The following is a 144179-nucleotide window of genomic DNA, read 5'->3' on the forward strand; positions in this document are numbered from 1 at the left end:
TGAAGCATCTCACAACGAAACACCCATCTACAAAGCTAGTGGCCAAAAACACCAATACCTCCACCACAGATGATAGCTCGCCATCCACTAGCAAAGGACTCGGAGAAAAGTTGACTTTTGTTGTGAACAAAACACTTGGAAGTACAGGTTGTTTACTTGACCAGTTGTCTCAGGTTGAGAGAGTTTGATTTAATTTGCTAGAGTTAAATGCACTTTATATGGTGTAACTGTTTACTTTTCTTACAAAGATAATACTTGAAGTGCAGGATAAACCTCTTGCTGTCTGTCGACGTGCAATAAATATCGAAAGTTATGTACAAACACCTGTCTGTTCTACTCATTTCAACTGACTTGTGAAAACTGCTAAAAAAAATCCCAATTCTTTGATATATAGCAACTTTTTTTTTAACAGTAATGCAAATAGTTACTTTCCCTGGTAACGAGTTACTTTTATTATAGAGTAATTCAGTTACTAACTCAGTTACTTTTTGGAACAAGTAGTGAGTAACTATAACTAATTACTTTTTTAAAGTAACGTTCCCAACACTGATTTTAATATACTACATTTATACACCAAAACCTACAGTAGGCCTAGCTAGGCTACGTGCAGAATGTTGTATGTTATTTCAGAAGTGAAAGAATGGCTTTTGTTGTGGATTTGCTTTACTCTGAGCTTGAGGAGAGACTTCACTCGCTCGTCTGCTACAGATCCACTCATAGCCAGCTGATTTGAGCAATTGACTGACTTCGCGAGAACTCATGAGTCATTGACAACACGTGGGGTTCTCGACAGCTCATGAGTCATGGAGGACTCCCGCGCGTGCCGCCGCGGAGTTAGTCCCATGGTCTGTGAGCTTGCAATGTTTCCGGCTCTGAGTCTGCGGGTCGGGAAGTTCCTATAACCTGTCTCGGACTGTCTTTCCGCTTACTCAGTCGCTTGAGTTGACTTGTGGAGTTGACGTTGCCTACGAAATTGTAAGTTACAAAGCTTTTGGCAGCTAAGATGGCTAGGACTAGTAGTAGCTAATGTTGCAAGAGGTTTGTGTGTGGCGCTGTTATCATTTTAGATTGAATTGTAGTAGGACTCAACTGATCCGAGTTAATGATACTAGAGACTCGCGATTCATGAGTCAATTTAAAGACTCGGGTGAAAGATCCGAGGGAATCACGACTCAAACAGGTTTAGAAACTAGCATTACAGCTTCCTGAGTGAAACTTTCCATGCATAACAGTACATCGGAAAATGATAATGTTAAGTGTGTTTTGACTGCTTTTCTATTTTCATTGGAACAAATATATTGAATACATTGTTCTCAAACTCATACTGTCATAAAGGAAAATAAACTATATTTATATGAACACATTATTCTCTAGTAGTTATAAGTAGCCTAATGTTTTATATTTGTTACGCTTCGTTGCATGTTTAAAGCTACAGTGCATAGTTTCTGTCTCCCCAATGAGGAATTCTAAGTTTGATAACAAAACTGTCGGTGCATCCACATGATACAAGCCTTCCGTGATCTCGCACCACCCCTCCTCCTAGCAGGCCATTCCATCCTCTCCACTCCCACATTCTGGAGGTAGTCTCTGATAAACCCTGCCCTGTGGGGGCGAGCGTTATCATCTTGGAGGATAGAGTTCGGTCCCAGACTGTGGAGATATGAGATTGCCACTGGTTGCAGAATTTCATCTCGATAAACCAATATGTCCTTTTACTTCAGACTTAAATCACCGAATCCACCAAACAACAACAAACAAGAGTCAACAAAGAAAAGCTGTTTGGCATTACAGAGAAGATTTGGCAAATTTTTCATGGGTGCAACCCACATACTCAGCTCTGCTGCTCATCCCACAAATGCATGTTCCTTACAAATGGGGCACCATTTAAAAGGGAAATAATCAGGTTTTCCAATGGTATAAGATTTGCTGGCAAGAAGCATTGTTACAACAAAGAAATAATCTACCAAACACAAATTTCCTTACTTTTTGTGCATAGTTTACATTTATTGTTGCACCATGGCTGAGACACGGGTGGGGACTGATGGCGTCTGGGAAGTGACAACGTGACTAGTGACATCAACACACATTCGGAATCTAGTAGGCCTGGCAAACTGGATTTCTTTTAAGGATTCAGATTATTCTGAATCACTCATTAAACTGATCTGGGTTGTGCGAATCACTTGAGTCAGTATTACTAGCTTGCAATGTTTCGGACTGTCTGCTCGACCTAATTGCATTTTAATATACTACATTTATACACCAAAACCTACAGTAGGCCTAGCTAGGCTACGTGCAGAATGTTGTATGCTATTTCAGAAGTGAAAGAATGGCTTTTGTTGTGGATTTGCTTTACCCTGAGCTCGAGGAGAGACTTCACTCGCTCGTCTGCTACAGATCCACTCATAGCCAGCTGATTTGCGCAATTGACTGACTCACGTGAGAACTCATGAGTCATTGACAACTCGTGAGTTCTCGACAGCTCATGAGTCATGGAGGATTCGTGAGTTCTCGAGTTAGTCCCATGGTCTGCGAGCTTGCAATGTTTCCGGCTCTGAGTCTGCGGGTCGGGAAGTTCCTATAACCTGTCTCGGACTGTCTCTCCGCTCACTCAGTCGCTTGAGTTGACTTGTGAAGTTGACGTTGCCTACGAAATTGTAAGTTACAAAGCTTTTGGCAGCTAAGATGGCTAGGACTAGTAGTAGCTAATGTTGCAAGAGGTTTGTGTGTGGCGCTGTTATCATTTTAGATTGAATTGTAGTAGGACTCAACTGATCCGAGTTAATGATACTGAGACTTGCTATTCATGAGTCAATTTAAAGACTCAGGTGAAAGATCCGAGGGAATCACGACTCAAACAGGTTTAGAAACTAGCATTACAGCTTCCTGAGTGAAACTTTCCATGCATAACGGTACATTGGAAAATGATAATGTTATGTGTTTTGACTGCTTTTCTATTTTCATTGGAACAAATGTATTGAATACATTGTTCTCAAACTCATACTGTCATAAAGGAAAATAAACTATATTTATATGAACACATTATTCTCTAGTAGTTATAAGTAGCCTAATGTTTTATATTTGTTACGTTTTGTTGCATGTTTAAAGCTACAGTGCATAGTTTCTGTCTCCCCAATGAGGAATTCTAAGTTTGATAACAAAACTGTCGGTGCATACACATGATACAAGTCTTCCGTGATCTCGCACCACCCCTCCTCCACGCAGTTGCTAGTAGCCAAGGAAGAAACGGAGGATTAAAAAAACATGATGGACTCTTCAGAAGAAGTCATTATCTTCACTCGATTTCACTCACCGGACAACATCAGTTTCTGAACAAAGCCATACTGAGAAATACAGAGAGAGTTGTGTGGAGCTGATAGTCTTAAGTAGCTGTGTATCAACTCATTTGGCAATGGCTTGAATGTAACAGATGTTCATTAACAGGGGCGTCGGACTGGGGGTAAAACCAACTGATTACCAGGGCCCAAGGGGAGAGAGGGCCCTTGAAAAGTCTGGAATATATTTTATTTTACCTGGATATTTTCATTTCCTATTTCAATTTAAAATTTAAATAAAAGTTAGTGTATTGGCTGAATAACTTACTTGACTGACTGACTAAATTTTGTATACAAAAAAGACTATCTAAGGTCTCACCCACCCCTTGCTAATGCGCCAAATGGTTTAGTCCATCTGCACGCATTTTGTTTATGTTAGCTAGCTAGTTCAGTTGAGCGTCTGGTGGAGCGCAAACTTCTGCTGTAGAAATGTCTTTCTCAAAGAAAGCCAAATCAGGCTACCAAAAAAAGAAAGGAAAGACAGGAGGAGAGAAAACAAAATGAGGGGAAACAATTGGTAACTGACTTCTTTTTAAAGAGAGGTGAGCACAAACTAAAAAACGAAATCCATGATGCTAAACTGGTTGAATATCTCCGCGACCGTTAGTGCTAAAAACGGACTGAGACAATCCATTGAAAGAGCAGAACATACACTTTCAAATGATAATTTGGTTATTATTTATTAATTGTATTAACCTTTATTTAACCAGGAAGAAACTCGTTGAGATTAAAAATCTCTTTTTCAAGAGTGTCCTGGCCAAGGTTATACATGTAATCTGAGCTAAAGGCTAAATAAATAAACTAAAATAAGAATACTGTTTGCATACAACACACCATTGTAATAGCCTAATTTAAAACATCTTTAATTTTAAATTAATATGCTGTAATGTCTACAATTAGCAATAATAGGCTAATCAGTGTCAGGCTTGGTAGCTCATCGGTAGATACATATAATGTCAACATTATAGTTATGTCAGATTTAGTAGAAACATTGAGAAACACGTGGCCCTCAATTTCAGAAAGTGTCACACCAGGGAGTGGAGTAGCAACAGACCCCTCAGCCTCCTCTTTGGATTTGAGACAAGGTGAGCAAATATCAAAATTAAAGCAAACCATGTTTAGCCATTTTGACTGAAAGGTGTTAAGTAACACTAACATCTTAGTGTGTTTTATTATATTAGGTTACAATTATGATAAGAGGTTAATATCAAATGTATCCTTCATAGAGAAAGAAGATAGAGAACATCTGATTGAGGATGATGGGAGTGAAGACAGCAGGGAGCATGAGTGTTGCTCTGAGCACAGTGTGGAAATGAGAGATGAGGAACTGGAAAGTAGGCAAAGCAGTGTAGACCAGTTTTTGCCAGAGGATCCAGGACTATGGCCAGATAAATTTACAGATGATCAGAGAGACACCATAGTATGCAGGTTGGCAAGTAAAAGTACAGAGAAAACAAACAAAATGTAGGAGTAACCACAGTAAAGTAGGCTAGAGAATGTTGAGAAAGGAGGTTTGAAATGTTATCAGGCTACTCTAAGCATTACAGTTAATAGTTATTACCCTATAAACATCTAGGCCTTTTTTATGGGAGGGGGATCAGGACCATCAAGACTGCCCAGGGTCTTGTGCTACACCCCTGTTCATTAATATAAATAAGTTATGCACTAAAGCTTTAACTTAATATGCTTATTTTAGAAAACAATTAAAAAAATATTTGTGTTTACTGTTTACTTTACATTTTTTAGTAATGACTGCTAATGTAAATTTAATTGTTGTGTAAAAATTTAACTGCATCAACTTCACCTTGTGTAAAAACTTAAACGGTTTAAGGCAACGGGTTTCTATGAAAAGTTCTAGTAAAGTCAACTAATTTGGGATAACAGTGTAGCTGACCAAACAATAAACTATGAATGTCCCCTTTCCTATTATACAGTATGTGGTCATTTGATACATTTGTTGATATGAAAAGATTGATAAGTACAGCTTTAAAGTAATAATCCCGAAGATTTTATTTAAATAAACATCTGTTAAGTCACTATTGTGGGATGAGGTGACGCAATGGTGATTGAGCATATGGCCCACTGATGAATGCCCTTGTATTTGCAGTACGCACTGGTAGATTCACTCTTCAGCTCACTTGTGTGTGAAACTGGCCTACTGTTTATTACGTTCTTTGCAGGTGTCGCAAGTAAACGGTTACTATGGCCAAACAAACAAGGAAAACAGCAGTGAGATGATGAAACTTAAAAAACAAGTGAGAGTGAGATCCAAAAGCACACCAGCAATTACTGCTTACAGCCGAGGGTGCTGCTAAATAGAACGAAATGATGATCTTCAGGATCGTAACTTTAATAAGAGGACAATCATTAACTAACCTAACCCAAAAACTTTCTATAGTTGCCACAAGTGGATGTCTAAAGAAAAACAAATACAGTATGTTGACAGTTGAATGTTTTGCAGAAACTATAATTAAAAAGGTTTCCTCATTATGTTCCAAAAACCGTAATCCAGGCAGCATCATGTTTCTTGTAAAATTACAAGAAACTAAAAGTATTTGATGTTGCAATTTATTAGTATGTACCTATATTTTTCAGGAGACGGGGTTGTTGCTGGGAGTGATTTGTCTACTTTAGGTCTGTTGACTCTTTTACTGAACACACAGTCCTAAAAATGTGTCATCTTCAAAAAAAATTCTTCCGTTTGCTGTGTTGCATACCTCAGGAATCCTATTGAGAAAGAATAAAGGCACATTACTCAAAGAGCATGCCTTTGTGCCAAAACAAAATATCAATCATTAATTACTGTCTGTCCTGGGGCATAGTTAGAAATGGCTCTGACTGTGAATTCTTCAATGCAAAAACATCACTTTGTTCTTGATGTATTAAGTCTGGGTGCCAAAAAAGATTTGGACCATGAGGGAAGAAACAGTTCAAGGCTGACAGAGGTTACAAAATAAGACAGTTTGGCATACACTAAATAGAATACACTTAACAGTTCAGCGCTATCTGTCTACGTTAAACATTTCCCACACATGCATGCCTGGACACATTCTCAGACTCACACACAAGCACTTAATTTCCTCCTTCCTCTTCATATTTGTCCACTTAAGTGGCTCAGTGTTTGCAACATCTCAACAAATTCTTATACACTACCTTTAGTGCTTTTAACGGCTTAAATGGAGCCCTGTGGTGAAAGGAAGGAATTGGCTTCTTCAGCGCTCAGTTAGTCTATATCCATGACATTCCACTTCTATCTGTCCAATCTGAGTTTTCTTTTGCACGACTAAAACAACTTTTGAACATACATGTTCCACCGAAACAAGTTCCTTCCCGAGGCTATTTTGCAGCGGCACCGTTGCTCCGTGCGCCGCCCAAGACAATTGTGATTGGTTAAAAGAAATGCCAATAAACCAGAGCACTTTTTCTCCCATCCCGGAATGCTGAGTGGACTAGCAGACCCACCTCCGCAGCACTGTGGAGGAGGGTCTGGCAATGCGAGAGCGAGACCACTTGCTGACTGATTTTCAGCCAGGTGTCAGTGAGGAGCTGGTGACCAGAGAAGCAGTTCAATCAGGAGAGACAAGTAAATGAAAATGAATGTTTATTCAGCCAGGAAAACTCTCGTAATAGATTTAACCATTTATTGCAACAAATGGAAATACAGTTGTGCTTGGCACTGATGGCTCCACTCTTAATAATGTTCCCTGGACCAGCCAAGCAGCATGCTAAGCTAAAACAGGGAGCGCTATGTAGAAACCCAAATCGGTATAATAGGGTGAGCCCAAAGAAAGACATTGGAAACCATTTTAAATTTTGAGTCATGTTAGGATTCTGAACTAGGAAGGTGGAGGCTGGGGTCTAGTCTAGCTAGCTGTCTGGATTTACCCTGCAGAGATCTGAGGAGCAGTTCACCATGATAGTCCACATAAATCCACCGGAGTTTAAAATGCCAACACAAAGAAATCGGAAGGTAACAAACCACATGACTCCAGAAAATGAAAGACATCCAGTGGAATTTCAGGTGGCACCTAAACAATCCCGGAAGTGAAACTTCGTGGATATAGACTAGTCAGCAAGAAACCTCAGTCCGTTTGTTGACCAAAACTACTTTTTTTTCTTTTCTCCCACAATCTGGACTGACAGATTTCGAGAACATAAGCACACTGACGGCCATTAGTCTTTATTCTGTCTTTGTTGCCTCAAAGCTATTTGTTTTGACTTTGCTCACCACCAAATGCACATCATATTGCTCTACATCAAAAGAGAACGACAGACAGAGAGAACTGTGTTACATTTGCCTGACAAGGTAGTGATTAGTAATGGATAAAACAAAGAAGAGCTCGTCAAAATTCCCCATAATTTAGCTCTTTACTGTATAGTGCGAACATTGTGATCGTGCCTGTAAATAATTCTGTCCTCATTTCTGACTGTTAGAACTGTCATTTTCAGCTGGGAAACAACTCTGAGCAGTGTTCATCTGGCCAGTTTTGAGAAAAGGCAAATATGAGCTTGATATTGACTAAAAGGTAAAACATTTGGTTTAGTATACTGAGATGCAGTAGTATCATGTGCCGGTTGGTTGCCCGCTAGCAATTCTAAGCATGGAATTATTAAGAGATAGTATTCCGAGATGGTGGCCCAGTACAGCTTCCCAGAACAGCTAGCATGGCTTCAGAGTCTGTAGATTTATTTTCTATTATGACAAGTAATATAGCCTAGTGATTGTGGCTGAACCCTGACAACCATTACGTAATGTTTTGTCTGCAATTGCTGTAGACTGTCTGAAAAATGCTAAGCCACATAAACAATGTTATATAAAAAATGAAAAATCCAACCTTCTGAATCAAAGCTTCCAAATAAGGAAAAGCTCACCAGTCTGTAAAAATGGAGGAGGGGAGGAGGAGGAGGAGGAGGAGGAGGAGGAGGAGGAGGAGGAGGAGGGTGACAAGATGGCGGCAGGTAGAGCAGGGAGATCTGCCCAGGGACTGCAGATGAAAAATAGCCTCTAACTCTGGCGCATACAGCAATGTTTAATAATGCACACTGTGCCTGTTAAATAAACCAATAAATACAGAAATAAAATAATCAGCACATATCTGATTTAATTGGGTATTTTGGTCTGTATGTGTGCTGGTTGAGAAACACACAAAACATACACTTACTACATTTACTCTTACACTTTTATAAAAACGGACATGCTCCTGGATTTGACTGATCATGGTTGTTGATCTTAGTAATAGTGATCTGATATGTCTAATGTAATAACAGAGATTTATGGTATTAGTTACAAATAAGAGAATTTTAGAGACCCAATGTTTTCCAGCACAGGCATGATTTCAATTAACAGAAAATTCTTCTGACTTCCAGTCACACATTATTTAGTGTGTCAATAACCTCTCCAACTTTGGGCCACATGCCATTGTATACCAGAAAAAAAACAACTTTCAAAGATCTACTTGGTGGATATGAAATCATAATCTGATTTACACATGCCACATCATACTGTATGTGGTTGCCTTTCAAAGCCTCAGTTATGCAATTGCTGTTCCACTTACTCATTTTTCTGGCAGGAGATTATATTAGGGACTTTTTGGAATGGTAATCATCCCACTAGCTCGTAGAAAAGGTGAATAAATACCCCAGTTTCCTCAAAGGCATATATTTACTCTGTAATATATGTTTATGGGTTGTTTAATCCTTTTGGATACATCCATAAACCTGAATTGAGGATTTGCCAAATCGAAATAAGCAACAGACATGTTATTTCCAGTAATCTGATATCGCATATACGTAAACCTGTGGGTACTTTGTGGAGGTATAGGGTTATATGCATGGTGGTTTTGATTTTTTATGCTTACATGTGTGAATATGTAGAAACATGTATCGAAATGTGTGTACTGTATGTATTATACTGTGTGGTGTTGCGTGCCACCATACAAGCATACTACCTCATTTTTTTCTCCTGCTTATGGAGAAATGTTGAGTGCCTTGGCAGCATTGCGGCATCATTTACTGCAGCTGTGGAAGTCTGTGCCAATGGCTCTGCTACCCATCAGTCATGGAGTCCTAGCAGACCAACAGCTGACCGTGCACCACACAGCACCATGGAGTCCATTCTCAACACACACACACACAAAAACTGACAAAACAGTGATGTCATTGTCTTTGACGGGACATAACAGCAACAGCCATTGGCCTGGCTGTCCTCTGTGGATTGTGGGAAATAATCCCAGCTATATAGAAGCAGCCCACAACTCTCCGATATGTTCTTTTGTTGGAACAAAACTATGTGTGTAGAAGAAAAAAGACAGAGAGAGAGAGAGAGAGAGAGAGAGAGAGAGAGAGAGAGAGAGAGAGAGAGAGAGATATGCAATTCAGTAACACATGCACTAAGAAAGTGAACAAAACAGCAGATAAACTGTCTATGTCTAAAGACAATCTGCTTCTGAAACACTTCTAGTGCACAGTGGAACCAAAATATATAATCCTCTAAACCTTGTATCTCCATATTTTTTTTTTTTTTTTTTTTTTTATAAATCAATGCTGTGGGTTTTACAAATATTTGACCAATGAAATGTATTAAAAAGAGCTAGTGACTAAATGTCGTAACTCCGTCATCAAACTGTCTGCAAAACATCATAACTGCAAACCCCCCTCCATCTTGAATGAAGTACCTCAAACAGCAGCGTTGAAGGTGATTTTGTATAAGGTAAATAGCTTCATAAAATGTTTTCGAAATCACCTCTTTTCATCTCCTGAAAAGTAGCAGTTCTGGACTGAAACTGCACAACATATTTTATGGAACTTTTTCCATTATTTGAGATTAACGGTTCTTTTTTTCTTACCTTTAAAACGGCGGAAACCATCTCACCACAAAGTCCACTAACTGTTCTTGATTTTTCAATTGCATCATACAGTACAATCTTCCCCAGCAGAGAGAATTAGCCCATTTGTCATGTCTTGTATGTTCCAATTTCCATAATCCCATGTTTTCCATGACTGTCATTTTATTACCCCTAAAACGGGGCTAGAAAAAGCAATTTTCACTTTCCATGACTTTGTTGGTGATGTTAACAGCTAACATCTTAGTCATTGGGTACTATGACAGTTTGTAGTCGCAGAACTGCCATGCAAGGCACTGGCATAGCACAAGCAAATGTGGTTCAGTGTCTGGCTCAATGCCACTTTGACACGTGGACAGGAGACAGGGGTTGAACCCCAATCCTGCCAATAAGCCACTGAGCCACAGCTGCCCCATTTAGTGCAATTAATTTAGTTGGCCATGTTAAATAGATCTATTCTCTGCAGTGTATCACAGTAACTGCAACAGACATTTTAATAGCATGTAAGCTATGAAGAAAATCAACAATAAAACCCCTGCAAGAACATGAAATGGTAAGAGGGTCACATTTGTAAGCACTTCTGCAATGACACAGCAAATCTGAACTTTATTGACTTGCAAAAGCTTAAGGGTAGGATCTACACTCTTTACTCCGTAATTTCTTCCACATGACACAACACGTTTGCTACATTGAAATAATTAAGTCCAAATCACATAAAACACATAACTCTAAAAGACGCTGTGTATTCAAAATGAGAACTGTACTTCGAACATTGTGTACAGAACATGATGTGATGTAAACTAATATACTTTTAGGCATATGTTTTGTGTAGATGTAAATCCAATGCATTTAGGCCAATTTAGGCCAATGTGTTATTTTTATTACTTTATTATTTCGTAAGCAAAGTCTTTGGCTTGGAAGTGCATGAAGAGCCGGTGGGAAATGTAAAAGAATAGATGTGCACACTGGCAACATGCACGCTGTGTGAACTCCAAATAAACAAAGTCTGTCCCTCCCCCACACACACACACACACACACACACACACACACACACACACACACACACACACACACACACACACACACACACACACACACACACACACACACACACACACACACACACACACACACACACACACACAGGAATACAGTTGTCAGTATAGTTGGTAGTGCTGTTTTACAGATGACATCTTGATAGAAGCTCACAGCACTTTTGCGACACTCAAGGGGAAAGGGCAATGAGACATAACTCGGAATTTGCTAAATGATTTTTTCAGATGCAGGACAGTGAAGATTCGTGGTGACCAGCTCATCTTTTGGCTCTGCAGATGGTGTCAACGTGCCCTGCTAGCAAGCTTCACTGACGTCAGTGTTTTCCACAGTTTTGCTCTTCAGTGCACTGACCTCAAATCAATTTCACCACCACAACGTACTCAAAGGTGCAGACAGATTATACCTGCCTAACCCACAGTGCAGCTCCCCCATGTCCCTCCAGGACATCATTCCTCACCCTCACCTATCATTTCGGGAAAGGATAGTTGCAGGTTTTCAAAGTGACAAAGTGAAGTATTGTGCTGTTGTTTTGACGGTACCCTCCTACACGCATAATAAATAGACTTGCTTTTGCCAAAGCCCTCACGTACAGGGTGTTTGTTGCTGCCAAATACCTCCAATTCATCTTTTCCTGTTTGACAAAGAATCCTGTGTCCTCTGCATGTGTGCGTAACTGATTGTCACTTCCCCCATTCTCACTTACAATTTGGAATAGCATTACTTTTTACGTAATTTTATAAGCATGCGGTGTAAACAGATAGACGTGTCCACACAATTTTCACACTTTGTCTTTGTATTTTATTGTCCTTTAAGGGTTACCAGATGCTACCTGCTTTTTGCCTACGTTACCTTTACTTTGTTCTTCAAACAGCTGTAATGTCATGTTATCAACTTATTCTAATAAAATAAATTAGTAAATAATAATATCACCTGTTTGCTGTTATCTAGATGCAGGTATTATGTCATTGGGACATCTCTCCATGCTGAAATGTGCAAAGCTAAATACTTCAGAAACATGAATGTGCAAACATAATTTAGTTTGGTAATATGTGTAACTTAGTTGATAACAATAACTTTATTATACAACATCATAATGCTGTTTTTTAAACAAGCGGTATGGCATTAATGCCAGCTCGGCAGAATAAAGCTCTGTCTGTAATGACATTTAGTAGTAATCTGACTCTGATCAATCTTGACTGGTTCTCACGAGAACAATTGCATATTTTAAGCAACCTGCCTACATAATAATGGCCTCATTCTTTGAAAGTATGTTCTTTTAAGATTTGTTTTTTTTTTAAAGACAGAAGTGTAACACAAAACGCTTGTGTTGTGAAGATTATCCTGGGGCTGTTTGATTGACATACTGGGGCTCTATATGTCTGAGTGGCTTTAGATACGGCTTTTACCAGTTTGCAACCATTATGAGTGGTCGGTCAATCAGTCAGCCAGTTCACAGCTGTCTTATCTTTGATGGGCAGCTAGAAACCGAAGCCTTACAGTATTTTGGCTTCTTCTCAAAGCTATTTTGTCCTTTGGCTCATTGAGATGAAGTCCTGGCTGTTGACTAAAAGAGGAATGTTTAGGCCTGTCCTGTCAGTGGGATCAAACCCCCCCTCCCCCCCCTGTCTAATTGTCAGTTATGTGAAGTTTAATAATTGCGTTGCCGTAAGCTATGCTTTTTTCACTGCTTTCTTCCCACCCAATCAGGACAGTGGAGCTACTGTAGCATTTATCTACAAACACAAAGAACCTTTATTCACACTGGCTTCTTGGACCTCCCTTCAATTGTACTGTTATTGTTGCCGCAGTAAAAGGACAAAATAGATTTCCGGTCAAATATTTCTTTGCATGATAATAATTTTGCTACAAAATATAATTCATGTTCTTTCAAAGAAATGATTAGAAATTAGGTAAACACACAAGAACAACTTAAGTCAACTCATGACCCTAAATGGACAAAAGTTTATGATACATTTAAACACACTTTACCCCAACACATAAAAGCACATGCAACGGCTGACTTTTTTATTTCATCATCTCCCAAGGTACAAATGATCGTCATCAAGACCATGAACCGCTCTGACAAGATGTATAAAGAATGCAGGACTCGGTCATAGCAGCGTGAGCGCTCATTCTTTAGGTTAATAGTGTGGTTGTAGAGCAGCCTACCTCTTGCCCATAAGGGGCAGGTGTTAGTTGTAAAATCCAACCGCTAAGCTACCCCCTGCTGTTTACTAGCACAGCAGGCCAGGCCAGGCGTGAGCCCTGCGCTAATTGTACATCAATGCTCAGCTCTACAACAGGTAATCTCTACCAGGTGCTGTCATTCATGCGAACATGAGCATGTGATCACATAGAACTACCATGAACAACATGAACATAGCATGTTGAGGCATTACTTACACACACACACACACACACACACACACACACACACACACACACACACACACACACACACACACACACACACACACACACACACACACACACACACACACACACACACACACTGCGTGCTTGGATAAAGTCCAGGCACAAAGAGCTCGTTCTAGTCTGGGCTCTCTTTCGAGGAAGTTACACTCAGACACTAATTGTTAAAGATTTACAAGGAGCAGTATAATTGATTGACTTAATTTAACACAGTGGGAATGGTCATTTCTCACTCACTCTGTTAAAGGGAGCTCTGGGTGGATCAGGTGGCCCCTTTGTCCCTGGAGTCAGAGTCTAGTTACAGTAGAGCAGGTCTGCGCAGGCTAACACAGGTATGGTACCTTATTTCTCCATGACTAAAAGAGATCTCTAATTCACATTGAATATATTGTACAACTTAAAAGCCCTTTTGTGGATCTAATAGACTTTTTGTAAGGTAAAAGCTATTATCTACTAGAAAATGTACTACAGCACCAACTCCTAGAGGACTCACTGTAATAACAGTCTTTTCTTTTAACTTTCAGTCTGGGTTTCGTAAATGAAATAGCACAGAAACTGCTCTTCTAAGTTAATATATATATAAAAATTCAGCCGCAAAAAATGTGGGTGTTATTTTTGACTGTGGCTTGAGCCTGGTGCAACATGTAAAGAAATTAGTCATGTTTTTATCAACTGAGAAATATCGCTAAAATGTGATCAATTCTGTAATGTAAATGGACTGTATTTATATAGCGCTTTTCTAGTCTTAACGACTACTCAAAGCGCTTTAACATAGTACAGGAACCATTCACCATTCACGCACAATCATACACTGTGGCCAAGACTGCCGTACAATCAGAACAATCAACTAAAGCAGGGTTTGAACTTGAACTCTCTCAGCCTCTTTTATCCCCATAACAACTCCTGTACGTCTGTCACTTTCCCTGTGTCAATTTCAATCATAATTAGAGAAAAGGAGGGGCTGATTCATTGGAATAAACTCTAACCAAACCTTTCCTTTAAGGGAAATCACCCAAATGGTACAACATGTAGATTCAATTATCACAACCAGCCTAAAACTATTTTCTGACGTTTGTGATCCTTAATTTTTTCCTTTACCTCATTCATCCTCTCTTCTATCTCTTTCTTAATGCCATCATGCCCATACCATTCTGATAGTGTTGTGCCAAAGAAAACAAAGCAAATAATGTTGTATCATGGCACTATCTTGTCCAGGCAATCAGCAGCACTTAACTTTTTAAGGATCCTGAGAGAAAACCAACATGTATGTGAGTGCAGTCAGAGAGTAAAATCTGGGAAAAGACTGAAGAATTGGGTGGTCACCCAAAATGTTGGTAGAAGAAAAACCTTCACTCCGGAAATAATTTTAGTGATGAAATCTGTTTACAACAATCTTGTCTTGTATTTTGTTCCTGACAACCAGAAGACCAGTACTAGCTAGACTTTTTACTACTCACAGCTAAATTGCCTCATGTCTTATGGTGTGACTCACCCACTATAAACCAGAAATTAGCAGAGGGAAATTGGGGTTGAGGGTGGAGAGGGATGATGAAAAGAGTGTGGATGGAGAAAGAGAAAGAATTGGCTGGGAAAAAGAGGAACAGAGGTGGATGACGATACAGCAATTAAATAAGAAAAGAGGAAAAGCCATAATAACATACAGTATGCAACAGTATATGCTTTTCTTTCCAGAAAAGGGTAAGGAGCAGATGGAGAACAGACAGACAGCCACACGTTATTACTTACATGCCTATTACGCTGTACGACAGTGGCGCATATTTCAGTCAAAGTCATTCCTCAACCATCCTCAAACAAATCTTTAATCTTTAAATCAATCACAATCGTCTTGGGTGGCGTTTAGCCCCAGTTGCAGCAGCGGTGCCCTTGCAAAATAGATAGCGGAAGAGGAGGTGAATGCAGCATGAAATACATGGACAATGGCAGACTAATACCCACAGTCTTCATCCCACGAGTCAGATATTATACTAATATTATACTAATATTTTGTTAAAGTTATAGTGCATAGTTTCTGTCGCCCCCATGAGAAATTCTAAGTAATGAAAACACTGTCGGCGCATCCACATGATACAAGCCTTCCGTGATCGCGCCCCCACCCCTCCTCCACGCAGTTGCTAGTAGCCAAGGAGGACACGGGAGGATTGAAAAAACATGATGGACTCTTCAGAAGAGGTAATTATCTTCACTCGAGTTTCTGCACGGAAAAGTCACCGGACGACACAATCTTCTGAACATAGTCATGCTGAGAAATACAGAGAGAGTTGTGTGGAGCTGAAAGTCTTGATTAGCTTTGTAGCAACTCATTTGGCAATGGCTTGTTCATTAATTATAAGTATTATATTAGAAGTTACGCACTAAAGCTTTAACCAATTAAAGACTTTAAGGATCAGATTATTAAACACCTGGGAAACAATATAAGAAGAGATATGATTTTTATCATGTTACAGTATATAACTATAACTGTAATTAATGGCACATACTGATGTTAAATTGAAGATGGTTTAAGGATTAAAGTAAGGATAGTAAGGAAATCTCATCAATTACACAATATGCAATCAATAACCTGCCTTATATCTATAACGTCAGAGGTGGACAGTGCCAAAGAGACAAACATCCAATCCAGTTCTTATCGATATTTTCATGATCACACCAGTTAATAAATAGGTGTATCAATTCCATAGTTATGTATGATATCAACACAACACATCACGCATACCAGAGGATTGCAGTGATGTTTAATTAAAACATGCAGTTGAGTTTCCCCTGCCACATGTAATTTAATGTTTGTGACTCAGAAATCTTATCAACAGTAACAGCACCTCTGTGTCGTTATTACAGAGAAGAGAGGCTCTGCTACCGGCAATCAGGCTTATTTGAAGTCACTTCACTGGTATGTTTATCAAAGTTCTTCATAAACTTAGTTTGTTTGGATGGGATTACCTATTCAAAGGATAACAAGGTTTAATGTTTGACTTTTCAACTGGCATGGTTGGACAGTAGGTCAGAGTTCTTTGGTACTATAGGGGGAAAATAATCACTTATAATTTTAAGTCTTAGAACAACAGAATGTATTTTGGGCAGTTTATGAGCTTTTACACAGTATCTAATTGATAAAGATGTTTCCAGTATATTGTCTGGAGTTGATAAATCTATCTACTGTCAAATTCAAGCTTAAGCTTATTTGTCATTGAAACTGTAAAAGTTAAGATGTACATGTACATGGAGATGTACAGTTAAGATGAAATAACATTTCTTCAGGCCAAAGTATAAAACATAAAACCATCAAGACAAAAATATAAAACATATAACGGCAGTGAATCTGAGTGCAATTAAAGATCTGAGTATGTTCAAATATTGTGCATACAGCTGTCTAAAAAGATAAAACTAGATATATTTATACATACGCATACATGAACATATACACACATGTACAAAGTAGCAATACAAAAAATGGTGTACTGTAAGGTGACTTGGCTTTTATACAGTATGTTTGTGTGTCTATGCTAACTGAAGTGTGTCTGAGTACAGGGTAGTGTTACAGTTTGGTGAAAGAAGCTTGACCGGGTGAAGCTGAAGGCCTTTCCTACATCATACTTGTTAGATGTTCCTGGATGGGGGCGTCAGAGACCCAGTGATCCTCTCAGCTGTCCCCACTATTCACTGCAGGGTCAGGGTCTTGTTTAAAGGTCTTGAAACAAGGTTCTAAGGACAGAGGGTGTTTTATGCTGTACAGATTGTTAAGAACTTTGGGCAAAATTTGTGATATTGGTTTGTATAAATAAAATTGACTTGACTATTGAGAACACGTCACTCAAGGTCTCATTGTGCTTAAAATTATGTTTGTCAGATCATCCACCACCAACCATTTGTACAACCTAGTTCCTTTCAGGAATACTAAATCCTTCAGTCTTCTCGCATCCACTGATGAGCCCTTTTGTCCAGGTGGTGTTCAGGGACATGCACCTCAGCAAAGTGCACTCAAAGACATTTGGTGGAACCGCTGTGGTGGGGGATGGTCAGGACACGTCCTCCTCAAGTCTGCAACGTGCTGAACACATAGCCCTCGGAGGAAAGATGTTGCTGTTAACCTGTGATCTATCTCGCACGAAATCCAGAATCCAGATGCAGAGAGAGGTGTTGAAATACAGCAAGGAGATGTTATCTATCATTTCCTATGTGATGATTGCAATGAAAAACTGAACTGAAGTCTACAAACAGTATTCTGGCATATATTATCCAGGTGGTATTGCAACGTATGAAGGTTCCGGTTCACGTTCGACCGAACCATATGGCATCATCTGTGGAGTAGTTTGAGCAATATGCAAACTGGAAGACGTCCATCAAGATGGAGTGGCCGTCTTTTATATGTCTCTTGATTAGCCCTTAGAAGCAACAGGGTTTATTGCAACAGGAAATTTCTTGTTGAAGCAAGGCCCAGTTGACTCCTTAAGGTGTCAATATGCTTTAAATAAAGTCAAATTGTCCAATAGTGTCTTAAAACCCATTCCCCCAAACCTTTCCGGTGCGTCCAACAAGTGTTATAACTTCAGGAAATTCAACAGGAACACACACTTTAGCAGTGATTCAACAGGTGTGTCAAGGTGAGAAAGTATGCAGGTGTTTGTACTTCTCTCTCAAACTATTTTTTCTTCACATAGCAACTTCTGTCATTGCAAAACTATGAATGTGTTTGAGGTGAGATTGTCTAAAAATGAACCACATATCCCCATTTGTACAGTTTTGCCCCGATCTTCTGGCAGGCTCTCCATGCCTTCTTGTGGGGCCATTTGAAACAGATACACTTTTTGCCTTCAATCCTTACTGTAATCCTTGTTGAAGCTGATACATGCTCTTCTTCCTTTCATTGCTTATACGATGAAAAAGATTAAATGACCACATGCACACATATAGTTTGGCTGCCAAACATTCCTGCATGCAAAAGTCTCTACTAGGCATTCTGGCTGAATGCTGTCTCTGATACAGTCAGTGTTAAAAAGGAGCAAGAAAATAAGCAATTGGACCCTGTGTGTGGCCATACTGTTTCCGACACTGTTCAATACAAAAAACATTCATGGATCAGTCAGTGGGTGTGCATCAACTAATCTGAACAAAGGTCAATATAAAATACAGGAAAATTGGGGAAAGAGGGGAAAGCTTCAAACAGGCTTTCAAATAATGAATAGTTCAAGCAATGCTCACAATTACCCTAAAATACCTGCTATTTAAGAGTAAAATTATGCTGTCAATTCAAGTACTTGTGTTCATAGGTGAGGGATAGCAGGTTTTTTCAGAGGCTGAAGTTTGCCATAAGATAGTTTCATAATTGCAGCATATTTCTCCATCTGGTCTCACAATCCGATGCAAAAGTTGTCAGAACAGTCTCTAGACGTTTATGTTTTCCAGACCTGTAACTGATCTAGACTAAAACGTGTAAGGTAAGAAAAGTTAGAAGAGAGCGAGACACCTGTACTTTTTCTGTTGGGGTGGATTTAATTAGAAATCTTGTGAAGTATGCAGGTGATCCATCAGAGGCTGTCGGGGCCGGTCCTCCTCTGCTCTCCTCCCCGCAGCTAACACATTCTACATGGAATCTGAGAATGATAAATGGAGCTGGAAACTGTGAGGCAGTCAAACACCCCTGTCACACCCACGCTTCTTAATCTCAGCTCCTCATAGCATCCTCACACCCCTGGTTTCTATCTTTCAACTGCTACATGGTAAATGTTGATTAAATTGGCTTTTTCTTTGTCTTATATAAACTTTGGCTTTTGTGTTTGCCTAATATTTGGATGTACATGGCAACAAATCGCCAACGGCCAAACTTCTGCATTGTACAACCCATAACTTTCAACAGGACAGTGGGAGTATGCATTACTCACATATATTATGAAGAGACTGTTCTGCTTTCCTTAAAAACCTTTAAAGGAATATTTTAGTATGTTTTAACCTGACATATTTAAATGCTAACTTTGCACTCACCACCTGAACAAGTTGTTGTTTGGTTGAATCTGTACAATGAAATGGCGGGTGCAAAGTTAACATGACCACCAGAGTCACAATGGCCACATTTATAGGAAACACAACAGGTTAAAATATACCAAGATTTTGCTTTAAGGAGCCACAGCAGATCCTTTTTCCACTCCAAATCCATTTTCCATCCATTAAAGCAGAAGAGTTATTTCACATTCAACATTAAAAGCATTTATGTAATCACATGCTGCTTTTAGTCAGTATGGTATTTTAGTGGCTGGACTTGAATCACTGGTCATGTCCCGACAGAGACAAGATAAGTCTGATAAACTACTCCCAAGTGGCCTTCGTGGAGGTATTTCCACATTACAGTCAATTAAACTGAGGGATTAGAGGCTTGAAGCTGTCAATGAAGGCTGTCTGATGGATGTCCAGCTCAGCCACTACTGTTGTTAAAGTGGGATTCCAGTCTGGAAATGCAAATAGTTTGGCCAGCCTAATACTTGAATGATCAAGGTTCAATAATGATTGGTGATGAGTTTCTGTTTGTGTTTCTTAAGTAGGCCCGCTGGTCTATAAAATGTAACGGATTGCCACTAACCAGTTAAAGATTAACCATTACAGTATTGATTGTTAAAAAATAAATAGGTGCTCTTAACACAGCTGATCTGAGTAAACAAGTCAGCGTAAGGTTTGTACCCATTTCCCTGTATGATCATAATGTTACTGCCGAGTCCCGGTGGTTTGTACCACCATGCATTATGGCAAGGCACATATGGACAAGTCTCAATGTATGACGATGGTGTTATTGTGTTCTAAAGTATGTTCCACAATGTTTTCACTGTTACTACTAGCGAATGGTTAAATGGTGTTATGCTGTAGAGTTGATAACTCTCCCCCTGAGGTAAATGCAAAGATTGGTCTGTGGTTGAATGCATAGTACATTTGTTGAAACGAATATAGCTGCTATTGTAAAATGCACCCCACTGAGTTCTCACCTCCTACAAACCTAAGCTCGCCACAATGCTTTGGAGGAACCCATTGAAATCAGTGGCTATATCTCAATTCCTGACTTCATACTACTTGTAGATAGTATGTAGTTCTTACCTCTCAGTAAATTTGACCCACTAAGCAATATTAACGTTATTTCAATCTCAACTTGCAAAAAGAACTACCCGTAACACAATAGATTTAATCCTCTTCCATTAGAACGCACCATTATGAGAAGTAGGAGCCACTGTAAACCAATTGAAAGCTGAGAATTTCTAGAAACAACATATCCGAAAAGAGTTTTAGGTGGATGATGATGTACTGTATGTCAAACTGAATAGTGATCCCAACTAATGATAATTCAAAGGACTCAACCTATTCCTGATGAGCAAAGGTACAGCAAGGGTTCCCTACATTGTCTTGAAGGAGCTGTGTTCTTTTTATTGAGTTACACATATATGAATGACTGTTGGGTGATATCATAAAAGCAGGCTGCACCAGATGTTTAGCATGGCATGTGCACAGGCATTTCTGTGGATTTACTTCACACAGAACAAATAATGGGTCAGGTCTGGCTTTTGTCCTGGGTGGTGAAGTGTGTGAGCGGTGGGTTATTTTAATCCTCCATCTCGTCTCAATCTTTTCACAGACATCAAACCTGCGTCAGCTCAACCGTTCACCTGGTATGAATGTGTAACTGAACACCAAATGCTTGTTCCTAGCTCCTCTACTCTTCTTTTTTTAAGATTTTCTTTTGGGCATTTTTAGGCCTTTATTCAACAGGACAGCTGAAGACATGAAAGGGAAGAGAGAGGGGGAATGACATGCAGAAAAGGGCCACAGGTCGGAGTTGAACCCCAGGCCCACTGGGTCGAGGAGTAAACCTCTATATATGGTCGCCCGCTCTACCAACTGAGGAAACCGGGCGTCCACCTCCTCTGCTCTTCTAATATTCCCTCTATTGCTGATTCTCAGATAGTTCAAGGGCTAGATCACCTATTTTCACATGACAAAGGGTGTTTCATTTGCAGGCAGCACCTATTTTGAGAGAAATGCACTCATAGGTCTGTGAGGTACTTTGGATGAAACACTTCATGCTATTCTCATTTTGAGTTTTTTGTTTTGTAACTTTGGCAAAAGGAGCACAATTTCAGACATTTTTATATAATGCTTTTTATCACTCTATTTTCTAAAACTGACATTCATGGCAGTTATTTCCCCTTGTGACAGAATGACAAACAATGGACGATGATGGAAAAAGACTAACTGACTGTATATTGGGGGTGAAAGTTGTTTCCAGACATCCTTTCCCTTTTCTGCAGAAAGACCAGAGGAAGTGTGATTCTCACGGTTTGTTCAAGATGAGAAAAGTCTTCGAAACCAAATCCGACTGTTCATATTTTTTCACTGTGGACTGAGCCAAGCAAAGGTGTTTCTGCATTTTCAGTCTTTATGCTAAGCTAGGCTAACCACCCACCTCTGTATGTACAACAGAGTGGTATCGATCTTTTCACCCCCCTCCCGGGAAGAAACTGAATAAGCCTATTTCTCATATAAATGAACTATTGCTTGAATTATTCCTATATTGATCTATACCATAACAATAAAAGGTGAACATAATTTATTAGTATAGGTTCAGGGGAGAGTTGTAGAGTACCATCATTTGGAATCAGCTGTATTTAAAATCAGTCAGCTGTGGATGACTTTCCATATTCAAGGTTGTGTCTTTTGGCATTGCTCCATCATGGAAAACATCCTTCAAAAGTTACATCTTCGCATTGATGTCCACACACAAATGAAGTTAATGAATTAACTTAAGTTCTGGAGCAGGGCCACGCCTCAACCACACCTCTAATCATCTGACAAACCTTTATATTCCTCGCCAACCCACTCCGTGCTGTTTGTCTTCGACTTCTCGACTCACTCCACCCTGTCTCCAGTACATCCTCCTGGACCGACCAAGCAGACGACACCCCCTTTTCAATCTCACCCTCATCTATTCCTATGTTCACATTCAACATAATCAAGAATTAATTAAATCTTTAAACAACATATTGGTTGTGGCGTGGTCTTTGCTAGTGAATATGTAGTCTGTTTCCCAGAAATATTTGGCAGGACAGGAGGTTGGATGTGAATTTGAAAGCCAAACATCACCTGTAACTTATCAACTTCATTGGAGAAGGTATCTATGCATTCCCTTTACCAAAGAAATGCACTGAATTTGTATTAGAGGGCCCTTCCCAAAATGTAGCGTGGATCAGAGTTTTCAACAATCTGGTCAGAGCTAGGAAATCACTGCCAAGCTTCAATTTCTTCCTCAGTTAATGGAAATAAATGCCCACATGTTAACATTTATTATCAATCCTTTTTGAATGTTAAGTGAATGTGTCCCACATATGGATCGACTGTTACAGACATTCAGACGTTAGTTGTGCCTGTGGACGCACCAACCATGAGTGTGGATGTGGCTGTATAGGTGACAAATCAGCCTCTGACTGACCTGGACATGAACCAGAAACAGTTATTTCGCATTTTTTACACCAGACCCCCCTCTTTTTTTGTCCCTTTGTGTTCATGATTTGGAGTCATGAAGCCTGTATGAATTAGCATGAAACCAAGTTAAAAAATGTAATTGGGGGGGGAAAGTAATTACTACCAGATTATGTTCACTGGCAGAAGAAACTTTATTGTGCTGCACGTAATTCATAGGGAGGTGGCCGCTGTGGATAGTGTTTATGTATGCACAGGGCTGCCAAACTTTCAATTTAGTTTAGAGTGAGGTTCTGTATAGGTGAAGTTGGTTTACGACATTACCCACCGGTCATGGTCATCACTCCTGGGGAATTTGAAAAGAAAAAGCTGAAAAGATCAGCAGTCAAATTCACAATTTTAAGACATTTATAGATGAAATGAACCCCTTAATACCCTTAATGAAGCTGATTAATCACCCTGAATCTCAAAAAGCTGAAACCTTGAGACCTGAGATGGCACATATTGTTGTAGCTGCATGAACAGAAACATGACACGCTTTTCTTGTAACGTGTTACCAGTAGGGCTGCACCGAATCCAGATTCGGATTAGGCTGAATATTCGGCTTTTTGACGGGGTTCAGTTTCTGCCGAATTTTTTTCCACCGAACCGAATCCTACATAATGATGCCGCCGTTGATTATGGGAAGGTGTTTACATAGGTGGACCGTTCAATGCAGTAGGCTGTGAGAAAGTGAAAATGCAACTCTCGAGCAGAAAAAGCAAGGCCCGGCAGCACCCACAGTCAAAAGAAGGTGATCCAAACCGAGCCACACACCCAACCCGCAATGCCGACCTGTCCCGCGGCGGCAAGGACCCCAAACAACACACAACATCGCCACTGCGCATGAAACATCCGAAAGAATACGAGCCGCGCATGAAGGAATCCACAGACAGCAGCCGAAACGCAGCAACCTCAGGTACGGCAAAGGAAGGACAGTCACAGCTAAAAACTTGTGTTAACCAGACAGTGCTTCTCCTGAGCTCTCAGCTGTTCTCCCTACAGTGGGAGCTGAACGACCGAACGGCTGGATGCTGCTAGTTAGCTAATGTTAGCTTTCTAATTTGGTGGAAAGTGGGGTCGATTCAGCAGGTACTCCGAGGGCGGGAAGGTCACCAAGCTGGAGGTGGTTCTATGGCCCACAAAACCAGATAGGACGTCATATCAAGCAGCAAATCGGACTCGCTCGTTGTTACACGTTTTCTGATAGATGGAGCAGGAGAAAAGGAAGGAGGATGGTCTTTTCTCAAACTTTAGGGGTCTCTTTAGACACCCCTGGGACACATATTTATCAAAAAGCAATGACAAAGTGCATTTTGCTTAATGTCATCTTCAAGGGTCAGGGATGATTGTTGGCTTCCATAACCCAATGATGAGGCCCCCCAGAGAAGTTATGAAATCACTGCCAGGCTTCAATTACATCTTCATTAGTGAAGAATGTTCTTGGACTGCACATCCATTACAAAGGAGAAATGTTTTTCAATAAAACATTAATGACTTTGGCTGTCAGATGTAATGTTAACTTGAGACATGGATTATTTTGTATCCTAAATGACCTCTTTTGATTTTTAAGTTCATGATTGTACAGGAAATCTTAAGGGTCACGCTGTGTGTTGATGAGGCCTCCAGAGCTGGACTGCAACAGGGATTGCTGTTAGTAAAATAACAAAGACAAAGATCTGTTGTCAGGACAACAATTCCTGAGTTGGATCCTTGGAGAAAATCAGGTTCACTGTGAAAGTGATGACAGCCAACTGAAAAAGCCTCATGTAATACAAAATGTCTGGATTCAAGTTTTTGTTTAAGTTATGACAATGTGCAGCAGCTGCTCATCTAAAGCATATTAGTCAAACTTGGCTAAAGTTGTACACTGTATTAGTCTAAGTTTGTTTATATGGATAATGTTATCTATATATAACTACATGACTCATGTCCATATATTTCAACAAGGCAGCTTTTAGCATGAATATCTGTGAGGTGCTGTACACAGGACCATGCTATCATGTTCAAGTGGGTCCTGTCAGTCTAAACTATTTGGAACAAGGCTACATTTGCTGTGACAGTGATGTATTGCAGAATGTGGTGGAGTGATGAGGGGGTAACCTGAGATTTCCCACACGCATGAAGACAGACATGCATTCACGTGCAACTTTCTTGCACACACACACACACACACACACACACACACACACACACACACACACACACACACACACACAACACACACACACACACACACACACACACACACACACACACACACACACACACACACACACACACACACACACACAGATTTGTGGCACTATCTTTGTGGGGACCCGTCATTGATACATAATGCATTCCCTAGCCCCTTACCCTAACCTTAACCATCACAACTAAATGCCTAACCTTAACCGTTACCCTCACCCTAACCATAACCTAATCTATCCCTAACCCTAAAACCAAGTCTTAACCCTCAAACAGCCCTTTAAACGTGTGGGGTCCAGCATTTTGGCCCCACAAAGCTGTTGGGACCCCACAAGTATACTGGACTCCCAGTTTTTGGACCCCACGAATATAGTTAAACAAGCCCACACACACACACACACACACACACACACACACACACACACACACACACACACACACACACACACACACACACACACACACACACACACAGATCCCTATTCAATTTGGTGTTTGTTGACATTGTTGACAGGATATGATGTCCCATTCCCATTCATCCTTTTAGAAGGCTGTTTTCTATATGCAAAAACATAGTTAAGTCTGTTCAAAGAAAAGGGTGGTTACCAGCTTCAGAAGGCACAATAGTACATTCTGGCCTCGCATCACATAGACTATGGAGAAAAAAAGAGATCTATACTGTAACCTTCCCATCATATGTCTAATATCACAGCATTAGAACTAATAAACAATGTCTGACTCTTCTTTCAAACTGGTCAGAAACTGAATTGTACCAACTTCCATAGGTTGGAAGCAGCCCAATCTGCAGTTTGTTAACTGAATCATTCAAGAATAATTCCAAGTGCTACTGCTGCTGCTGCTGCTATACCATCCTATGACATGAGTCCTGTTGTGGTCACAGGATTGGTCTCCATGATTTGGACCCCCAACTGTTCCCTCTTTCTTTAGAGCCTGAACCATTTCTTCACTAGGTTCACTGATGCTTCAGAGGTTGTCTTTGTGGCTTGTCATAATCCCTTACCACAAATCCCTGACTCCTTGAGTAAATTAGTGCTGAATGTAGGATGCAATATGTCACATCTCCATAAGACATATTTGGTGTTGAGCTTTGCCTCCGTGTGCCTAAGCTTTTCTCTAAAATGCTTCATCTACCGTGTCTGCATAGAGAATCCAACCAATTAACATGTTCGTATATAACATAAGAGTCACTGTTGGATCGTTTAGCTTTGATCAGCAATTTGTTTATAATACTGGAATGGATCCAGATGCTTGTTCATTCCTTTTTCTTTTCTCTCATGAACACATGCACACACGCTCACACTCTTGATGTAGTTTGGCAGAGTTCACATGTGGTGTAGAAGAAAATACTGTGTAGATTCCCAAGAGCTGAGCATTTTTAAACAAGGAAACCCAACATAAAAGGAAGACCCAGTTATTGGTTCCAGCGCCTGGGGCCATGCACAGTTCACACATTACAAGGTCTTCATGTTCCTAAAGTATTAGCACATTTTACACAGAATGTCTCACAAATGTCTGAAGATGTTTTCATGTGCATAGTTCAGTTATATATATATATATATATATATATATATATATATATATATATATATATATATATATATGTTTTGGATTTCAAACATACAGTATGACCTAAAAAGGTTTTACACTATAGAGTCCACAGTGATGTTGCCATATATACTGGTGATGTAAAATGCATTTTACTGGACATTTATGACAATTTGAGGCAGCTCTTTCTTTACACTTAATCATAACCATTGTTGATCAAGAAGAAGATAAATTGTGCAACACCACCTTCTTCCACGGACATTTATCCACAGCTATTTAATTAGTAGAAAGCATTGCCTTTATTTTAATGGTCGTTTAGAATCATGTTTTGTACTGTGGAGTCTATGTATTTATTGTATTGTCTGTTACTGAGAAGAGCTAAATAAATTTCTCTTTGGGGACAATAAATACTACCTATCTAACTGGACTTTCTGACCCAGCACTGTATCACTTATCACTTAAGTAAAAAATAATACAATTTCAACCCCTCCTTTGGCTTGCATGACTGGTCAGTCCTGCATCATCGTGGGGTGATTTGCTTATGTTCTTCAAGAGAGAAAACAAAACTTTGCTTTAAATTGTGTTCAGTGGGTCTTCAGCATAAGACAGCTGACACCCCCCAAAATGTCAAAGAAACATAATGTTAGGATTAGTAAGTGTTTGATTTAATCCTCCTGTTTTTATGCAATTTTTTTTTACACACACACACACTCAGCTTAGACGGAAACTGGTACTCAACTGAATATTTAGTCTTCTGTCCTTCTGAATGTATTTGCTTAAAGATAGTTGATGGAAACACACACTACTTACATATTTGCTTTAGCTTAAAGTTAATAACTTTGCTTAAAACTTTGCACAACAATTTTACAGAAACATAACTACAGAAATTAAAAGGCTGAACCTGCTATGGACAAAGTGTATGTATATGGTTTTACTTTAAATTGCGCTCAGTTCCCATCCTAGTTGAACTGTCCAGTGCTTGGCATGGGACTGCTTTGAAGACGTCAGTGATGAATGGTCTGCGTGAAAGTCTTCTGCGGTTCTGATTACATCACTCTCTGTTTCTCCCTCTCTCTCTCTCTCTCCGATATGACACCTGACACCTTGTCAAACCAAAAAGATCATGTCACTGGCATCAGAGTCTAGTGTTTCATATGTTTTAGTATATATGTGGTCTTTGATCTGATGCTGTCACATTGAAAACAGACTCGGTGGATAGCATGAGAACACTCGTCATAAAAAAGAGCATTTTACTGCTTGTGTGTATGCAGGCTTGACCGCATGTGTTCCTCACTCCACTGTGTTGTTAAAATGCTATGACACACACTCACTCACACACACACACACACACACACACACACACACACACACACACACACACACACACACACACACACACACACACACACACACACACACACTCACACACCACACACTTCCTGTGGGTGAAAAAAAATGAAAGCATTATGTAATATAATTCAACCCTGTGATTTAGATAGAGGTGCTCTTGCTGAGAGATCAAAACCAGTGATTCATACAAAAAAATACAGCTGTTGGCAAAGCAGAGGATAGGAAGTCACTATAAATGCGATTGATAACAAATACATTAACCCTACATTATGTAATAACCCGAATTTGGCTGTAGAAGATTGTTTGAACTGGAGATAAACCAAAGTTCAGACCTGATCTGTCAAAACAACAAAAGGCATCTGTTGAGTGATTCTGATACATCCAATCGGATGGAAAAAGGCTGATCAGAGAGCTCAGCAGAGGTGACGCCAGAGAAACACACAAATCAAAACCTGTGGATCTGTGTGTGACGATTATTCATAGTAAAGTTTGAGGGTCATGCAAATTACCGGAGTTTCCATGGAGAAACAAAACGGTAGGGCGCCGGGAGATGACCTTTAAATACGTGAAACGCCCAGGAAAAACGGGAGTGTTGGCAGGTATGACTCCAAGGTTAGCTTAATTATCTCGCTAGCCACAGATGATACAATCTAAGAGTTGTCATTTGAACCAGCAAAATCCATGGTTGCCGGCATGAAATGCTTTATCTACCTCTGTCTGAAATCAAGAATTTTGAGTGGTACACCTGTCACAGTTGTCATTGTAAACTGCGTATGTGCTGTGTGAGAACAAAACTTAACAGACCTAGCAATGGCAAGTATGTGGGGCAGGACTTTGTGAATGGTCAGACATAGTGAAACAGAAGAGATTTCATTTCTGTATGTCGGGCCAGTGTTTTTCCGTTTGTGTGTGTTAGATGACCTCCAGATTGCTTTCCCCCCATGTTAAGCAAACACAGCGTGTTCTGATGAAAACCATGCTGTCTCACTCCATGCCTTTACAGGATGAAAACAGTCAGCGTTGTTACAGCTGAGGAATAGCTCTCACTCTGCTTCTTTCTTCCTTTTCTCTTCCTAACTTTTGCTAATTTCTCCTTCTTTCCTCCTAACCCACTTTTCCGTCCTTGCTCTCATTAAACTAAGTCTAGTTCACAGTTTGAACATGCTATGGCTGTTGGCCAAAGCAGTGCAGAGGCCGCTCTGTGGGATCAAAGCCTATTGGCATCTTTGGCGGATTCCTGCCATCCATCGGTTCCATCTCCTTCAGACAACAAAAGGCGTTTTTGTTGTGCAAGAGCGAGCAAGCGTTTAAAATGTGCAGTCTCCGTGAGGCAAGTGAATCACTCATTGTTGGCTTCTTCAGCAGGACGGCAGGCTGGATCCCAAAGGTGTTGCTCTCACTTTGTCAGCAACTTGACCTTTGCTAACCAAATTTGAGTCAGTGTAGCATCTCTGATTAAACAACTTTGTCACAGTCTTTGCAGCAGCTATTTTTGGAAAATCTTGTAAAATGTATTGTTAGATATTGTATCCTTCTACATGCATCATTCGCAACATGTTAAGAGTCTAAACACATTTGTGGAACTGTTAATGCAGCCATGAAAACTATAAAACTCAGAGGACCGGACTGTAAAGAGCTGAGTTTTTTTTTTAGCATGCTGCTTTTCATTACAGCCAAGATGATTGCTGAAACATTAGTAGAGCAGTTAACTAAGCCCGGCCCTTATTTTGCAAAGTCTCCATGGCAACTTAAATCTATGTAGGTGCTGGAAACTACCTCAATTTAGTCCTCTAAGTTTTTTTTCTTCTGTATGGGGAGAAAAAAAGAGGAAGAAATGAGAAAAAAAGGATTCAGAGGGACTAATGTCTCTTTAGGTTATCATGAAGGTAGCTCAGAGTGGTGTTTTTGTAAAATTGAGTAAAATATTTGATGTGTGTGCGTATGGGCGTGTGTGCATGCGTGCATGTGTGTCAGTGATGGAAAGTAACTACTTGCTCAGGTACAATTTTGAGGCAATTGTACTTTACTTAGTATAGTGTAGAGTATTTCCATTTTCTGCTACTATACTTCTAATCCACCACAATTCAGAGGAAATAGTGTACTTTTTAATCCACTACATTTATTTGATAACTTTATTTACTTCTCAGATTCAGTGATTTACACATTAAAGTGGCCATATTATGCTCATTTTCAGTTTCATAATTGTATTTAGAGGTTGTAACAGAATGGGTTTATGTGGTTTAATTTTCAAAAAACACCATATTTTTGTTGTACTGCACATTGCTGCAGCTCCTCTTTTCACCCTGTGTGTTGAACTCTCTATTTTAGCTACAGAGTGAGACATCTCACTTCTGTTCCATCTTTTTTGGGAGTCGCACATGCGCAGTAGAAACTCACTTGGGCACAGACATTAGTAACAGGGAGAGTGTAGACTAAAGTGACTAGATAGAACTACGTGTGAAAGTTACGGACATGGCGGCAGTAGTCCAACCATACATGTTCGAACCAGAATCGGATCCTGAAGAAGGAGGGGAGTCTCCTGCAGAACCTGAGACTCAGTGAATTCATATGTTTCGGCCGATGATGTAAATGGCCCTGGCGATTTTGAACAGCTCACCCGGAGACTGAAGACAGGATACATTCAGAAACCAGTATCTCACTCAAAACAGCATGGATGTTTTTTTTCCAAGTTTGTATGCGTGTGAAAGCACCAGAGATAACATAACACCCCAAATCCCAGAAATAGTGATTTTTTCATAATATGGGCACTTTAATGCATCAATAATTATAATCCAATAATATAATATACACAATTCTGATATAAGGAGATCATTTTTCTACTTATACTTTACTTTAAGTATATTTTGATGCTAGTACTTTTGTACGAAAATTTTGAATGCATGCATTTTATTTGCGACAGAGAATTTCTACATTTTGGTATTGCTACTTTTACTTAAAGTAAAGTAAGTGAGTAAAGGGTTTGAGTATATCTTCCACCACTGGCCTGCTCTCTCAGATCCCTCACTCACTGTGTGGTTTGTGCAGAATGATAAAGGACAAATCCTCCTGTGCATTGTTGGGCAGGATGTTGTTAAGGATTGTTTTTAATATTTGGCCCTATATTGACATTGAACAACCCTAATGAATCAAGATTTACCAGAATTTATCGTCAGATAACTACACTGATAGTGGACAATTCTGTAAAACCCTGAATTAAGTTTGCTCCCTATAATATTTGAGCATGGACAATGGTTGAGGTTAGGAACAAATAAACATGTTTCTAATAATAATAATATAACAAATATTTAATCTTATGATCTGACTAGACCAGAACATATTTTCCTTTACACTTTTAAAGTCTTAAACATGCTGTTTGACAAACTGTACTGCTATGATGAAGAGAGCTATTTAGTTCCTTCTCTAATGACAAAATCAGGCCAGGTCAGCTCTGCAATGAATTCTTACAAGTCACAACAATCAAGCAGAATGTGCTCTGGGGGTTTTATATTATTGTCTGGATAGACTGTACTGCTTTTATGTTTTAATAAAATCACCTCTTAACACTGTGTTTCAGCTGTAAAAACTACACTTTCTTTCATTTTTAAAGAAAGTACAAATATGAACCTCTCAAAAACCTTTTTTTCTGGCACCTATGTTTGTGATCAAGTCCATTAGATGGGTCAGTGCATTACAGAGAGAAAACAGGACATCCCACTCCAAAAGTCACATTAAAACCAACATTGTGGCAGAGGTTTCCGAGGCATGTATCGTAAAATTTGAGCAAATAAATCTAAATCAAATCTGATTCTGCGTCAAAAGAAAAAGTGAAATTTTGTGATTTGGGTGAACTGACCCTTTAAGGCAGTGTGCAGTCAGTGTCACATACAAGGATATGCAAAGCAGACATAATTTGAAAGTATAACTGTAATAAGACATAATTAAACCACACACTGCTGAAATCACATATGTGGCTGTGGTCTGAGTGTATATTACAGTATCTCATCTCCACTTGAAGACCATCAATCCTTCATTTTGAAAAAAGATTGGTATGAGGACATGGCACCGCCAATAAATTAATGCGGATTAAGTCTTCGTTGTTAACCCCACATTGATCCTTTATATTTATGAATTTAAACCACAGCCTCTCCTCCTCCAGAGGAAGGACTCCTTGTCTGACCTGAACCAAGATTTAGATATGACGAGACAGGCGCCAGTGAAATGAGCTAAAGCTGTTTGTGTTGACTTTGAAGCCCCAGCTGCAAGGCCTGCCCTATCATGTAAGGTTCTAGTAAACATAAATCACCAAGCATCACTTCAGGTGGAACATCAAACTCATTTAATCTCTTGAAACAGTCAGCTGTTCTACCAGAACATGACTGGGAGCTAATACCTGTCACCATTAACTGTGAGACCTTGGACCCCATTTACATTTGCTTCTGTGAAGATACACGTAAAATGTGAACCTACGCATCAAAGGGTATTCTGAGTAACCGTAGATCGCAGAGATTAACGCACACACACCTCCCAAATTTCTAGCGCATCAAACAAGCTGATTTGTTGATCCACATAAGAAAAATGGTTGTATGTTCAAGTACAAAAACAAACTCATGTCAATAACCCCCGCACGTTTGTGCACGTGTAGCCCATAAAAGCATGTTTCAGCCGTTGGCTGGCTATAAAGTAAATGCAACCAAGAAGCATTCGAGACAGAATGAAGTCTGACGGGTCATTGCATTCTAGCCAGATGTTGAAAAGGTGTAAATGGATCCGTCTATTCATGTGTAATCTTTACTCCTCACAAAGTAGCCACTTACAGGTTCTGTCCCTTGTGATAATGGCAGCTGAAGTGACACTTCACACCCAAACTGAAATGAGCCATTTGCAGTGTAAATGAATGGCTCCAGCTGGGGCAGATCCATGGTTTAGGAGTTAAAATGGCGACCATAAACCGCAACGTCTTTATTTCAAATCTGACCATCTCACTCCCTCATTTCCTTTCATCTCTCTCTCCTATCACTATCTAATAACCAGTGTTATAAAAATAAATAAATACTATCAATACATTTCAATTCATACAGAGATTATTTATCTGGGGACAACATGCATAGAGGCATTGACCTTGAATAGTAGTTAGATGGTTGAGGTTAGGCATTGACCTCATGGTGAACATTACACACACTAGTATGTTAGCATTTTCATTGTTTCCATGTTAGCATGTTGACATTAGCTTCAGAGCTCTAAGCCAAACTGGGACTAAGTACAGAGCTGTTGGCATGGGTGTAGACTCTTAGTCTTTTTTTAATCGTACCTAACAGCTTCATGTGCATTTCCACAACCCACTGGACTGGAGTGGGGCTAAAACTGATATGCATGTAGCCTGGGAAAACCATGCAATCAGATTTGTACTCTAGCCAATTTCTGGTGTATGTAAGCAGATGTGTATTCAATTGTATCTGCATTTTAACTTGTATTACTTTACCAAAAGGGCCAAACAGATGAAGTCTTCCCTCCTTTTTTTCTCCATTTTTGGTCATAATTATTATCTGTTGTATTTGTTTTCACTGCTGGCTTTTCAGTCTCTGTGTTACCTTTTCTTCTATCCTCTATGTGTTGTTCATTTGTTCATTCCAACTGTCTCAGTCTCTTACAGTCTCTGTAACTTAACATATACACTCTTCAACATACTTCCATTTGTCAGAATAACACATTATCATGAAAGTACAACCCCCTAAAAGCATCAATTGTCAAACAATTCCCAAAATGGAAAAATCTGTCTCCCACTCCCTGTAATGGAGTAACTTCAAGGCAAGGGGAGTTGCTAACCTATAGGTCTTCTGAAAAAGCACACAATCATTTGTTACCCATAAGGATCCTATCAAAGACCTCAGCAGACTGTTTGGCCTAAAATTGTGTTCATGAAAGGGTTGTTCTACATCAGCTTATAAATCCAAAGAGACCTTTGAAGATTACAATTTACACATCTCAATTTAAGTAACTGCATACTTTTGAGGGTCGGGAAGTGTGAAGCAGATGGAGAGAAATGTAGTGTAGATATTAATAGCAGTAACCTTTCTGTTCGGTTTGTCCAGGGGTTAAATAGGGCCTTTGGACCCTCCATTATTTTTTTAGGGGATTAATATGAGTGTATCGATATAGAATACCACACATAATCTATTTAATTGTTAAAATCAATAATGAAACAAGGCAACAAATAATAAAGATGAATCACATTTTATTGTAATATAAGTTACTGATGTAGTTGTTGTCGGGTACTAAGGAGCTAACTTATTGCTTGAATTCTGTGTATTTCCACCACAAAGAGCCTCTATTAAACAAGTGGTGATCTTGATGTATTCCCTGACCTTGGCTTAGCAAATGAACTTCACAGCCAGTTGTTTACAGCCCTCCACATGCATTTAATTCTGCAACGCTGGTCATTTTGACTTTGCGGTTCAGTCAATGTAAAGAAAGGCCAACTTAAAGCCTCAGCGGTTCCCATGGACTGGGAAACATTAACCCTTCATGCTCATTAGCCACGTGAGCAGTGTCTGAATAGGTGGACAGGGCTCTGGTTGGAGAAGAGGGGGGAAAAGCAAATCAAAATCCACTGAGCTCTTGGCAAGAGGCCGTGTCAACTGCTGTGTTGTTGTGTAAAGCAGATAATGTGATTTCCGGGCAAGAGTTCTCTTCACACCTCTCTGCAGCAGCCGCCCACTGCGAGGTAAAACTCCTTAAGATGAACTCCAAGAGGGTGATTTCCTAAATACACTGGATAAAAGCTTACATTCAATAGAGCACTGATCCATTTAGGATGCGACAGGCACAGTCCAGGCCCATTAAAGTGGCTAAAGACTGAAAAAGTGATAAACACAAGAAGACACTGCAGGTCTATGCTGCTTTAATTTTTTAAAGATGGTGTAAGGAGATGAAATGGGTGGAGAAACTGTGTAGGCCAGTGGAACAGAATTGTAATGGCTGACTCAAGCGAGTTGATCTAATTTCCAGACACATTCAAATCAAACATTTATATTGATATAGTGTCATACAAGAAGTCATGTCTAAATAGTCCAGATGACACTGTAAGTCTAGCACTTCAACCTACTTTGTCACAGTGAATCATGGCTCCATGAACCTATTCCACCCTGCCACACCCATTATTATAAACACATTACTTTGCCAAGCTTTGTCAAAACTCTTGGAACTTTCTTTAAAGTTTAGTTGAGATTGCAGAGTTTGCAGAAAAATCAGTGTGTGGCTATGCGATGTTGTTGGAACAGTCATATGGGTTGTTTGGGATGACAGTCTGACAAGCAATGTATTCTGTTAAGGCATTAAGAGAGACTACGCACCCATCCGAGTCCTTTCAAGCTTGGTCCGACCCCCCCCCCTCCCCACCCCCACACACACACCCCACCCTGCTGGGTCAACCAGTCCACGCAGTGAGCCATAATGTAACTTCATCTCACTAACATCCTCCAGAGATGCTCCAACTAATCATTTAGCCAATCCCATGAGGTCTGTTCTTTTACTGGACAACCAGGAGTAATATGATGTGACTTCATTGCACACATCCATGCTCATATTTACCAAGCCAGCCTGTCTGCACTGCTTTAGAGCAGAAGACACCAAAGGGACACCAAAAGAAAAAGATCAAACATTGATGAGTCACTGCTTTTTAGTAGTGTTCGAATTTACAAAAGAAGCAGACATACTGACACCACCATTTCATTAATGCAAATGTACAACATGTCAATTAGTGGAGAGTGATTTCTCTTTTCTGTTACTTTGTGATTCAGGCTGAAAAGTGTGTTTTGGATAATTATCCCAGTCCAACTTCAAAAGAAAGTCTTAGATGACTAGGAAATGGTGTTTGTGTTTTTAGCAAACTGCCCTCACAGGCTGCACTGACAGATAGACTAAACTTTCTCCATCAGATATCATCTATAAAAGCAAAATACATCTGGTCTACTGGCTCAGTGGTTTAAGCTTTTTCAGGTGAGATCTCGTGGAATTCAGAGCATGTGGATATTTGGTTTAGAACATTTACAAGGCTGAACATGGAGAGTCCCAGGCCTCAGTCTCACAAACCTCAGTGTCCACTTCAACCTTCTACAAACTCACATGATAAATATATTTGGTTAACTTAAAGGAATACTTCACTCTGAAATTGATAAATTGTATATCAATTACTCACCAATTGTGTCCCTTTTTTGTGAAGAAAACGTTTTTATAGCATGCCTCCACGGTAAATGGAGAATCCAAAAATGGAGAAAAGTCTTGATGAATTGAAGGTATAAGTGACCCCGTTTAACAACAAGAACATCAAAACATCAGTTTACAAGCTCTCACACAACTCATGCAGTATAATCCAAGTCTGGTTTATCCAGCCGAATGCTCAGTACTTCCAAAACTATAGCATTTTGGCTATAGCATATTTTAAAACACTCCCGGAAACAGCACACAACAGTGTCACGTTTGCGCAGGCGCAAACGTGACACTGTTGTGTGCTCATTCGCTTGTCATCTGAGAAGCTTGCACAGGCGTGCTACTTGTTTGTATGTGAGACTGTTTTAGCGAAAATGTGTAAAATGTGTTTGGGAAGTACTGAGCATACGACTTGATAAATGAGACTAGGATTATGCTGCATGAGTTGTGTGAGAGTTTGTAAACAAACGTTTTGATATAGTTTTGATGTTGTTAAACTTTACTTCAATGCATCAAGATTTTTCTCCGCTTTTGGATTTCTTTGTTCACCGTGGAGGCATGCAAGAAAAACTTTTTCTGCAAGAATTCACGGAGTGACAAATTGACATAGAAATTATCAGTATGGGGGTGAGGTATTCCTTTAAGGCAAGATAGAGCATCATCATGGAAGCATAAGGCTGGTGATATTTTTTTGTTAGTAAGTTTTTGGTGGAACGTGTACGTTCAAAAGTTGTTTTAGTCCTGCGAGAGAAAACTCAGACTGGACAGATAGTCTAGCTAGCTGTCTGGATTTACCCTGCAGAGATCTGAGAAGCAGGTAACTATAGTCCTCAGAAATCCACCGGAGTTTAAAATTCCAACACAAAGGAAGCCCAAGGCAACGGATATCCGGCCTAAATGAGTGAAAAAGTCTGTCAGTTATTTCAAAATTTATATTATATTTGGCCCGCTGACTACTTTAAAATGCAGTTCCAATTGTGAGCAGTTACAGCTAGTTTTTCACACCCTTTTTTAACAACAAGAATCTATGTGATTATATGTACAGTGCAAACCATCCAAATCTTATGTCCAAAAAACTTGATTTTAGTAAGGACCTTTAAACCCTCATATGGGTTAAATCTTTGAGGTGATGGTGCCCAAGTCAGAGAGACGTCTGTCCAAAAATGCATTAAGCTTACTGGGCAGGCTCTGGCCAAGCTGGGTGTGTTATTACAGAACAGCCAGGACAACGGAGCTTGAATCAGCAGAATACCAAAGAGGATGAATGAACATGTTTTCATCTGCGGTCATGCTTCAGTTGGAGAAGAGCTGAGGTATCAAGACCGTCTCATCTCATGCGATGGAAGACTGCATGGCACAGCAGAAATCTGCTGTAACAGATACTGCTGGAGCAAAGGGAGACGTTCAAGAGACAACAGATATCCATCCAGCCTGTCATCCAACTATGTGGGATGGACTTACAGTAGGGAAGTAATATTTCCTTGTTGTCTTAACGTAAAATATCTGAATAATACTTTAAAACCTAAAGCTTCAGACGGACCATCAATCATGATTCAGCAATGGCTTATAATCTTATATATATACATTCTTTATTTTATACAGCTAGATGAATGTATACATAGTATACAATACAAAAGACAACTGATTAAAAAACAACAACATTACCATGATGTGAAAGAAAGAAAAACTAACTGTACAGTGCCATCTTTTGAATGGTAGGTCATCTGAACCAAATCCAACTGGAAATTAAGAGTGTAATACATTTTTTTGTTGAAGGACATGTTGGCATTTTTGGCATTTTAAAGGACCACCTTCAAATACAAATACAAATCTATTATTCTGCGATATTTGATGCATTCCACGTGTTGTTTCATTAAGAGTGTTGACATTGGAAGTGTTGAAAGTTATAATAGCATAGATGATGGAATTCATTTCTTTTAGTACATTTCTGTCTTTTTATTAATGAACATTGTAAACATGTCAAATGGTCCAGACAGACGCCCTTGCACTTCAAATCTTAGGGCGTGACAGCAAAACTGGACTTTTACCAAGTATTTTTAAGACTGCTGCGAGCATGCATATTTTCAGCTGTGTTAAAAATGCAGCAACATTTATCCAATGGAATAAAATCAGTCCCTACAAAACAACAAACTGGAATGCCATGATATACAACAATAGGTGTTTGATTGTGTTTTAGGGAGAATTGTTCCTTTAATTTCACCATGGATGGATGGATAGAGAAGAACATCCTTTTTCTGAAACAGTTCACTAAATAAGTGTGAGAACGAGAATGAGTGTAACACCTGAGCAAATGATCAAACCATATACATTTCGGGCAGTATAATGTATAATGATAGGCTGGCATGTTGCAATATGTCATTAAGGGCAAGAGATGATGAAGCTGCTATGCAGCAGCAGGACAAAAGACTGTGAAAGCTGAGGCGATGCCACAAGCCAACATGCATTGTATTCATGGAGCTTTGAGGAGGGCAACCGCATTACCTGAAAACCGAGTATTCATTTAACAATATTAATGCCTAGATTGTTGTTATGTCTTGTTTCTTTGTCTTAAACCACTAATACTAATAGTTTTCTTTCTTTATGCCTTTTGCATAGCCAATGTCTGTAATTGGGAACGTTTTATTTAATTGATTGTATGTATGTTTAAGTCTTTTTGTATTTTCTACTACTGCTATGTATTATGTTGTTTGCTGATTTTTAACTGTTTAAATGCTGCTAAGGTCCTGCCATTGTCTTATATCTTTCTAACTGGGAAGCACTTTGCGTTTTACTAGAAAAGGACTCTATGAATAAACCCCTATTATTATTATTATTATTATTATTATTGCTAATCTAATCAATTACTGTAAGGAATATAACCTAGTGAACATAGATACTCAGTATATGCTACATCTACAGTTTGAGAAATCTAGATCAATACCTTCTTCAAAACTGACAACAACCTCCTTTTTTCATGAAGGCGCAAACTTCAAACCTCAATCGTTTGATCTATAAAGTCTTAGGAAATAGTAAAAAAGAAATGTCCATCACAATTTCCTAGAACCCAAGATGACATCCTCAGATTGCTTTGGCAAGCTGCCAGAGTGCCGGTGTTACACCGTAAGCCGCAGCGCTGTGAAGGAAGGTCTGGCAAAGCGGGACTACACCATAAAGAACGAGAGACAAAGTAAACAAACTTGTAGTGCTGTAGTCTTCATGTAATGGACAGACAGTGTGTTGTTACTGGTATTGAACCGTAAGGAGCACAGCAGCATTTAACTGGACCCGGGTGGCTTTTGCGTTCACATGCTGTTTAATGTGCTGAGCAGATAATTAGCTAATTAGTCTGCACACACTGACGTTAGCAGTGCTCTTTTCCCCGAGCAGGACAGCTAATGTAGTTGTTGATCAGAGTCTGAATATCTTGTGTTGTGGAACAGGTTGCTGTCTGGCTCAGTGTAACCGTCTGCCATGCCCATGATTGAACACTGACATTAATGCTTTATGCAAGATTTAATTTTAATTTAACGGCATTCCGTTGAATAAATGCAAAACTAGGAGGGCGCCATCATAAAACCAAAACTAATTAATTAATTTGTCCCTTTTGGTTTTAGTTTTTTCTCAACGAAAAAAAAAAAATCATATAAAAAAAACAATTGTGTATATGTTGTAGCAAACAAAAGAAGTTCCATCAGAGACGTGTCTCAAAGTACTAAGGCTTTTTGAAAGGTTATAATTCTTTGGCAACAGAACAAACAGGAGCATTGCATTTAGTTTACACAAAACGGACAAAGACGCATTATGATTGCACCATACAAACAGCCTACATTCACTGGATATAATATGCTAACATCTTAACTCTAAACTTATTTTCCTCTTATAAAAAATATTTTTACTTTTTTGGTCGCGGGTAAAATTCAGTTCTTTGATAGTGATCTAATTCATGAAGATTGTATCAGGTGCGTAATATATTGTCTGTTTTTCATTTTGTAAGGATATAAAGCTTGTAAAACTATGATCTGACTCTGACTGGCAGTGTGATTGGCTGCTGGCTTTGATTATTCTACATCAGACAACAGCCACAGCACTGAATCAAGACAAGTTACAAAAAAGATGCAGAAACTGCATGGACCAATCAGGTCTTGAATGGTGCAAGAATGTTACAGTACTGTCTTTCACATTTTGATTAGGTCTTCAGTGAAAAGAGAACAATGTCAATTCACAGGTGAGATATCTGCTTGTGATAATGCACAGTGTGAGTGCTGAGATTATACCTCAACATGCTTTGTCTGTCTGTCTGGACTTCTCTCTGCTTTTGCAATTTCATCCCAGGCAGGTAACTTTACCAAGAAATTATGTTTGTGTGCAGATGTGTGTGTCTCTGCATCTTTCTCCTCTGTTACTCTCTGTATATGTTCAGGCATTGTGTCATCTTTCCTGATAGAGGTAGACTAACCACAAGTCAAAACTGAGGCAGATGGTTTGACAGTTTACAAGAAGACAGCTTTCATTCTTTTCTTTTATCTAAACTGATATATGTCTTTTCATACAATAGAGGGAGACCCTCTCTGTCTCCATTTGCTTTCTTCAGTGTAGCAGACGCCCCTTCAGACACAGTCAGGCTGCGTTTGAGAGTATTTCCACCCAACACAGCTGTGGGATCATTATCATGCTGATTTGGGCAAATTGTCACTTTGACTGACAAAAATAAGTCCTTTGGTTGTGTCTCTTCTGCTTTAACATGGCTTCAGATTGCAGAGGTCCAGTTCCTGAGGCTTCCTCCTTCCAGAGCAGTGGTCTCTGGGTAGATTTAGACCATTCTCAGTCATGCAGCGCACTGGCCGCCTTTTAAAGCCCCTTCCACAGGACTTGGAGCAGTGAGACCAGGCCCCTACATCCCACATGGGACATGGTTCACCACATGCTCTCACTGCTACAGGCCTGTCAGCACTGTCACAGTCTACTGCAGGACGCCCCTCCATGCTCTGGCACTGCACCAGCCTCTTCTGCAGACCATTCCCACAAGTCACTGTGCACGAATCCCAAGCTCCTGTCACCCAATGACTGACCGGCCTCTTACCCATCATCGGCGTCTTAGCTTCTACTCTATTACTGTCCGCCAAGACACTATTATGCGTGGTGTGGCTTTTCTCCTCTTTCCGCAGAGTCTTCTGTTCTTTGCTCTCCTTGGTGATGTAGAAAGAGTAGCGCACCCTGGGAGGAGTCATCTTCCCTACTGAGAGCACCTCCACAGTCAGAGGTTCCTGCAGGGGTCTGGTGGCCTGAAGAATCTCCACGGATGAGGAGGTGCCGCTGTAGCGCAGTAAGCTGCCCTTCACTAGCAAGTCGCGCTCCACGGCTGACACCACGTAGTTTCCGTTCAGCAGGTACTTGCCGTGCCGATTCTTCACTGCTAAGTAGTTTTCATCGCTGACCATTCCTCGGTAGCCACGCTGACGGACGTCAATGTTGGAAGCTCCAACAGGCAGCATCACCACAAAGTTGTAGCCATGACTGGAAAGAAAGTGTGGCGATGTAGAGCATTAATAATGCTGAATGGCCAATGGTTATTCTTTCAAGACCATGAATGTAATGTAACTTTCAAACTTAAAAGTGCTTCATGTGTTCATAAACATCATCAATGTAAAGGATTCCAGAGAGTGAGTAGATCACAGCGTGTCACTATACACCGGTGCCATCTTGTCCAGTCCTTTTACCTTTGTATAATTAACATAAACATGAGACCATGGTCAAGGTGATTGGTTGCCTCTATTCACCTTGCAGATACTCCTGTGCAAGTTCTGACTATTAAGATCAATTTCTCACAAAATGGTAAATCTTATTGTTTATCACTTCGTCTTTAAACCATAGACAGTATATAATGGACCCCAAACAGACCCCGTGTCTCTGGACTGAGACCAGTGATGGCCAGTTTTACTGCTTAGCCTCCAACTGAGAGAGACAGCGTAAATGTGACGTGAGCAACGTGTCTGAAAGTTGTAAGTCTTCTGGTAGCTGTGCCAAGAGAAATCTCAATCATTCCCAATCTTACAGAGAAGGAGAGTGTAGGTATATGTAAGGAGGTAACATGGGCACAGGATAATTATTGCTAACTAAAATGCTAGTTAACATTAGTAATTAATCCTTAACAGCTCATGTAAGTCAAAACTGCCTGCAAGCTTCTCCTGTACTATACGGTAATTCCTCTACTATGTGACACAATCGTTAGCCTGTTTTTACAAAAACGTCTGCTACGGAGCCATAACGTGAAGTACAAGGTAATGGAGCCTTTTATACATTGTCGTGTTTCTTTAGAAATAAACAATGGACAAATAGAGTCTTTAAACGCTTCAGATGTAAAGTTATTCGCTGTTAAGTGGCGCCAAAATGAATGCTAGTCAGTGGAATGCTAACGGGAGGTGATGGCCAGGTAGCAACAAAATGGCGCCATAGGAGGTTTGAGTTCTGAAGCGAAGCTTACCCCCTTGCTTTAAACAGTATCACTTTGTCTAGTAAAGTAAACAAAGACGATTTCCCGCCAAATCAAAGATGGTTTGGTGGCAAACAATCACGTGTCAAGGCTGAAAGATATTCTACATGAATGTCTCCACCTAAAGGAACACAGTGATATTTTTGGGAAATAGTTGTTTGCCTTCTTACCTAGAGTCAAATGAGAACATCAATTCGATTTCTATGCTTGTAGTTGAGAGACTGGGCCAGGACATGGTTAGCCTAACCTAGCACAAAGACTGTTAAAAAAATAAACATCTTATTTTCTTGTTATCTTGTTGACTCCAGCCACAAATACATTTAAAAGAGATGCGCCAGTGGTAATACACAAGTTACATTGTGGAAATTTTGAAAGAGCTTAAAGGCCTCATTAACTTTGCGAGGCTAGCTGTTTCCCTCTGTTTCCAGTTTTTAAACTACACTAGGCTATGTCTTGGATTGTTATATCATCCAGCTTCCAGACCCAGATACAGTCTGCCTAAAATGTCCTTAAACCATTTCTCTTTAGTGTTTAGAATAACTCCACAAGATCCAGATGATTTATTTCCATGAATATATTGGGAACTACCGCACCCTTTAGGACATCCTGTCAAATGCCTACCTCTAGGCTATTCCTAAAGCTTCATTGATAGTTATGCATTAAGAGGCTGGTTATGTGCTTAGGCTCTTTGGGTGCAGCGGCTACAAAGATACCACGTTGGGAGAACTGTGATTGATCAGCATGGGCTGCTTGTGTTTTCTCCTAGATGTTTCTGATGCCAGTAGAGACTGAAAAAGCTCAGTTATCTTCTCCTTTTCAGTAACACACTTCACCGAAGACATTTCCACTGCAAACCTCTTGACATCAATGTTGACATTCTGATGTGTCCCGGCAGTTTAGATGTAATACTATGTAGTGCAGCAGAATGTGTTGATATGCTACTTACATAGGTTTGGTGAACAATCCTGAGACCTTCTTGCAGCCCTGGTTGTCGCCACCACACACACCACACTTGTCAAACTTCCTGTTAGAGTCCAGCTTGCCATCACAGCCTGCCTTGATGCATTTTCCTTGAACACATACAGCTGAGGTGTCAGGAGAGCAGGGCGTCCCATCCACAACCTGCAGGGTTTGAGACATTACATCAAGCTGATCTTAAAGTGGATAATACTGTATGTAAGCAGGAACAACAGAGGGAAAGAAAGAGCAAGACAGAAAGTGTCGCCCCATATATAGTCTTCCATAATTACATACTTTATTCTTCTTTCTAAACAAACATAATGAACCAAATAAATAGAAAGTCGCAAAGTAGCACCAGAGGGAGTGTACTGTGTCCTTTAGCGTAAACGATATGTTGGCCTGTATTGCTGTTACAAGCTTTTTTCTTTTCTGGTTGCATACATAGTTGCTGACAAGCCACAGCTGTGAAGTGATACTGTCCCTGTATGTTTCCCTTCCTCAACGCTCCATCCATCCTGCTGCAGCAGCAGCAGCAGCAGCAGCAGCAGCAGCAGCAGCAGCCACTCTCTCTACTGCCACCAACACATCACCTCTCACTGCTTTGCTGTGGATAGAACTTACTTCTTGCGTTTCGAATAAAGGCCAAATCATACCGAGCAGTTACACGCCAAACCTTTGTGAACAGAGAGATGCTAAATATTTCTATCTAAATGTTTCAACTACACCTCCCATGAGGTTTTGATGCATGATGAGGTGTTCAATGACACAGAGTTCAGATTACATTAGCAATTACAAGAGTTGATACCCATTTATCTCAGAATATTGACAGAATTCCCCAAAGTCATGTCTCAGATCTCATAGATCTGAGTGCGGCAGGACTTCGGTTTTATTCATAACATGTACCGTCTACAGGCTAAAACAACAGCTAGCAATTATTAGGCTCAAATCAGCCTCCAGCGAAAGCAATCAATATGTAATTTGGCTAGTTGTAGTTTCTCTACTTTATTAACAGAGGATTGTCTCGTAAATATATTGTGTTGTCTTGTACTAATTCCATTGTTTCGTGATTAGAAAAAAAGTTAATTAAAGAAGATACAATTGGATGGTGTTGTTACAATCAAACATTGAACATACCAAATCCTAAAAGCTACATACCTTTGGAGCGAGGACATAGAAGTACCCAGTCCCGTTGGCGCGGCAGATAAGCTTGCATTTGTCTTTGGGAGAGATGCCCGAATATTTAGGAACCCAAACCACAGAGGAACCTAGTCTGTTGGTGTTGAGGTTTAAGCCATTAAACGCCTCACACTGCTCCTCACGGAAACTCTTGCCTGGAGATGTAAAAACAACCTCAGATTAGTTGACAACTACTGCAACACTCTTGACCTTATAGAATGTGATTGCAGTTTTGCAATTGACGGTTCACTAAGCCCCTAATGGATTTAACTTCTGTGCATTTTATGATGATAATGGTGGCAGATTTGCTACTTGAAATTCTTAGTCAACAATGGGTCCTTGAACTTAGACAGAGGTAGACAACAGCAACTTCTATTTTCTAGCCAGATTTTATCAGCTGTAGCTAGCGAGCTAATTAAGCTAATGGTAACTCCATGGGCTGGTTACAAAATGTGTGTCTTCCTGTGTAAAAATACTCAAACAGAGACTAGTGTACCTGTTTCAGGACAAGGGTTGAAGTTACAGGAGCGATACTTGATGCGAAGGCCATAGCAGTATTTGCCTCCATTCTCAGGAACAGGGTTGTCACACTCCCTCTTTGCCAGCTGAACTCCTCCATCACAACTTCGGGAACAGTCTCCAAATGCTCCCCACTTCCCCCACCGGCCATCCACCTGGGACAAAAGAAAAACACAATGGTACATCAACATGTAATAAAAAAGACCAAGCAGGATAGGGTTTTCTTTCCGCACTCTCTCACCTTGATGTGCATGGTGTTGTTCTTATCAGTGCAGGCTCCTCGGTAGCAGACCTTGCCGTTGCCACAGCTGGTGCCGTCCGCCCAGGGGAAGTGTCGGGTTTGACAGACCAACTGGCCGCGGGCCTTCCCGGTGCACCACAGCTTGGAGCAGGGCTGCATGTACGGGCAGGGCTTGGAGCCGGGGCCGAAAGCAAGCTCACACTGGCGGTGCAGGCTGTAGCTGGAACCAGGCAGGTTGTCTGAGAGAGACAGCTGCCTTTGAGGTTGGTCCAACAGACAGTCTCCTACAGAAACAAACAAACAACATTGCAAACAATCAGACCACAACTGCATTCACTCACAAACATTTACTTTAAACTAGGGATGCACCAAATCCAGGATTCGGCTTCAGATTCGGCTGAATATTGGGCTTTTTGACGGGGTTCGGTTTCTGCCGAACCTTAGAATTTGTTTCCACCGAACCCTACGTACGCTACGCACACTACGTGCGCTAGACTGGTCGACGTCATGACGCCACCATTGATTACGGGAAGTTGTTTACGTAAGTGAACCATTCAATGCTGTAGGCTGTGAGAATATGAAAATGGAACTCGTGAGCAGAAAAAGTGTTGTTTTGCAGTACTTTCAGTCAAAAGAAGGCGATTCAAGTCATTGTCAATCATGTTCAATTTGCAATGCCAATTTGTCTCGTGCTGGCAAGGACCCTAAACAATACACAACATCACCGCTGTTAAAACATTTGCGTATGAAACATCCGAAAGAATATGAGTACAGCAAAAATGAGAAAGAATGCAGCAACTTCAGGTACAGCAAAGGAAGGACAGTCACTGCTAAAAACTTGTGTTAACCATTTGTTTACTTCATTAATGTGTTTACTGTGTTAATGGACTGAGGATGGGAGTAGGATTCGGTTTCGGATTCAGTGGAATCTTAACCAGTGGATTCGGTATTTGGCCGAACCCCAAAAATTTGGATTTGGTGCATCCCTACTTTAAACACAGAAAACTTAAAGCTCCACTAATTGATATTTTTGTATTTACTATGGGGGAAATTACTAAGTGTAATATCTATGTTGTTTGACAAACCCACAGAGATTTCTCATCAACCCTGCAGTTTCCCTCAGCTCGACGGAGTTCATCTTACAGCTCATTGTTTTGGTTTTAAAGTGCTCATATTATGCTCATTTTCAGGTTCATAATTGTATTTAAATGTTATATCAGAATAGGTTTACATGGTTTAATTTTCAAAAAACACCATATTTTTGTTGTACTGCACACAGCTCCTCTTTTCACCCTGTGTGTTGAGCTCTCTGTTTTAGCTACAGAGTGAGGCATCACACTTCTATTCTATCTTTATTGGGAGTCACACATGTACTGTACCTAGGTAATAAAGCCAGTTAGAAGCAGAGTATGAGGGTGTGCCATGCTAACAGCTAGGCGAGCATTATAACGTTTGTTACAAAGTGATGCATGTTCGTTCGTCACGGAAGTAAAGGCTGGACTACAATAGAGCTGTTTGGAGCAGTTTGTGAACAGTGTTTTTCTGTTGGAGATGTGCCTTTGGGGTGGACTTTGGGATTTTTCACTTTGTAAACCTATAACATGCATAAAAAAAGATATATAACACAATAAAGGAAAGGGAAAAAGCCAAAAAGCATAATATGACCACTTTAAGGCTCACAACTTTACTGTTGTTACCTTGTTTCAAGCGGCAGCAGGCAGCTGTTTTCTGTGCAAAAGCTAATAAAGCCATTTAACACTACCCACCAGCACCAAACAGCAGACAGACAAAGTTAGCAACAAGGAGATGATGGAGACCAAAACATAGAGCAGCTAAAGGAAAAGTGAATATCAGATGTATGTTTATGGTGGACAGGAACATGAATGCTGTTACTCTGTCTAGGCAACTGTTTGCTAACACATTCACCATATCAACCTATTGAGGTGTTAATATGTCAATGTTTTTAATGGCCAATAAATCTACCAATGAAGCTTTAGGGACAAAAATTTAATTAAAACAATGAAATCTTTACCAGGGCATTTTCGTGATAATTTGACTGATGTGGTGAAAATAGTACTTTTTATTTGCTAAATTTGTGGTTAACCAAATATTTCTACACTTGCGTAGGCTCCTTGTTAGTGAAGTCAGAATTAACAGAAACTGTGATTCATCAGTCCATGAAACTGAGAACAATATATCAATCAACTATAAGAGTAAAACAAACTTTGGTCATCTTTAAGTAAGAGGAACCTATGTACTGTATCTATCATCTTTCTCGTATTAAATGTCCCTGAGAAAGATGCTGTTTAAAACTGTTTTGCATTGGAAGAGTGCTCTGGTAAGTTCATGTGAGGCAATGACTATGTTGTACAAAGGGCTATAAAACTATGGATTAAAGCATTCAAATAATGTTCATGAAAGAGCTTAAAAATGTTGGTACGGTTATGTCCAATAACTGTGTCTTCAGTCTGTACAAATGCAGACTGCAAGCTGTCTATATGAGACAGTGCAGGTACCAGATAATGTTAAGATTGGCTCATGAAGAAAAGACAGTAGTGTTAGCTTTGGAATGTTGAACTTGGTAAAGGCTCATTTGCTTGTTACAGTAAGTGGGCTGGTTGCGGGGAGATAATACATTGGTGTGCTAATTCTGTCTATTACACTCCCAGGCACTTACGGGAGTTTACACACAGACCGAAAAAGACTTGGCAGAGGGGAGCTACCGAGGAGAAAAAGCCGAACGATATATTATTGAACTTATGAATGGTATATTGAATGTGGATACTAAAAGTGGATAATGTCATCATCGGCATATAAAATAAAATCTCAAGGAAAGATACTTCCTCGGATACACAGTTTCTTCACTGGGTAATGTTTATTGCACTCTAGTTTCAAGTGTAATTCTGCCATGAAGTGTTTCACATTTCTGCATTTCTTGTGGATACATTGTAGTCTACTGAGGCTAGTGAGGATCTAGTATGTGCTAGTTCTACAAAAGAATCATCTTTCTGGCATAAACATCTGACATTTAGCCTACTTGCTCTCATCCACCACTGTAGTAGATACTTTATATCTGGATGTGACAACATCAAAATATAACAAAATGTCCTCAGATATTACATAAAGAGCATTTTTCTACCATTTTTGAGCTCTTATTAGCATATAACATAAGGAACTCTGTTAGTTTGTCATACTCAAATACTTAACTTTTCCAAAGCCTTGCTTAAAGCTTTGAGGACTCAGCTGGGTGCTGCATCACTTTAAGCTTGTTGTTAAATCAGGATTTCTAGCCAAGGATCCAGAATTCTGATCCCATGTAAGGTAATTTAGCATTTAGTGTCATTTCACCATTAACTTGTCTTTTATGACATGATGACATGACAACTACAGGTGTCCACCAACCAAAAGTTTTCTTAAAGCTGCATTCATTTTTTCTAGTTTCCATCAACCTTCTGTTTTGCACCTAATCAACTCACAGGAAGGAAATCTGCTACATTTTCTACATTTGCCAGCTAATCACTAAATTTGTCTCTTTCCTGTTTGGTACAGTAAATGTATCAGAGCTTTTTTTTTTTTTTTTTAGCAAAATCAGCTGTCTGTTGTGGCTAGAAACAAAGTTGTCGAGAGTGCTGTGACTGAACCAAAACATTAAAGTTGTGGACCAGAAAACCAAAACGATGAGCTGAAAGAAGCTAAAACGCTTTGCAGACCTGAGGGAAACTACAGAGTCTGGTGATACTTCTCTTTGGGTTCATCACTACAAGTGATCACTTTCACATTACACATTTTGTTTTTTTTCAAGTAAGTTGTTATTGTTGATTGATTCCCTCGTCAACTTAGACATAGTGTTAGGTTTGTTTTATCCTCTTTCCATTGAATTTCATTGAGTTATTTATTGTGAAGTGTTTTTAAAAGTGTGTTGACCCTCGATATATTACGGAGCCCCCCTGGTCCCACTTTGTCAAAAAAATTAATTATAACTATCTTGTGGCCACGAGATAGTATCTTGAGGCCACAAGATAGTATCTTGAGGCCTCAAGATAACTATCTTGAGGCCTCAAGATACTATCTCAAGATACTATCTCAAGATAACTATCTTGAGGCCTCAAGATACTATCTCAAGATACTATCTCAAGATAACTATCTTGAGGCCTCAAGATACTATCTCGTGGCCTCAAGATACTATCTTGTGGCCTCAAGATACTATCTCGTGGCCACAAGATAGTTATCTTGAGGCCTCAAGATACTATCTCGTGGTCTCAAGATAGTTATCTTGAGGCCTCAAGATACTATCTCGTGGTCACAAGATAGTTATAATTAATTTTTTTGACAAAGTGGGACCAGGGGGGCTCCGTAATATATAACTACTTTGACTTTTCTATTCCAAGACCCCATTTTGCGAGGATTAGGCACAAAAAAACTGAAGAATAAACACTCACTTAACAAAGAAAAAAAAAATATTTTATCCAAATAGATACAGTATTTTAACAAAAAATAATATGAGTATTTCTTTTGTTGAAAGTTGAAACTGATATTGAAATTACAAATGTAACCATGACAAACTAGAGCCAAGGTCTGTTATTGTGGGCGCAATTAGATTACAACCAGCTGAAAGCATGAAGCCTGGACAGAATTAGTGGTCCATCTGAGTCCAGAGACATATACAGGAAATGTTTACTAACCATGACCTCTGTCCAGGAACTCAGTAATGATGGCTGCGCTGCACACAGACCAGGGCCTGCTCCTGTCGATCTGAATCAGTGTGGGAGACATCATGTGGTTGTCCTTTAGTTTCCCAAATACCTCCTCACACGCCTTCACATTGTCGTGGGGCATGTTGAAGACGTGGCCTGAGGGATGAGGGTAGGGTGGGAAGAGAGACAGAAGGTTATGCCTTTGTTAGAGTTAAGTAGTTCCAATGTTTTAAAACACAATAAGCAGTTAGTAAGAGTTACTGAGCATATTCTGTATCTGTGGTGATGAAAATATTACCAAAAAAGAGAAACTTTTTTCCAGACATCACAGCACACATGTATGTATAAGGCAAAGCAAACTAAACTTGGACTGATTTGAAAGCTGATGTCATAGCAGACAGGAATGCAGTTAAGCATGGGAATATAGAGCGTGGCTTACATGTACGTCCATGTTCTAAACCAGGCCTGACAAGGGAATTTAGTTCCCAAGGAAATCATTTAATTCCCTAAATATGGACATGCAGTACATTCCAAAAAAACAAAACATAGATGTGTTTCCGCGTATTCAATCATGAGACAGGACCATTTTGAGGGGAAATTGTGTAATGAGGACAGTGTAAACCAATGCCTCTCTTGGGGCCTCGGGAGTTACTTGTGCATCTGGTTTCAGCCATGAGTCTTGCTTCTTTTACATTCTCAACCACTGATTATTGAAAATGTGAAAATATGTAATTTGTGTTATTCATAGGATTCGCCTTGACTAGACAGTTTTAGGAGTTTGTCAAACTAAAGTACATGCAGTTCATATATCACCCATTAAATGTCATTGAAAAAGCAGGATTAGCAGTGCTCCTTTTTTACGTTCATCTTTGACAGGTAATTTAAAGCTGCAAAAAGGAGATTACATACCTAATATCAGCCTAAATCACAGATAAATATAAAGAAATTGCATCGTGATAACACTATTTGTCAAAACTACATTGGACACTTCACCATCCACAGGAAGTGATAAATCAAAACTTCAGTATAAAGTCAGAATTCAGGCATTCTGGTTCACAAAATAACTTCTCTGTGGTCTAGCTGGGAAACAACAGCGCACACTTACCATGAAACAGCATGCAGATTGGAAATAAAAAGAATGGGTCAGCATTTTTATATTCATATTAATCTCATATATGTGGGTTAAGTAGGAAGCTGGAGCAAGGATGTGGTTAGTTTAACTTGTACAAACACTGAAAATGACTGTATACAGCTAGCCTGGCTCCAAAGTGTAAACATATGCCTATTAATTTTTTTTACAGTGTACCTTGCTTTTTAACTTGTACATGAAAGTATAGTCAGTAAGTGAAATGACAATTTTGGACAGTTGATTCTTCACAAAAAAATTGACCAGTAGGCTACTTTAGTGTAACATCTCTGGCTATGGCATAGGTTGTGAGATACATTTGGTGTCTCTAACACAAAGAAACCAAACCTGGCAACCTCACTGTGACTACAAGACTTTGGGAAGCTGCTAACAGTTACAATATGTAGCTGTCGAATGCCAGGAAATATTTACAGCATGTGACATTTTGCTTTCTGCACAGGTTTAGCAAAAACGTGCAAATTAGTGTATCCCTTTCTTACAGTCCTTATGCTAAGCTAGGCAAACCATGCCCTGACTCTTGTCTTGCTCTGTACATGCACAAACATGAGATTGGTATCAATCTTCTCATCTCATTTTCAGAAAAAAAGCAAATAAGTGTTTCCCAAAAGGTTCACCTATTCCAATGCCATTTCCACGGCAACGCGGAAGGATCGTATATGTGAGCGTATGAGTTTATGCTCAAACACAACTAACGCTCATTCCACACACTTACAGTGGATTTGACATTTTCGCCTGAAATGCAAAGAGTCTCCTAAAGAACAACGAGTGAGGGCTCTGTCCAGAGAAAACTGGGATTGCCAGTGTTATTTCCTTTGCTTCATTCATCCTTTTTCATGCTTACATTCTCCTTTTCACAAAAGCATCCCAGACAAGCTGGAATTTTAAAGATAAGTTTACATTTGTTAGTATAATGTTATGTGATAACTTCAGAATTTTCTGCTATCTCTCACTTTCAATTTGCAGCTGCCAGTGTGCAAAGTTATGCTGTGCAGCTGTAATGTCGAACATGCATAGATCTCAACCTAGGCCCAGAGACCTGCTGGTTTTGATTGCGCCAATCTAGGAGGGATTGATTTACAAACAGAACATCAGGTACGTGCAATTAAATCACTGCTATGATTGAAACCCAGCAGTGCTCTGGGACTAGGACTGAGAACCACAGCCATATAGATCATCATGAAAGTGGCAAAGCCCTCTGGCCGGGCCAGTTTCTACACTGATTATGTGCATCTTAAACCTGACTGCAAAATTCCTTTGACATTTTAGGCTTAGGTTATATGCAACTCTTGCCTTGAGCATATCTCACTCTGAGGCCAAATGTGCATTAGCATAAATCTAAAATGCATAATGTGAGTGTGCAATCCCTGATGATGAATGTTTCTTACAGCAAATACAAACAACATTCTTACCAAGTTCGTGGGCAGCTGTGAAAGCGGAGGGCAAGCCATCATCTTCAATGACAGAGCAGCTCCTCTTCGGGTCACACATGGTTCCAACGTCAGCCATACCCAGTGTATCACAGGTTGTGGCCCCGCAAAGATCCTGGTGACACAGAGACGTAAGTGTTAATTGTAACACGCCTTTCATTTCATTCTCATAAAAATCTTGGAAAATCACATTGAACTTGAGCCATGTTCCAAACATGTTTTTGTGGCTGTGCCTTGAGCTACAGAATGAACAGACCATGAAGAGCACTAATACAAAGCACATGGGTTTGTTTATTGTTTCTCTGTTCTGACTTTTGAATATGTTGAAGCAAAGGGTCAGGGCAGATAGCCCATCACACATTTCCTCTTGATGTTTAGTTAAAGAGGTAAGAAGAGAGTTTGGGAGGACAAGATGAGTTCCACCTGCAGCACACAGCCCAGGGTGAGTAAAACCATGACAACAACTCCACGATAGTCTTATCTTTACCAGTGTACCACTTAATCTCTCACTATCTCTTCTTATCTCTATGTTGTACCTCCATTTCTGCTAATTGGCTATATCTGGTTGTATCTGGCTGTAGTGATGTTACGTTCGCAAACAGTCTGGTTTTTCTCAACTGCGGTGTAACTTTTTATTGTTACAGACATTCATAATCCCCAGAGGATGAATCCTAATGACTTTGTTGATCCCCTGATTTTACCTTTAGCGCCACCATTAGGTTGATAATTTGTTTTTCTAGTTAAAATGTCTTGACAACTGTTGCATGGATTGCCATGACATGTGGTACAGGAATTCACATTTCCCTGAGGATCAAGTGGTGATCTCCTGAATCTTGCGCCATCATCAGGTAAGAATTTAAAATTCATCCTGTGCTTTGGTTTATTATCAAATACTGCAGGACTCATGATATTCCCATCAGCCTCAACTGTTCTCTGTGTGTATTGCTAATTAGCTAATGCTAGCATGCTAAAATAAGATGGTGAACATGGTAAACTTATATGGGTGCACGCTACCAGGTGAGCTACCCAGGCGCCCTTTGAACATGGTTAACATTATACCTGCTTGACATCAACAACATCATCATTTTGAGCAGGTTAGCATGTAGGCATTTAGCTCAAAGCACCACTGTGCCTACAGTAAGTGTTTGTACATGCACAGCCGCACAAGCTGCTAGCGCGACTGCAGTCGCTTGTTATTTAACACTACAGGAAAAGTAATAAGCCTTTTCCCACTGGAACAGTTAATTATTAATGAAAGTGGCTGTGACTCACTGGTTATCAGGAAGATATAGGTGCCTCTGTCCTAAGGCTTACTGGACAGTCTTTTGTGACTAAAACTTATTTTGTCTCTGATTCAATATTTCTGGGCAGAACTTATGTTATTATGTTATATCAAAATGACTTCCCTGTGCTTTTGTAGCATTCAGAGGAAACACCAAAGTGGAGGATGAACTTGTTAACCCAGTGTTACAGCGAAGCCCAGTGATGCCAGAAGCGCCCTCTGCCAGCCATGTGTATTCCACCCCACTTGCTCTCCGTAACCTATTACAAGACTTTTTCCATCTCAGCAGCTGCACTCATTGTGCCATACAAGGACAACAACACCGGACCTGGACTTTCCTACATATAATTGCCCCTCGGTAAATAAGGGATCTTTCCCCAGTGTTGGGGTGACTTTTAAGTCGTTTCGTCCTTAAAGTGTTTTTGTATGTTGCTATGGAGTGAAGGAGAGAGGACATGTTTCAGATGGCCAGCCAGAGCCAAACTGGACCTAATGGAAAGCAGGCACCAACAACCAGGCATCAGAGCGGGAGAGACAGAGAGAAGTTATTGACTGTGGAGAAAGATTTACTAGGCAATGGTGGCAGCTCTGGTGGCCACATGGGATTATCTGACAGCTGTGACCAGCGGAATGCTTTAGATAGTGTCAGTTTACATCATCTTGAATGAATGAAGAAGGAATTTGGATTCTAATTGGACTCTTAAAAAATGGTCTGATCATCATGAAGGTGCTTTTATAGGCAGATAGTGACCCAGTTCTTATTCTGTAGAGGCTGACAGAGGTGAGGTCTTCCATGGAAAGATTTGGCTCAGTTGCTCTTTTCCAGTGACTCATTGCACTAGAAGAAATGGGACTAGCAGGGCTGTGCAGTTGACAGGCTGCACCAACACACAAGTTAATAGATGGATAACTGAAAGGGTACACAGGGCACTGACCTGTGTGAAGTGACAGTTGTTACGTTAATAAAATTAACTTCACTGAGTAGTTTTGTGTCTCTGAGAGTATGGGAGTTCTGGCTCACCTGTAAAAAAAAGACTGAAATAGTGCCTCTTATAGTCTTTTACATGCCCAGGGGCCCATTTTGTCTCATAATTCACCCATGCACAAGTTGTGTTTGAGTGCAGCATTACAATCCTTACACCACCAATGTGATGCATTACAGCTGGGTTTGGTGCAGCTCACTCCTCCCCTGCTTACCTGTTTGGTGAACAGTATGGCAGTGTCCCAGTATTCTGGGTGCTTGTCGCTGTGTTTATTCAACTTCTTCTGCCAGGAGCAGAAGTTGCGCAGAGTCAGGGCTGCATTACTGGAAACCTTGGGTCCCTTGTCAGCTTCATTTATGACCATGAAACCCACCACCACTATGTTTATGGAGTTGAGAATGCTGGGGTGCTTGTAAAGCCTGGCTGCTACTGACATCAGGGTCAGGAGGTAATGCTTTAGGTCATCCCCGTGAAATTTAGCCATAGATTCATCTGCCACCACAAGCACCTCCACAAACCTGGGGATGGAGGCAAACCTCTTGGACCTCCCCAAGGTTTTCAACACAGTTTCAGTAAAGCCATCAATCGCCAGTTCACTGATGTGCTTGTATTTCTCCAGGGAAATGTTGAAGTTGGTGTCAGGTGCAACTCCACACCTGCTGGTGAAGTTGCCGCCTGAGTGCGTAGCGCGTCTTCGGCGGCGGACGACATGCGTCCTGTCGAAAGAGTTTCCATTTCCAGACGCAGCTGCTGCGTCTTCAGTTCTGCTCTGGCTGATGAAATACTCCATGCCGTTATAGGAAAAACTCCCATGGAGACCTTTACACAGGCTGAGCGCGGCGTAGGAGTCCGGTTCGGCGTTGACATCCCCGGAGTAGAAGCATTCCCGTAAGTCAGCTGTTGCAGAGGCGTTGGATGCTGAGGAGCCGCTTTCAGGCGTCAAGCTGCTCGGTTCAAGAAAACTGGAATCCGGCGTAAGGTGGAGGTAAAGTTCCTGTTTGAATGCACTTAGTCTAAAAACTATTAGTCTTTCAGTCATCTGCTCCGCGCGCCGGTGCAGATGCTTTTCATGCTTTTGATGATCCACACGAACAGGTATGCAGAAATCTACCTCCATGCAATATGTTAGTTTCAAATAAAGTAGAAACTTTGTGAAAATAATCAAAGAACTAAGCATATCCATATTTGCTTCTGCTCAGGAAATTCTACTCAGTAATTCGGCTTTGGTGCGTTTGCATGCAATAAAGAAGTTGTGCGCAATGGCACGGAGCGCCGCTTTTGTTCTCAGAAAACTAAGCACCCGCACTGCCTTCCAGCTTGTTTGCCCATCTTGCACCGTTTCCACTATGGTCACCAACTTATCTGAGCTGCTGAGCTTTAAAGTCGTGCATATACACCAATGATCACTGTTAACTGAAATCTGGGTACGTGCGCAAGAGAGAGCTCATTGGTCATGCGTCTCGGTTTGTGGTGCAGACCGCAGCCACTTGTAACTCTCCAAATATTATTGTTGCTGTACAGCATGTGTGACAGGAGCTGGAGCATCATCCCCCCTCCCACCGCCCAGACTCACTGCAAGGCAGACAGACAGGGAGCAAACACACAGACCATGGTTTCATTTAGAGGTTTTTGAGATTAATTTGAAACTAATGCGTACAGCACCATAACCTTCTCTAAGCGCAAACCTGACGATGTAACATAATTATCCATAGACAATCACCATTGTCATTCCCTTCTGCATATGTTTATTTTTGTAAACACATTGAGTTAAATGAATACAGAAAACACCAACATACATGAGAGGAATTAGGGCTACGTTCACATGAACACATTTATTTTTCTGCATATCATCATGCATAAGAAAAAGTTTAAAGACACATGCAAAGTGAAATGCAGGCAAAGAACGACACCTGTTTGCACTTGAAGTTAACTGGAGCGTCAGTGCATCGAAGCACCTGAACAAATGTGTTGTACTCTGGCGCCACCTGACGGCAAATGTGTTAAACTGCACCTCCATGATTACTTTTGGCATTCTCCTGGCACACAGTCTTAATGAAGTGATTTACATGTTGCCTGGCGGAACATGTGTTTAGTCTTGGAATACAGCAAAAGCCTTTTAGAAAAGCCCTGTAGCCCCTATAGCAGCATGAATAAAATGATCCAATTAGCAGCCGTCATAGTGCTGGAAAGAAATAATCATGAATACAAAAAAAGGTTTCAAATCTGCAAATATAATTTTAGAATTGGACATAGGCTACTGGTTTGTTTAAACAGGTTTATTTGAGTCGTTGCTCCTTTTTCATTGAACCTCTGTTTGCTTGATCTTAATATTAAGAATTATTAAGAAAGTTTATCTGCTAAATATGGTGCAAACCCGCATAATTAAATGATAACATTCTTCTTCCTATTGCTTTACTAATGTGATTAAACATTTCACAGTGTTCAAGGTGACAGTCAGCTCCAAGCACACACAGCCGTTCTCTGTACAGCGGTGGTCTTTGTGCAGGGATAAAGCAGATCGACCTATGGGGGGGCTCCGGACTCTGTGGGGGGCTGCCTCTCACACACTGCTCCGAAATAACTCGAGTAGCGGACTTCCAGCTATGTGTAGTATATATGTCCTGCCGCTGCCATATAGCACGCTGGGTTAATAATAGGAGCACGGTTGTCAAGCTATTTCAGAAGGGGGGAGTGTCGGCCTATTCTCATTGGATCCGTTTTATCCGCGAGTATCTCATAAAGTGCGGGTGGGAGGAGAATTTCCAGCAACGGAGGATATCAAAAATAAACCCCCTCATGTCCAGGGAAGAGCAGAAAGTATAAATACCCCCGATATGTCCAGACTGCAGCGGTGCTGGCGAGTGGTACAACAAGACTTAGCTTGGTTAGGGTATGAGAAACGACAATTCAGACAAACTGAAATTAAATACCAGACATAACTTTGACCAAGACTGCCTTTACAGCGCTGGAAAATCACTTTCATTTGAACAGATCTCTGATTTAAGGAAATAACTATTCGATTAGAGAAGACGCGCCATTACCAGAGATAAAGGACATAGCCTACATTGTAATAAAATCTTTATTGTTACTACTCTTGAGCGCAATTTCCATTGCAGAAGATGTGTTCCACTGTGTGTTTGATCGTTTTACTCCTGTGCGTAATGAACGCAGCACTTTCCACTCCATTTGAATCTGAGGATATTGTACCTGTTCGGATAAATGGAAGAATCAGCGGTCGCTTTTGGAAAAGAAGCGAGGATCAGCCGAGATTTATCGTCAGTGCATTTGGCAAGGAGTTGACTCTAAACCTTATTCCAGATACCAGCTTTATCGCGCCTTCCTTCACCATACAGCGCATCAAAGCCAGAGATGTTGGCGCTTTACGCAGCTCTTCAGGTGCCCAACTTGTCGCTGATCTCCAGAAATGTATGAACCAGACAGAGGAGAATGAAGGACAGCTTAGGAGCTGCTTTTACTCGGGGAATGTAGATCACGATCAAAGCTCGGTTGTGGCTGTCAGTTTGTGCTCGGGCATCTTTGGCTCCTTCATAACGGAGGGGAAAGAGTATTTAATTGAGCCCAAACTTCGCGGCGGCCTGGGGCCAGACTCTGCCGAGCAGCTGCATGTCATCAAGAGGAGGACATTCAGCAAAAACCACGGTGTTCCCCTCCTGTTTGAACACGCGGCGGCTGAGAGTCGAGCGGAGAAGCACAATGGGGAAAGTTTTACGCACGGCGACAGTGACGCACAGAGGGAACCTCGCCGGAGACGCTTTGTTTCCGCGCCACGGTTCATAGAGACCCTGGTGGTAGCAGACTCAACCATGACCCACTTCTATGGAGATGAAATAAAGGTCAGACCCGATGAACTCATTATTTCCTGCACAGACTGTTGATAGGAACCTAAACAAAAGTTTAATCCGCAAATTGTCCCATAAACAAAACGTCCAAGACGTCATCTTTTTCCTTAATTTCCCCATCCTGCTTGTAAGAATTCATAGCCTAGACATACAGTGGCAGGGGTTTGTTTTTCTGTGCTGCTTCATAAAACATGTTTTGGCAATGATGAGGCTAGGGGAGGAAATCAGTGGGCTCCCTCAAAGAGGTCAGGCAACAGAATTGTAAGCAATGCTGAAGTACATTCCTAAAGACTTGGTCACGATTTGGCAGCAGAGCCTTAGCATCACCCAGGGAAGATTCACAAGGCTTACAATATCTATTCTCTTCTGTCTTTACTCTTACTTTATGCATTCATTTCAGCCATTATGTAAATTGAAAAATCGTTGGATGGTGATACTATATGACAAAAAACTCCTGAAAGTAAGACAGTCAAAGTATGACAATCCATGATCCTGCCACAACCTGGTGCAGCCAAGTTCTAGTCTGTTTGTACTTAACAAGTTCCTCAGCTGCCAGACCCTCTGCCTCATCCCACAGTAAGTAAGTTAAGGGGGTATTGAAAGGCTTCTAGGCACCAGGATCACATGGACAAAGGTTAGACTGATAAGTTGGGCTTGTGTTGGCTTTTCGTTACAAATCAGATTCCAATTTCATTACCCTGATCTTCTATGAGGTTTTAGTGATTTAGAGGTCCCAGGCAAGAATCAACATGGCTCATGTAGCACATGTGGAAAACTTTATGTGGGAGTATCATCCCACCCTAGAAAAAGTGAGTTCAGCAAGGCTGATGGAAGACTTTGCTATATACATCATGGCACAGTCTCCCACATTCGTTGTGATTTACCAGCTCTCCACTAAAACATAACCCTATGACAGCACTGTGGAAACCCCTGCCCTCCCAAGACACAATCATGAATAGTGGACAAAAACTATTTGTAGGCTGAGCTCTCAAATGGGAAATTTTCACTGAATTCTTCACTTAGAAGAAGAAGACAGTATGGCGTAAAATAAGGCTTCTGTTTTCCTGAACCTGGTTGCAAGCTTAAGATGCACATACTTGTGAGTGTGTCTGACACATTTTTGCAATTTCCAAGCTCATCAATACTGTACATTATGAGCAGGAGAAATACAGGTAGTGTCACACTACAGTAAAGTGTGTTTATATCAAACACCTTTATTTTTGTTTATATATAGTATACATATACATATAGTGACAGTGATGAGTTTGTGATTTTGAGGAGGTCTCTGTGTGCGCCTCGACCAATTACAGTCTGGTGTGTGCTTGAGCTGGACTGCTAAATGAAGCATACCAGCTGATTTCAGCTTAAAGCATATATAGTGTATTGTCCAAGGACAAAAAAAATAAAAAACAAATATTGGCTGATGAAGTGTTATCAGGTTTTGTAAGTCTCAAATATCACTAATGGCTACAAAAAAATTTAATATTGTTAGGCTCTAGCCTGTGCAGGCAGAGAGACAAGCATTATATCACGCAAAAGCTGTGCTGCATGACCTTCACCCATTTGGTTTTAACCATGCCATCTTTTATCCTCCATTGTATCTTAAATATTAATTAAATGTTGTGTCCTGTCTCTTCTCCTCCACAGCACTACATTCTGACCCTGATGTCGATGGCTGCCCAGCTTTACAAGCACCCCAGCATAAAGAACTCTGTAAACATGGTGGTGGTGAAGTTGTTGGTGGTGGAGGATGAGGAGATTGGCCCAGAGGTCTCCAGCAACGGAGGTGTGGCTCTGAGGAACTTCTGCTCCTGGCAGCAGCTCTTCAACCCACCAAGCCAGAGGCATCCAGGGCACTATGACACTGCCATGCTCTTCACCAGAGAGGTGAGGGCCAAGTACATAGCTGGTTTAGCTTCTTTACACAGCTGCATAATAGTCGTTGAGGTCTCTGCAAAAACATATCATCATCTACATATAATGTTTTAAACATTTGATGACATACATTTTCCAGAATTTGAGCATGAAAGTTAATTGTTCACCTTGGAGGCAGTAGTTTGACTCAACGTCCACTTACCAGCTTTCCAGAGCTTTCATCTCCGATTCCTAGTCTTCTTCAGTGGATGGAGTGTGCTCAGTTGTCACAGAGACTACATGATGAAACAACAAAGACCCAAGAGATTTAATGAACATTGGAAACAGATAACATAGGCTGTCTGTGAACACCAAAACTAGTCACAGCATCGACTGAGAAGGGTCAAAAGTCATCAACCAGGAGTCAGTGGATGGTTGAGGAAAGTTCAAGAAGGCCATTCGCATCTGTATGACAACTGACCAAACTTCATTCACTGAGACAGACTGTGAGATGTGGTTGAAATTTTCAGAAAAAGCTGAAAAATGGATCTTAAAGGTCCCATGGCATGACAATTTCACTTTATGGCGATAGGTGTAAACCAAGCCCTGGGTATCCTGCTCTGCCTTTGAGAAAATGAAAGCTCAGATGGGCCAATCTGGAATCTTGCTCCTTATGAGGTCATAAGGAGCAAGGTTACCTCCCCTTTCTCTGCTTTGCCCGCCCAGAGAATTTGGCCCGCCCATGAGAAAGAGAGAGACATCATGGCTTTCAAATGAGCAAAGTGGCAGTTGGTCAAGGCCACTTGCTAGAATGTTTATTTAAGTTTAAAACTGCAGTGGTTAAAAAATAAATCCTTGTGGAACACCACATTTCATAATGAAAGGAGCACTATTATCAAAGGTTTCATTGGAAAGTTTGAGCTACAGTTAATACTGAATGTTTACAATATTTGGTTATAAAACTATAATTTAAAGATGCATTAATAATATTTTTTTATAACTAATGGGTGAAATGCCTGTGTGTAATGTGAATGGTATCACTCATAGTGATGAACCTACTAAGAATTATCACCCAACTCAGCAGTTCCCCTAAGCACTATAAGGCGTTTTTCCATCTTCAGCATTTTGTTTCGTTTTCTGCCCTGCAATGTTATTGTTTTGGTTCATTCTCACCCCTATTATCCATTTCATTATCAGCAGCAGTTTTCAGCAAAAAAACTTTGATAAACTGACTGTAGCTGCTAAAGAGCCAGATAGTTCCCCTGAGAGTTGGTGGAGACTAAAACAAAAGTAAAAGGAGAATAAGTATTGGACATACATTCTTCCGGTGGGCAAAAAGAGCTCGCACATTAGCCATAACAACTTTTTAAGGCCCCCAATATATCAACCACATGTGATTAATACAGATTTAAAACTATTCAGTATTAGCACAAGATAGCTGGTATCAGTTTATGATTATAATAGTGGAGCCTTTAATCAGAGCATGGTTTAGACTGTTTGGTGCGTGAAAACAATGTTGTGAGTGCTTTACAGTGTATAATTAGAATAGATTGTCCACTTACACATGATAGTCTGGTATATTTTGTTCTCCATTCAGAAGACAATAACCCAGCAAGGATGAGTCACGAATTAAGCCTTGGTGGAATTCAGTCCCAGGCCAGCTGCAGTACAAAATGCGGTTTCTGAGCAGCAGCCACACATTTACTTGAAAGCAAAGTTTCTTACAGTAACACAGGTGCCTTTTAGGGCCAGTTATGTTTTTAGTGGGGATCCAGCTGAAAAAGAGACCTTTGCTTGGGACAGTTATTGTCATATCTTGCTCTTTTAGCAACCTGGGAGCACATGTGTGAGATCAGTGAAAAAAAATGAAACAAGGTGAATTAAAGGAAAGCCTTTCTAGCCCTTTGGGTGAATTAAGGATGCTGAAAAGATGGAATAGTTGTAATCTTTTCCAAGCAGGGGGAATGTCAACAGAGAGCAAACTGTGCTTTATGGATGCTTCGACAGGAAATAAGTTCACAAGTCCTTAGGGTTTGAGTTGTGATTGGCTTGTTCTGCTGTACTTGGCTGCCTTCTTCCATCTGGTATGTGCATGTTGACAAGGTGTTAGCAGACAATACATTAGGCGAGTAACTTCTCTATTATTAAATTTCTACAGTTAAGTGCCCTGGTTGCAGCTTGATTTGATGACAGGCTTAGCATTTATCTGCCAACTGAATGACGTTAGCATGTAAATCTGACCCTGGATCAGGGAAATGATGAATAGAACATGTGTTTTGTGCTGGATTTGTTAAAGCTGCTTTCGATCGTGGAAACCATCATTCACACAAACCCAGTTTTGTTTGTTTTTCCATTTCAGGCGGAGATATGCTTTGAAATGTAGAGGACGGAAGGCACCTCGTGGATGAGCTAACTTTAGTGCGGCCACAAATCAGCCCTGACATGATTAAGAAACTTTAAATGGTCAGCTTGAGTAAGTGGCTGGGTCTGGGTCAGTCACAGTCCGAAGGCTGCTGCCACTACTGTCTGTTGTAAAACTGTAGTGGAAACATTTTTGTGGTCTTATACTGTCTGTTTGTGTTTATCCGTCTGTCTGTACATTCTGCAGTATCTGCAAATGCCATACGATAGCTTGTGCTTTGACCCATACATCTTACTTTGTGTGTGTGTCTGCATACATGAGTGACAGATGCTATTGGGGAACAAGGTGTACAAACACACGCTGAGCTGGGTTCAAACGGCAGCTCCAAGTCCAGATGTGTTTTAAATCACAGAGGGTTCTGCCTTGTGGTATTTTGGGTCTGAGGCGAGGCCATGGATGCTTCCGTCTCCGTCCTACACAGCCAGGCGTCTTCTCGAGCAGGGAAAGATTTCTGATACACCACACTGTTAATTTTCCCAGATCACAGCTCTCCACAGCTGCATGTTGAGGATATTTATTTGCTTTGTTTTATGACTGGAAATACTGAGCAACATGTTTTTGATTTGTTTCTTAAAAAGTAACAGAAAAACAACTTACACAAATAGACAGTGAAGGCTCGCCATCCTATGTGATTAACATAACAGTCAGTCAGGGCTGCCCATATGCTTAATATATTTTCTATTTAATAGGATAATGTCTTTAACTCTTTGATAGTCCACTCTGCCAGCTGGTTCTCAGAAAATGTTCACTTTATGTAGGTTTAGAACAACGGATTGAGCCAATATTGTGCAATACTACACTTATTGTTCATGACAAGACCTTAACCTGAACTGATTTGAATGAAATAGTTGAATTGGATGCAATACAAGTATGCATTTTGGTTTCAGTGGAGAGTTTAAGTGTTCCATCACACTGAAGCTGTTTGGCAGCAGTGACAAGACCAAAAAGTGGCTCATGGTACACAGCTCTTGTTTTAGTGGCATATGTCGATTCTGTTTGGTGAGTCACTGTTGATTTTGGTTTGCCGCTGTGGTTCCCTGGCTTATGGCACTTATATCACTCATGTTCCACTGGCAGATACCACTCTCCACCAGTACATACTGATTCTTATTGACATACTGTATGCCACTGGTAATTATCATGTGCCACCCATGTATTAGTGTTATACAGGGATTCCAGGTAGTAAGTATGTCAGTAGTATCTTGCTGCCATTCGAATGGCACATACCACACCCACTGCCCCGGATGCAACAATGGTGCCCTCGCAAAATAGATAGCGTAGATAGCGGAGGGCGAAGGATGGATGTCAGGCTTTATCCCATTAATGTAAAATCGCTTGTTAATCTTAATAAGATATAATACAGTTTGGGTGAACACAATTGCTCATAATTTTAGTTTTTTGAACGTCTGCTTTTGTATACTTTAATAATCATAATTTTTGTCTTACATCATCGTCCTGACCTTGGTGTGACAATTTCAGTGTTTTCTGTGTTTGGTTGTGTTGCAGGACATCTGTGGACAGAAGAGCTGCGACACGTTGGGTGTGGCCGATGTCGGGACGATGTGCGATCCCAAGAGAAGCTGCTCAGTTATCGAGGATAACGGCCTGCAAGCTGCCTTCACAGCTGCACATGAGCTTGGTTAGCTCACATTTGTTGTCTTATGGGTGGGCTGGTGTGGGCGTAGGATTTATGAAAAAAAGTTTGAAATGTAATGTAATAGGCTAGTTCAACTCTTTTTTACTCATTCGTAACCACTTGTCTGTGCATCTGTGAACCTATGTTTCACATCGTTATCATTGCATTCTTTCCCACTGCAGGTCATGTGTTGAGTATGCCTCACGATGACTCCAAGACCTGTGAGAGGCTATTTGGAGATCTGGGAGGACATTACCTGATGGCTCCTCTGTTTGTCAGCCTCAACAAGACAGCGCCTTGGTCTCCCTGCAGTGCTCTCTACATCACAGAGTTCTTTGACAATGGACATGGTAGGGAATACTTCAGGTTGTTGCACCAATCTGTCAAAAAGTACACACTGAGGCCACATTTCCACCCGGTATTAAAATCCGATCTGAGTGATCCGATCACAAGCGGACAGCTCTTAATACGTGTTTTCCCACCTGGAGCTCACTTTCCCGCTTCATATGCAAACAAATACAGTATGTCATAGGCGTAAATCCCAGGGTTGCCCCCCCCCACTCCAGAAATATCATTAAAAACCATGCTGTGTATTGTAACTAACATAATGATGTATACTTAAAACATCTGTGTAAGTAGTAAAACAATACAAACCCCAAAAAATGCTTTTTAAGTTTAGAAACATTTTTAGTCCTCCCTCCCTTGCCTCACAGTGGTTTGGTCCACAGCTTGCCTTACCCACACACAAGTCCGGCGGACCACGGGAGAGAATGAGAGAACATACTAGTTAGATTCGCTACAGTAACCTTAGTTGTGGAATGTAGTAAGTAGGCTGTTCGAGGCTATTCTATTCACATTAGCATCAGATGAAGTTGTTCTTTTTTCAAAAAGAAATGATGCTGAGTAATTAATAAATTAGTCATGACAAAAAAGTTTGCTATGTTAGTGTAATATAATGTAACGTTACCTAGTTGTTTAATAGCTTTTTGGATAGAAATGCACCCACTACAACTAACGTTAACACGCGATAAGCCCAACATTATGTGTGTGAACTGATATTAGGGTTATTATTTAAGATCTACAGTTGTGTTTTGCTCAATATGATGTTAAGTGGCAGATCAGTAGGTTTGCTGCAGTTAAATATGTATCCTCTGTCCCAGACGAAACCTAATATTTATGTGGAGGACGCAAAATCATTTTATAATTATAATATGACCGCGTGGTAAACCTATGAACCTAACTCATAGACATCTGACGTTAAAGATGTGTGTTGTTGTTGCCCAGATAAAATGACAGAGAAAAGAAATACAGACATAAGATCTTTTTTTCAGTACACCAAAACGCCAAGAATGGGTGCTTATGGAAATACTAACGTCACTATGTCACAGGCAAAGGAGACAGAAAGAACTGAGAAACAGGGAGACCAGGGACAGTCAGGTGTAGAGTCTCAGGTAAGTGTGTTGAGCTTAGTTCATATTTTTGGAGGTGTGTGGCTGTCAGGGTTTAGCAGATGAGCTTTATCAGTGGCTCACTGATTTACATTATGATCAGCTAATTTAACAAGTGTACAAAGGCATTTTATTTCTTTTATATGGGGACACTTATAATAAGTCATTATGTTTTAAGGTATTTTTGTGGCTTGATTGTAAACTTAAAATAAATAAATGGTTTTAAAGAAGAATATTTTGGTCAATTTAGTCAGCTTTTTCATTGAATCAAGAGAAACACCGAAAAGAAGGATAATGGTACAGTCTCCATGCTATACTAATGATGGTATTAAGAATTTCCTCTGTGTACACATATCCTTTACAAGTATAATTGTGGCTGTATTATTTGTGTCCCCTTCAAAAATTGCTCTTCAGAAATTTTATGTTTATTGTCCCCCCCCCAACTGTTAGATGAGATTTACGCCCATGCAGTATGTACATAATATCCTGTTCCTGAGACATCACCGACAGTATGACATTAACCTCCAAAACACAAGATTCACTCTCAGTGGTTTCTGGGACATCATAAATACTTTGAATGAGTAGGTAATTCCGCTCACAGTTGAGTAGGCAGTCCTGAATGTGGCCCAGTACACATTGCTAAAAGAATGTGGTCATATGTGGCTTAGACCACCTTCAAATGTGGTCTGAGTGATTGGATCTCAATGTGTTCTCATTGCGTCCTGGCTGCATTCCCACCTATACTTAGAGATGTGCACTTGTGATTGGATCACTCAGATCAGATTTTAATACCAGGTGGAAATGGGTCAAATCAAAAAGTAAGCGGCCCTGTAGAGACCTTCTGCCAACATGGACGTTTGCCAACACACTGTGTCTCTGTTATTAGCGCTGATTCAAAGATGAATAAAACACACTGTTTTTCTCTCACGCTCTAACTATGGCTTTCCTGCTTAAACATGTTTCTCACCTCAAATTATGGGTTGTAGGGATAGTTTGTCTTGCACTAGATTTCCACCTCTTCTCTCTCCACATCCTCTTCTCTTCACCACTCTCTCCCTTTCTGTTTCTTTCGCTTGTCTCGCCTGCCTCTCCCCATCTCACGTTGTGCATCATGTATTGTTTGTATTCTTGTTAGACCTATCAGTGAACCTTCTTTTCCACTGAGTCATACAATGAACTTCTTCCTGTTCTTCACCTCCTCAGCCAAAAGCAACAGCTGGTGTCAGCAAAATATGTTCTTTATCGGTTTGAAAAAAAGCTTGTGTGGCTGAGAATGTTCATTCCGAACTGAGGACGTCATTGACAACTCTAGACAAAAAGCGTATTGAATGTAATAAGGAATCATTAGAGGACAATGAATAAATTCTGATTTGGAATAGCTGTCAAATGTTCTGACTCAGAACACCAGGCTGCCTATAAAAGTGCACTGCATTATTAATTTATATAGTCAGGACACAACTTGCCCTGAATATTTTCCCACTGTTGTCATGCCACACACAAAGAGCAACACATTTACAACTGTCACTGTGCCACAAAGTCCATAATCTCCATAAACCACAAAATAATCATTCTCATACAGTGTTGCTTTTTGTTGTAACCACAGGGGACTGCCTGCTAGATGTCCCAGAGAGTACCATACCGTTACCAAGAGAGCTGCCAGGCACCAAGTACAGCCTGGACCAGCAGTGCCAGCAGATGTTTGGAGAGGAGTTTGTCCAATGCCCCAACTCCTCAGATAGTGATATTTGTAGCCAGCTGTGGTGTCAGGAGGATGGGACGCTGCAGTGCTCCACCAAGAACGGCAGCTTGCCCTGGGCTGACGGCACCCCCTGTAGCCTCAACGGAACATGCCTCCACGGAGCGTGCATGTTGACTCAGGATGTGATGCAGCCGCTGGTAAGACTGCTTCTTTATTCTTACAAATGAAAAGTTGAATTAATTAACAATAAAACACAGCCTTGTTCAATCCAATACACTCAGGGGTTTGCTGCTACAGCTTTAGTTGGTCTGGTATGACCAGTAGCTTATGGTGGCTAATGTTAGCAATCTTAGCTGTGTAAAAGACATCAGTGAGTCAGTTTGCTGACTTTGTAACTTTTCTCTTCTTGTGCTGTTATGCTATGTTTTGAACTGCCTGTAAGTTTCAATGAGTCACTTCCTTTAAAGTGCACTTCTCAATTACTCAGAAAAAGAGTAATCAAGTTTGTAGGCATAAAACATGTATGTCAGCAAATCTAAGACAATCTCCCTTAGCCGATGTCCATTGCTTTTTGGTTTCACATTGGGTTTTTGATATACGCAGAAAATATGACTAAAGCACAGCATGCCTGGAGTTTTACGGTTCTGCAAAAAAAAAATGCTGTTACATATGGGGTGGTGATGGCACAGTGGATATGACACACGCCTTTGGTGTGGGACATCCGGATTTGATTCCCTCTGTGATTCATCAACCTATGTGTCCCTGAGCAAGACACTTAACCCCTAGTTGCTCCAGAAGTGTGCGACCTCTGATATCTAGCAATTGTAAGTTGCTTTGGATAAAAGTGTCAGCTAAATGACATGTAATGTAATGTAACATATCTTGAACTAAGTGCTCAGAAAAAATGGAAATTTGAACATCTAAAATTCTATGACAAGTGGGCAAACCCAGCTGAAGATTGTGTGATAAACTTACAATAAGTTGTTTGATGCAGACCTTCTTTTTTTTTTTATCAACAACCCAATACAAAATTTCCATTGGAAATCTGCTGTGTGAGGAAAAACTTCCAGGTTATCCTGTTAAGGGAAGTCATCAATACAAAACTCTGTCTTAGGTAGTTGAGATATGCAGCATCACAGTTGTGAGAAGTTTTAAGTATGCCAGGCTTTTTCAGGGGTTAAGTAGTCCACTACACATTGTTGTATTTATTTGTCTATGTTAGTGTGTGTGTGTATGTAAGGATACTTGAAAGTGCTCTGTGCGTGTGTGTGTGTGTGTGTGTGTGTGTGTGTGTGTGTGTGTGTGTGTGTGTGTGTGTGTGTGTGCGTGTGTGTGTGTGTTTGTGTGCGTTTGTGCGTGTGTGCGTGTGTGTGCATACGTGGGTGTGTTATGGGGGGATGGAAGGGGGGAATTGCATATTGTTAATTTGTATTTACATCTTTTTTAAGGATTGTTTTGTGTACCTGCACCTTGACCACCAGATTTTCCCTATTTGGCATAATAAAGTTTACTTTGATCTTAAGTAGAAATACATTTGTAAAAGTATGGATTACAGCGTTGTTGGAATTTGGTGAATCTGTTTGCTTTATGATGCCTGTTTATATTTCCTTGAATAACATTTATACATCTCAATGTTTCATTTTAGCTTGCTTGCCTAGATATCTTCTCCTTGTGTTATGATCACACATCTGTTTATGAATCTAGACGTGCTGGCAGTTGCGATGTTAGCTGGTCCAAACTCATAAAACTTCTGGAAAGGACACTCACGCTAGCAAACACACACACATATGCACACATATACACACACACACACACACACACACACACACACACACACACACACACACACACACACACACACACACACACACACACACACACATTTTCAATTGTGCCGTACAAAGCTGCAGCATGGCAGGTTCCACTAGTGGTGAGTGACACATGTGGCAGGAATGTGGGTAGAGGCAGACAGCAGGCGCGTGCCGAACTTCAACACAGATTTAGCCTGGAGTCACGGCACGCCAACACACTGTGCAGCCTCAAACCCAGAAGCCCAGACTGTGGTTTAGGCTACACAGCTGAGATTGCCTTTGGCACTGAGCTCCAACCAACTACTCTGACTGCTCTTTTCCCCCCTCTTTTCTTGCTGTGTTTTACCACAGGTGGTTGTGGACGGCGGCTGGAGCTTGTGGGGGCCGTGGCAGCAGTGCTCCAGAACATGTGGAGGAGGGGTGGAGTTCTCCTATAGGGAGTGCACTGACCCTGTGCCTCAGAACGGAGGGAAGTACTGTGAAGGACAGCGGGTTCAGTACCAGTCTTGCAACACGCAGCCCTGTGACGACAACGACGGTGAGAAATAACACTATGCTGGTTTGTGAGGGGAGCAGAGCACATAAACGCTTTCTCTCCCAGTTCAGTCCATGCAGTGCACTTGACTCATCTTTTAATTTTTATCTTTCATATTTATTCCTCTCACTCTTATTCCATTATTCTCTTTATTGCACACTAGCTTTTTTTAGCACAGCCTCAAGAGCATGCCACCCTGCATTTTACTGCAAATACTGTACTGTATGAGCGTGACAACATATACCTTCTGAATTGAAATTGAATTGAATTGCATGATACATATATAATAAACTGCTCATTATTTCAATAAAACCATAGGTGGCAGGTCATTTTTCAATTAACTAGATGATGAATTGGTTATCAAAATAAATGTTGATTAATTTTTTCTCAATTGACAAATCAATTAATCAACTAATCATTTTAGCTCTCTTGATATACACAGTGCACTGCAGGTAATCCATCAAAACATGTAATCCAAATTTCTACAAATATAGAAATATGAATATTGACGTATAGAGCATATTTGACAGTATGGCTATTTTTACGTAAATATATTTTTGTAGGGATGACTACATTTTCAAAAGTTGACCTCAATGTTACGAGTTTTACTCCGTCTTTTACCTTAGGAAAGAGTTTCAGAGAGGAGCAGTGTGAGAAGTACAACAGCCCCAACTACCTGGACTACAACGGGAATATAAAACAGTGGATCCCAAAGTACGCTGGTGTTTCTCCCAGAGACAGATGTAAGCTGTTCTGCAGGGCCAGGGGCAGCAGTGAATTTAAGGTGTTTGAATCCAAGGTACAGTATATGCACAGACATTTTGCCAACACGTTCACATTTACAGTTCAGCTAACATGTCCAAATATTGATCTGATGCTTTCCAATGAAAATGAACATTTGTAAAAACTCAGTCTGAAATAGAAGTTTGTATTATATTTGGATAAAGAACACAATTGTACCCTTAAGCACATACTATTGAGTTTTTTTGGTATTGCAATAACAAATAATCTTACATGACACATGGGAAATCTGGCGGGTTTCTGAATAATGTTAACATTAACTCTAAAGGCTGTTTTATGGTTCTGTGGAGGCTCCACGCAGAGCTTTCGCCGTAGCCTACGTAAGTGGCCTGAAGCTTATACTTGTGCGTTGGTGTGTGCGTCGAGCTGGCATGTGTGTGTGTGGGGAGTGGGTGATAGAACGAAGGAGAAAAGTGAGAGAGTGAAGGCGATTAGCTTTGGAGCGAGTAGTGACTCTAGAGTCATAGTGAGAGAAACAAAGTGTCTCCCCTGTGCTTTCTGACCACGGTGGGGAATCTGTAGCAGGAAAAGTTCACCCTCTCCTTGATTTAATGTTGTTTATGGAGAAGGAGAACCAGGAAATGAGTCCGGGGAAAGGCAACGCTACCAAGCCACGGCCGAGAGACGTGCGTCACCACGACGTGTAGTTTTTTCGAGAGGTGTGCGTCAGGCTACGGCGTAGGGTCCGGCGTAGACGCAGAGGGGTCTGCGGGGGTACGCCGTCGATTCTACGCAGAAGCATGAATCAGCCTTAAGTCCACTTTCTATCTCTTCTTACAGTTAACCTTAAGTTGAGATTCTTTGTCAAAAGTCATTCTCTCTGCATCTTAATATAGAATAGGAGCTACATCCTAGATAAGCAATCATTAAAAAAATCTACAAGATGAAAAGAATCAACAACACCTACTTGTTGCGTCGCTGCAGGTGATTGACGGGACGACCTGTGGACCTGACACCACATCGGTGTGTGTCCAAGGCCAGTGTGTGAAGGCAGGCTGCGACCAGGTGATTGGATCCAACAAGAGGGTGGATAAATGTGGAGTGTGTGGAGGAAGTGGGCTCACCTGTAGAAAGATTACAGGCTCCTACAACAAAGAAACGTAAGTGCTCCAAAACGTCCCTAAGATAATAGCTTTCTTGACCTCAGTTAGATGACTAAATTCATACCACTTTCATAGCTGTCCATTCAATAAAGACCTAGTAGGGATCTCTGGTACAATTTAACCTACTTCCAGGATGCATGGAGAAGGGGAAAAGTCAGAAGAGGTATAACTCCAGTAACGCTTGTAGTATACAGAACTACCTTTTTGTTAGACCCATCCGTTTCGGCTTGTGGCCTTCATCAGGATCACCCTCGTTAGATATAAGCCTACAGCCAGCAGCCGGTGAGCTTCGATAGCACAAAGACTGTAAATGAGGAAAGCCTGGCTCTGTTTGTAAGCGTGTTTCCCAAAATGTCAAACTATTGCATTAAGTAGTGAGCATTACAGGTGTTGGTTAGGCATATTTCTGAGCATTTGAGAGGTAAGAAAGCAAAGACTGTAAGCATATTACCCAAATTGTTGAACTATTTCTTTAAAGTAAGAAAGAAAGAAAACAAAGTGCATTATCTAAATCCAGTTCTTTGTTTTCTCTAACAGCTATGGATACAGCGACATTGTCACAATTCCTGTTGGCGCTACTAACATTGACATCAAACAGCGGAGCCACAGAGGGATCAAACATGACGGGAACTACCTGGCTATAAAGAGAGAGAGTGGCGGTTACATCCTCAACGGTAACTTCTCTGTATCCACGGTGGAGCAGGACATTCCTGTACTGGGTGCTGTGCTAAAGTACAGCGGCTCCTCCACCACGCTGGAGAGGATCCAGAGCTTCAGGCAGCTGAAGGAGGCCATCACCATCCAACTCCTTGCCACTGCGGGGGACGCCAACCCTCCCAAGGTCAAATATACATTTTTCATCCCTAGAGATGTGACCTTCAACAAATCCAAAGAGAGGAAGGGCTCGTCCCTGTCTCTGCATATGATCCATCCATTTGGTGTACCTGACTGGGTGCTGGGGGAGTGGTCTGAGTGCTCCAAGAGCTGTGGCTCCGGATGGTCCAGGAGAAATGTTGAATGCAGAGACAGCGCGGGCTTCCTCTCCAGCCAGTGCGACAAAGACCTGAAGCCCGTAGACATAAGGCCTTGCGGGGATCTGCCGTGCCCCATATGGCAGATGGGACCTTGGTCTGTCTGCTCACGAACTTGTGGCCAGGGGGAGCGCCGCCGCAGCGTCTTCTGCATAGACTACACTGGGAAGACTGTTGAGCCAGAGAAGTGCGATCTGAACAAAATCCCAGAGCCAGTCTCTGGAGAATGTCTCAACCAAGAGTGCTTATGAAGAACAGGAGTATAGTGAACTTTCCCTTTCTGGTCTGACTGCACTTATCTACCATGGATGGATTACTGATTGGGCACACTGGGCACAAGCCCAGGGGCCAAAGGGGTCAGGTGGGAGAGACACAACACGACCACAAAGAGACACTAAACGACCACAAAGAGACACAAACCAACCACAGAGAGATACATAACAACCACAAAGAAACACAAAGCGAACACCAATGGTTTTCCATTACGAAAAAAAGTCCCTGGTACTAACAGGTACTTTTTTTAGTATCACCTCCGTTGAGGTTCCAATCGAGCTGAGGCGATACCAAAAGGTGACGTGAAAACCTGCAGACTACTGATTGGTCAGAGAGAATCGTCATTAATCACTGCGTCATCATAGCGACAGATGGGGGTGTCCTGAACAAACTCGCCATTTTTAAATAGTTTAGGCAGCAGCGTGTTTTTTTTTGCTGCCTCCAGCTTCTTTTGAAACAACATTTTTCTTCCGGCTGTGGCAACAGCCACATGCCGAGAGTCAGAAACAACACACCTTCGACGTTCTGTGTGTGTGTTGCGTTAGGCAGTTTCCTGCGGCGGCGCTATGACGACCAGCCACGCTCGCCTTAGGCATGAGGCGGTACTAAATCTGCAATGGAAAATGGAGTCGAGTCGAGCCGAGTAGAGTAGAGCTGGTACTAGCAGTGGGTAAGCACCAAAAGAGACACAAAACAACGACAGAGAGACGCAAAACAACCACAAAGTGACACAAAGCAAACACCAAGAGACACACATGACTACAAAGACACAAAACAACTACAAAAAGATGCAAAACGACTACAAACAACTACTACATCTACAACATCGCTACGTCGTTTTTGAGATTCTGAGAGTTCTGGTCTAGCTGTAAAATGTGGTTCAAATACGTCATATTGTTTGTATTCGTTTTGTCTCTCTTTCAGTCTGGAGTTCTTGCTTCTACAGTATTTAGGAGGGGTTGGGGGCCTTTTACACATCTGTGCCCAGGGGCCCATTGCCTCATAATCCGTCACTGTTACCAACTAGTCGCATCAAGTCACATCAGGGGCATTAGCCTCAATATTGTTTTGTTATCTTTTGTTGACATTTAACAACCACTATTGAGATTTTAAACAAAGGAAATCTACCTCAGGATGTACATGTGATGCTATGTATAGATGCTAGATGAAGGTGCTGTGTGTGTGTGTGTGTGTGTGTGTGTGTGTGTGTGTGTGTGTGTGTGTGTGTGTGTGTGTGTGTGTGTGTGTGTGTGTGTGTGTGTGTGTGTGTGTGTGTGTGTGTGTATATTCTCCAGAAAGAGAAGTTTTCTTGTCCCTCTTTAAACAGACTAACTTTTTGGATGAAGTCTGGTATAATCTGCAGTATGTTCTAAGTTACCTATCATTTAAAGTGAGGCTGGAAAATGTTCTAGCAGCAAACAATGGCATGAAACCTGTTGTCGAACACCAGCACAGTGTAAATATACCTCCAATTGTCCTTCACAGAACTTAAACACCTATAAAGCTTTGATCATGCCATTTACCTATTATTGAGATAGGATCGATGCATTGGAATTTAAGCCTCTGGGAAATAAACTCATGTTTGATTGCTTCTCTTTTCTACACACATACCAAAATGTTTTGTGTTAAATGATTGTGATGAAGATGTTTTTAAGTTACACTAAATCTGATGATATTTAGGACTTTAAAATGTGCTAGTTATAGCCTACATCAGAACAGATTGTTTCAATGCAGATCTAGACTTATAGAATTTATAGAAATTGAGTTTACGCAGCATGTAAAATGAATTAGCATAGATAATGACTGGTCATTCTTGACCAGAGAAACCCGTGACAGAGAATTTCTCTCTGCCCTGTAGTTTAATTTTAGCCTTTTCCCAGGTGCATTATAATGCAGTTGAGAGGAACAGTGGTACAAACAATATGAAATGCCACAAATATTTCTTCAGAGGTGTTATTACTAAGTTAAGTGATAAGCATACTATCTATCATGTATATGAAAAATAACATTTTTATTCGTTTCCAGACTTTTATTTGTTAATGCATCATATGCAAATGTTCACAGTTGTTTTCAGACTCTCGTATGTATATTTGATTTCTTCATTCCTGTTGTTAATTTACACTGTTATAAAACAAAAGAGATGGCACATTGGGCCTATATCCCTTCAGTGAAGGACCATACTATTTTATTATTACAGCTTCCTTTTTAAGCTATTTATTTTTTGTAACATTTTTACCTTGGACATGTAATTAACATGGCAGATGCTGCTGTCTTTGAGATTTTTGTCTATAAAAATGGTCAAATAAACACATTTATGTCAATACATGATTCTCTTTTACCGCAACAGCCCAAAGGACACTTTGTGCTGGCCTTTTCCTTGTCTCTATTGTGCACAAAAGCTTTATTACCTGAGGAGCCTTGTTTCCAGACTGGTAGGTACATGTCAACAATCATGCAAATATCAGGAGGAGCCATACTACAAAATGACCAATAAATTCCAAACAAATTTTCAGTTTTCCATGTTTTCCAGAGCACTCTTTTAGACCATTGTGGGCCACTAAAACCCACCACTGAAGGCCAGACTAATGGAATTCTGTTAAGTGGGTCAGTAGCTTTTAAATACGGGGGCGAGGCAGATTTTATTGCATGGTTTACAAACTTAACCCCTTAAGATGTTCAGTAAAATACTCCCACATTGCAATAATTTCTCTGTTCAGACATCTGAAATGAAGACAGTCATGTAAAAACATACTCAGCAGCAGTGGTTAGGGACAAACTTCTTCTATCCTATTCTTAGCTTATAGATGTGAAAGCCATAATGGATCACCAAAACAATAGGCCCATAATATCATATATATGGAACAGTATACATCATATAGCCTACAGTTTGGGTTACTAGCAACATTCTAAAGTATTTATAATATTCAACATATTCGACTTTTTTATATTATATTCAACTCTGTTTTCACAGTCTATCAAGTTTTATCAAAATGAAGAAAGGCATTCAATGTCTGACACTACAAATATATAATTAAATATGGTAAATGTTGAATTAAAGTACGATATAACTAATTAAATATATAAATGAATATAAAGAAGAAATAAGAGAAAAAGAAAAAAAAGACAATTTCTACAGCAACGGCAAATAGTCATATCACACAAGATACAAGACAACAGAATATGCAGTACTGGTTTGTTAGAAAATTAAAAAAACAAAGGTTTTAGGGCAGTATGAACACATTGCATGTTCTAGTGTGCCAAATAATTGAGGTGGTGGCTAAATTATATTTTCAAAATTCAGAATACATAAAAAATGAAGTATATGATATATCTATTTAAACCACAAAACACATGTGCACGTTATTATTAGGTTAACAGGTCTACAGAAGGCCATATATGCCGCATGTTAATTAATATAAACATTGGGAATTTCTAAGTTGTGTTGTACATGTTGCTAAATGTGAGACTTCCTGTTGGGTTACTGTACAGAACCGTGAGAGATGCGCGTTGCATTGTGGGGATATAAATACAGCGCAGGACAGCTGGGAGCACAAAGGAATGAAAACAGCACCTCAACAAACTTTTAACTTCAACCTGGTGTGATGTGAATTAATGTGAGCGTTTATTCAACTGTGAGTTTTGGCGGCTGGCAGGCTGACAACTGCCTGAGAAGCGCAGGGAATGTGAGTAATCGGAGGGAAGCGGCAGGGCACACCGCTGTCTCCGACTATCGCTGCTTTTTGTCAGCTGAGCTGTTTGCATCCCGAGGCCCTGTCGATATAACGGGCCTCATCAGAGAAGGTAAATTCCCTTCGTACAGTCTGTCTGATAACCGTAACCCCGCTGTGTGTACTTTAATACGGCTACCTTGTTGTCTAAGTATTGATACGGGCAAAGGAACCAACTAATAGCACTGTGTTGGGTCGGCTAGCGCTAGCTTCGTAGTTAGCTAATGTGCAGCAGCTGCTATCCAGGGTTATCCACGGTCAAACCGGAAACGTGGCTAATTCGGCTTCAAAATAAATGGGGTAAATTGTATGAATTATTTTTCTACTTGCTTATAGTAGTTTGTTTAGTGTGTGGTAATGGTTGTGTATATGTATCAATACATTGGAAAGGTAACATATAGATAAGATTATAATATTGTACGCGAACAGAAATACTTTTACAGAACATACGGGTCAACAACAACAACAACAACAATAATAAATAATGGGTAAAACATTTAATTTCGGATACCACACAAATGGCTAGCAATTTGCACTACAATGTTTGAGCACGACTCTTTATTATATTTTATTTTAGGATATTTTAGAGGTATTTAAATGACATACGATGCTAAAAAACATTGCCCTGTGGGCATTTGTCTTTTATTTTGACAATGAAAATCGGATGCACTTTTCATCTCATGGGTGATTTGACGTATTAGCTTCTCGACACTGTTAGCTAGTGTTTGCTAAATTGTGATTGTTGCAAACATGTTTGTTCAGCATATTTTTCACGAGACAATTATCCCCCATGCCTTGTATACATAGAGCCTTTCTGCTTTTTGTGTGCACATTGATCATCAGCCCTCGGCAATCTGTTTCAGTCCAACGCTTGTAAACACTTGCTTACGTGATGTAAACAGAGTAAAAGTACCAGGTTGAAGGCTACGCCTCCTCTGCCCTATCGCCATCATGAATATTTTTGTGATGGATTGGAGTAGTTTGTAACTGTTGTCGCCGACTCTTAGTTACGTAATCATCGATCAATCAGTTGATAAGTGTATAAAATATTTATAACTCATAACAAGTGACCCAGTGACGTCTTCAAATTAGCTTATTTTGTCTGACCCAAAGAACAAAACAAAGCAAAGGCGTTCAGTGTACAATGAAGTGAAACAAAAACAACCAACAGATCCTCACATTTCAGAAGCTAATAAAATAAGGTTCTTATTTTTCTTGACGAATTCAACATCAAAATAGTCAATGTATGAATTTCTGGATGTAGCCATTTTATATATATATATATATATATATATATATATATATATATATATATATATATATATATATATATATATATATACACACACACCACATGGCCTTTTAAGATTCTCTTTAATTAGGTATTAGACCAAGGTTTAGACCCTTACATTGGAGGAAAAGATGAAGCAAAATGTATTTGTTTTTACTGCTAAGTTTTCCACATTTTTGTAGAATAATGTTATGTATCCTCTCTTAAAGACGTGCAGACAGTGCAAGTATGTATATATATATATATATATATATATATATATATATATATATATATATATATATATATTTTTTTTTAATCCAGTTGTATTTGATTTGTATGCATCGTTTCTCTCTCAAGTTAATGTACTATAAATTCCTTTTTGTCAGGAAGAACTTAATGGTAATCATGTAGCTAAATAATTCTCATACAGGAGACATTTTAGCCTTTAGAAAGCCCCATGGTGGAATTTAAGCTCTTTTCTCTTCGCCCTTTTTGCTGGTACAGGCTAGGCACTCTCCTGTTGCACCTCCACAGCCCAGGTCTATAATTCACTTTGCCTTTACTGGGCCAACATAGCCCACGAGTATTTTCCTGTGGTCTGTGTGTGTGTGTAGAGGGGAGCGCGCTCTCCCTGCGAGAGCCCCTTCACTTGAGCTTTTGTTTGATGGAAAATCTCATGCCTCAGAGAATCCACATGTCTTGCAGACAGCTGCTGAGCATCCTGTAGTGCACTGGTCTCCACATGGGTCTGGCTCGCATCGTTGCGCATCTGCTTTGATTGTTGTTACATAACTTGGCATCTTGTCCTCAGTGCGCCAACCCTGCTTTCACGCCCCCCCACCCCCTTTACCTTGCCTTCCCAGAGAGTACCTTAGTAGGTTTCTCTACCTACGTCCACTGCCTTCCACAATGTGCTTGGCTTTTTTGATCCTGCCTTTTACTGTGGAATTGGTGTTTTGCAGAGTGGTATTTGACATCTCATTTTGTCTTTGTACTTATTGCTTTCTAATAGAGTGGTTTAGTGAAAGTCCACTGGGACATCTGTTATTTCACACCTGATTCTTTAACTGCTAAGGCTGGATTTTGTTTAGTATAGGTAATCATTAGAAACATTTACAGTGCTATATACAAACAATACTGACGTAAAGTACTCGACACAAAAGAATAACAAAGCGTAATAAAATGTATTTCTTAAAGTTGATCTAAGCGTTTTCTTTTCCTACCCGAAATTAATGTTTGACTCCTAAGATGCAGTTCTTATGGTTTAGCTTTTGCAAACTGTGTATTTTTTTTTTCTTTCTTCCCCCATCTCTCTGCAGGACATATTTCCTGTACCCAGTAAACTGACCATCATGGGGGTCAAAACCTTCACCCACAGCTCGACCTCCCACAGCCAGGAGATGCTGGAGAAGCTCAACGCTTTACGCAATGAGGGTCACTTATGTGATGTCACCATTCGGGTCCAAGACAAGCTCTTCCTGGCCCACAAAGTGGTCCTGGCCTGCTGCAGTGAATTCTTCCGCTCCAAATTGGTGGGCCGGCTAGAGGAGGACAACTTTGTGTTGGACCTTCATCATGTGACCGTTAGTGGCTTCGCTCCTCTGTTGGAATATGCCTACACGTCTACCCTTTCTATTAGCACAGAAAATATAATAGACGTGCTAGCAGCTGCAAGTTACATGCAGATGTTTGCTGTTGCTAGCACATGTTCGGAGTTTATGAAGTCTAGTATTCTGTGGAGCCCTAGTAACAACAGCAACAATAACAACAACAACAACAACATTACAGCAGATAAACCACATGAATCAGCACCAGAGAGCGCCTCATCAAACTGTGCCCTGACGCCGTTGGACGGCAGTGTGTCACCTGTTTCGTCTGACTGTAGCGTGATGGAGAGAAACGTTCCTATATGCCGTGAATCACGACGGAAACGCAAAAGCTTTGTAACCATGGCATCGCCAGAGAGTCCGCTCAAATGCACTACACAGATGGTCACCACCTCCCCGCAGATCCCCAACCCGTCCCCTTCATTCTCAGACAGCACAGCCCAGCCTGTGGAGTCGTCCCTGGCCTTCCCATGGACTTTCCCGTTCGGTATCGACCGGAGGTTCCACTCAGACAAATCAAAGCTCCCAGAGAGCCCTCGTTGTTTAGAGCAGGGCACCCCAGGGACCTCTGAGGTGATAGTCGGCCGGCGGCTCAGTGACTTCCTAACGTGTGAAAGCTCCAAGGCGGTGTCGTCGCCAGTGCCGGCAGAGGAGGAAGATGTGAGGGTGAAGGTGGAGCGTCTCAGTGATGAGGAGGTCCAAGAGGCATCCTCACAGCCGGTCAGTGCCTCCCAGAGCTCGCTGAGTGACCAGCAGACGGTGCCAGGGAGTGAACAGGTCCAAGAGGAGCTCCTCATCAGTCCACAGTCCTCCTCTATAGGTGGGGCTATTCTCCTTACCTTAATGATCCACAGCATTTAGAATTGACCAGTAAACCTTGCCCCCGAACAACGATTTTCCAATCATAGCTTAGCAGCATTAACAAGGCACACCAGGTCTGTCAGTCTTTACGGGGCATTCATACCAAAGAAATCGATCCGGCAATTTTCCGTCAGATCATTCAGCTATTACACAAACTCCCGGCCGGTTCAGTGCTTGTTTCCTGTGGCAGCAATAAAGGCAGTGATGTTTCCGGTATACTGTACGGGATTCTCACACCACCTCAAACCATAGCTCAAAACACACCGACAAGTCTGATTTCCGGTTACGTGATTGGCCACCGCAGCGTGACGTGGGGTTGCGTTCCTCCAAAAGTTGAGTCGGTCTCAACTTTTCGCCACAGGCCCGCTGTGAGTGTCCCCCCTGCGGCAACCCCCGCCACAGTCTAAACTCACTACCCCCATTCAAAATGTATGAAAAGACCTGCGTTTTTTTGCCAGACCATCGGACGGCCGACGCAGGCTGTCTGAACGCGGCCGTAGATTGGTCCACATATTAAAGCAATGTGCATGCTGCTGTACTAAGAGATGTACTCTTTATATAAAGGGTTTGTAGGTATGTTGTCTTTTTTTTAGTTTAAAGTAATGATAGCAGTTTTGTCCTGCACTGGGGAATTTGACACTTTATCAACTCCTCCTTGCATTGCGTTATGTTTGCCAAACCTTCTGGTTATTCCTCATCCTCAAATAGATTTTTCTTATTAAAGTGAAGCATACTGTTAGAAATGTGAACATTAAAGATTCTGTGTAAACACTGTGTTGGTTGTCCAAGTATGTTGTTCTATAGTAAGCATCCAAACCATCCAAGAGTTATGTTAATAATATTGAATAACATTTTCATAAATAATACTAGGGCTAACTAGTTCTACCCTGCAAAGCAAGAACAATGTTGATTATTTCCATGTGTTCCATGGATCATCGACTAGTAAGGATGCTGACTCTTTTCTTGGGACATGCCATTTTAGCCTCAGTCTTTTAGCACGACACCATGTCTGTAGCAATCAAGTGCATTTTTATTTATTTTTTTTATTTTTTATTTTTTTGCAGCTTGTGGAGTTTTAGCATTAGCTAGCTAGCTCTAGCTGATGAAGTCTGCTCAAGACAATTGTCAATTCAGCTGATAAATTCACGGCCATTAGCTAGAAATGAGATATATTGGCTTAAAGGTGCAGTTAAATCACATATCGGCGTGTTAGTGATAGTGCTTTGCCAGACCTTCCTCCACAGAGCTGCTGAGGAGGGTCTGGCTAGTCCACACAGCATTCCGGGATGGGAGAAAAACGTGCTCTGGTTTATTGGCATTCCTTTAAACCAATCACAATCGTCATGGGCAGCACTATGCGCCGGACAGAGCCACGGTGCCGCTGCAAAATAGCCCCAGGAAGGAACTTGTTTTGGTGGAACGTGTAAGTTCAGAAGTTGTTTTGGTCGTGCAACAGAAATCTCAAGATTGGACAGATAGTCTAGAAGTGCAACGTCGTGGATATAGACTAGTGATATTGTATCCATCATTGCTATAATAGACCCAGTTAACACTGACGCTTTGTAAAACTTCCGTCAAACCTGCCTCACCCAGCCCTCAGAGCTGCTTACCCACTTACAAGAGTTTTATTTGTATTGGTTTCTGTGGAAAGTTTTGTCTGGTGGCCCAAATGCAGTTTAAAAAGCTCTTTTGCCCCGCCATAATTAAAATGAAAATGGAAACACTCACAATTTTTTCCTAAACTGTTGAATAGCACAGTGAATTGGAATCTAGCAGCATCAATCCTTAAATACGGGATTAGCCCTCAAAGACCTACAGTCTAACCTCATCCAACATGCTCAGATTTTCAGTAGACAGCTACCATATGAGTAACATTTTTTTTCTTACTCTTTCTAGGGTCGATGGATGAGGGAGTGTCTGAGGGCTTGCCTTCAATGCAGAGCACCTCCAACACTGGAGGACACGCAGAAGATGATGAAAGGTATCGTGCTTTGTTTCAACTTGCAGCAAGGCAAGTCATAAGCTGTAAAGAATATATAGACATAAACCTCATAACTGGATGTCTGAGCCACAGCTGTTTAGATAATACATTTAGATGTCATGTTGAAATGTCCAAGACATTATGTACTATAAAATAAAGAATGCTGGTTGCATATTGTAGCTTCAAGCCACACAGATGAGTGATACATTTTATGTGAAAGCTAACGTAGCGTCTAACTGGAAATCTTTGAACGTCCAGCAGTCTGACGCATATCACTATCATCACTAACAACTCAGTAAATAAATGTTCCAAACACAATTTTTTTAAGTGACATAATGCGTGGACCCTTTTCCCCTCAAAACTCACAAGCTATTTTTTATATGCAAGGAGACAAGCAAATTACTCTGGAAGTTACTTCATTGCAATGTCATAGTAGAGGTTTGTCAGTATTCGAGATATACTTTAACTTTCATTGAATAATGAAGCTGTCCCTATATGAATATCACTTTGATGTTTCCCCTCTTTGTGTTTCAGGTTAGAAGGTATTCAGTATCCATACCACCTCTATATCAGCCCCTCAGCCAGGTCTGGCACCAATGGCCCCGACAGGCCCTTCCAATGTCCAACCTGCGGAGTCAGATTCACACGCATTCAAAATCTGAAGCAGCATATGCTCATACACTCCGGTATGTGAAATGGGGAAAATTTAAATCTTGGGAAACTTTGGAATTTAATATTATGTTTTTTTAGTTTAAGTTAAAAACAAAAGTCTTTTTCGTGCGTTAACAGGCATTTGTGACACAATCTCCAGCATGCACCTTCTTGAATGTTCAGCCCAAACACGTTCATATGCCAAAGAAAAAACTTCTAAGTAACACTTAGCAGACTTTTCAAGATAGTGTAGGACCATAGGCCTACGGTTGCGGAATAAAATATTGCTTAAGTACTTTTGATTCCCAGTATCTCTGGGGGTTTGATTGCTCTGGTATGGATTGTCAAACCACCGTTTTTCTTAGACTTGGCTGTAACCAGTCAAGACAGGTCAGGGAGAAAGGCAAGATTGATTGGTAGATAGATTAATTAACTAACAATTGAGTAAGCCTACATCACAACAAAATGTGAGGAAAGTATGGGAATGCATGCTTTAATGCATTCCTTTTTAAATGGCAGTGAAAGTACTACTGGTGGACTACCATTGAAATAGTACATATCATTCATAATAAAAGGAGTCAAACTTACTGATTAGTTTAAAAAAAGACAAAAGAACATTTTAGCATCTTTACTCTGCTGTATAAAAAATATGGTGAGAGTTCAGATTTAAATGTAAACAAAGTAAAGCATGCCACAACATTTCTAAATATGTGTTTGGTCTTTCAACATTTAGGGCCCTATTTTAACGATCTGAAACGCAAGTATCAAACGCAGCTTTGTGGGCGCATCTCGGGCGCTGTTGCTATTATACCGGCGGGATAAATGACTCTTGCGCCCGATGCAAATCTAAAATGGGTTGGTCTGAAGTAGCTAGGTGTGGTTTGGGTGTAACGTGCAATAAACCAATCAGAGCGTCATCTCACATTCCCTTTAAGAGCAGGCGCGCTTGTTCCATGGCGGATTGCTATTATGACGGTGGACTTGCCTAGCGCACGCCAGCGGGAGCTGCCGATGCGAGATGCGGCAAAGTAATAAATGCCCGTCTTGGCGATGTTGCTGCAGCCTCTTGGGCGTATCTCCTCAAGTCTGGAGAGGATTGCTGCAGCCATGGAGCGCGGGCCTCCAAACGCACCACCTGCACCTGTTGTGCCCCTTCCTCCTCCCCCCACTCCATCTCCGTCCACCCGCTCCATCAGGAGCACATCGCGCATTGCCACTCCCGGACCAGATTCCGCCGGAGTGTCCAATCCCGCCGTAGTTCAACATCCCGTCTCCTGAAGTCCTCTAATATTTCCTCATTTATGTCATCAACACATCCATGATTCATGGAAATGTGTAAAACACAACAAGCCACAAAGAATGCTGCGACTTTTTGAGGACTGTACTGTAAAGTGCCTTCTGATCTATCCAAACACCTGAAGCGCATTTTCAGTAATATTTTTCTTTGTAATTATGTATGGTTTGCAAAAAATGGGAACTGCTGCGTCCGTGTAGATGAGAGAAGCAAAGTGTATGCGCGTTGTGCACACGCTACATTATGGCCAAGCATGCGCCCCTAAAATAGCATCTGAATAAGGCGCTACTCACTTTTATTTTGTTTTCTGAAACTGCAAAATGGCACTAGGTAATGTTCGCGCCGGAACACGCCTCCTCTTTTCGCTGAACCGCCCCCGGGAGCGCAAATACATTCCCTATTTTACCGACGTGCGTCTGTGGAGGGAAAAGTCCGCTGTGCGTCGGGTGCAAAATAGGAATGATACATGCGTCGGTGTACAAAGGCAATTGCGCTGGGTGCAAGATAGGGCCCTAAGTGTGTAAAAAGGTTTGTGGAAGAAACAATTTCTAGGTGGTACAATTCAAAGATTGATATCCAAAGAACTAAAACTCAAATTTGACCAGATGGATCACATATTTTGCTATTTAGCTAAATGGCCGTCTACATGTTTTATTCCTTGTCTTAGCAAGTGGAACATTGCCAATTGATTTGATAAGAGATTCTTTAGACTTGGAGCTTAACAAATAACTGTGTGTTTACATTTCGGAACTGGATTTAAAACTGACCTGGAATCCACCAAAGTCTACATAGAGAGTTGTTGTTGTTGTTGTTGTTGTTGTTGTTGTTGTTGTTATTATCAGAAGTGCAGATGCTAATGGAAATCTAAATAAAAGGATAAATGATAGTGGGTTGCTGTACTTTCCTACAACTTGTTAACAGATTAGTGATTAATGAATGAGGCTTTTTGTTCCGGGCATTCTGGGAAACAGTGATTTGGAAAACAGTTGGGGCTAAATTTGTGGTAAGATGTAGTCATTAACCCCCTCCTTTAACTTACCTCACCCAACACATGTGATGCTAATGTACAAATCAGCTGAACTTTGTTTATTTATTTCCCCCCAGGCATTAAGCCTTTCCAGTGTGACCGCTGTGGGAAAAAGTTCACACGGGCCTACTCCCTAAAGATGCATCGGCTGAAGCACGAAGGTAAACGCTGTTTCCGGTGCCAGATTTGTAGCGCCACATTCACGTCCTTCGGTGAATATAAGCACCACATGAGGGTCTCCCGACACATAATCCGCAAGCCGCGGATTTACGAGTGCAAAACGTGCGGGGCCATGTTCACCAACTCTGGCAATTTAATTGTACACCTGAGGAGTCTGAACCATGAGGCATCCGAACTAGCAAACTACTTCCAGAGCAGGTGAGGAGTCCGGGGGTGCTGACCCCCATCATTTACTCAGATCTCACCTGGATCAAAAAATTACTTCAGTTTAGATTCTAATACCTGAGGTTCATTTGATCGTTTTTTTCCTTTTATGAGTTTGGTTGTGTAGAATTGTTTTTGAGATGATTGCAATTAATTTGTACCTGAAGTATTCGGCTGTATTGGACTGAGAGAAACAGTTGCACCTTTTTAAAACGTGCTCAAACGTTGGACTTGACAATAGCTGCAAAACAAAACATAATTTTGTTTCTATTCGAATGGATTTTTCTTAACCAAATAGAGCGGGTTGTTTGTTTTTATCAGCAGCTCAACCCGCAAAGCCTTGTGAAAGTCAGAACACAGTGTCTTTATAATATGGACGAGTTTTTGTGCTTCCCAGACTTTTCCACTTCTTAATCAACTCAAGCCCTCACAGGTCGGCAGGACTCAAACGGGCCATTGACTCCTCAAAAGTTTTATAGTAGAAGGTCTACGCCTTAGATCATAACAGTGTGGAAAATTCTCTGGCAATCCAGTCAGACTCTTAACTCCCATCCACAGTCTTCACATAAAAAGATATGTTAACTACGTTGTATTTTTTTCCAAGTTTGTGAGATTCAGCTGTCGTCTGTGCTACATATGACAGTTACACCCGAACTTAACTATTTATTCTGGATACTGAGCTCTAATTTCCACTGTGCTTGATAGTAGTGGTACATGATGTTAAGCTGCAGGACTGGGGATTCTGATAAATCTAGTTTACAACCATGGTCACACTTTGCACTCGCACACTTTTAAAGAGCCCCTGTCATAGGAATTTAAATGGAATTGTTTAGGGTATAGTCACATGGGGACCAAGCTAGAGTGGGAATACATTAGTGTAGATTGAAAATTCATCAAAGAGTTGAAGCAACACTCATGTCAGTGTTGACTTTAAAGGTTTGTAAATTTAGCACAAAAAGTAAGGAAATGGTATATTTGGTAGATTATTTCTCTGTGGTAACAATGCTTTTTGGCAATAAATCTTATACCGTTGGAAAGCCTGTTTAGTTCCCTTTCAAATTGTGCCCCATTTGTAAGGAACATGCATTTGTGGGATGAGCAGCAGCGCGGAGTATGTGGATTGCGCCCATGAATAATTTGCCAAATCTTCTCTGCCAATGCCAAACAGCTTATTCTGCCATTGACTCGTTTGGTGGATTGGATGATTCTGCCTACGGCGGTTGGATCGTAGGGTCAAAGTGTGGTGGGGACGCGGAGAACGCTATGCTGATTGCTGCACCGATAGAGTAACACCTTTTGGTGGAGGCAGTGTGATGGTGTGGGGCAGCATCTCCCTCACTGGAAAAACAAGGCTTGTCATCATTGGAGGCAATCTCAATGCAGAGAGATCTAGAGATGAGATTCTGCAACCAGTGGCAATCCCATATCTCCACAGTCTGGGACCGAACTCTATCCTCTAAGATGACAATGCTGGCCCCCGCAGGGCGGGGTTTATCAGAGACTACCTCCAGATTGTGGGAGTGGAGAGGCAGACCGGTCTCATGACAGTTTGTGATATGGTCAAGTTATTGAATCTATTGAGTCGTGGACAGGACATGATAATGTCGGGGGGGGTTTTGTGTGGTGATTACGAATTTTAAAGCAATGTATTTCAATGGGAAGCATATTTTGTGATCACAGAACGATGACGGTAGCGAGTAGTATTGATAAGGTGAAAGTCCGGGCAGGGAGGTTGGTCGGGGTGGTGGATGGCGTGTGGCGTTTTGTTTCCCCGTTGTTGTGTGCCCCTGCGCCTGGGGATGCGCCCGGGGATTGCGTCCCACATGTGGCGGTCCGTCCTGTTGTTGTGGCCGACGTGTGGCGCCTCATTTCTCCGTTGTTGCGTCCCCCAGAGCAGGTTCGAAAACCGTGACCTGTACACGTTCAAAATTCGTGACGTGTACACGAAATAAACGTCAAAATCGTGACCTGTAAATGTATCAATAAATCAAAATAACGTGACTATTTCACGACCTGGCGTGAGACCAGGTTGGGAGAGGATGGAATGGCCTGCCAGCAGTCCTGACCTCAACCCCATTGAACACTTGTGGGATCAGCTTGGGCGTGCTGTTTGTGCCAGAGTGACCAACACAGCCACGTTGGCTGACTTGCGACAAATGCTGGTTGAAGAATGCGATGCCATCCTACACCAGTGTGTGACCAGGCTGGTGACCAGCATGAGGAGGAGGTGCCAGGCTGTTGTGGCTGTGTATGGTTCTTCCACACGTTACTGAGGCTCCTGTTTGTGAAATGAAAAAATTGTTAAATTGCCAATATGTCTTGTTTCTTCAAACTTCGATCATCCAATCCACCAAACACCAAATGAGTCAATAAGGCATTGTCAGAGAAGATTTGGCAAATCTTTCATGGGCGCAACCCACATACTCAGCGCTGCTGCTCATCCCACAAATGCATGTTCCTTACAAATGAGGCACCATTTGAAAGGGAACTAAACAGGCTTTCCAACGGTATAACATTTATTGCCAAAAAGCATTGTTACCACAGAGAAATAATCTACCAAACACAAATTTTCTTACTTTTTGTTTATATCCATATACATTTTTGTAATTGGGCATTATTTGAAGCATTTGTATAGACACATCGTCTAGTGCACAAAATATTATGGCAACATATTAAGGAAATATCCACCCTATATCTAATTACACTTAAGCCATCACACAAAGTTGGTGCCTTAGTTAATTCTGTTTGACAAATAAACTGTACCCACAAGTATGTGTCAAATGCAAATAATATGTACAGAAGGTTGGAGATAACATGCATGTAATTATTATTTAAATTAAAATTGAGATTTGAATAAAACATAACTAAGATTTCGATCTTGGTTTTTTGACTCAAAAGAAATGAAGTAAAGATGAGCCTCCACTTTTATTCTTTCTTCTTTAGCACAAAAGACAATAATCTCAGTTTTGTCTTTTTATTTAATAGAAGAAGATTCTGGTTTATCCAGCCATTTATTTGGTCAATGCATTGATGCAGCAAGTCTATTGGAGCCAAGTCAGTCGGTGAAAGTTTTACATAAAGCGTAGTATCATCTGCATAATTATAAGCGATGTAATTGTTTTTTTTATAATTCTGCCCAAAGAGAGCATTTAGAGGTTAAAAAGCAGAGGTCCAAGAATGGAGCTTTGAGGAACTAGCTGCCAATGTAAACAAAGTATCCCTTGTCTTGTGGATAGGACTTGAACCAATCTAGGACTCTGCTGGACAGGCCAGCCTAGTTTTTTAGTCTGTCTAGCAGTAATGTGTGATCAAGTGTGTCCAACACAGCACTGAGAAGCACTAGAATTAACCTCTGATGCCATTAATAACTTTTTCAGTGCTGTGATGGGATCAAAATCCAGACTGGAAGTTATCTAGAAAACCTTTTGAGACTAAAAAGCTGCTGTGTTGCTGGTAGATTACTTTCCCCCCCATTATTTTGCTTAAAAATTGTCTTTTTTAGAAGAGGCCTAATTATGCAGTTTTCAGTACCTTAGGGAAGATTCCAGATAGAAGCGAACTGTTAACTATTTTCAGTGACAAGCAGTTAAAAACATTTTTCAAGTTTGTTGGCAGAGCATCAAGGCAGCAGGTTGATGGCTTAAGATGTTGCACTTTAACCTCTGCCTGGTTAAACGGTTGTCAGACTTGATGTTAACAATCATTACTTACTGGTGGAGGCAATTATTCCTGAAAAGACATTGAACATGCATGTATATTTGTGAAAAATTAGCTAATATAACATATTTTAAATTGTCAACATGTACAGTTAAAAAAAAAAAATTGTGTCCAAGATAGTAAATGGAAGGACATTGAACTCCTCTGATTCTCTTTGTCTCTGCAGTGATTTCCTCGTGCCCGACTACCTGAGCCAGGTACAGGAGGAGGAGGAGGCGCTGGGAGTCCAGTATGAGCTGGAGGAGTCCGAACATCACCCCGTCTACCCGGGCAGCACCTCCACCACCACTGCAGCATCGTCCTCCTCCTCAGTCCAGATGCCCGTCATCTCCCAGGTCTCCTCCTCTACCCAGAATTGCGAGAATTCCTCCGGCTTCCTTTCACCCGAGCCCCTGGACCCCCTGGAAGCCCCAGCCTCCCTCAAGATGGACGCTGATGAGACGGTTGCCATGACAGAGGACACCAAGTTGGACAACAGTGTAGACGGCAGTTCCCCAGAGGTGTTTGAAGAAGAGCAGCAGCAGCATGCCCAGGGCAAGGAGCTGGCTTCCATTACCATAGAGTGATTCCTTCTACTTTCCCACCATGTCTTATTTTGCAGTCATGTCATATGGGAATATCTGTTGAAATGCCTTTGCGGCTAAAAGGGATAACTTGGACATGTGCACATGTTGAAACCTCATCATGTGAAGCCATCAAGATGCCATGATTGAAGTTTTCTCAAGACTTCCACACGCAACACAGATGCACTTATTTGAATTCATGTTTTACAACAAGCCAAATCCAGCAAAGTAAGTCTTTTAAATGATTTTCCCCAAATATGACTGAAGCAGTTTTCTTGTTGGTGACATGAGATTTCATAAAATCTGAGTTCAGTCCACCTCCGAACCTAAGTTTCAAAGTAGTATTTTTTTGCGATGCACCGATCCCATTCTGATATTGGGCCGATACTGACTCAAATACCTGGATCAGGTATTGGTGACATTGGGGCCGATCTATTCAATTCAAATATACAATATACATTATATACTGAAATTTTAATTCCTGTTTAAGTTTTAAATAATTTGTTGCTGCATATAAAAAAAGTTTTACACTTGAATTGTAAGTTCTGTTAATTTTGAAGTTTTTCTTACCAAGTTGCTGGTGCACGATTTATTATTTTAATAATATAAATTATTATAATTATGAATATTATAATATCATTTGTTATTTTAATAATGCATAACCATTCAGTAATTGTCTATCCATGTATTTATGTATTAGACTTTGCTATACAAAGTTAGGAAAGAAATTCCAGCCTGATGTTGCCTTACATATAACAGAATGATCCCAGTCTCTTCCACACAGTGAGGCATACAGCTTATTAATTTACCACTGTTATCGGAATCAGGACTGAAAAAGTTGGATCGGTGCATCCCTAGTATTTTTCAAATGAAGCAAGTGAACAGTATTTTTTAAAGAGTCGTTTCTAGGAAGGTTTCTTTTTCCCATATGACGTGAGTGCAGCTCCAGCTAAAGTCATTTCTGTCTTAGCCAGTTTGAGGTCTGTTAAATCCAAGCCTTGCCCTACTTTTGGAAAGTGCCTGAGAGTTCCCATTTGAGCAAAGCAACGTGTAGAGGAAAAAGAGGTCTTGACTTTGCCGACAGTGACAAATCAAGTCTTTGCAAACTGAGCTAAAGAAAAAAACATTGTATTTCATTTGTAGTGATACTGCTAGTTTGTATGGGCAGCGACTGTGTTATTCCTTCAGTGCCGTCGCTATAGGCAAACTGTTTAATGTCAATATTATCTATATTGCAATAGCTTGTACTGTAGTTTTACTATTTGAATGCTGTGTATGTTGGGTGTTGTGAAATATGATATGTCAGGTGTGTGTATGTGCATTTCTTTTTTATCTATATAAACAAAGTACATTTCATTTTTAAATGTTTAAAACTTGAAATTATATTTACTGAGTATTCCCTTAAGACATTTGTGCAGTATATATTTTTTCTGACACAGTACAAGTTATTTTTTTTAACAGTTATAAAATCAAATCTTGCATCTCCAAAAAACTAAATGCTAATAGTTTAGTAAAACTTGGATCAGCACTGATGCATCTTTTTGTTTCAAAATAAACCAAATAAATGACTGAATAAGACAAAAATGCATGTAAAACACAAATTTCTAATTTGGAGTTACAAGGTTTTCTCACAACTGCAGTCTTACATTCCCAATTGGACTCCTAAGATATGACAATGTAGCATTTCATCCCAGTTGAACTTAGGCCTGCTTGTGAAATTGCAATTTTGTTTAAAAATATTGTTGTGCTCAGAATATCGATATCTTTTATTTTTTGGTCATCCTGATTTACCAACAGGTACACTGCTAATATTCTAGGATATTGCACGACTGTTGAAGTGATGTTTCACTTAGGTACGACATGATTGTCTTTTTTAAAGTTACATCCTCATTTGACTTTGTGAGGGATAAACCAAGAATATTATGTTGTGTGTGGATTAACCACCAGCATTCAGTTTTTTTTTTGTTTTTTTTTTCTTTCTTTACCGAAGTTATCACAAAGGGAAGAACTACATTGTGAAAAATTCCCTGACTAAAATAAAAAAAATAACTACGTCTGCAGCTAGGGAAGCGGGAAGTGATGCAAACAGATTATGATTGCTATCTGTGATGGCCTGTTTACAGTCAGAACAGATTACTAGTTTGTTGGGTGGCATGTGATCATATTGCTTTAAAAGCAATAAGAGCATAATAGCTAATAAGTGAATGTGAATACTGTGAGTTAAATCATTGTAAATGATAAATATATTGCAAGAGCTTGTCTTTTAAATTGAGAGCACAGTTTGGCAGTTGACGTTACTAATTTCATTAACTTTTTTTTAATGCTGATTTTGGGTCAAACTTCCAATTCTTGGTATCTGTGTTGTGCCAACATGGTTGTAATTGTCTACTTGTGCCTGTATTTTGAGAAGATAATGATGCCCATGGTAATAATCCATGAGTTGAATGCTACTGACTGTGTACGTTGTTTATTGTTTATTTTCTGTCGCCCCCTGAAAGTAATACAAACAGCCGACATTAAGGATTATCACAGCAGGATGTTAGACCTCATGTATACAGGGTTGATTGTAAATGCAAAGATGAATATTGCTGTGATGAGGACATCAGTATTACCCTGTCCTTATCATTGAAATTCACTGAGAGCTGTCTTAATAAGAGCGTGCGTCACCCTGCGCCATCCGATCAGTCACTTTTTCAAAGTTGTGCCATTTGCCCTTTTTATCTGGGTACAAATCATGCTTTTTCCTACAGGACCAAATGTTCTCTAGCTCATTGGGGATTTGCCATGGCAATCAGTAATTGCACATAATAAAAGAGAGATAATCATTCGAAATGGTCCATGCTATTTAGCAAAGGGGTCCTGCTGTTTCGCCCCTTACACTGTATGATGTTGTGCATTTGAGAGGCTAGCCTTAGTAAATGGACCTATTAACTCTAGTTGCACAATATCAACATTTTAAAAATGTTTTCTATTCTCCATTTGTATGTCATGCTTTTCATCGGTTGTGTTTGGTGTCTATTCAAACAACTTTTATAATGAAATGCTGCTGTTTGTTGAAACGCAAAAGTGCCCAAAATATTTTTGTGAACCAATAGTGTGCAATAAATAGACAGGTGTGGTTTTAAAAGATTTCATTTTGTCTTTGGAATGGTGAATTATTTATATATATATATATATATATATATATATATATATATATATATATGAATGTATAATTTAGTTTAATTCAAATGTGACTGAAGGTGAATCAAATAGGCAAGGACCCCATTTGATCTGTGAAACAAGGAACAAAGCTTCGATATCAAACAAATGGTTCTATTCAGCTCCTTTCTGTTTGTTTCTGATGTTGCATGTTCATATCGTTCTGTGAATTGGAGAGCATGTCTTCAGTTGCCGATGCGTTCTGTCAAGGCCTTATTTGTCGATGACTCTTCATCCAGCTTTGATCTGTTGTTCAGCATGCCCTCTTGTTTTCTGTACGTTATCCCTTTTAAGTGCAATGTTTTAAAATATGATTATATACAGGACATGCCTTCTCAATGTACACTTGATGTTGTATATGTTTTCCAGTCCTTATGCTTTATTTAAAAGTAGGAAAATATAAGAAAAAAAACATGGTAGCTCTTCATAATGACATATATATTTTTGGTGACTTTTGTATTATGGTTGCTGTTTCATGGCATCTTTGGATATTCTTGTTAAATGTGAATAGAACAGCTTAGTTTGGTAGTATGGGGGGCCTTGGTAGTCTTCAGTTTGTGACTGTCTGCAGTGTGTGTATATATATAAATATACAGTATATATACACTCCTAATATGTTGCATATTCTTTATACTGTAGGCTTCTTGATTACAACCTGCTTTGAGACAGATGTTGTATTTTGTGTCTTTGATACTGTATTTAAACTGTAGTTTGGAGAAACTGTACAAAAACATCCCAGATAGTAATGCAACGTGCACATTGTATAGGGAGAAATGACGTTTGTGGTGTTGAGTGTTTTAACTGGATAATATTCCACAGTTGGCTGTTAAAAACTGACAAGACCACTCTGTATTTTAGAGTTTATGGTTGTTTTGAATCTTTGCTAGTGTTCTGGCTTTGCAGTCCTGTTATTAAAAAGAGTCGTTTTTGTAAAAGTATAAAATGTAAATAAATTAAAAAAAATAAAATAACTATGTCCGAATAAGTCTATAACTTGTCTGAAGTTGTTTGTTTGAGCACACATTCTTTTTTGGTAATATGTGACTTTACTAAAACTCTTCATCATCACAAAGCAAAGGTTGTGTTTTTAACTGTCTACAGGAAGCAAATGACAAAATAAACTAACATTTTCTGAGTTGCTGTGACTAAATTATTCCACTAGCCTCCACTTAGCAAAGTAACGTAGTACTTTATTTAAAAGATCTGCTGGGCCCCTTTAACGGTCACTAATAGGACTTTCTCTTTACACTTTTTGGTTACACTTTACTTGAAGGTATGTACATAAGAGTGACATGACACTGTCGTGAACGTGTCATGAAACGTTATAAACAAGTCATAAACGTTTATGACATAACACTTCTTTTAGCACTTCGAAGCGTCATTCGGTTTTGTCATGACAAGTTATGGTTAGGGTTCATGTGTCATGACAGTGTCATGTCACTCTTATGTAGAAAACCTCAAGGAAAGTGTTACCCAATTTTTCTATGCTGGTATACCGAGAGCCATATTTGGCAACTTTATTCAAGACAGTAATGGTGTAATTGAAAGTCTTAAAACTCGATTTTGACATGGGGGCCATCCTCAAGACATGGCCTTATCATGTTGGTTCATACTTTTGCTTTTTCAAATTACTCATCCTAGTTCAGTGCAAAAATGCTTTCTAATGCTAATATGGAGCTTCAGTTACAGCTAGAGTTACACAACTGAAGTGAGTATCTTCTAAACTTAGTCTTTTCCGATTGAATGTGATTGCGTGGTCGACTTCTTTGACCCCTAAGCCACCAGGACACCCTAGAATCCCTAAAGTTGACCATTTTCTGCAGGAGTCAACCAGAACTCTCACAGTTGTTCTGGGGAAGTTTACTGGCTCCTATAAGGAGTTAAAGTGGTCAAACACCATTGTTATGCTTATGAGCATTCAATGTTTTGAAGTTCTACGCTCCATGCAGTCACCAGCCCAACATGAAGTCACTCACAGAGTACAGAGTGTAGAAAGGTCTCACATCTTGTTTGCTCCTCATTATTTCTCATCCTGGAGTGAGACGTGTACATTCAAAAGATGTTTTAGTCGTGCAACAGAATACTCAGATTGGACAGATAGTTTAGCTAGCTGTCTGGATTTACCCTGCAGAGATCTGAGGAGCAGTTAACCATAGTCCTCACAAATCCACCAGAGTTTAAAATGCCAACACAAAGGAAGCGGAAGGTAACGGACATCCGGGTGAAAAGAAGGACATGCGGCGGAATTTCCGGCGGCACCGGAGCAATCCCAGAAGTGGACCGTTGTGGATATCTAAGCTTAGATGACTTTGTTATCATACTGTTACAAAAGGTCAAGAATGAACCTCCACACTCAAATTGTTAACAGTGTTTTCTCCACTGTCCGTGGGAGGAGATTTGCTGCCTGTGATTCAGAGATGCACAATTGTTACAACATCGCATTACCTGTCAATTTAAACATTGTTTTCAACTTTAGAACTTTGCACAATAAGGCATAACAATCTCAGCAGTCCACAGCACCCAAGAATGCAAATGTTGGATGGCACCGCGGTCTCTCAAAAGCAACAACAGCACCAAATATGTTTTACCGCTAATCATGTGCTGCCACAGTGAACAGCCTCCGAGCCAGTCATCTGCTTCTTCTTCATCTGCACATTTGTTGATGAAATGTGAGTTCTTTCTTTGTCTGATTTGATGACAACTGCTGCCAGAGCTAACTGCTGTGTTTTTTTCTCCATTTATAACAACAAAAAAAACACAGTTATTGTCTCCATAAACATAGTAGGCATCACTCCTTGAGGATTTTCCTGACAAAGATTTATACCATTTAGAATCTGTTTAGAACAGAAAAAAAGCAATCAAGAACTGGCTGCATGGGATCGATATTTATAACTCAGTGGTAAAGAGTAGAAAAAGAAATGTTACATAATTACTTAAAACTTTTAATATCAGTTTGTAGGTACCTGTGGCTCTTACAGCAGGACATGAACAACATTTGGCAGAAAAAAAGGCTAAAAGTAAATCTGTGTTTTGTAATCAACTTTCTTTATATTACTGGAATCTTTTGGTTAAGAGGAAGAATAAATTGGTGGACGACAGTGTTTTTGGGTTGATAATGGGTAAGATCAAGCTGATCTATTCCATTTTACAGAGCCAGATTTGTGTTGAATTTGGCCTCTGGTAAACTCTCAACCCATCAAAGAAAATTCTCTACCCCAACTTGTTTTTTCAATTGCTTACAGTTTAGGGAACAGAAATTATTATTGTTTTAGAAAAATAGAAAATAGAATATTCCTAGAGCCCTTGTTGTCTTCTCCATGTCCATATAGTGAATAGAAGCATTCTGCAGAGTTTTCAACAGCTGCAAGCTACTCATTAATTATAAAGGCTAAAACAAAGCTACAGTTTATCTGTTGGAAAAAGACAGGTGGATGAATAGGAGTTGGTGGTTGATGAAACCCATCATTCACTCCCCCTTTGCCCTGCATGCATTGCCTCCATTAAAAAACCCTTGCGTAATGCTGGGCTCTTACTATGTTCCTTGTAAACCTTTACTGCAGAGCCAAAAATGTGTTTGCAGATGCATTTATGACTTGTTTACATTTTGGGCTTATCTGTTGGACGTGCATGGCTGGAGGGGGATTTTAGAAAAACTGGATACAGCAGTTTGTGAGGAGAGTGATAATGCTGCGGTGAGCCTTGCTGCCAGGAAAAATAAAACACACTGCATGACTAATACACATGTCATACATTCCCAATCAATGGAGGGGTTGGATTCAATGGAATATTCCACAAATCACATCCTTGCCAGATTCATTAGGCTTTTGTATCCACAGAAAATAATAGTTAGACATTCAAACTCTGTATTTCAAGAAGTGACCCCAGGACCTGGGTAATGTTACTGGCCATTCCTGTGGCTGATGTCTTCTAGTTATGCAAAAAGTGAATACATTTGTTCCGTTATTTTCCAAGATTCAGGAACAGTGATGACAGGCGTCTGAAAAGTATTGACCTCGCTGATTTGTCCCTTTTCCACAGCTCAGCTCATGTCCGTCCACCAGTAGCTCCACTTTACCAAATACCTGCTGATAGAATCAATAAGAAAATCAATTCATCCAATTCCAGTATTATGTCAATTTTATTAATTTCTAATGAGCTTCTCAGACCTTCTTTTGCTGTTTGATTCTTTCCACTATGGCTCAGAATTGAATCTGCTCTCTAGTGTTGGAAGAGGCTCATGTTAGCCAGACATGGAAGATCCAGCCTTCATTCCAGTGTAAATTCCTTCGAATCACGTGATGTCCCGTAGAGCGTGGATGGAGGAAGGAAGAGGTGGTAAACATGAGGGCTGTCCAGAGGGCCTGTAGAAATTAACCAACAGCTCATACCTTGCCCTGTGGCTCCACCTTGCATTTATTCCTAATAATAGTGCAAACATCAAACACAAGTACTTACAAAAAAGTGATATGCCCTTTGAAGTGAATGTGCAAATTGCAGTAAAGTGTGCAAAATGTATGTAATTATACCTGAGAATTTCAAAAGTTAAAGCGAGGATGAGTGATACAGTTTCATGGCCACTGGCAGGAATGGTGCATGGCTGAAGATGCTCATCTTCTCAACCAGCATGTCATGGAGGGGGTGGGAGACATCGTTCAGGATGCTAACCAATTCTTCTCCATCACCTCTTCCAGAGAGTCCATCTGAACTCACTGAGCCTCTCTAACTAGCTTGTTGAGCTTGTCAGCATCTCTTGCTCCGTCCCCAGCGCACAACAGCATAAAAGATAGAGTGGGCTCTGGCCCTTCTTGTAGATGGCTTCTGTGTTCACAGCTATGTTTAAGTGCACTCCAAGGTATTTACAGGAGTCGACACTCTCCCCATGGATGGATACAGGGGTCAGCGGAGGTTTAGTCCAGCGGAAGTCCACAATCAGATCCTTGGTTTGCTAATGTTCAGAGTAAACAGGAAGAGGGAGGGGACAGTCCCCTGGGCCCCTGTAGTGCTTATCACTGTTCCTCAGTCAAAACAAACTGTGGCCTGCTGGTCAGGTAATCCGCTATTCAGGATAAAAGTGTTCACCTGCATGGTCCTGAGCTCATCTTCCAACATGAGGCTGTATGCTGTTAAAAGCACTGGAGAGCACTGGAGGCCCATGAGATCACTGTAAGGAGAGCTATCTGATTGTTCAAATTGTCCCCTAGCCCACATTAATATTACACCAGCCAAACCAAAGCCTGTTGTTTAAGTTTCATTAGACAGGACCTCGCATCAAAGTAAATTGCTTTGTTTTTTGAATTTCTGCATCTCAAACGTCAGAATGACATTGACAGAAACGTCAAACAATATATTCTCTGCAGATCATGTGCCTAATTGAAACTAACATCATGCTTTCCCTGCAGAACATATTGCTCTTTGTCTGTGCAATGTGTCTGATCAAGATGTTCCAGACACTTCCCTTTGCCATTTTAAATAAATTCAGTTTTTTGACCAATGTGTCTGCAATTAGGTCATTACTGTGATGTTTTCATACTACACCTCCCATCAATCAACCAGTGTGTCAGTTCTGTAATTCCTTTTTGTAGCAGAGTAGGCCAAGGAATTGTGTTCATATTTAATAATTCCACACCACAGGATTTGCAGTAATTGCCAATACATTTCGCTACATGTATGTGTATGTGACAATTAAGTACCTTTAATGACGTGGCTAAATGGATCGCAATGTTAGTTTGGTTGGTCAGTTAACCTGTTTGGTCCAGAATGAAATAACAACTCCGGGATGTATTGCCAGAACAATTTTTACAGACTATCATGTTTCCCAGAGGATGAATCCTACTGATTTTGGTGATCCCCTGACTTTTCCTCTAGCATCACCAGAGGACTGACATGTTTTGCTCTTAGTGAAATGTCTTGAGAGCTGTAGGATGGATTGCTGTGAAATTTGGTACAGATATTCATGGTGCCCAGAGGGTGAATTGCATTGACTTTAGTGATCCTCTGACGTTTCAACTTGTGTCACCAGCAGATTAAAGTCTTCACTTATGCAATAAAACATCTTGACATCTACAAAACATGAGTGCAACATATTGTACCGATATTAATGATTACCACATGCATATTCATGACTGAGGTGATCCCCTGACATTTACTCTAGTGCCATCATCAAGTTGACATTTGGGACTTTGAGTGAAATGTCTTTAAACTATTGATGGGTTGTCATGAAATTTGGTACAGGCGTTCATCATGTCCCCCTGAGGATAAATTGTAACCCTTTTCCTTTGCCTTTATTTTTCTGCTAGCGTCATCATAAGGTGACAACTGTATTCTGTCAAAACCAATAGCATCCTCATCAGCTTCAGTTGTACTTTGTGTTGAGTGCTAGTTAGCGAATGTTAGCATGCTAACACGCTAACTTAAGATGATGAACATAGTAAATATTATACAAGCTAAATATCAACATCAGCATGTTAGCAATGTCATTGTGAGCATGTCACTGAATGTAATTTTTTTTTTTTTTCAGCATCATTTCATTTCAGCATTCCTGGTGGGTTGCTTTTTGGATGGATTTCTGCCGCTTGTAATTTGCATCTCTGTAGGCAGCAGTCTTTCCCTGTGAGCTGTCATTACTCCTCACGCACACTACCCAGTTTCTCCAATGTTTATTCGAAACAGAAATTCTGTGTTTCTGTGTTTGAGTCCTAAAGTGCATCACTGGAGAGGCAAGAAAATATCTATAACAGAAGCATACAGTATAACAAAAAACTTTCTTTAATCAAGGAAATACAAGATGGCTTGCATTTGCAACAGTCAATGTAAAATCTTTCAGTTACTGTGCGATAGTAAGCAGTAGCAGTAGCAGCAAAGTCTATTTCAGATTCTGTTTCCAAACTTTATCTGGCCACCTGTCTATCCTTAAGCCAGGGGCACATTTTTCAACAATATCAGCATCAGCCATCCATCCAGTTACACAACAAAATCAACCTTTAATGCATGTCTTGGTCACTGTACAGCATGGTTGCAACCTTGACTTCCTATTTAAGTCCTGGGAAGGTGGCGTCCTGCCCCGAGACTCAAATGATTTCTGTGAAATGAGACCTGACTGTCTCACATACAGAAGCTAGAGCCGTCAAAGCAGAGGTCCTGCTGTGTGCTTCAGTGGCTGCTGTCTGCAGGCACACCGCAGAGTTCTGCTTGAACGAATGTGACACAGATTTATTGTTTTAAAAGAAACAATTTGAAACTGTTCCGCGTGGACCCTTTGTTGTAATTGACCTATACGATCAGACTGTAAGTCTTTGTGTGGCTCTCAGGGTTTGACTGTTTTTTTTAGGAAAATAGTTCCATGGGTTTTATTGTTTTTAAATAAGTCTTTGCAGACAGGAATAGTTCGTCTTCAGCATTAACCCTGCAGTATTAGTCCCAGCAAAACATGTATGTCATTGGATGATTGCAGTTGTCTCCTGTGATTAAATAACAGCATGAGGCTTTCATACTGACCATTGTTTTTCCATTTCCTGTATCTTTTGTCATCTTTTTCCCCCTCATTTCATTTTGCCTTTCCCTTTATTTAGTTTCTGCTCATCAGTAAACCGTAAAGACATGGCAGATTATGAACTGTAAACAATCCTCAATATACTATGTTTCAGTTTACTTTCTGTAAAATGACATTTGTTTTCAGTGACAGTTTTACATTGTGTGTGGTAACTGATATAAATACATTTTATCTCAACTGCAGTGTTACCGGTAGCTAACTTGAGCCCCCCAATAAAGGGTCTAAAATCGCCACTGGTGAGCAGAATTAGATACTCCGGCGGATGTCTTTCATTTCGACCGGATGTAATTAAGCTGGTAGGGACCAGAAGAGGGTTTGTGAAGTAGTCTTCCTGGCTGAACTTACGCTAAGCTTCATTTAGTTACTAAGAGGTACCTTCTGATATCAGAAAAATAATAATAGCCTGCCTATTTATGAGCAAGGTGGTTAAGTATTCAATCATCCATTTTTCTGTATAGGGCATAGATTTGCTGCTTTTTACTTCTTAAATGACACTTCCTGTTTGTTGAGATGATGCCACAATTTATTTGGACAAATGAGGGAAATCTATGACGTCTTAGATTGGATGGGGTTTTCTTTTCCATTCCAGCTCCATTTTGTCAATTAGGCTGATATAAATATTGTTTAGTGTCATACCAAACTTTGCCAAGAAACTTGAAAACAGACATTAATGGCGTAATAAATGCCAAGCCTGGGGACTCTTAAAGTACAGTGACAGCATGGCTGCGGTGTTGGACTAGATTTCAGCTTCAGTTGATACACTGTACTTCACTGCTGCTGCATCTTGTCTTTGTTCTGCAGATGTTTGGCAATTTAGGTGTCTTAAATGTCAGATATTCTTTGGAACATTACATTGATATTCTTGCATCGTGGAGTAAGACATGCTTTATGAGGCTGTCTAATAGCACTCCTAGGTACTTACGTAAGCTTGATTTATTAAGGAGGCATTTGGTATGTGTGTATAGCATGTGTGAGTGTTTGGGTGACTTGTAGGGGCTCTCCTTGCTAACCGGCAGGATTTCACTGCAGTGCATTCCTTTAGACTGCTGCCTTATATGGTCTTTCATCACCAGGTTACGGACCCATTGTCTGCCTGCCTGCTTATTCACTTCACGCTCTACATAGAGGAGGTTCACACAGTGAAAAGCATCAACATTAGAGCACTGCGAAACTTGGACTGGCTGCACACTGCAGCATAATGTCACTATCTGTCAGTTATTGTTCCAGAAGCCTGCACATAGTCAGCTCAGTAACACTGAACTGGAAGTGACGCTCTGCTTTGACAACTCTGGGTGTTCATTTGCAAAAGTGTCACCAGGCATATGCCAGATCCTCTCCTCATAAGGATGGGCAAAATGATTCTACAGGCTTAAGTAAACTTTGGCAAAAGCTTTATTAGGTTTTATGTGTATAGAGTACCTACTCTAGCCTACCTTTCACTAGATATTTGTACAAGTAAAAGATCCTAGAGTTCGAGTCTGTCCCATTTAATTAAAGTCCATCCATAGAAGTTTACAATAGAAACTTGAGAATGTCAGCATCATTTGTTACAGATGGAGATTAACCTCATTCATCCTGATACATGACAAGCTGACAAACTAGCTGTACAGTTTGAGACATTTCATCATCCAAATCACTCACTCATTAGTTTGACTTAATGGTGGTGGTGGGATTGGTATCCAGGCATTTAAAGTAGACACTAACCAATGTTGATTTTTTTGAGGCAGATACTGATAGCTACATATATTTGTGGGAAAAAAATTATATTGTGGCCGATATTTATTTTTTTAACATAAACACATAACAGTAATAGAAGAGGCGCACTAGAGACCTCTGCTGGCCCAGCTACTTCCTGTTAAGTGTCCGCTAACTTGAAAAGGGATAAAATGATTTAATCATGCAAGTCAACCGAATGGATCAAATTCCGATAGTAAAACTTCAGTCAGGAACACTCTCATCATAGATTTAACAATGTATTGCAACAAATGGAAATACAGTTATTCTTGGCGATGAAGGCTCTGTTCTAATGATGCTCCCTGGATCAGCTAAGCAGCATGCTAAGATGACACAGGGAGCACGCTGCTGAGACCCCCCCTGTGCACAAGAGTAGGCCCAATCCAAGACATCAAAACAATTTCAGACATACACTATCGGTCAAAAGTTTTAGAACACCCAAATGTTTTTAGTTTTTTATTGAAATTTTAGCAGTTCAAGTCCAATGAATAGCTTGAAATGGTAAAAAAGGTAAGTGGTGAACTGCCTGAGGTTAAAAAAAAAAGTAATTTTACCCAAAACTGAAAAATAATGTATATTTCAATATATTACAAAAAGGCCTTTTTCAGGGAACAAGAAATGGGTTAACAACGTAAAGCTGTTCTGCAGCAATGGATGTTGATCAAGCTTTGAAAGTTGGTGCTACCAATTCCCACAGGTGTTCCAACTTGTCTGGATTACTTACAACCCCCTCTGTTTGTATAAAAGTATTGTTGGAACACACTGTGGTACCGTACCCTCGTGAGCATTATTTGAACAGTATTGTACTGCAGAAAGTAGTGTGTTGCTATAAAAATGGCGGGAAAAAGGCAATTAACAATGGAAGAGAGACAGACCATCATAACACTTAAGAATGTTGGTCTTTCCTAGAAAAATTGCAAAGAAAGTCAAGGTGTCAGCGAGTACAGTATTCTTCACCATCAAAAGGCACTTAGAAACTGGGGGAAACTCTGACAGGAAGAGGTCTGGCAGACCCAAAGCCACGACAGAATCAGAAGACAAGTTTCTGAGAGTCAACAGCTTGCATGATATTCGGCTCACAGGACAACAGCTTCAAGCACAGCTTAATAGTGGTCGTAATAAGTAAGTCTCAGTTTCAACTGTAAAGAGAAGACTTCGCGCTGCAGGTTTGATAGGTCGAGTTGCAGCAAGAAAGCCATTGCTAAGACGTCAGAATAAGAAAAAGAGGCTTGCCTGGGCCAAGAAACATCGTCAATGGACTATTGAAGACTGGAAGAAGGTGTTATGGACTGATGAATCAAAATTTGAAATCTTCGGTTCTTCGCGCAGGATTTTTGTTTTGGAGGAAGCATGATGGTCTGGGGCTGTTTTGCTGGATCCAGGGTCGGTGATTTGTAGAGTGAAAGGCACCCTGAACCAAAACGGCTACCACAGCATTTTGCAGCGCCATGACGTACCCTCTGGTATGCGCCTAGTTGGTCAGGGGTTCATCCTACAGCAAGATAATGACCCAAAACATAAGTCCAAGCTATGCCAGAACTACCTTAGGAAAAAAGAACAAGATGGTAAGCTTAAAAACATGGAGTGGCCAGCACAGTCACCAGACTTAAACCCCATTGAGCTGGTTTGGGATGAACTGGACAGAAAAGTGAAAGCAAAGCAACCTACAAGTGCCACACATTTATGGGAACTTCTGCAACAGAGTTGGGAAGAACTTTCTGAAGAATATTTGATTTCCATTGTAGAAAGAATGCCACGAGTGTGTTCAGCTGTTATATCTGTCAAAGGGGGCTACTTTGATGAGTCAAAAATTTAGAATACATTTTGGTTTATAAATTGATTCCATGATTTATTTTTTAATTTAAATTGTTCATTTGTTCTATTCTTTCATTTCAGAGTACAATAAGATATTGAACTGCATGAATTTCAATAAAAACCTGGAAAAATATGGGTGTTCTAAAACTTTTGATCGGTAGAGTAGTTATGATGACACCCAAAACTGGGAAGGTGGAGGCTGGGGTGGTGGAGGCAAGCTTTGCCAGCAGCAGCGATGTGAGGCAGCATTGGAGTAGCAGGAAGCAGAGAGGAACCCCATTTTCCCAGTATGGTATATGGTATCTACTGTATAAGGAGAGCCTTTTCCAGTAAAACCATCACAACCTGCTCTGGAGTATCACTTACATTAAAGAACAGAGTTGACATTTATGAGTCTTTTATTGCTCTGTATCCCAGCAGTGTATTCCATTAGTGCTAATGCTCCTGAACTGAATGGTATGCTATAAGGTGGATCTCTGGAAGTGGGAGTGAGGGGAGCCTGTGGTCTATGCCCTGAGCAATAGAATAGAGTTGAATAGCTGGGTGCAGATTAGTCTCGCTTTGCCACACCATCCTCCACACGCTGCGGAGGAGGGTCTGGCTAGTCCACATAGCATTCCAGGATGGGAGAAAAACATGCTCTGGTTTATTGGTATTTCTTTAAACCAGTCACAATCGTCATCGGTGGCACTAAGCTCCACACGGAGCCGCTGTAAAATAGCCTCGGGAAGGAACTTGTGGCGGTGGAACGTGTACATTGTTTAAGTCGTTCAACAGAAAACTCAGATTGGACAAATAGTCTAGCTAGCTGTCTCAATTTACCCTGCAGAGATCTGAGGAGCAGTTAACCATAGTCCTCATAAATCCACCGGAGTTTAAAATTCTAACACAAAGAAAGCGGAAGGAAATGGACATCGGTGAAAAGACATGCATCTGGTGGAATTTCCTGCGGCACCGGAACAATCCCGGAAGTGGAATGTCATGGATATAGACTAGGTGCAGACAGCCTTTAGTTACCCACACAGACAGGTAATAGTTAGTCTATATCTACAACATTTCATTGACAGGATTATTCTGGTGCCTCTGCTTTCTTTGCATTAGTAAACTATACTCTGGTCGATTCAGGAAACATCCTCCGAGCTAGAACCAATAATCAAATTATATTTATGTTTATTTATTTATTTTTTGAGTAAACTTCTCATCACACACTCGACAGCCATTTTAATTCCAGGGCCCGCCTCCCTACATACAAGTTACACCAAAACAAGTTCCTTCCCGAGACTATTTTGCAGAGGCACCGTTCCTGCATCCCATTCTTAGCACCGCCCAAGATGATTGTGATTGGTTTAAAGATATGCCAATAAACCAGAGCATGTTTTTCTCCTATCCAGGAATGTTGTTTGGAAGGGCCAGAACTTCCTCCACAGCGCTGTGGAGATAAGTCTGGCAATGCTAGACTAGGTGATAGTTGACATAATGAGAGATTTTAATTGAAAGTCCTTTTTGCAAGACCCCAGGAAACTAAATGACATGGTGATATATGACAGGCCTGAAGTCACTGCACACTCTGAATGGTTACATTTCCATTAATGCTCTTTACAGTTTGTGTAATGCAGTAAGGCTGCCTATTTTCCAAATGGTTGGTAGAGGTATTAAGTATTCTGCATAGACGTAACTGATCTTGATCTTGATTCTCCATTCATCCTGGTTCCCTAAATGAAATGTGCACTTTTTCAACAGCATAGACCATAACACCTTTTAACAGAGCACCTCTATTTGAGCACGTCTATTTAAATAGGTCTGTAGACACTAAGCAGGAGCCAAAAGCTGAATTTAGCCTGGCTAGAGACAGATGAGATATGTGTGGCCACCAGAGACCATTCTCTGTACATTTAAGCAGCAATTAATTTGGCCACCTGGGGGCACATTCTCTGCATGTTAGCATAATGCTAATTTACGTGATGTCATGAGAAAACATTTGGAGTCGAAAACTCATTCATTCTCATTTGAGCACAATGACAATAAAGATCTATCTGTCTAAAAACTACTTTCATTTTTTTACTTTGACAACTGACAAACAGTTGTTGTAAGTTAAAACGGGTAATTTAACACTGTATTCTGGAGAGTATGAATCACATGTTTTTGCTACAAGAGATAGTTTGCATGAGTCTACACATGTGAGCATAAATCAAATAAGTCACGTCCTGGTTATGCAAAAGAAAAAGGCAATCACATTTAATTTCTTTTTCTGGCAACTTCTTCTTAAAAACATCATAGTTTTTGAGATGTTCGGCATTTGAGTAACAAATTCAGGAACCAGAGCACGGCATTGATAATTGTTTTTAGTATACCAGGAGCTGTGTCTCCAGATACAAAATTAAATCAAGGACCTAAAATAAAAGTCAAATATAAAGAAAAAGAAAGTTTCATCTGATCCTGGATCCTGTTATAAGTGGTGAGGAGAAGCACGTTTCCAAGGGTGTGAGTAGGTAGCAAATAACATAAAGTTACATAAGCTAAAGAGGAGAAAGCCTGTAGGCTGTAGAGAAGTAAAAAAGTTGCACTGTTTCACTTCATGCCCTTTCAAGCCATCTGCTCATGTGGAAACACCATTAAGTTCCTGCTTCATCTCACTGATCAGGCTACTTAGTGTGAATAGAGAGGCTGTTTCAGCAGCCTCACTGTGACACAAACAATGCACCCAAACACACCAGAATAGGCTCTTTAACTAGCAACGAGTCATATACTCCTGCTGTGTAGACCCTGCTATGTCTGTGGAGGGTTACTGATCAATACCAGGAACTTAATGATACCAGGCTTGCTAAGGTGTCCAGCTCTCAAAGCTCCTTTTCTTGTCTGTTTCAGTTTGTTTTGTTATTATTAGGAGGAACGGGGGACATGTCTGGACCATTTTACTAAGACATAGACTTTTGTGTATTGTCGAAATAAAAATATCTTATTTTGATTCTATTATTATTTGTGAACACTATTACCTTATTACCCTTACTCAAAAGGGTTGCAGCTACAGTACAGTAACACAACAGACTTGAGATGTGCCCCCTAAAGCAGAGCTGGTAAACTCAACAAGTGGCCAATCAGGTTAAATTATTACCCAAAGTGTCTGTTGTAAACATTCATTACGTTTTTTTTTTTTTGGGGGCATTTCTGCCTTTATTGGCTAGGAAAGCTGAGATATGAAAGGGGAGAGAGAGTGGGGAAGACATGCAAGAAAATCGCCAGAGGTCAGATTCAAATCCTGGACCTTATGCATTGAGGAATAAACCTCTCAGTCATGTTTTTTAGTTCAACTTCCTGGTTCAACTTTGACCAGACATGCTTACACTGGAAACCAGCTTTAGTTTTAGTTAAAGTTTTTAGTGGTCACTACTTATTATTTCATGTATTGTTAAAAACCATATTGATTACTAAATCACATTACTTCTTTGAAATAATCAGCTAACATATGCAGTGCACAGATCGTATTAAGCAGAGCTACTAACTAAGGATGTTAATGCTGCGTTCCAGACACAATTTTTAGCTCGTAAGTTAAGACTTCAAGTCACGACTCACGACTTGGTAGCGTTCCAGGCAAAGTCACGACAAACCCTTATAGCTAGCATAACTCTTAGAAAATCAAAATGTTGCCTGTGTATAGCTTAACACTCTGTTTTTTTTAGAACAAATGTACATTGTTCTTATAATTATACTGTCATAAAGTAAATGCAATAATTTTGACACAAAATAATTATTCTTAGTAGTAATAAGTAGCCTAATGTTTCATATTTGTCTTGTTTCTTTGCATGTTTGAAGCTATAGTGTGTAGTTTCTGTCTCCCCCTAATGACAGCAAAACTGTGATACAAGCCTTCCGTCATCCTGCACCACCGCCACCACCACCCCTCCTCCACGCAGTTGCTAGTAGCCAAGGAGGACACGGAGGACTAAAAAAAAACAAAAACATGATGGACTCTTCAGAAGAGGTAATTATCTCCACTTGAGTTTCCTCACGCGAAATTCGCCGGATGACACCAGTTATCGAACATAGTCATACTGACAAACACAGAGGGTTTTATGGAGCTGATAGTCTTAATTAGCTTTGTATCAACTCATTTGGCAATGGTTTGAATGTAACGGATGTTCATTAATATCAAAAAGTTACGCACTAAAGCTTTAACTTAACATGCTTATTTTAGACAACATGACTCCAGAAATACATAATGTATGTTAACTAATGATTTTTAGTAATGTCTACTAATGTAAACTTGATTTGTCTACTGCACGTGTCAAAGTCAAGGCCCGCGGGCCAAATCCGGCCCCTCGCAAACTTTGATCCGGCACGCGTATCAATTCAGGTTCACAAAAACTTTTTGCCCGCCTAGTTTTTGCCACTTTCTCTGACAAATCAATGTTATTTTTAGATGTTTTGTGAATTTGGCGTTTTTGTTCGACATTTTTGGTGCTTTTGCCAACGTTGTTGCCGCTTTTTCCGTAATTTGTTTCTGGTGCTATTTTCAACGTTTTCCATTGTCAATAAACTATACATGTCTGGCCCTCAATGTGATTCTCTTTTTCCAGTGTGGCCCTTAGAGAAGTTGAGTTTGACACTCCTGGTCTACTGCATCGACTTATCGCTCTGTGTTGATACAACTTGACTTGTCAAGTTTCACCCTGTTTAAAAACCAGGTTTCCACACATATTTCTAGTAAAGTCAACTAATTTGGGATAACTGTGTACCGTAGTTGTGCACACGCACAGTTTTCCTTTGCAATGAGGGGTTTTAACCAACATTTATTAATCAGCACTTTGTAGTGTCTTGCTCAAGGACACTTTGACACGTACAGTACACAGGAGGAGTTGGGGAGTGAAACACCTAATACGTGGCCAACCCACTCAACCACCTCAGCCACTGGTGCTTAGTTTTAACGATCTCATCATATTCCCAGATGTCAGCAATTACTTATTTTATGCAATCATTTTAACTGATAGAAATGATGGCTTAACCTATAAGATCCAAGTGGAAATGAAATTGATTTATCTTTTAACAGGTCATGTCGTGTAGTTAAAAGAATATGGACAGAAAGAGGAATTAAATATACAGTATATTCTCACTATATTGCATATAAAGGTCTTTATACTTCCTCTGCTCGGAAAAAGGTCTTCTGTCTGTGATTTTTCATGATCTTTCCCTTTTTTGAAAAAATGTCCTACGCTTTTATTAAAGTTACTGTAAATGGCATCACAATAAGATTCCAAAGTAAGACAATAAAAACCATAATAGCCTATTTCACTAGAGTGGAACCTGTTAGCATTTTTCTCTGATCAGGAGAGGTTTCCAGTGCTTGGGGGGAGTAGGGATGAAATTAATGACTCACAACTGAACTATTCAAAGTAATTTCCAAGAATGTGTTATTCTTGTAACAATACTGGGATGAGGTTCTTGGCTACGGTGCTCTCAAAATCGTATTTGTGATCCAGTGTTTTCCGTTGTTGCTAAGGACACTATCTCTGTTTGACACATGAATCTGACATCAAACAATGGTCTCATCTTCCCAAATAATCCTCCCAGAGATCTATCCAGCACAGGCAAAGCATGTGACTGTTTTTTTTTCTCTGTAGCATCATCATTTCATTCACATTCTGTGACGTGTTTACTTGCACAAGCTGTGAGTGATGCAACCTGTTCACGTAAGTGTTGAAAGGAGGCTCTTGAGTTGACAGATTTGTGAAATTAGGCACGTGCTGGAGATATCAAAAGCCTGCTTTCACTTTTTCCCTCATTAGTGTGCAGCCATTGTCTGCAACACAAGGTTGAAATTTATATCAGACAAATAGGACCAATATTTGGAGCACATGAGGGATTTCTTTAAGCGATGCGATGATTTCCAACCCACCAACCAACCATCAGAAAAGGGTCTGGAGCAGATTTTTCCATTCTTTCATGGCAAAGGCTCCATTGCATTTCTGGGAAGTCATGGAAAAGCCGACCTGACAGCAGTGACAGTAAAACGCCAATGACACCTGTGACATTTTCCAGTAGTCCTGGTGTCAGCCAGCACATGTGGCCAATTTGTGGAGGCCAGAACCTGCAAATGACTTTCAGGGAACATGGAGGGATATTTTTCACCATGATATCAGACTAAGAATGTATAAGGAGTTGCTGTGCATACTCAACACATGACTGACTGTAACAAAACCTGAAGTAAATGTGATGATTTTTGATTTTACAGATTCATTTATTTTAATCAGCTTTAAAGAGCAAGTGGAACTTTCTTGAATAATCCATGTGAGGTAAATGAGGGTAATAAACTCATATAGTTTTATTATTATTATTATTATTATTACTATTATTATTATTATTCCTTTGTCAGTCAACTACTTCTGCACACTTTCACATGACATGTTATGTCTTTAGAATGTTTAGATCATTTATGACATCTGTGAATGCATTCAGACTTTTGATTCATATTCACAATTCTTCAGGGATTTCATCCCATTGAAATACATGGGAAGTTATATTTTGTTCATCTTTGGGCCTTTACAACTTCTCTTTAACCTATTCACACTCATTTGAATTATCACTTCAAAACTTTATTCAAACTTGAGCAGCTTTGGTACTTTTTGTCAGGTTAGTTCAGCTTTTCCTTTTTTGGTTTTTCAGTAATCACAGCTAAAGTTTCATTCTCTTGTCAGACCTTTATTTTTCTTTTCTTTTTTTCAAAAGTGTGTATGAGTATAAGTGAAATCACACACTCTCTTTCTTCTAGCTATTTAACTTACTGCACTTACTAACCTAGCCCTAACCCTTTTGGCACCAGTGGCACATCAACTTTGTTGGAAATTTAAATTGCTTTCAGCCTTCACACAAAAACTGACAATCTAGCTATTGGCACTCCTTACAACTGACACTATTTACAGTGCACAATCTCTGGTGCTAGTGCAAACTCTTCAGTTCAACTGCTTTCAGTGTTTTTGTAACTCAAAACATTAAAACAGATTTGAACTGCTCTGCTCTTACATTTCAAAAGTCACTTGAAACTCTTTCAGTGCTTCAACTTTAACCTAAACTCCCATTCACCATCTCGGATGCAAACAATTCAAATCTGCGATTCAAACCTGCGATATATAAACATTTAGCCTTTTCTAGTTTTCACACTAAACTTTGAGCAAAATAGGCATAACAAGAGGTCATTTTAATGCTTACTTCATGTTTATTCACTTTTGTAATTTTACAATTAGAAAAAGTACCCAGATTATCAGATATCAGCCTAACCTTTCTAATGTAGCCCAACATTTCAAACTTGTGTTTCCCAGCTCACAGATAGTGGAGGTATGTCGAAGGGGCTCTCTGAAAGTATTTACTAGCTGATTTACAGGTCCTGTAATGAGCACAATTAAAGTTTATGTTCCTGAAAGCAGTGTGGAACATGCTTATGAGGGATGCAGGTATTTTAATGTAAGCTATTTTGTGTTTTTTAGCAAACAACGCTGTGGTTTTCCCCACTGTAAAGGCAGCACCTCCAAATGATTTGTTGGAGAATGGTGGAAGAAACAGAGAACAGTAAAAAAGGGTTTAGCTGCAGCCACAATATATCAGGAATAAAGTCTGTTTGAAAAGAATTAAAGGAGGAGTTTTCTGTGTAAGAAAAGGCCTATTCTTGCCAAGACAGCTGTCTTATAAGTGCACTCAGCACAAATGTTTTACATAGTGTGAGACATTTTGAAAGTTTTCCTTTTTGTTTGTGCATTAGCAGATGTATAACAATAAACTTGCATAGCTGTGTAGCAGAAAATGCTTAACTGTGTTAAAGAAAAAAGACTTGTAAGTTTGCTGTAATTGATCTATCAATCAGCCTGTCTGCAGAGAGCTCTGCTTGTTGTCCTGGCTGATAAGTGCAGGGGGGGGAGGGGGGGGGTGAAGTCTGGGTCTGGATCCCTCCTCATCTCAGGAATGCGTGCAGGTTCCTCTCCAAAAGTGCTGACGTCAGGAGTGGCCTTGGATTGAAAAACAGCCAGGTCACAATAGAAATGACTATTCGGCTTATCTAATTAAAAGCTCATCTTAGGTTTGTCCTTTTCACGATTTGAGAGGAACAATTAAGTTTAATAGACTCTTTGTGTAAGTAAAGTTTTTAGATAGAGATGAGCACTGTTGTAGAAGTTGCTGTAACTGAGAAGCAACTTTAGGAAAATTACCATTAGATGCATTTGAATTGTGTAAAATCATTAATCTAATGATGTCCACTGAATTTTAGGAGTTAAGTGTCATCTCTTTTTGTGTCTGCATTCCACCCTGAAAATGCATCATTTCTTCGACTTTATTTTCCGTCGCCTTTATCAGAATTCCATAAGACCCCAGGGAAAAACCTTGGCCGAGTTAACAGTTTTCATTAAGAATAATTTTGTACTGAAAGAATAAGGCCAATGATATTTTATACTTTTGTTATTGTCATGAAATCCCATGAAAAGACCAAAATTAGCAAAGAATTTGTCTCGCATTGCCAGACGTATCTTCACAGCGCTGTGGAGGAGGGTCTGGCTTGTCCACACAACATTCTGGGATAGGCGAAAAACGGGCTTTGGTTTATTGGCATTTCTTTAAACCAATCACAATCGTCTTGGGCAGCGCTAAGCGCCGGACGTAGCAATAGTGCCTCTTCAAAATAGCCTCGGGAAGAAACTTGTTTTGGTGGAAAATGTGCACATAGGGAGGCAAGCACTAGCATTAAAATGGCTGTTGAGTTTGTGATGACAATTCTAATCCAAAAAAACATAAATATAATGTGAATGCTGGTTCTAGCTCAGAGGATGTTTCCTGAATCGACCGGAGTTTAGAATGCCAACACAAGGAAAGAAGAAGGTGTGGGACATCACGGCCGAAAAGGAGGGACATCCGGCGGAACCTCCAGCAGCACTGGAACAATCCCGTAAATTAAACATTGTCGATATAGACTAGCAAAGGATTGATTATTCTAACAAGTGTTGTCTGATATAACTTCTTCTTCTGCGCCATTGAGCTCTATTGTTGTGCAAAACAGTCAGCCACACTGCTGCACTGGGTGACATGTTACTTCATTACCATTAACACACACAATGTAGTTTATTTTGTGATTTTCTTAATCTTTTTCAAAATAAAAACTATATTGTGATTTCTGTAATTTTTGGGGTTATCGTAACGGTCATTTACATCCTCACATGGAGCAAATGTGCTTGGGCCTGAATGCCACTACAGGGTTGGGAAGTTGGCGACAAGTAATTCATTTTCATTGGATTTGTTGTCAATGAGAATAATATAGAAAACAACCCAGTCATCAGCCTTATCCTTTATGTTTGATTGTCAACTGCCTGTCTGCACAATAGCTTTCTCTCTAAAAAAAAAAAAAAAAAAAGACATATTGCAGCTAAGATACATTTTTAACTATGTATATGTCTAGATACCATTGGGGCTAAGTAACAAAATGTGTTCTCAACTCTGCCCTTTTGTAAACACACCAAAGACCAAGATTTAATCACTTCCACGGAAATTATGTTGCAATGACAGATTGACACAGTGTGAGTGGGTAGTTGCCATGGTAATACTCTCACATCCTTGAATGATCCAAACAAACATAAGAGGATAAAAGAAGGGATTGTTAACAAAGTAAAGACGTCACTTATATGAATCAAGCATGAGCTAAGGTGAGATCACGCTGCTTTGTCACTACTCTGTCTATCTACTTAAAGCTGCAGTATACAATAATGGATCCAAAAACTCTGTGTAATGTTAAAGTTGACCTCGCAGGGCTCTAGAGTGCGACCAATTTGGTCGCAAATGCGACCAAAATTTGTAAGGGTGTGACTAAGATTTTTCCTAGGTCGCACCGGTGCACCTAACGTCCTCGCATCCGCTGCCTCTCCACGAACAAAGCAATGTCGTTTCTATCGATATGGTTTAATGTTGCGTTACATGACCCATTCCTTCTGTAAAGCCGTGCCTGTGTTTGGATCTCTTCTCCGCGCAGCCCCGCCCCCATTCACACGGCTCTCCTGCAACATGGAGAGACACAGCGCCGGTCCAAACTACTTACATTTGTCTACAGTTTTAATTGTTATTAACACAGCTGTATATGGTTAAGTATGAGAGGGAAACCTGTAGTGGTACCAGTGTTTCCGCTGGTAACTCTCTGTTATTGCGGCCGCCACGACGAAAAACACATTGGAAGTTATTAAATGCAACTAACTTCAGTTCGTTGAGTAATAGCGTGTAAGACGGAGCCTGCTGGATCATAGTTCATAAAAATGCAGCACAGTGACGATACAGACATTTCATAGCCTACACAAGACGGGTGTAACGCCGCTGACCTGCCAAAGCGCATTCGACCCGTGCTGGACCCATTCATAATGAGTCAGCCGTCACTCTGTGAGTAGCATATGCTGTAGGAATAGGCCGCAGGTCGGAGTCAAACCTCTATATTTACCAACTGAGCTATCTGGGCGTCCTCTTTCTCTTTTAATCAGTCTGTTATTGTTGTTGAAAACAAGTGAAGGAGCTTTCTCAGAGATATATATATATATATATATTTTTTAATATATCCTAGGCTATTTATTTCAGATAACTTTCATTTACATGTGTTCCAGCTGTATATTTTTAAACTGGTAAAGGAAACCCTGTCTTTGCATTTTTATATTAATCACAATCTGTTTTAATAAAAGAGCTTGTCAAAAGTGTCTTTGACTTAAAACTGAACATTTAGCCCACTTTGTAAAAAATACAGAGCTATATATCGTGTATCGCCATTCAGCGCTAATGGCGACGAAAAAATTTGGGTGCACCTAAATTTTGTGCTGGTGCACCTAAATAAAAACCAGTGCAACCAAGGCAAAAAGTTAGTCTGGAGTCCTGCGTCGGTAGAATGGAGCCCACAGAGAATTCTCCCTTAACTCTTTAGTTCCCTCAGCGTTACGGAATGTTTTTTGCCTCTTGCAGCTCATTGTTTTGGTTCACTCTCATGGCTTTCATGAAACTTGCAGGCAGCTGTTTTCAGAGCTGAAGGGCTATTACTTTTGCAAAATATTTATTTTTCATCTATAAGTCAAAGTTTTTCATTAGAAGTGTACATATACCTGTTGATTATTTGGTCAGAAGATGCCTACTGGCCCTTTGAGGTGGAAGAAAGGACCCCTGTCTTCCTGTCTACATGTGGAAAATCTCACAAGGAACAATGTCATTTTTAATTTAGTAACTTAATAAGATTTACTTTGAGGTCATTTTAAACTTTTCAGTGTTTGCTTAACTATTTCTTCTTAATTAAATTTGCTTCTACTCAAGCAGAATGTCAGCAAAATAGCAGCTCTTTCATTCTGAGCAGCATGTTGGTAGCATTTCAATCAGTGCACCGATGATGTCATCTTTGTGAGCTGAGCAGCCAAGCAGCCCCCCCCCGCACCCAAAACACACAAAACAAACACACACACACACACACACACACACACACACACACACACACTGCTGTTATTTAAGTAAACAGCTCTATACACACACTGTACCAACCCCAACCCTGACCACAGAAGCACCTGTTGAGGAGCACTTGCAGGTCCACACAGGTGAGTAAACCAAACCACATATCTGGGCCCTGAGGGATGACACTGTACATACAGGACTGATTCAAGTAAACTTTGGGTTCTGTTTTCTTTTAATCCTTCGTGTCAGCTCATGCTAAGAGAAAAGTAAATTGACAGGCCCACCTTTCTGTGCTTTTGCACACCAAATGAATTGAAGTTGTCAGGCCTGCTTCTTTCAGCCATAAAGTTATGAAATACAGTCATTATGGGTCTGTATGTTTTCATTCATGAGGTCAGTTTGTAAAGCAAACAGACAATGTGCAACATATTGAAAACTCAAGCTTGCGCACAAGAGAAATGAATAGGGAGATTTAATGATGCCTGCTACAGTGAAAAGAGAAATACTTAGTGTACTGAGACTGAATCAACATTTGAACTTCTTCAATCAAGAGAGCAGACAGCCAACGCCTGCCCCCTCTGTGCAGACGCCTTTCCTTACGTAAGTCAGGGCCTGAAGAAACATCTGGAATTCAACTCCTCCAACATCAGACCTCAGAGTGCCCATGGCAAAAGGTTTCACAAATGGACCACACGGTGTACATCACTTTGGTTTGGACATATTATTTTTCAATCGTGCAGGTCTCACTTCATATGTCATTGCTTTCCGCATTTGAGTTCTCTGCTGGCCAGCTGCTCTGCATAGTATCAAATGAACAAAACCTCATCTACAGACGCATAGCTGCTGACAACAGACTATGAGCTTTAATATTGGCTCAGATGTTCCAGCACTTAACATGAAATCCAGACCAAACATCTTCCCATATCAGTCCAAATACTTTAGTCGTATTAGTATTAGTAAAGACATTCGGGAAATGGTCGATTTATAAAAGTAAATATGAGGTTCTGAACAAATGTTGAAAACAATACAGCATCAAACATGAATAGTGGTATGCTGCATTCCTTCTTTAACATCTGCCATTTTCAAAAGCAATGTATTATGCAATATTCAAACAAGCACGCAGAAGTAGCAGGAATAGTCAAGCAAGTTGAGTATTTATTCATCTTAAAGCTGTAATATTTGTTTGTGCCACTCTGTGGCAGCGTAACAAACAGTGGCATATTAGCACTTTAGAAAGTTGCTGTGGCAAAAATTGCTTCATTACACATCTGAAGAACTGAGGAAAACTCAGGCTACACTGCTGACACCATTTTGGTTTGAAAACTCAGGGGTTGCGTTGTAGTCTTGACTGGCAGAAATGGAGACCTTTGGAAATGATGACGCAGACACAGAGATTAGTTCTAAGACGGGGATCATTTTCATGTCTTAAGGTGTGGATGTAGCCTCAGACTAGGGGAAATCTGTCTGAAAATGTTGTCACAATGAGCAACATCTTTCACTTTATACATAGTTAATTGTTCCATGATAACTGTAATATATAACATGGATCAGTGTAGCTTTTTTAGCCACTACGTAGAATTTGAAAATTTCCAATTTTGGAACCCGTCGATTGCTAGACTGCATCAACCTGGTGGATTTCACCAGGGCTTTTTTTGTACAAATAAAGCCTAAAGCCATCAGATTAATTTGAAAGATGCTGTAAAATTGCACAGGGCTTTAAATAGTTATAAATACACAGAGCTATTCCAGTCTGACAAAAACCTTGTGATCAGCTCATTAGTGCTGCAAGGCTTCTTCAGTAATGCTTCAGTTCGTCTCTGATTCTGAGTGGAAATGAACCCCGGTTAACAGATCAGGGTTGGCTTTGTTTTCAGGATCTACTAAAACAGTGATTCTCAACCAGGGGGACGTGTACCCCAGGGAGTACTTCTGCAGTTACCAGGGGGTAAATGGAAAGATTATATCCAACTACTGCAATTTAAAAATTTCAGAATTATGATTAAAAAAATATATATAATATATATAATATATATATATATATATCCACATATTAACATTAAGTCAACTGTAACACCTCAACTCCACTAGAAAACTAGTTAGAAGTCGAGCACAGAAGTTTTAACAGGTAGCTAAAAGTAAGACCTCAGGAAGTATAGCATCTGCAATGCAGGAGCTAATGAGGATCTTAAATAAACAAACAAACAAACCTTGGGAATCGATGAAGGGATACGTGAGTTCATCTGACAGGGCTGTGGTGGTACCTCAGACCCAAAAGGTTGGAAACCACTGGACACTGGGTGGCCTGACGGATTAATGCACCCACTATTCATGCTACTGTCTGACCTCACAGCACTGTGTGTATGTGTGTATGTGTGTGTGTGTGTGTGTGTGTGTGTGTGTGTGTGTGTGAATCAGAACTTCAAAGGCCTTCGCCTTTGAAGTTAATTAATCATAATAATTAATCATTGACTCCGTGGGTCCAGGTATGGTATCTCTCATTAACAAGTGCCTTAACACGGGCTCCGTTTCAGCCGATTTAAAAGTGGCTACGGTCACTCCGCTACTCAAGAAGCCTTCACTGGATCCTCTTGTCTTAAATAATTACCGGCCCATCTCAGTCTTACCATTCATTTCTAAATTGTTGGAGAAAATTGTGTTGGATCAACGTCAACGCTTCTTGTCTAACAACTGTATTTATGAGGTTTTTCAATCTGGTTTTAGGACTGCCCATAGCACTGAGTCCGCTCTCCTGCGAGTGCTAAATGATGTTTACATCTCTACTGATTCTGGTGATACTGTTGTTCTAGTTCTTCTAGATCTTTCGGCAGCTTTTGACACCATTGACCACCCTACTCTGTTAGCTAGACTTGAGACCTGGGTAGGCCTAAAAGCCTCAGTTCTGAATTGGTTCCAGTCTTACCTTTCTGATAGAAGGCTCTCAGTAAAGATGGGCAACTTCTCCAGCTCTATGGCACCTCTGTCCTGTGGTCTTCCACAGGGCTCCATTCTGGCTCCCTCTCTATTTTCTCTTTATATGCTGCCCTTGGGCGCTATTTTAAGGAAATATGATGTATCATTTCATTTTTATGCGGACAACACTCAAATTTACATGCCAATCAGTAGAAATAACCCAGCCGCGTTAAACTCTCTCCTGCTATGCTTAGAGGAGGTGAAGGCATGGCTGGCTCAAAATTTCCTCTATTTAAATGACGATAAGACCGAGGTCATTGTGTTTAGCCCGAGTGAAAGGTCCCAGTGTACAAGCCTAGACTTGGGGAGTCTTTCTGCTTTTAAATCTGCAGGAGTACGGAACCTGGGTGTTCTTGTGGACCAGTCCTTAAAATTTGATAAACGTATTTCATCGGTAATCAGCTCTGGTTTCTTCCAACTACGCCTATTGTCTAAAATCAAGGGCTTTCTCACCACGAGAACTCTGGAAATGGCGGTTCATGCATTTATCACGTGCCGGCTAAATTACTGCAATTCACTTTATTGTGGTATATCTAGCTCTCAAATTGCCCGTCTTCAGTTAGTTCAAAATGCTGCGGCCAGACTTATTTTTAACTGTCGCAAATATGACCATATCACCCCTATCCTCAAATCTCTACACTGGCTGTCCGTTCAACAGAGAATAGATTTCAAAATCCTGCTCTTTGTCTTCAAATCTTTACATAACTTAGCTCCCGTTTACTTATCTGAACTTATTCATCCGTACACTCCTACCAGAAGCCTTAGATCACACGACCAGTTTCTGCTGGTAGCTCCTCGTGCCAGACTAAAGCGGAGAAGGGAGCACGCTTTTGCGGTGGCAGGGCCTCGTCTGTGGAACAACCTGCCTTTAGAGATCAGAACGGCCCCCAACCTTGCTATTTTCAAGTCGTTGGTAAAAACCTACTTATTCTCATTAACATATTGATTTCCTCTTTGATTGGTCCTTCTTTTGTATATTTGAGTCAGTGTTTTAAGGTTGCTCTTAGCCTTGTTGTTTTTATTTTGTGTTTTTCGCTTTGTCTTGCTGGTTTTACGTTTTTTATGCTTGCTCTGTAAAGCACTTTGGTCTGTCTAGCGGCTGTTTAAATGTGCTATATAAATAAATGAACTTGAACTTCGCCAAGGTTGTGTAGTTCCATTCAAGGAAACTGAAGCTTGCCACAGAAACTGGGTGAAAGAGGTACATATTCACACATCAAGTGAAAAGGCAATATTTATGGTGTCGGACCACAGCTTACTGCACTTTCTCCCTCTCTGTGCTTCCCTCCCGCCCTTGTCCTCTTTCTTACGCACACAAGCACACACACCCATCACAATACACACAACCTCTCGCCCTTAAACACATTCCGACAGTTGTTACAATAATTCTGCGTGTGTCTTTCTGCTGAACCTGCAGCATCTGCTGACGTCTAGCCGCATCACCTGACGACCTCTGGGGCCAGCAGCAAATTGGCCTGTCTGTGAACTGAGGGCAGCTTCGGTCTTTGAGATGGGCCCAGCTGGTACTGTACAGAGTGATCCAGATTGGAGGAGTCATGGGGTGAATGTAAACATTTGCTTCTGCTCTTAATCCCCTAATTAGGCCAAATTGAGTGTATGACAATCGGATGATCTTGCCTGGCCACAGGAATTTTCATAAGATGAGCAAAGTGTTGTAACTCACAAGTGAGAAATGGATTGTGGGTGGACATAATAACATTTTTCTTTATAGGCTATAAATTAAACCCAGAGTGGTTTTTAATCCTGGCTTATAGAGTGGCTTTTTGATCTGAAAACAATGCACTATTTTCTTTGTCACTAGGGGTCAGACAAAAGCAGACAGACACACAGCCCTGACATACAGTACTTTAAAGGTGGTCTAAGTAATGTGACGCGTTTTTTAGGCTACAACATGTTTTGTCACATACAGCAAACATCTCCTCACCATCTGCGAGCTGGTTAGAAGGGGCTGGTTGAGTCACGAACGCGCATTATGGAAGTTGCCTATGTGCTAACGCTGCTGCAGCGATGGCTCAACCAGCTCCTTCTTGTCGGTTATTGGCTGGAACACTGTTTGTTATGTTTGGTGGTGCAGGTTGGCGCAGTTTGTTTTTGTTGCCGTTTCGCAGTCTCTGTAGACAGCCCAGTCTACAGAGACCGCATTTTTTTACAGTGTGTTCAGGGGACAGGCAGCTATCGGATAGTGAGGAGATGTTTGCTGTATGTGAGGAAAAATGTTATAGCCTAAAAAACGCGTCACATCACTTAGAGCACCTCTTAACCTTATCATGTTGTTATGGCTAACATGTTTGCACAAAATAGCCTTGTCATACATCCAGTTCACCAGCTAGTTGCTTATTGTGTATCTCTTGGTGTTGGGCAGTTAGTGTACAGCTTGTCCAGCTTGTCTGAGCTTGTGCGTAAATGGCTGCCTATGTTTATTTATATCAGGATTGATGACAGCAGTAAGGTCTCAGCAACCCAGCATAAAACCGCTCATGGGATTGCTCAGACTCACACTCGTTTATCAAGCACTCAATCAAGCAGTCAACGTTATGCTTGTCCACATAAAACAGTCAGAGTTCAGGTGGGTTATTGCGTTACTCATGACCCGACGAAAGTTTTCACCATCAGCAGCTTTCTCCACTGCAGCAGGTGTCCTGGTAACAGCGTTGAATCCGCGTGCTTTAGCCTCCAGTGTCGATAATCCAAGATGGAATGCTTTCCTATTCCTTAACAAAGTTTTTTGACTTTGTTTCGGCAACTCGTCTTACCTTCTATCAAGCCGCCACGCAAGCCAGGTGAAGGGGGATTTCGGACGCACGTTCAAACAAACTTAAACTTAATTCCAACAAAAATAGGATCTACTATCCTTCTAAATACAACTTAGATCTTATCCAACGGTGTATGCGTGTGTCAGTGTAAATGTAAACGAAAAGCTTAAATCTTATTCAATTCAGTATTCGTGGTTTTGTAGTTTCGTGGTCAAAAAACTATATCGCTCCCGACTGTGGCTAACGTTTCTTCTGTAATGCGGTCATCTTCCAGGCCTCACTTCCTGTCTACCTATAAAGTTTCTGGTGGTGTCATAAGGCAAAGTAAAAGTGCCAGCAGGGGGAGGTACATTTCAATAAAATAAAATTAAGATTAAATTGGCCCTAACACGTACAGTATACTGTATGTGCAGACCAGAACCAAAAGAATGAACTAAAAGAGGATAAATGTTGCGTAGAGCTGTGGATATGGGAAAAAGCCAATTGGTTCAACAGTAGGTGTGACTCCTTTCACATTGCCTGATTTCATTAAATAATATTGTCACACCACTGCTGCTGAGTGAAGCAATATATTGGCAACAGTTACTTCTTGACTACAGTTAGGATGAAGTTAATCGAAATGAATACCAGCTCACCATTATTAGTGAGTGTTTGTGCACACAGCACTTCACATGCCTGAGGATGCCTATAGAAGCTGGAGAAGAAAACAAAAATCCCATATATTGGTGAAATTGGACCTTAACGTCACTTATCATGATTCGTAATTATTTTATACAACTGTTAATTATTTAAACCATCTGCTCGCAGTCCACCATTGGACAGTCTAAGGAGCCGCAATGCATTTTGGGATGGTTGACTATGTCCAGTAAGGTGACGTTGCATACTCTGAAATTTTTGCTACATCTGGACATATTTAGGGTACACAAAATCCACATACGATGCAGTTGGAACACACTACATACTCAATTTTACGTCATACTGAGATCAGTATGTTACTATGCAATTTTGAACAGAATCCAAGTTTTGTTTTGACATGAAAGAAGGCTTCAGTGATAAAGAATAAGTGGTTTAACTGGTTGGTTTGGCAAATGCGCGACTGGTTAAAGTTCCCACTTCCATTAAAGAACAGTAGCCTACACAGCTGCTTCCCTAAGCTTTTTAATGGGAAGCAAATGGGGCCAGTCTTTACCAATGTCTGGGAAAACACCAGAGGATTTTAACTTTGTGGAACATATTAGATTGAATGACATGCAGTTTGTCTATGGTGTGCTCTAGACTCTTCCTCTTGACGTATGAAAGTATCGTGCAATTTCTTATTCTTTTTTTTATTTTTGGCCAATGCACCTGCACTTGGAGCACTGAAGATTTGGGCTCATTGGACTTCTGGTCACTGCCTCAGCTAGCTGCTTTGCTGTTAAATTGCTTTGGAGCTTTGGAAACACAAAATTAAATATCTTTTCATCACTCATGTCTCCATCATAATCTTGCTAAATGTAATGTTAGTGTGCAGGATTATTGGTATTGTCAGTATTACAATGGGTTGATACCATGTTGATAAGGACAGGGTTTATCTTCAGCAGTCTGGTTTAGCTCATATTTCCATCTCTTGCTTCATCCACAGAGGTCTCTGCCCAAATAATGTGCCCTGCTCACTCTCACTCCTGCACATTCAAAAAGAGAAATTGTTTATAAAGTGCTGAAGAAAAGGATTAGATTCCCTTCAACTTAATATGTTTCCATGTGCTTATCCAAGAGCTGGGTACTGTAATATATCACTACTTTTATGTAAGAGTACGCTGGCTGTTTTTGATTGCTTAAATTCATTGGTTTTGTGACGAGCACATTTCCGTTTTACTGTAATGTGACAAAATGTGTTATTGATTGAGAAGTGTGACTTCAGCTAATTACAGCTCGCTGAGGCGTGTCTGTGGAGGTCAGTGGCTCAACATGTCCACACTTTTTATGCATTTTGGTGGATTCTTTCTCTTATCCATATTTAGCAAAACTGGCCCTTTTGGAAGCCGCGAGTTTAAATAAATAATGCAGAGATGGAATATGATGTAGGTCTCCCCCAGTGATTGAGCGTGGAAATACTAACGTGCACTAAGATTGAGTATTTCTGCGAGGGACAGATTCATGTGAGCTGTCCTCCTTGTGCCAAAGTGATGCGAATATCTGTGCAGGCAGGGCTTGAATAAACATTTATATTACCCCACTCAGCAAAACACATCTTCCAGACTCTCTGAAGAATTTAAAGTATTTCTCTCGAGTGTGACGAAGCACTATCATTTCCAAGAAAGAGCAAGTAGCCGGGGCTCAGAGACATACCAAATCTTTACAAGCTGGAATTTAGCTTTATGAGAATAATCCCTATATGTGCATGCTACGCACAGGATCCCACGAAGACTCCTCTCCAATACAGCTTCCTCCTCCATCCGAGACAAAATACTCTGACCTCTGGAAAATTCCACTCAGCGGTCCAAGACCATGTCCTGTGATAAGAAACATGTTATTCCTGATGGTGACAGAGAAAATAACAATTTGGGATTTTTTTAAGAGGCTGAAAATCCAAAATGAGTTATAAAGTTTACAAGGTTCTGCTGGCTTTGTTATAAAACGTGACAGTCCAGCTGTAAATGACAGATATTTCTTAGTCACAGATGCCAAACAGACACACATTAAACTGACAGAACCCATCAGGTCAGGTTTTGTCTCGGTTGTTGCCTTCATAAGTGGTCAAAGAAACAAAAGAATGTACACATATTCAAACTGGTAGATTGCATAATAGCAAAAAATATTATTTTTCAGAAAGGAAGAGTCATACTTTTGGAGACAGAAGGCAGGACTGCTGTTTCTCAACATCAACTCATTCTTATGTAACAGGTAGCAGTGGAGAAGGGAGGACACTCTTGGAGCATCTCTTTCTAATGTAAAGCCTGACACATGAAAAAATAACCAGAAAATTCAAATTCTTTGGAATTTAGATGTTTATTAAACCTTATTACAAAATAAAAAAAAAAATTTGCCATATGATTTTGTTTATGATATATTTTTTGTATCATGTTTGATACATTGGGCGTTTTGGGCAACATTTTGCTCACAACAATGTTCATTTTAGGTACAAAAATTTGTTGTTTTTGGGACCTCAACTTCCATGCTTGCATGGGCTACACTTTCATCTTGATAGTCTTCCTCATCACTGCTATCTGGACTTCCATTATCATGCATAGCCTTAGGAGTCCGTTCCTTCTCCTCCTCCTCATCATCTTCCCCTAACTGCTCCATGTCACTTGAATTGCCATCTACTATCATGCTGATGACATTTTCAATACACTTCTTCTTCCTCTAGTCTTTTTGACATCTAAAAATACACAAATTGGTCGATATAGCATAGCGATTATGTTATTGTTTTTTTTTAAATACCCAAAATGTATATTAAGATGGCATTTTAGTCATTAATTACATTAATTAAATCATCAAAATAGTGTGTTTGTTTTGTGGTAGGCATGATGTAGATTACATTACAAAAATGTGACTTGAAAGTTCAGGGATAAAGAACCTTAAAACCTGCAGTATCAAATTTGATACACACATTTTTAACATGATTTAACTGTAATATAAATAATGAATTTTTAAGTAATTATGCATTTTTTCAATAAAGAAGATATTTATTAAAAAAAAGAGTAATAATATAAATGTTATTCTAACCGTAACTATATGAAAATTAGCAACTTGTTCCCTGCCAAAAGTGTGTGGAGGATTTAATGACGGCAGCCATTTTGAAAAGTAAAAAAAAAAGCCCTTCCATTGCTTGTAGTGGAATGATAATCCACTAGAGGGCAGAATACATGTATCAGATTATATACAACAGGTGTTTAAGGAAATTATTGATCAACTTGATGAGATAGAGGTTTCACAAACTTGCGTAGCAAATATGATACAAATGGTTTTACAAGTGACTTAAGAATATAGACGGTCAAGGATTGGAATGGTATGAATTTGTGATGGTGATATGGATATTTTTTTATTGACGGTTATGTTCCAGGGGAGGAAGAAGTACTCAGAACGTTAATTTAAGTAAAAGTAGCAATTCCACAATGTGTAAATACTCAGTTACAAGTACAAGTTCTGCATTAAAAAAATCAGTTAAAGCAGCAATAACCAATATTTTTCTATTAACAATTGATCATGTGAACAGTATGTGAAAAGTATCCGCCTTACGGAGCGTTTGTGCTCCTTTCAGCTCATTGTTTTGGTTTTCCTGCTTGCAACTTAACTGTTTTAGTTTACACTCACCGGCCTCATGATGTCTTTTTCCAGCCGCAGCAGGCACTGCACACTACCTGCTCAGCACCAAACAGCAGACAGTTACAGTAAGCTACTAACTGGTAAACATAGTGGAGCATTGAGCAGCTAAAGAGCCAAATATTTCCCTCAGGAGGTGGTGGAAAACAAAAACAGAGCTAAAAGAGAGTGAATATTAGCAACATTATAACATTCATCAGGTGGCCACAAACATGACTCCAAATGAATGCTAATGTTCCTTGTCTGCTGGATGTATACTGTAGCCCACCATATCAACACAAAAGGTGATAATGTCACTGTTGTGTTCACAACTTGTTTCTGCTGCCCTGGAGTGGCTAAAAAATTTACTATTGCAGTTTTATAGTATAAACTTAAGCACAGTACTTGTGCAAATGTTCTTTGTTACTTTCCACCACTGTTGTATTCAGGGATTGTTGCTAATTTATTATCTTAAAAATTCCTCATTCATCATTAGACATTATCATGACCATTATTGGTATGATTATTAGTAGCAGAGGCATTTGGAATATCATGATGGTGACAGTAGCAGTAGAAGCAGGAGTTGTATAAGTAGATAGCGGCTGGCTGATATCTAGTTTCCAATAAAAAGCTTGGCCTGATATATCAGCCTGACCTGAGCACAGTCTGTACTTTGTTGACAGTGGAGACTAAAAGCAGCAGAGGAGATGTGTGATCAGACCCAGCCTGTGGTAAATCATGACTCAGCAGTGTAGCATGATAAGCAAAAGCTGTTCGAACAAGCCCAGATGACATAGAGATGAGAGAAACTGTATTTCTGCTCCTCCTATCTGTCTGCATGTCAGACTCTTTCTATTGTTTGTCTGATCTAATGTGTGTGTTTACTTCATGTATCCATGGACGTCTACCATTCCATGTATCTGACCATTTTGTTATTGATTTGATCTTTCCTGTGTTTTTATTTCCAGTCCATCCTTTCACCTGACTGTCACTGCTGCTGTGTCGCCGTTAGACTCTTTTCTATATTGAGTTGTCTCTTACTGCCCTCTAGTGGATAAACTGCATAGTGTGTCAGCTGTTATGACGAAAGGATTCCACTAGAGGTCAGCTTAGAAACACACAAGTCATTATTCTAGTGAACACTCATACATGCCAGTGACTGTAAAATAACATAACGTACTGTAGATCCAGTTCTAACTTTACACTTAAATTAGTTATCTGTGATATTTCAATTTCTAAAACTTCAATAATATTCTAACTAGTTCTATTCTTGTTTTACAGCTAAACAGTACAATAAATATGCTTATGAAAACATTTGAGGCGAGGATATAGGGACACTTATTTTTTATAAAAGTGACCAACTGCGGCTTTAATGTCAAAGAGAAAGATCTTAATTCATTACCAATATAAAATGGCAATGCATCCAAAGTTGTTGTCACCGCATCCCTGCATGTACAGTCCTAGAACACAGTTGACAGAACTGCATCAAATCAATAGAGAAAAACTGTAATTAATATAAAATATTATGATGAAAAAGATCAAAATGTCATGGAAGTGCATGCCACATATTACTTCGATCGTTGGTTTTAGTAGGTAAGTTGAAAACTTCAAAGTATAAACCCCACTGGTGCTTTTAACGCATGTGAATCCACATTGGGTATTCATGTGTCTTTTATTTCATTGAGTAAAACCTACTATAGTAGTGAGCCTCATTGATGCACATTCTTTTTGCCATGTTTTCCATATAATGCCTACAACACAGTCTGTTGCCTTTGCAATAGACTGTAAACAGAAGAAAAATCACTTACTGTTCACCAAAGAAATTTCCCAGGAAAAAGCTAGCAAAGAGAATTGAACATTGTTTGCAAGATCAAATGGAAAAGTATTGAAAAAACCAACTGTTGTGTTTTATGGAATATTTGACACTGTAGAGTGTATAGACTGGAAAGTCATAGTTTGGCAGACTGAGACACTGTACAGTGCGTAACAGTTGGATCTTCTGTCCGTTGCAGAGGAGAGCTGTGCATTCCTCTTATCTCTGAGTCATTAACTGATAAAAACACCACACTGTAGTCAGCACACATGAAAAAGTACAGTACTGCTATTGACAAGGAAGTCAGCTCTCGAATTTCACAGCAAACACCAGGCCTGACTAAAAAGCTATGAAAATCCCCTCAATTTTCCCCATCGTAAAATGTAACTGAAATTCCAAATTATTTACTGCATAAAATGCTGAAAATATGCAATTCTTAGTCTAATAAAATATTTTATATCGCATCTAATCTGTAATATGTTTGTGTTTATTGCCTATAAAATGATACAGCTGTACAGTGCATATGTGTGCTACAGTAAGCCATTCATTAAAATGAATAAAGCAATTTTATGTTTGACACCTGAGTGATTTTGTTTTTAATTGTGTATAGGAAGTGTGTGGAAGGGGTTTAGACAGCTTGTTTTCACATCCAGTGAGGATAAAACAAGAAAGTTCAGGTTCAGTTTTGTGTGCTTATGTCTAGGGCTGCAGAGATTTTCATTAATAATATTTTTTAGATTCATTATTTGATTATATATATGAAATAAAATAAATATATATATATATATATATATATAAAAATATATATATATATATATATATATATATATATATATATATATATATATATATGTCAAAGAAAAAACTTCCCATTATGAAATTCAAGAGACCAAATTTTCCTGACTTGTTAGACACAAAATATTTACAATATCAAACACAAAAACACAGCAAATCCTTACATCTGGGAAGCTGGAACTAGAGAATATGTGGCATCATTTCTGCTTGATAAATTCTTTAAATTCAAATTTTTAATTGAAAAAAAAAAATGCTTTCGCATTAATTAAAAATAGGTTCTCCTGCACAAAGCCTGTCCCACTTTATCTACATGTACCAGCATACATTGTGTGTGTGCCTTGCAAAGGCAAACTCTAAAGACCTGCCAAGTTTGAGAATGGACGTTTCCTGGCTATTGGATGAACAATGTATGTATGCAGAATCAGGTAAAACAATGGACATCCTCATAGCCACTATTAGCAGCTAAGCTTGACATTTTTAGCAAAACAACTACAACGAATGTAATGTTTTTTAAATTACTGGTAGTGATTGGCAGAAATACTACTGTAAAACGAATGACATAATTACTGTTGAACAGTATTAACTAATGTTAGCCAGCTAACATGCTTAACTAAGATAGTGACAACGGCAAACATACATGCAAAACATCTGCATGTTATCATTGCCATTGTGACCATGTTAGCATTTAACTCAGAGCACCTCTGTGCCTTATAGAGCCTCACAGAGCTGCTGGCTGTATGTAGACTTATTAAAACATTGTAGTCATGCTAAAATGTGAAGGAATACAGAATAGATAGATTCTGTGTGTTGTGTGTACATATTGGGAAGTCATTTAGCCCGGCCCATCATATTGCTTCACTGACCAAACTTCATATGGTGCTGTCAAGATGTGATCTACAATGTTGCGAGGGCATTATGAAAGTCTTTTGAAACACAAGCATTATAACTTCTGTCATGCTGTGGTTTGCATTATTAACAGTCTATGATTGTATTGGCCAAATTACAAATGCATTGCATGCATAAACTAAGAAAATCACATTGCATCAAAACATTGGGCATCTTGCATAAGGATCATGTTTTAACAGCCAACCCCAAAAGGAAATTAAAGGGATAGTTCAGATCTTTTATAATTTATTTCCCCTGCTTTACCTTGCTGTCAGACAGCCCTTTCCTCGGGAAACTGAAGCTGTTATATCCATCTATGCTCTCTTCAAAAACACCAGACTCCTGGGACACATTTTTTCCTCGCTTAACATGGGAGCTGCTGCTGCCTTGCGTGTTTAGTTTGTTTGTGTTATTGTGTGATTTTGGTGTTAAAGGGTTAGTTTGGATTTACCAAAATCACACAATAAAAGAAACCAACTAACCAATCGTACCCATCTACTATAAGTACCTCATACAACCCCACTTCAAAATATCCAAACTCTCTATTTAACTTCATCCTTTCCCTCCTGAATTCCACTCAATAGCATAAAATAAAATATATGAAATATCGACGATATTAACATTATTTCACATCATCACTTTTAATGATTAATGAGTGCTTACGGCACAAATAACGCTAAAGGACTGATTTAGCCTGACGAAACACTGGACAATACTGCAGCACCCTGAGCTGCTGATGCTCCCTATAGAGAGAAAAACAAAACTGAAGTCTGTAAAACTGCTTGTAGTTTCTTCAGCATCCACTGGTGGAGTTAGATCCCGCAGCAACGACAGCACACAGAGAAAACATTGCATGGGAAACATTGTGACACACCATTCCATGGAAATAAGGGTTTGAATTAGAGAATGTTCCTCTCTGTCTGTATAACTCGGTTGATAGAAGACCAAGGGTGTCAACAAGTGAAGCATCTACTTAGCTTAGGGAGTGAAATAACCTAAACATTCACCGAGGTATGGCAGATTTAATCTTGCCTTCAGTTAAAATGACCATATGGAGGCACTGTATGGATGGTTGTAAATTCAAATTCAAACAGCTCTATGTCTCTCATAGTTGCTGAAGTTCTGTGACCTGGTCCAAAATCTTTTTACTCAGTGTATAAAATTCAGACGCTTTTATAAGAAGAACAAACTAATTTTCCAAACTTTTTAAAGGACTAGTACAAGCTGGCTTTATTAATGTTTGCTCATTATTATTTATTAAGTGGTGAATGTGCCGGCTACCACCAAACTGGCATACCAGCTACGTTCTGCAAATAAAAATCAGCAATATCTCAAGTCTGTCAGTGAAGCTGAATGTACTCAACATAGTGACAGTATTTCTGCACCAGGTGGTCTAGGTGACCGTCATTGAGATTCAGATCATACAGTCAGCATGTGACATTTGCAGGCTTCTAACTGGGACTATGTTAAGCATTCATCATCAGAGTAGCATTTGTAATAACTACTACTAGCCCTAACCCTAACTGCATGCAAATTCAAGTAGGCATACATTTTGCCACTTTAATGTTTTGCTAGTTTATCTCACTGGTTTCACTGTCGTTGGGCAATGGAGTGTATCAAGATGTAACCAGGTTCAATCTTTATTATGTCATCACCGCACAGTATACTCGTGTACATTTCCATTGACACGATTCACATTTTAACGAACTACCTGAGTCACAATCGAAAGGCAAAACAGTGTGAAGTTCAGACAGGAAACAATTAACAAGTCAGATGGGAGTTTCGTTATAAAGCCAGACAGAAATTTTTAGCAAAGCGTGCCTCCGGCAATTCTCCCCTCTCCTTTAAACACAAGGTTGAGATGACTCATTTTTTGTTTTGTTTGCTCAAAGTCTTTTATACAAATGTCAGCACATCAATTTGAGTAGAAAATTGCACAATAATGTCCTTTAATGCAAAAAATGATTGGCAGGAGGCATCAAAGTCTGTTATCAACTGTCTGACCTGAGATGCCATCACTCAACCTGCAAATGCAAAAAAAGATGCTTTGGTACATTCTAAGCTGTTACTTCTTTTCTGCTTGGTAAAGGTTTTATATATTCCAGAGATGCCAACGCTCAAACTGAAACAAAACCAGAACCTATCCCACAAACCAACAGCAACAAATCACAATGTGGAAACAATATATCCTTTTGAATTTGGATGATGAGTGGGGGCTCAGGGAGGAGTGACATGCTTCTTCCCAGTCTCTCTTCCATGCCCCTGATGCTTCCAACCCCTAATCTTGACTGCAGATGCAAATAGTCTAAAAAACGTCCCTACCAAACATTTGCATTTAAACAAATAGATAAAGGTCATTTTGAAAAGCTGCCTCCTCATGACTGCAGTGTGAGGTGGCATGTTCCATGTGTCCCTGCCCTCCTGACAACATAGTTAAAGCTCCCATCGTGGCACGCCACACAGTATGGTGCTGCACACTGGGATTCAGCTACTGTAGGCAAATACAGCAGAGGGAGAACAGAGAGGCCTCTGTGTGTGCGTGTGTATGTGTGTGTGTGTGTGTGTGTGGGGGGGTCAGACTGCAACAGCATCATGGACACAGGTAAGACACACTCATTCATATACAGGCTGACAGCTGCTCCTGCTGTCATTCCTATGCTTATACATGTTCTATGTGTAATGTCTTATATGACATTTGCTGCAAAAATAGATTTTAAACATTTTTTACATTTTATTTTTTATTTTCATGAGGCCTTTATTTTGGAGAGAAATTTACTAGGATATTTTTTTGACAATGCAACTTGTATTCTGGCTCTTATTTGATGATGTGTGCTTATTAAATCAATAGTTTCCTTTCCTAATTTTGATTTCCCATAAGACAGGAAGGTATTAACAAGAACAAAGTAAGATGTCAGTAAATCTCTTCTCCATACACTTCACATAAATCAGTGTATGATTTGAAAGATGCTTTCATATTAAACATGTGTAGGTTATCATATGTTAATTGATAAGCTTCATATTGTAAGATATATTTAAATATGGCCTATAATACCTGATAGGAAGATGTGTAGTTTGCGCAAAGTGCAAGATATATATAGAACATTTCATATTTTCGAGAATCTCCTTGGTCGAGCAAAGTTGGTGCTTATCTAAAATATCCATTCAAAAAGCTGTGATCTTTTACATAAGGTTTTTTGCATGCAATTTCCGTTTGCATAATAAAGTTTGCATTTTCATTGAGTTTATGCTTCTGCTTCCCAGGAATGTCCCCAAATCACACCAGCAGACATTAGAGATTTGTAAAGATCAATTTAACAGCAAGTGAGCTGCTTCTATGATGCACGAATGTTGAATTTTTAATCTTTATTTAACTTTATGTAATATGTTAGTTACCCATCAGTCTTCCTTCACTGTGAGGTTTCAGCCAGTGTTTGTAGTAAATTGTCTCTTTTTGTCAGTCCATTTGCATTGACCAAACCCAAGGCAATTTCCATGATATTTACACACCAATCCCAAAGAGTAATTCGCCTATATGAATAAAACTGTGAAACATTCAAATGAACACACAGTTGTGGGGATGGATGAAAATGTTACAAGCTACAAGTCAAACTGTCTCTGGATTGGTATCAAATGTGGATTCTCAAAGTGTTTTTCTGCTCTGTCTAGAATATTCTAAGAGAGTGTACCAAGGCGTTCGAGTCAAGCACACAGTCAAAGACCTGCTGGCCGAGAAGCGATCCCGACAGACAAATGGGCCCAGATACAGCGTAAGCACAATATCCTTTAAACCGCTCTGCCTTTGTCCCATCCTGTCTCTCCCCACTTCATTTTTCTCCCAAACCAAACAGTGCAACCACAGTTGACATTCTGTTGGTGGCACAATTAAGAGGTCGCCTTTCAAAAATCTGCTCTCCTTGTTTACATTTTGGATTGTTTTGTGGACTAAGGATCCATTGACCACCTGTACCTCCCCCCTCTGTCTTTGCTCTCTTCGAGCGCTCGCAAAGCCAATCTGTAAATAGCTGTGCACGATGTGTGTAGAGAGAGACACAATGCGCAGAGTCCCATCCTGACCTCACAAAAGAACACTGACACAATGCTTGCAATGGTGACGGCCATGATCTCCTAAAAAAATCCCCCGAGGTGGAGGAGGAGACGGGGTGGGAAGATTGAGGTGGACAGGTATAGCATAGAGAGACAGAAAAAGGGCAGTGAAGGAGGCTGCCTATGCAAAGTTTGATCCATGCACACCTGCCAGCTGACATTGTCCTCTGCCATGCATAGGCCGCAGACAAGCCTTCTATTGTTGTCTCGGAAACACACGGTAACACACACTCTCACACACAGTCAGAGAAATGAGGCTCTGCTTTAGACACCTGCATGCACGAGCAAGACTGGCTTTTCATTTTCCACAAACCGCCTGTCAAAAGGCTTTACGCTTTTAAAGGTTTTCTGTTTAGCATCGGCATGTCCACTCTATAGATATGCAGGCTGCTATGGTTCGCATAATGAGGGGATTGTGTGAGAGACAGAGGAGAAGATACCATCAGATGCAACAGACAGGTCTAAAAATCAATTACCTTTCTCCAATGAAATTTCCAGCCCTGACTAATATTTAGAGTTTTGTAACTTTAACTTTGTGTAACAAAGATGGCCCAACCACAAGGTCTGGAGTTCTGAGTGGGTGTTCAGCAGCTGTGCTGATGACAGATTGAAGTTTTATCTAAACACAAATTTTGCTCTGAGAGATGAAATACACATGTGGTTGAGATCCGCGTCAGTCAAACAAACACAGTGCAGGTAACTAGCAACTTTGAGCTAGCAATGCAGCCAGCCTTATTACCATATATCATGATTTCACTGCCTTGTATATCTCTTATTTAGAGTTCAAGACCAGTTTAGCCTTTTAGCTCTAGCTTTCTTCTAATTGTCATCAAATCCCTTGAAAAGACCAAAACAAATGATAAATTGATCATGCGAACAAGTGTTTGTGTGTGTATCTAAAGTAAAGCCTGGTATATCTTATTCCTCGATTCCTCTTCCACTGTTGTCCAAAAGCTAAAAGTACAGAAATTGCTCCCGTACATCACCAAAACGGTTTCAACTTTGACAAATAGCGTTGTGTTTATGTAGGACCCCATCACTCGTAGTGAGAAGCTGAATGAGAAAATTGGTTTTCAGGGCCTTTAAACACATCATTGAGCCACAGCTTTGCATTGGGTAACATGTTCTTTCATTATCATGAACACACACACTGCAGTTTATTTTGAGTCAATCTCAAATTCAATGTCTTCCTGCCTTAATTACTCACTAGCACCCCAAATCCACAGCTGAAAATAGTCCCCAACAAATGCACTAGTTACTTCTCACGTTTCCTAAATAAATTCAGTATCCAGCTGTTATTGAGCTCTTTGGAAAATTAAAATATGTTTTTGTGTTCTTTTTTGTAAAGATTTACATATTCAGTGGGAACCATGTGGGCTTGTGGCTGAGAGATACAAACAGGGTAGAGAAGTCAGAAAGTATTGATAGGAATTCATGTTTTTGGTCTTTTCATGGGACTTGTTGACAATAAGAAACAACTGGAATAATGCAAGACTTATTTAAATTTGCCTCCACAGCTCTGCATCTAAAAAAATATTTATGTCAGCAAAACTACGAATTGCATTGTTGTGGATGAGTGGGACTGTGCTACGTTTCTAAGTTGTTTGCAAAGTTATGAGTACTGACATCATTTAATGAAGCTAGGACTGACTGGTGTAAAAGCAGAACAAATTGTCCAAACCTGACTTTAAACCATGACTTACAACATATGGAGGCAGCAGTGTGTTGAAGGCTCGATGGTGTTTTTTGCCCCCAACTGCTCCTTCCAGGCAGCGCTGCGACCGCTGCCTTCAAGGCACCTAACCCTTACCTTAACCTTAACCCTAACCCTAACCATAACCAGTGCCTCCCAACGGTGCCTTCCAGGCAGCGCTGCCTGGAAGGCACCATTGGGGGCAAAAACACAGATAAACGTGTTGAAGAGGAGACACGTTTTGCTGTCAGGGGTGAGCGCAAAGATGAGACAATAACAAGGCTTCTGCTTTTGTTACTCTTTGAAAACAGCAACTGTTGTAATTCATTTTACAGTTGATCAGTCTTTTCTTATAGAGACCAAATCAAAAATAACATTGGGCTTTGCATTTATGCTGTTAAAAGTGTCATTTTAATTTTAAACCGTTCTCTAGCAAAATAACTTTATCAAAATAAAGTAAACTTTTTAGAACAAAATAAAGAATCTATTGAAGCGAGACTACAGTATATAACCTTTGAAAGAAGAAATATCACGTTCTCACTCTTACAAATGAAAAATGTAATGGATAAGCAATAACACACACACCTGTGCTCACTTTAATACACTCAGTGGTTTTGCTGCTACAGTCATATTTTGTGTGCTATGACCAGTAGCTTATAGTTAATTAATGTTAGAAAACTTAGATTAAAAAGATGAAATAGATAGATATGGTGATGTATCTGACATTGCTGATTCAGTTCATTGGCTTTTTCTACTTATGCTACTGTTACACTATTTTTTAGCATTTATCATTACCCATTGTGGTCACAGTTCAGCCAAAGAACTGTAGTCTCACTTCAAGGCAATTAAACTGTTATGTTTTCTATGAATAACAACCAGTATTAAAGTTATAATCTGGTGCTGTGTTCTTATGGTTACCTATATAAAGTAGTTTTATTATAAAGTAATTTCAAAGTCAAGCCGGCCATACTTCCATCACACTGGGTTGCATATACAGGTAATTCAGCACCTTTTCAATGTAAGCTTCATTAATGACACATGATGTCCTACTGATGGACAGAGACACACAGTAACTAAAGCCATCCACATCCTAATGTTAGCTAATGCCACCTTTTATCTCGGGGAATAAAAGACTATTTAGAGTGAAGTAAAAACTCTGACCACAGAGTCAGCCGCCTCGTGTTGGAACACGGAGTTGAAGTATAAAGATCTGACATAATTTCACTTCGTCTGCTCCTCTTTTTTGAGGACATTTCTATTGTCTATTGCTGTGCTCAAACCTGCTGCTATTACCGTACATAAACGATTTGGGACTGTGAAAATTGGTGTGTGATGCAGAAAACTCAAGTCAGTGACATTTATAAGGCTGCAGATACTTTGTGTGAAATGTCTCTTTAATGATCCGTGTAGGGAAATTGTGGTGCCTTAACAGCAAATTGTGATCAGTCACAAAAAAGTTCTGAAAGCAAGGAAAAATTAAACTGTATATGTAATATGTAATATGGGAATATTTTCATACAAAATGTGTGCGCGTGTTCACTTATTATAATATGAAATACTGTAGGTGTGACTATTTTAGTTGGAAAATAAGAATATGAAAAGTGTTTTTCATAAGAAGGAAGAGCTTTTTTTTTCCTGTGAAATAATGTTAATAAGTTCATCATAATTACCCTCCATCCCCTCCATTACAAACACACAGACACAGACACAGACATACACACAGACACAAACACACATACACACACACAGTCTGAGCTTGAGGTAGATGATTTCCATACACAGCCTTCAGAGATGCACTGAGCCGTACCTGGGCCACATGAGGAAGTCTTGGCACTGGCAAATCACATTCAAATTCAACCCTCAAAATTTGCTTGCCTTCCAGCCAACACAGGCTTAATATCAACTCTTTGATGTTAGCAATATGCAAACAAGAGAGCCTGTCAAACCCTGCCTGTGTGTCCCTGCACTCTGCACCAATCTGTATCTGCTTTTAGAATAGAAACAGATACACAAATTATTATTGTTGTTAACAAGATTATAAGATTAATAATAAGGATTAAATCTAATATTAATCATATATCAAATATTATTTATCAAATATGAGTACATGAACCCACTAACAATAACAAGATTCAGCACAGAAAAATAGACAATAAGGGAATGCAAACTCTTCAATACTGCACTTATAAATTCATGTTGTGCAGCCAAAACATTGTTCTAATGGAGTTTCCACAGATACCAAATATTAAAAGCTGTCATCAGCTTCAGCCTGCACTTTCAGCAACTTCAAACACAATTTAGAATTCCTGATGGGGGTCCTAGACTCTGGAATTCAATTCCCAGTCATTTTGTTAACTTATTTCCAGATGTTAAAATATATATATGTTTTAAGAAATTCACAATAGTTAACTCTTAGTACTGCAGATTCTGGTTTGTATAGCTTGCTCCTGAAACATGTTGTTGTTGTTGTTGTTGTGATGATGCCATTTGATGCTCTACTATGGTAACCATACAACAAGCCCTTTGGCCTTTTGGCACTGCCTGCACATCTCTTGATGTGTATGAATGTATGCATATTTCCTTGTGTTTTAACCTGTTTTAATTTTGTATCTTCCCCTTGATATGGTGCAAATAAGATAAACAAATGTTAGGTTGAAAATGTGTTTAAAATGACAGACAAGACATCCACAATATTTCTATTTGATGGAATGGTCTCGGGTTTAAATATTTCATACAGCATGAACGTCATATAGCTTCTAACAAGAGCTGGACTAAACTGACATTCAATATATATTAGATTTAATCATGCTGAGTGGAAAAGGAAGTAAGAACGTGAGAGAAAAATATGTAGGCTATCATAACACAGATTCTCAACGTCTTCTGGATTTCCGTGTTTTTTCCAGCAGTAGGTGAATCATCACGTTGTCATGTGAATTTGAACATTTATTTTGAAGAGCATAGAGTGAGATTTAGATAGTTAATAACATTCAGTCAATAACTAAACTTAAGTACAATTTTGAGTACTGTTGAATTTCCATTTTATAATACCATTTACTTCTACTCCACTACATTTGTCTGACAGCTGTCAATGTGTCTGGTGTAGTTGGGGCTTCTTGACACAGGTTTCTATCGGTTGTAACTGTTTCACCAAAGACACAATTCCTAAACTTCACAGATGTTTTCATTTAAATAACAGTTTGAAGCCCAAATTGGATAAATGGAGGGGCCCAACCCATACATTAGAAGCCACAGGACTAAACTAATTGTATAAAAGCAGCTGACAGTACAATGCTGCTTGCAGCCCCTCATCACCGTGTATATACTGTATGTCAGTGAGGTATGAGCAGTTTAATCAAGAGTGACTTTTCTCTTTTTATTTGAATACTTTTCAGAGAGGTCAAATTATCCAGTAACCACAAGAAAAGATTGCAAAGATTGGAGGAAAGTTTAAAGTTCGTAGTGATCATCTCTGAGAATCTGAGGGGGGTGTAGTGTTAATTCCGTCAGACGAGACAAGACTAAATATGTTCGTCAACGACCTTTTTTTCCATGACTAACCGTGCGTTCATGGACATCGGAAAAACGTTTTTCCGAGTGAAAACGTCACCATTCACGTAACGTCCTGTGGGAATCAGAGGTGGGAAACTCGGGCTGGATTTTGATAACCGAGTTAATATTTCAATGATAATAAACTGTTTATTGTGGACAAATGCCTCTGCCAAGAAACATACACAGACATAATATGTTTAAAATTATTCATAAATAGGCTTATGTATAAAAAACAACACATTATCCGTGTCTTTTCCCGTTCGTTGTCCTGCAGATAACACAAACAAACACCTGTGGATCTGCTGTTTGGATGCTCGCATAAGAAAACAGCAGAGAATCTTCTGTTATTGTGGCCTCCATGTTTTCACACACCTGATTCTCTCGGCTACGGCCAACCGTTGGTGGCAGTCATGCAAAAAGTTGTTATGCCAAACGCCAATATAACAGAAGAAGAAGAACACGCATCCCGACCATGTGAACGCTACCAGTCGGAAAAACAACGTAACCAGGGGGGCGGTGCCTGTTATTCCGAGGTGGCATGAACTCCACTCCACTCCCTATTCAGCCCCATTGTACCGGATTTTGGTTGCAGTTCCACCAGAGTTCCACTGGGGGTGATCGCGGTCCAGTGCAAAATTAATGGGACTCTATGGAGCTAGACGGCTAAATGTGTCTCTTTTGCCTGATTGTCGTTGAGAAACCTCAGATTTTATTGTAGTTTTTGCAAGTTCAACATGGGTTGAAGACCCGCCCTACTCTGCCTCTGATTGGCTAGTAGGAAAAAAAATAACACTGCCTGTGCTTGCTTGGGAGATGATGGCATGCTTAATGCTGAAATGACACACTGATTAGCAAGAACATTTTAAAATGTCTTCATAATAAAAAGGTTGCCTCCTTGTCTATACTCTGGCATGACTCTTAAACCGCCTACACATTATAAGCGATTTGCTCTCTGCGCACCGCTAGGCCAAAGCCGGTCTACGGAAAGCCTTTCCACTCCCTATTCAGCCCATTGTACCGAATTTGTTTGCAGTTCCACTGGGGGTGATCGCGGTCCAGTGCAAAATGAATGGGACTCTATGGAGCTAGACGGCTAAATGTGTCTCTTTCGCCTGATTGTCGTTGAGAAACCTCAATTTGATTGTAGTTTTTGCAAGTTCAACATGGGTTATATGTCGAAAGTTGAATGAACGAGTACTTATTTCCTTTTGATTTCTTACAGGGTGAGTCGTTGTAGCCCATAACACGCTAGCATTCTGCTAATGAATGCTGATTGGTCAGTGAAGGAGTGATTACGATCGGAGATCCCGCTTGACGGCATCCGAAGCAGAGCCTGAATATCAGAGTGAATATTTCGGTGTGGTCTTTAAAACATCAGCAAACCTCTTTCTAACATGTGTATTAACAGGGAGAGCCAAACCTGTCAGCTGTGTTGTCGATGCCTCGGGAGAACAAAGGAAGCGACTCAGAGCTTGCCGTAAAGCAGTATCTCCGGCCGTATATGTGTATGACGTCATTGACATTTTAAAAGGCTTTTTAGAACAAAAAAGTGACTTTAAAAAAATCTAACACACAACAGTGTGTATTTTTTTAGCCTCCCCTTCGAATGCAACATTCAAATTACTAGACAAAAATTATATCCTGAGAAAAGTGGGTTTTGAGGGGTATAGCTCCATAGAGTCCCATTCATTTTGCACTGGCCTGTGAGCGCCCCCTATATGGAACTCTGGTGGAACTGCAACCAGTTCAGAAGCCGGAAGTAACGAGGGAGTGGAACTTCTTCCTATATTAGAAATTCTTTGCTAAGACCAAAGAATTTCTATTTCCGTAGACCGGCTTTGCTAAGACTAAATTAACATGCATTATTGTTGACGAAAAAAGACGAGACTAAAATGTTTTGCATAAAATAAAAACTAAGATAAAATCTCTCTTCATTTTCGTCTACAATCGTATCTACTTTTTCATCATGAGATAGAATATTCAGCTGTTACTGAGACCCGGTGCTACGGCACCAACAGGTGCCCTAACGACCGTTATCTACCGGACTTTGATGCTCCTAAACGGACGTTAGAGTCAAACAAAACATCGCTGCACGGGGCGCTAGTTAACACTACACTTGGCAGCAGGTAACGTTAGCCTACCGTTAGCTAGCAGTTGGATTTAACACAGTTAAAATGCTGACAGCTAAACGGTGTAAAGGTTTGTCTCTATTTCCAACACCAGACGTACGACAGTCTGCAGCTGCCGTTGTCTGAAAAACAACACATGTTGCGTTCACTTGAAATACACCTCGCCAGTTTCGTGCTGCATTTATTTTATTGTAAAATATCCTTTCCCCATGCAGTGGTTGTTTTTGTCGTTTACTGGTGAAATAAGGAAGAGGCTCAATATTTATATAACTTTATAGCATTTATTTATTTTTATAACTATTTGACTGAAATGGTTATCAGAAATAATTTATTTAAAAAAAGACTAAAATGTTTTGACTAAAACTTGACTAAAATAGCGAGACTTTTAGTCGACTAAAACTTGACTAAAATACCTTGAGTTCTCTTTTGACTAAAACTAGACTAAAATGACAAGACTTTTAGTCGACTAAAACTTGACTAACAAAAATTTTTGGCACAAGACTAAGACTAAATTAAAAATAGGTGACAAAATTAACACTAGGGGGGTGAAACGTTGTGTGGGGGTGGCACTGGTTGCCAATTTCTTTTATAATCCATTGTAAAATATTGCTTGTTACATGGAAGCTTGACATGGCTTGATGCCAGAGTACATACTGTCAACACATCTCTTCAGACCAATATGTTTTCATGATACAGCTCTGTCATGTCATCACCTGACTATATGTTTCTTTTTGATATTTGTTGTCTTGTCTTTATTTCATTTTGCCTTGTATTTTAAGTTTTATTATAACAGTTGGATGTATGAAAAGCTGAAGGAAATACATGTGGATTCATATATTTACAGCCTGTGAAATTAAATGTGTCTAACTAACACACTGTAGCCAGATATACATGCTGTAGGAACACAAAGTATAGGTATATAACTGTGAAATCTATGTGAGATTAATTTACATTTATGAAGAAGAAAATCTGTGATGTAAATCTCCCCAAAAAGGGCCATGAGCAAACACAGGTATTTACAAGCTCATGTACTTCATTGACAGAAAAACGTATATCTCATTTCAAATGTGTTTACAGCTCTGTTGCTTTAATGTGATGGCCTGTTTGTTCATGACTAAAACCAGCAAAGAGTGTGCTTCAAATGAATTTGACTGAAACAAATGGTCAGTGTTGTAGTCGAGACCACCTAAACCGACACCAAGTCATTACCAAGACCTGAGTGTATCGAGACCGAGACTTTGAGTGCTTGAGACCGAGTCAAGACCAAGACCAGATTTATGTTAGACAGGCAGAGCTTCTTCCTGTGTCTCCTGCATTCACTTTCTTGGGAGTGCGTGTATAAAGGGGGCAGGGACAAGAGGGTTTATGGTTACAAATTTCCAATTAGAAATAAGTCAAGTAATTGGTTGCATTATCAAGTTTTAACACATGGCATAAATCTGACAATGCACAGGCAATTTAGCAAAATCCCTGCAGTTGTGGTCTTGACCGGTCTTGAGATAACATCCCGAATCCTATTTATCCGAGACAGAGACAAGACTGAGTAAAAATGCAGTCCATTCCAAGACGAGACCGAGACCTTCAAAGATTGGTCGTATGACCGGTCTTAAGACCAAGACTGATCTTGGGTACTACAACACTGCAAATGGTCAATACAAAATCTGGCATGTGAACAAAATAATTCTTACAGCATTCCTGTCACTCTCCAAAATCTTCACTTTCACGTGTAATTAACATGTCATCCAGTTTGCACGCCTTATTTCAAGTCTTATTTCTCTGTCACAGGGAGGATCGACCTCTCCGCCTTCATTTGTCCAGATGCCAGGTGAGACTCTGCAAATCAAATGTTACGTCAAAGATCTTCACCACTCGCTCTTTACTGCCTGCAAGACACGCTCAATCAGCACTCTCATTAACACCATAATGAATACTTAGAGGATTCCTATTTGTGTATTGACTCCGTTCTCAGTTGTCTGTAAATTTCAAGAGTTTAAGGTGTGTCAACACTGTGGTCACAGAGCGGCCTTCTACTGCTGCCATGATGAAGATGAGGATTTTATTTCTCTCAGTCTAAAAGCTCCATATTGTTCTCTGCAGGGTCTCACATGCTGCCCAGCTACTACGGCATGAGGCGTCCCTTCATCTCAGAGTCAGACTTCTGCCAGTCCAGCAAGCAGTTCTCCCCTGACGTGTATTCGCCCACACTGGGTGGCAAACCTCTGGGCTGCGATCCCTCCACCATGACCAGCTACCCCTCCTTCATTGACAGCTACTACCCAGAGACCTTCGGAGATTACCGCAGCGCTGCCGCCTTCTCCAGCTCTGGAGGATCCTTCCTGCCCTCATCGGCCCTCTCGTCCCTGCTGCCTCCATTTGGTGGAGAGTCCTCGCATTTATTTCTGGTAGGATGGCGTCCCTCTGTGTGCAAGTCTGTGACCTAAAATTAGAAAAAGGAAACGGTTTCAATGTTCTTCTATGCATCTGACTA

General features: G+C 40.1%; 4 protein-coding genes across 9 annotated transcripts in view; 3 read left to right on the forward strand and 1 right to left on the reverse strand.

The window, feature by feature from the left end:
• Positions 1 to 38049: 38049 nt before the first annotated feature.
• LOC120547208 (A disintegrin and metalloproteinase with thrombospondin motifs 15-like) lies at positions 38050 to 56895 on the reverse strand. Its single transcript, XM_039782690.1, has 8 exons — positions 55616 to 56895; positions 53119 to 53251; positions 50551 to 50718; positions 45869 to 46152; positions 45605 to 45782; positions 45088 to 45263; positions 43919 to 44094; positions 38050 to 41996 (listed from the first exon to the last, which is right to left on the reverse strand). The coding sequence occupies exons 1-8, from the start codon at positions 56582 to 56584 to the stop codon at positions 41219 to 41221; spliced, it is 2862 nt and encodes a 953-aa protein (XP_039638624.1). The 5' UTR covers positions 56585 to 56895; the 3' UTR covers positions 38050 to 41218.
• Positions 56896 to 57742: 847 nt separating this feature from the next.
• Positions 57743 to 74150, forward strand: LOC120547216 (A disintegrin and metalloproteinase with thrombospondin motifs 8-like). Its single transcript, XM_039782703.1, has 9 exons — positions 57743 to 59255; positions 60909 to 61148; positions 65044 to 65176; positions 65356 to 65523; positions 68225 to 68517; positions 70483 to 70669; positions 71293 to 71465; positions 72392 to 72567; positions 73108 to 74150. The coding sequence occupies exons 1-9, from the start codon at positions 58521 to 58523 to the stop codon at positions 73850 to 73852; spliced, it is 2850 nt and encodes a 949-aa protein (XP_039638637.1). The 5' UTR covers positions 57743 to 58520; the 3' UTR covers positions 73853 to 74150.
• A 3231-nt stretch (positions 74151 to 77381) lies between these two features.
• zbtb44 (zinc finger and BTB domain containing 44) lies at positions 77382 to 94089 on the forward strand. Of its 5 annotated transcripts, none has more exons than XM_039781008.1 (6): positions 77382 to 77675; positions 80195 to 81302; positions 83240 to 83354; positions 83859 to 84010; positions 86374 to 86674; positions 90564 to 94089. In XM_039781008.1, exons 2-6 carry the CDS (start codon positions 80228 to 80230, stop codon positions 90961 to 90963), a joined length of 2043 nt encoding a protein of 680 aa, XP_039636942.1. In that variant the 5' UTR covers positions 77382 to 77675; positions 80195 to 80227; the 3' UTR covers positions 90964 to 94089. The 5 variants fall into 5 exon arrangements, with proteins under 5 accessions (XP_039636942.1, XP_039636951.1, XP_039636959.1 ...); XM_039781017.1 differs by having other exon boundaries at positions 83240 to 83324; XM_039781025.1 differs by having other exon boundaries at positions 86374 to 86457; positions 90564 to 90716.
• A 38548-nt stretch (positions 94090 to 132637) lies between these two features.
• Positions 132638 to 144179, forward strand: part of LOC120572876 (uncharacterized protein C11orf53 homolog) — a 16345-nt gene continuing 4803 nt past the window's right edge. The window contains exons 1-4 of one of the 2 annotated variants that reach the window (XM_039822388.1): positions 132638 to 132818; positions 133883 to 133983; positions 143477 to 143516; positions 143789 to 144093. In XM_039822388.1, the coding sequence (XP_039678322.1) occupies positions 132809 to 132818; positions 133883 to 133983; positions 143477 to 143516; positions 143789 to 144093 (456 nt within the window). In that variant the 5' untranslated portion in view covers positions 132638 to 132808. The remainder of the gene's footprint in view (positions 132819 to 133882; positions 133984 to 143476; positions 143517 to 143788; positions 144094 to 144179) is intronic. The other variant, XM_039822397.1, reaches the window with a different exon arrangement.

This window comes from Perca fluviatilis, chromosome 2, assembly GCF_010015445.1.
Source record: "Perca fluviatilis chromosome 2, GENO_Pfluv_1.0, whole genome shotgun sequence".
Classification (NCBI taxonomy): Eukaryota; Metazoa; Chordata; class Actinopteri; order Perciformes; family Percidae; genus Perca; species Perca fluviatilis.

Excerpts from the sequence above, each read along its gene's own strand:
- LOC120547208 (XM_039782690.1), bottom strand. The coding sequence starts at position 56,584 with ATGGATATGCTTAGTTCTTTGATTATTTTCACAAAGTTTCTACTTTAT. Across the intron at positions 45,264-45,604 it reads CAACCCTTGTCCTGAAACAG|GCAAGAGTTTCCGTGAGGAG; the intron begins GTACACTAGTCT and ends TTACATCTCCAG. Across the intron at positions 41,997-43,918 it reads GGATTGTTCACCAAACCTAT|TCATGGCTACAACTTTGTGG; the intron begins GTAAGTAGCATA and ends CTTTCTTTCCAG.
- LOC120547216 (XM_039782703.1), top strand. The coding sequence starts at position 58,521 with ATGTGTTCCACTGTGTGTTTGATCGTTTTACTCCTGTGCGTAATGAAC. Across the intron at positions 65,177-65,355 it reads CACAGCTGCACATGAGCTTG|GTCATGTGTTGAGTATGCCT; the intron begins GTTAGCTCACAT and ends TTCCCACTGCAG. Across the intron at positions 70,670-71,292 it reads GCCCTGTGACGACAACGACG|GAAAGAGTTTCAGAGAGGAG; the intron begins GTGAGAAATAAC and ends CTTTTACCTTAG.
- zbtb44 (XM_039781008.1), top strand. The coding sequence starts at position 80,228 with ATGGGGGTCAAAACCTTCACCCACAGCTCGACCTCCCACAGCCAGGAG. Across the intron at positions 84,011-86,373 it reads GCATATGCTCATACACTCCG|GCATTAAGCCTTTCCAGTGT; the intron begins GTATGTGAAATG and ends ATTTCCCCCCAG. Across the intron at positions 86,675-90,563 it reads GCAAACTACTTCCAGAGCAG|TGATTTCCTCGTGCCCGACT; the intron begins GTGAGGAGTCCG and ends TTGTCTCTGCAG.